The 144179-nt window shown below is 44.5% G+C and overlaps 1 protein-coding gene across 5 annotated transcripts; it reads right to left on the bottom strand.

The window, feature by feature from the left end:
* Positions 1-37466: 37466 nt before the first annotated feature.
* LOC127486689 (nuclear factor 1 C-type) lies at positions 37467-133903 on the bottom strand. 5 transcript variants are annotated; one of them, XM_070063939.1, is made up of 6 exons: positions 133798-133903; positions 93845-93988; positions 81009-81134; positions 80663-80847; positions 43653-43714; positions 37467-42421 (listed from the first exon to the last, which is right to left on the bottom strand). In XM_070063939.1, the coding sequence occupies exons 3-5, from the start codon at positions 81103-81105 to the stop codon at positions 43697-43699; spliced, it is 300 nt and encodes a 99-aa protein (XP_069920040.1). In that variant the 5' UTR covers positions 81106-81134; positions 93845-93988; positions 133798-133903; the 3' UTR covers positions 37467-42421; positions 43653-43696. The 5 variants fall into 5 exon arrangements, 4 of the variants coding, with proteins under 4 accessions (XP_069920040.1, XP_069920038.1, XP_051686752.1 ...); XR_011384424.1 differs by lacking the exons at positions 37467-42421; positions 43653-43714 and adding exons at positions 72093-73618; positions 78834-78919; XM_070063937.1 differs by lacking the exons at positions 37467-42421; positions 43653-43714 and adding an exon at positions 72093-73618.
* Between the last annotated feature and the right edge of the window lie 10276 nt (positions 133904-144179).

The raw sequence follows: 144179 nt of genomic DNA, 5'->3' as shown, positions 1-144179 counted from the left end.
CTTGCTAATATCTTCCATATTCTTTAATAACAAAGGGATGTAATGTGATGGGTATGTTAGATTGTCTTAATCATTTCACAATGTATATGTACAAGAGGATTCCAGAAAGTTTATGAAAAAATGTAATCAAACGATAATGTGAATTGTCCATAACTTTTTAACGTCCCTCACATAGCAAAACATCAGTTTTTGATGATACACAAATTGTGTCAGTCATACTCTGACAAACTTGAAAAAATTAAAACAAGCAAAACTAAACAGACTCCTATATTAAAATATAAATCCAAAATAACTTAGTAAACTAGACATATCTACAGGATTTGGAAGAATTTCATGCAAGAGAAATCATTTTTAAAACACACATAAATTTGAGTGGTCAAAATTTCTATTTTGAAAGTGCACATAGAGATGGCACCCTGTACAGAGAAAGTGTAAGTGCTAAGACGATGCCCAAATACCAAATTACAGGGTCTTTCTGCTTCTCTAAAACCTGGGTGAAAACCCCAAGCCAAGTAAAACTTCTGTCTCTACCTTACTCAGTCTATGTTACTGTGATATTGGAAACATATGAAGGAGTGAGACATCCTAGAAACAGCTGTGTAAAGAGGTCAATGCCCTGGAAAATACCCTGCAGGCCACATATTGAGAAAACTCGGGGGAACCAGGTCCCTGTGGGGAGGGAAGGAGGAACCGACAGCGCCTGTCCTGCATGAACCGCATACACACAGCCCACATTCTCCCTAGAGACCACCCAGTCCCCACTGCACAATCGGGGGAGACGTGGAGCTACTGCCACACAGCTGGCCTGCTAGGACTCTGGGCTGAGAAGTCTCACCCAAGCAGGGAAGGGGCAGGACCTCGGGGGTCCTGGGTGCCGGTAAAGCCCCCAACCCACAGGTCTGAGGGGACCGAGGGGAAGCCCTGTGCCAGCGCCAATATGGAGCCCACAGATGCCGGAGGCCTGTGTCCTCCTGGCCTTCGGCTCCGTTTTCCCCTCTCGGTACAGCCAGGTCCACACACTCACCATGTCGCGGTTGTCAGCTTCCGAGGTGCCCAGCGTCCCCGGTGAGTGAAGATGGAGAGCTGCAGAGGTGGACTTCGCTTGGGAGCCTCCTGGCGGCAGAGCTGTCTCCCAGGAGTTCACTCTGCAGGCAAAACTCTGAGGAGATTGTGACGTCCAGGCCCCGCGTGCTGATGCACTGTGGACGTCACCTTGCCTGATTGGACAGTTTGCCAGCCTTGAGTGCACGGAATGTCACAAAGCACGGAGCCAATCAGCGTCCCCCATAGCAAGGACCCCTAACTTCAAGTTGTCCTGGATGGGAACAGCGAGAGACAGACCTGGGTTCAGGTCTGAAATGGCCGCCCCTGGGCTCTGCCTCCCCGCGGCTGGAGGGCTCTCACCTCCGAGCTCCTGCTACCCACTGGCCTCACCCTGGGTCCCCGTCCTTCTCCCTGCGGATGCTGCCTGGAGCTGGCGGTAACCTGTTGCAGTGAGTTACAGTTCTGTTTATCCACTTCCGGCGCTTTCGTTTTCCTTGTATTTCTGCTCATTCTGTTGGGTCGTTTGTATTACTTATTGATTTGAATAACACTTAGATGTAACATAATTTACTCTTTTTTTTTCTTTGCTTCTGTTTTCTACTCTGCGTATTGATCTTTTATATTTTCTAGTTATTTCTTGCTGGCACTTGGTAAGCTAATGGATTTTTAAAACATTGATCTTTCCCACAACATTAAATTCATTTATCAGTTTATTTGTTTTTAGATTTTATGGATTCTCCCTAAATAAATATCTCCAATATATTGGCAATTTATTTTTAAGAAATTGATCTTTACATCTTATTTTATTTCTTTTTGCTCTCCCCCTCGCCCCCAACTACTCCTCCAATAAGAAGTTGGCACTAGTGGAGACTTCCTGGTCTAGGTTTACTTCCAGGGTAAAAGCTGTCAATGATTCTGTATTAATCATCGTTTTTGTTGTAGGATCCTTTTAGAAATTTTTGATCTGAATAAGAAAGCCATTGCTCTTTTTTACTATACTGCAGGCAGTTTTTAAAAATTACATGCTGATTTTTAAATATTTTTGAACATTAAATTGTCATGTGATTTTCTCCTTGAATTTGTCACCTACCTGGAAAATTTACATGACTTGTTAAGAAATGTTAACCACCTCTTGTATTTTTTATTATATGTGACTTGTTATTCATTACATTTTCATATGCGATTTCATTTATTATACAAATACTAAGGATTTATACATCTGTATATGAAAGAGAGTTTATACTTAATTTATATTGAAAGTTCTGGTCAACTTTGCATCATTATCAATGTAATGCTGGCTTTCTAAAAGAAATCTGAAAATATGCTTTGCTTATTTATACTTTGATACATCTGAGAAATATAGGTTTTTTTATTTCTTAAATGTTTGAAATATTTTGTGTTTCTATAACTGAAGTTTTGTTTCTCTAACTGTTTTATTGGCTGGTGGCCTTCAAACTGGGATTCAACTTGCTTGTTTTAATTTGGAGTTTTTCTATTTTATACTTCTTATATTGGATTTTAGGAATTTATATTTGTGTTTGTGTTTGGGAATTTGATTTTCAAAGTATAGTGGATTTTTATCTCTAGTCAAGTTTTTATCCCAAGAGTTTTTTTTTTTTTTTTTGACATGCAGAGTTAGATGGTGAGAGAGACAGAGAGAAAGGTCTTCCTTCCATTGGTTGACCCCCCAAATGGCCGCTATGGCCAGAGATACACTGTTCCAAAGCCATGAGCCAGGTGCTTCCTCTTGGTCTCCCATATGGGTGCAGGACCCAGGGACTTGGGCCATCCTCCCCTGCCTTCCTGGGCTACAGCAGAAAGCTGGACTGGAAGAGGAACAACCAGGACAGAATCCGGTGCCCCAACCAGGGCTAGAACTCTGGGTACTGGTGCTGCAGGCGGAGGATTAGCCTAGTGGGCTGCAGCGCCGGCCTTACCCCTAAGAGTTTTACAATATTTTTTTCTGATCTTGACAAAGCTCTTTTCTCTGTAAACACTTGTTTTAATACATGAAAATGGACACTAGTGTTACTTTTCCCTGTGTTTCCTCAATTACTTTTACTCATAGTTTATTAATTTTGTTAAAATTAAAAAGCATATCCTGGGGCTGATGCTATGGCATAGTTGGTAAAGCCACCACCTGCAGTGCTGGCATCCCATATGGGCCCCAGTTCAAGTCCCAGGTACTCCCCTTCATATCTAGCTTTTTGCTATGGCCTGGGAAAGCAGTAGAAGATGGCCCAAGTCCTTGGGCCCCTGCACCCATGTGAGAGACCTAGAAGAAGCTCCTGAATTCAGATAAGGGCAGCTCTTGCTGTTGCAGCCCTCTGGAGAGTGAACCAGTAGATGGAAGACCTTTTTCTCTCTCTGCCTCTGCCTCTCTGTAACTCTGCCTTTCAAATATATAAATAAATCTTAAAAAATATTTCCAGAAATGAATGAAAAATCTGTCCCGGTTGCTCCTCTTCCAGTCTAGCTCTCTGCTATGGCCCAGGAAGGCAGTGGAGGGCGGCCCAAGTGCTTGGGCCCTGCACGTGCATGGGAGACCAGGAGGAAGCACCAGGCTCCTGACTTCGAATTGGCTCAGCTTGCCAGCCAAGGGGCCATTTGGGGGTTGAACCAATGGAAGAAAGACCTTTCTCTCTGTCTCTCTCTCTCACTGTCTAACTCTGCCTGTCAAAAAAATAAATCTATGTGTGTGTGTGTGTATATATATACACATATATATACATATATTATTATATTATATATTATATAGTTATATAATATATAACAGTTATATAGTTACATAACATATATAATAATTATATAATTTATAATAACATAATTATATATTAGAATATATCACATTAGACTATATATTATATATCTTAACTATAATATAGATAATATAATAACTATGTATAATATATATATAATTATCAGCAAACAGTAAGATGTTTAATTTATTTAAAAATTGAATAAATACAAATTAAAGTATGTGTTTTTCATCAGATTCAAAACAATTATTGCAACTGTTGACATTTTGACATATATGAGGCAATGGCCATTGAATAGAAGGTGAATTTGCAAAAGAAATTGGTGATGTGTACCAAAAGTCTTAGCAATACAGATTATGTTATTATATACTCTTGTCCCAAATAAGCACTTCCTAAAAAAATCTTTCTTTGGAAAAATAGGTTTCAGAAGTGTCTATGGAAACTTTTTCTTAGGGAAACTTGAGGATAGAAAAGTAAATATCTAACAGTACAGTATTCATTAAATAGTATATGATAAATCCATATGAAGAAACATAGTTTAGCTATAAAATATATTTACATTATTAAGCAAAAAAAAAAACCCTTGCAAAGCAGGATGTATTATATATATATATATCTCCACTATTTTTCAAAAACATGCTTATTTATTTTTTAAATATTGATTTATTTATTTGAAAAAGTTACACAGAGAGAGCAGAGGCAGAAAGAAAGACAGCGAGAGAGAGAGGTCTTCCACCCACTGGTTCACTCCCCCAATTGGCCGCAATGGCCAGAGCTGCGCTGATCCCAAGCCAGGAGCCAGGAGCTTCCCCTGGGTCTCCCACACGGGTGCAGCAGTTGGACCATCTTCCACTGCTTTCCCAGGCCATAGCAGAGAGCTGGGTCGGAAGTGGAGCACCCAGGTCTTGAACTGCTGGCCATATGGGATGCCAGCGTTTCAGGCCAGGGCGTTAACCTGCTGCACCACAGCACCAGCCCCAAAAACATGCTTATACAGATATATTTCCTCAAGCCTTGTGTTATGTGTACGAAGCCATCTGTTTGACTCACATAAGCATACCTTAAAATGATTGTGGAAATGGAATTAAAAGTTAAATTTATTTTGGTTCAAAACATGTTGAAATTTATATATACATGGGTTATTTAAAAAGTTCATGGAAAACATGTATTATGAGAAATACGTATTTCAAATGTTATGCACCAACATAAACTTATCTTCTACTTCTATTGCCCATGAAATTTTGAAATCCATCAGAAAAACATGGTGTTCCTGGGAAATATCTGGCCATTATTTAATATACTGTAGAGATGCTAAATCTGCCTGAAGTTACTAAGAAAGAATGTGGTCGTGATTAGACACCTTTTCATTTAACCTCTCTGCGTTGTGACCGATCATCACATTTAAAGAAACTATTTCCAGGTGTTGTGCAATCTGTGATACCGAAATCAGAGCAGAGTGTCTTCTCACCGGCCGGAGCCCTAGGGCCAGTTGAAGGGGCTGCCCGCCAGCAGTGAGTCCCGGGTGAGCGTCTCGGTGGGCGTCTTGCCCAACAGGCACAGCAAGTGGAGCTGCACAATGAGGGGCGCCTGGAGCGCGCGCAGGGCCAGGCGCACTGGGGCTGGGACAGGTACTGGGCGCGCAATACTCCATGAGAGCCACCTACGCCTGCTCCTGCAACCTCTCAGCGCGCGCAGAGGCCAAGAGGGCCATGACTTTGAGGCACCGGACTCCACCGAGTCGCCCTGCAGGCGGCCCAGCTCCTCCAACTGCTCCTGGTCCAGGAAGGCCACGCGTGCTTGGCCGGCAGTGGCGCCCTGTGCAGGCAGGGGCAGCGCTAAGAGCAGCCGCGCCGCCAGCGTTCTCAACTGGTCCATGCCCAGCGCAGCGCCACCGCCGCCCGCACCTGCCGCGCCCACAGCTGCACCGGGAACAAGCCTCTGTCCGCCTTCTCGCCAGCACCCAGCCAGGAGGGCTGCAGGAGTAGGGGGCCAGCGCTGCTGGGCAGCGATTACGGGATGCGGCCGCGCTGCAGCGCTGCGGGGCGGCAGGAGGGAGAGAGAGAGAGAAGGGCAGGGAGAAGACGGCCAGAGCTAGGCTCTCTCAGAGTCCCCCCACCCCAGCTCCGGGAGAGCCCGGGTCGGGAGGGGGCCTGGGGTCTTCCCCAGGTGGGACTGGGAGCTGGGGCCTAGCCTGCAGCAAGCAGGTGAGGTGGGAGGAGGGAAACCGAGGCAGGGAGGGCTGGCTGCCAGGCAGGGCAAATTAAGGAGCCTTAATGAGCCCGCCCACCTGGCCTGATGGAATCCATGAGCTCCAGCCTTGGGCCGTCCTCATGCAGGGCACATTACCAGCCCTGGAGGGGACTCGGGACTGGAAGTGGGGCTGAGTCCTGCGGGGGTGGGAGTCAGCTGTGCAGTAGGAGTGGCCAAATGGGGCCCAAAAGTGCTGCCCTGGTTATAAGCCCTGCCTACACCGCTCCTCCCCCCCATCCTACCTCAGGGCCTTTGCACCTGCTCACCCCCCCTTCTGCAAACCCCCACCCCCAACTCTTCCTCCTCCAGCCCAGGCTGGGGCATGGGGTTCAAATCCCACCCACAACTCCCTCTTTAACACCACCCCCCGAATTAACAAATCTGCTTTAGAGCAGTATTGGCCATGGAGGAAGGGCTACCCTGGTGGCAACTGAAGCCATGGGCTATTTACTGAGGGCCAACTGTATGCAGGGACCCTGGGGCACAACAGTGCACAAGACAGAGAGTCCCTGGAGAAGTCATTGAGTTCCAAAGCAAAGTAAGGGGTTGTGAGCCGTGAGGGTGGGAAGCCGTGCATGGGGTGGGGGGTGCAGCACGTGGCTGTAGTCAGGCCCACCTGAGGGCCGGACCTGCATGATTTCAGATAAGCCACATGAGAAGAGGGGCACATGTGAACCCCCCCAAACTGAAGGGAGTGGCTTTTCCAAGGGGCTCTGAGCCAACTTTATCAGCTTCCCTCACAGACGCAGTGAGGGGGGAGGACTTTGAAAGCACGAGAGACTGGAGTCAGACGCTGGGAAGAACCGGCAGACAGAAAGCAGGTATGGGGTGCGCATTTATCCTGAGGCTGGAACCCCACCCCCACCCCTACCCCGAGACCACCGCCCCCCTCCCCCTTGTGGAGCCTGGAGAAACTGCAGGGCATTGGAGTTTAGGGCCGCGCTGCTTGGACTCTGTCTGCCCTGGGCCAGGCTGGGGCTTCTGGGGAGGGAACAAGAGTGGGGTCCCCATGGGCTCAGGCTGCCCGGCTCCTGCCTTAAGCAAACAGAGGCAGGGGTGGGAGCAACGGAAACCAAATGTGTGTATGTGCGTGTGTGTTTGTGCGTGTGTGCATGTATGTGTGTGTGTCTGTGTGTGTGTGTGTGTCTGTGTGTGTCTGTGTATTTCTTCAGGACGCATTGGCCAGGCTTGGGCAGGGACCGGGCCCTGGCCACAGCTGTAATTGGATTCCTGCACCAGTACAGGGTGCAATGGCCCTGGTCTTGTGGTTAGCAAGTGCAATGCTGGGCCCCATCAGCCAACTGCAGGGAGGAAGGGGGCTGCTCACCCTCCTTCCGCAGGCCTCCCCCCAGGCTGCAGCGGGGCTGGGGGTCACTCACCTTCCTTCTGCACAACCCCCCGGGAAGCACTTCTTGAGCCGGCAGGACTGGCACTGGTCATGCTGATGTTGGTCCATCTGACAGTCCCAATCGGACCTGCAGGTGTAGCAGTGTTAGGAGCCGATTGTCTAATGAATATACAGGTGTGTGTTTTTAAAGCCTGATAATTTTAGACATAACTTTCTCCACGTTTTATATTTCTATATTTTAGTTTTCGTGTATCCATTTGAAAGGCAGAGAGTAATTCTACTGTGTGCGTGGCAGGAACCCAATTCCTTGAGCCCTCCTGTGCTGCCTCCCAGCCTCTGCATTAGCAGGAAGTAGAACACAGAAATGGAAACAACACTCAGAGGCCCTCATTCCATTGTAGCAAGGTTGTCTCAAGGGGATTCTTAACCACTTGGCCAAATGCTCCCTCCTGCTTACTACTTTTTAAACACCACTCTCTTACATTACATAGGCCCAGGATCACAAAAATTACCAATTCCAATGTTGGCAAAGCCAATGAAAATGGAGCTCTCACAAAGAAAATGAAAGCCGGCCGGTGCCGCAGCTCAATAGGCTAATCCTCCACCTTGCAGCGCCGGCACACCGGGTTCTAGTCCCAGTAGGGACACTGGATTCTGTCCCAGTTGCCCCTCTTCCAAGCCAGCTCTCTGCTGTGGCCCGGGAGTACAGTGGAGGATGGCCCATGTGCTTGGGCCCTGCACCTGCATGGGAGACCAGGGGAAGCACCTGCTCCTGGCTTCGGATCAGCGCGATGGCCTGCGGCGGCCATTGGAGGGTGAACCAACGGCAAAGGAAGACCTTTCTCTCTCTCTCTCTCTCTCTCACTGTCCACTCTGCCTTTCAAAAAAATAAAAAGAAAAAAGAAAATGAAAGCCAAGCGAATTATTTAATTAGAAGTATTAGCTTGAATAAAATAATAGTTTGAGTTTCATGTTTCATCAGGTTTTATAAGTGAATTTTCAATATCAATATACACGGAACATAAAAAAGATGTACAAATATCTTCAACCATCAATATTACACATTTACAAAAGCAGTGGATGCTTGAATAGTTCTACAAAAATGTGTTCTAAAATCATGTGATTAGTCTTTAAATAAAGGAAATGAATGTTTATCTCAATGAACCATTTCCAAAAGGGCAGAAATACAAAATAAAGCCCCTAACAGGAACTGGATATGACAATAATTATCTTTGTAAATTCATTTTGTTTTAAGAACTGTTTCTGAAAACTGTATTTTTTAAAAAGTGAAGAATATTTTAATGGGGAATTACTAACCATGATATAATAAAATATTTTCTGCAATTCTTGATCACAGTTTGAAGCCAGATTTAATTTAAAAAGTTACCAAAGGTGGGAAATAGGCATACAAGAAAAACTATTTTTAATTTTTAAATGTATCTATATCTTTTTTTAAAAACTTTTATTTAATGAATATAAATTTCCAAAGTACGGCTTATGGATTACAATGGCTTCCCCCCCATAACGTCCCCCCCACCCGCAACCCTCCCCTTTCCCACTCCCTCTCCCCTTCCAATCACATCAAGATTCATTTTCGATTCTCTTTATATACAGAAGATCAGTTTAGCATACATTAAGTAAAGATTTAAACAGCTTGCTCCCACACAGAAACATAAAGTGAAAAATAATAGATGATTTTTTAAATGATGATGAAATCAGATCAGACCTATTGTCATGTTTAATCCCAGTGAGAGTCAAGTTGGGAATTGATAATTTCTTTTTTCTTTTTTTCTTTTTTTTTTTTTTTACAGAAGATCAGTTTAGTATACATTAAGTAAAGATTTCAACAGTTTGCACCCCCATAAAAAAACAAAGTGAAATATACTGTTTGAGTACTCATTATAGCATTAAATCTCAATGTACAGCACATTAAGGACAGAGATCCTACATGAGGAGTAAGTTCACAGTGACTCCTGTTGTTGACTTTACAAACTGACACTCCTGTTTATGGCATCAGTAATCTCCCTATGCACCAGTCATGAGTTTCCAAGGCTATGGAAGCCTTTGGAGTTCACTGCCTCTTATCTTGTTTACACAAGGTCATACTCAAAGTGGAGGTTCTCTCCTCCCTCCAGAGAAAGGTACCTCCTTCTTTGAAGACCTGTTCTTTCACTGGCATCTCACTCACAGAGATCTTTCATTTAGTTGTTTTTTTTTTTTTTTTTTTTTTTTTTTTTTACCAGAGTGTCTTCGCTTTCCATGCCTGAAATACTCTCATGGGCTTTTCAGCCAGATCGGAATGCCTTTAGGGCTGGTTCTGAGGCCAGAGTGCTGTTTAGGACATCTGCCATTCTATGAGTCTGCTGAGTATCTCGCTTCCCATGTTGGATCACTCTCCCCTTTATTTTTCTATTGGTTAGTATTAGCAGGTACTAGACTTGTTTATGTGCTCCCTTTGACTCTTAGTCCTTTCATTATGATCAATTGTGAACTGAAATTGATCACTAAGACTAGTGAGATGGCATTGGTATGCCACCTTGATGGGATTGAATTGGAATCCCCTGGTATGTTTCTAACTCTACCATTTGGGGCAAGTCAGCTTGAGCATGTCCCAAATTGTACATCTCTTCCCTCTCTTATTCCCACTCTTATGTTTATCAGGGATCACATTTCAGTTAAATTTCAACACTTTAGAATAACTGTGTGATAATTACAGAATTAAACCAGTCATATTAAGTAGAACAGACAAAACAAATACTAAGAGGGATAATGTATTAAGTTGTTCATTAACAGTCAGGGCTATGCTGATCAAGTCCCCGTTTCTCATAGTGTCCATTTCACTTCAGGAGGTTTCCTTTTTGGTGTTCAGTCAGTTGTCACCGATCAGGGAGAACATATGGTATTTGTCCCTTTGGGACTGGCTTATTTCACTCAGCATGATGTGTTCCAGATTCCTCCATTTTGTTGCAAATGACTGGATTTCGTTGTTTCTTACTGTGGTATAGTATTCTAAAGAGTACATATCCCATAATTTCTTTATCCAGTCTACCGTTGATGGGCATTTAGGTTGGTTCCAGGTCTTGCCTATTGTGAATTGTGCTGCAATAAACATTAGGGTGCAGACCGCTTTTTTGTTTGCCAATTTAAATTCCTTTGGGTAAATTCCAAGGAGTGGGATGGCTTGGTCGAACGGTAGGGTTATCTTCAGGTTTCTGAGGAATCTCCAGACTGATTTCCATAGTGTCTTGACCAGTTTGCATTCCCACCAACAGTGGGTTAGTGTCCCTTTTCCCCCACATCCTCGACAGCATCTGTTGTTGGTAGATTTCTGAATGTGAGCCATTCTAACCGTGGTGAGGTGAAACCTCGTTGTGGTTTTGATTTGCATTTCCCTGATTGCTAGTGATCTTGAACATTTTTTCATGTGTCTGTTGGCCATTTGGATTTCCTCTTTTGAAAAATGTCTATTGTGGTCCTTGGCCCATCTCTTAAATGGGTTGTTTGTTTTGTTTTTGTGGAGTTTCTTGATCTCTTTGTAGATTCTGGTTATTAACCCTTTATCTGTTGCATAGTTTGCAAATATTTTTTCCCATTCTGTCGGTTGTCTCTTCACTCTCCTGACTGTTTCTTTTGCAGTACAGAAACTTCTGAATTTGATGCAATCCCAATAGTAGATTTTGGCTTTGACTGCCTGTGCCTCCCGGGTCTTTTCCAGAAATTCTTTGCCTGTGCCAATATCTTGAAGGGTTTCTCCACTGTTCTCTAATAACTTGATGGTGTCAGGACATAGATTTAGGTCTTTAATCCATGTTGAGTGGATTTTTGTGTAAGGTGAAAGGTAGGGGTCTTGCTTCATGCTTCTGCACGTGGAAATCCAGTTTTCCCAGCACCATTTATTGAATAGACTGTCCTTGCTCCAGGAATTGGTTTTGGATCCTTGATCAAATATAAGTTGGCTGTAGATGTTTGGGTTGATTTCTGGTGTTTCAATTCTGTTCCATTGGTCTATCCATCTGTTTCTGTACCAGTACCATGCTGTTTTGATTACAACTGCCCTGTAGTATATCCTGAAATCTGGTATTGAGATGCCTCTGGTTTTGTTTTTGTTGTACAAGATTGCTTTAGCTCTTCGAGGTCTCTTGTGCCTCCATATGAATTTCAGCATCATTTTTTCCAGATCTGAGAAGAATGTCTTTGGTTTCCTGATTGGAATTACATTGAATCTACAAATTGCTTTTGGGAGAATTGACATTTTGATGATGTTGATTCTTCCAATCCATGAGCATGGAAGATTTTTCCATTTTTTGGTATCCTCTTCTATTTATTTCTATAAGATTTTGTAATTCTCATCGTAGAGATCTTAAACGTCCTTTGTTAAGTTTATTCCAAGGTATTTGATTGTTTTTGTAGCTATTGTGAATGGTATTGATCATAGCAGTTCTTTCTCAGCTGTGGCATTGCTTGTGTATACAAAGGCTGTTGATTTTTGTGCATTGATTTTGTATCCTGCCACTTTGCCAAACTCCTCTATGAGTTCCAATAGTCTCTTAGTAGAGTTCTTTGGATCCTCGAAGTAAAGAATCATATCATCTGCAAAGAGGGATAGTTTGACTTCTTCCTTCTCAGAATCCGGCACCCTGACCGGGACTAGAACCCCGTGTGCCAGTGCTGCAGGTGGGGGATTAGCCTAGTGAGCCGGGGCACCGGCCTGCATGGTATTATTCTAATTCTTTTAAATTTGCTGAGACTTGCTTTATGGCCTAGTATGTGATCAATCCTAGAGAAGGTTCCATGCACTGCTGAGAAGAATGTGAAGTCTTTAGATGTAGGATTGAAAGTTCTGTAGATATCTGTTAGATCCATTTGGGCAATAGTGTCGATTAAATCTGCTGTTTCCTTGTTGATCTTCTGTCCGGATGATCTGTCTATTTCTGAGAGTGGAGTATTGAAGTCCCCCAGTACTATTGTATTGGAATCTAAATCTCCCTTTAAGTCCCTTAACATATCTTTTAAATAGACCGGTGCCCTGTAATTAGGTGCATATACATTTATAATAGTTACATCTTCCTGTTGAATTGAACCCTTAATCATTATATAGTGCCCCTTTTTTTCTCTCTTAACAGTTTTGTATTAAAGTTTATTTTGTCTGATATTAATATGGCTACACCTGCTTTTTTTGGTTTCTGTTGGCATGGAATATCTTTTTCCAGCCTTTCACTTTCAGTCTGCATGCCTCTTTGTTAGAGAGATGTGTTTCTTGTAGGCAACAAATAGTTGGGTTGTGTTCTTTGAGCCAATCAGCCAATCGGTGTCTTTTAACTGAAGAATTAAGACCATTAATGTTCAATGTGACGATTGATATGTAGTGACTTTGCCCTGCCATTTTCCTGGAGATATTTTCTAATATATGCTTTGAGCTTCCCATGCTCATTTTACTGGTAGGTTTTCTTCCTTTCCCTTCTTTCATATTGATGGCCGTGTTTCTGTGTTTCTGAGTGTAGCACATCTTTAAGTATCTTTTGCAGGGCCGTACAAGTGGCCACAAAGTCTTTCAATTTCTGTTTGCTATGAAAGGTCTTTATTTCACCTTCATTCACAAATGAGAGCTTGGCAGGATATAATATTCTGGGCTGGCAATTTTTCTTTCTTAGCACCTGTGCTATGTCTCGCCATTCCCTCCTAGCCTGTAGTGTTTCTGATGAGAAGTCTGCTGTGAGTCTGATTGGAGATCCTCTGAGAGTAATCTGATGTTTCTCTCTTGCACATTTTAGGATCTTTTCTTTATGTTTCACTGTGGTGAGTTTAATTACCACATGTCGTACTGAGGATCTCTTTTGGTCATGTTATTGGGGGTTCTATGAGCTTCCTGTACTAGGATGTCTCTGTCCTTCTCCAAACCTGGAAAGTTCTCTGCTAGTATCTCACTAAAAAAGGCCTTCTAATCCTTTCTCTCTCTCCATGCCTTCAGGAACTCCTAGAACTCGAATGTTGGTTTTTTTAATAGTATCCTGTAGATTCCCAACAATATTTTTTAGATTTCTAATTTCCTCTTCTTTTCTTTGGTTTGACTGTATGTTTTCCTGTGCTCTATCTTCTAAGTCCTATATTCTCTCTTCTGCTTCACCCATTCTATTTTTAAGGCTTTCTAATGGGTTTGTCATTTGATCTATTGAGCTCTTCATTTCATTTTGATTTCTCTTCACTATCACACATCCTGCTCTACTAGTTTCTGAGTTTCATTTTGATTCCTCCTTAAAATTTCATTTTCATGAGAGAGATTTTCAATCCTGTCCATTAAGGAGGATTTCTGTAGTTCAAGGATTTGCTTTTGAAAACTCCTAAATGTTCTTATCATAAATTTTTTGAAATCCGTATCTTGCATTTCTTCTATCTCATCATCTTCATGATCTTTGCTTGGGGCGTTTTGTTTATTTGGTGGCATCATAGTGTCATCGTTGGTCTTGTTCCCTCGATCTGTGTTTCTTGCTTGGCATAGTTAATTCTTCTTTCGTCACTGTGCGTTTTTTTTTATTTTTTTTATTTTATACTATGTCTGTGTTAAGTGGACTGCCTGCTGTTGGAGGAGCCTTGGAGGCTTGAGATGGGTGTGGCCTGAGAGCTCTGCTTGGTTCTTCTGGGTTATGGGTGTGCAAACGTGACACCCTCATGTTATGCATGGTAAATCTCTCTCTTTTTATTTATTTATTTATTTTATTTATTCAGGGGGTAAGTAATACCGCACCACACAGCTGTGCAGAATTGATGGTATTTAGCTTCCAGTCTCTGGCTTCTACCCAAAGAGTCTGTGCAGGCTCTGTTTCTCCTCTGGACTCCCACTGAGTTGCCTAGGCTACTGAATTGTAGTGACTCAGTTCCTTAGCTTTCCCCTGTTGTTATGTAAATCGAGAGAGGGGGCCTGCTCTTTGTCTCTTGCAAATTCTTGCAAACTCTTGCAAGCCTTGCAGAGAGAAACCCCCCACCTTTTTTACTTTCTCTCGGTCAGTGCTTCCGGTGCACTTTCCCACTCCCCTCTAGATTCTGACTGCCATTTCCCTGCCAATGTCTCAGGTTATTGAGCTCACCTCCCCTTCCAGCGCCGATGTGTGGACTCAGAGCCCTGGGCGTCCCAACTCTCCCCGCTGGTGTCTGTGTGACATGCACTCCCCTTTCTGCACTGGCGCGCAGACCCTGCGGCTCCCGCGGCTCGGCTTCTGTGCAGTGGGCGACCTTGTTCTCCCAGTAGGTCCTCCGAGTCACAGCCACTAGATCCAGAAGAGTTTCCTCTGCAATTTTTTCTGGTCCTTTTTCTGAGGCTACCGTAACTCCACTTTTATTAAACTAAATTTTCCCGGACTATCGGTGTGCACCCTCACTATTCCGCCATCTTGGCTCCACCCCGATTCAATTTTTAAATGTATCTATATCTTTAAGCATATCAAATGTCAAAATGAGATTATTGAGAAAACACATGGTAATAGAGAATTATTAGATTTATTTCAAAAATTCTTATTGAAATTTTTATAGGCTCTCAAAACTTGATGTAGCAATCTATTTTTTCTGGGACCACATTTGTTCCTTTGTCCACTCCTGTTAGCATTATCTGGCAAAAGTTGTACATTGAGGTACACGTGAGAGAATTATTACTCAATTTTCCTGGCCAGTTTTAGGTAAGAAATCAGGAAACAACCACAACCACCACAACAAACACCACTTTCTCAAGAGCATTTGCAGATCAGTTCTGCAGACTTCAAACGTTTTCAGGTTTGGAATGTTTAGACTACTGCTCTCATGCTAAATTCTCTGTGGCTTTCTTTTTATTTCTGAATTGCTTTTTACAAACAGAATGCAGCATAAGGGACTGACAGCAAAATACACTGTTCCCCAGATGGTTCAAATAATAACTATGCCAATTGTTTGTATTTATATTGCAAACATCATATTTTCACCTAAGTATCACTTACCTCAAATGTTAACTGAATAGTTTTATAGAATTGTTTTTTAAGATTTATTTTCTTTGAGAGGCAGAGTTATTCTACAAAAAGAAATAGATATCTTCAATACAAGCATAATTTTTATTCCTTCAAGTGATAGAGAAGTATGTTTTGTACCTTCAATTTGAACAGGATCTCCCCAAAATTAAATTAGATATATTGTTTACCAGTGTGATAAAATGTATTTCACAAAGAGAAAATATGATACAAAAATATAATTTACTTTATTTCTTGAATACTCATATATGTCTTGCTAGACTAAGAATAGAATCAATATATTTTTGTCAATCTAATCATTCTGAAACAAAATCAAATAATGAGTAATTTGGAAATGTTTATGAATTATTTTTCTGTTTATTTCTATGGAGGAAGGAGGAATGATGGTAATGTTTCCAAATTCTTCTGGTTAAATGTGGAACAGTTAAAAAATAACATGATATAGCTGTAAGTAGGTCTTAGGCATCCAATGCATGTGCAACCATGCATGACATGAAATGTATTAAGTTAATACAATCCTTGACTTTTTTTTTAACAGGCAGAGTGGACAGTGAGAGAGAGAGAGAGACAGAGAGAAAGGTCTTCCTTTTTCCATTGGTTCACCCCCACAGTAGCCGGGATCCAGGTGCTTCTCCTGGTCTCCTGGGTGGGTGCAGGGCCCAAGCACTTGGACCATCCTCCACTGCCTTCCTGGGCCATAGCAGAGAGCTGAACAGGAAGAGGAGCAACCAGGACAGAGCTGGCACCCTGACTGGGACTAGAACCCTGTGTGCCGGCACTGCAGGTGGAGGATTAGCCTATTGAGCCACAGCGCCGGCCTATAGTCATTGACTTCTGATACCTGTGGTGTCCATTCCAATGAAGATACTGATTGGCTACCTCATGGTAACATGAAGGACTCTGGTTGATGTGACTTTAAAACAACTATTGGATTGATTCACATATGTTAAACATAAATTTTAAAATATATGACTACTTTACTTATTAGTTGTGGCAGTTAGTGTTACCTGTTCCCTTTTATCTTTGCTTTGTAAAACACACAAAAACATTCATTTGCCATATTCTTCAAATTAAGAAAATGGTTTACTGTATGATGATGTTTAGATTCTCTTTGATCACCCAAGGATTGATTTTTTCTTGCCATAATAAATCTACAAATGAAAACCTGTGACTCATTAATGATCTTGATCTGAATTAGTACAGAGCAGATGAGTCTGGGGCACTCTTAGATATGAATATTAAAATCTATAGAAATTAAAGAAATTACAATGGGGAGACCAAAATTATTTATAAAGGATCATTTATTAAACATTTTTCACAAAATACAAAGATGGTTGTTCTGCAAGAATACATCACATATTAAAAAATAATGTGTTTTTACTGAATTTAATTTGAAGACATTCAGAATTGTTTTGTCTATCCCCTTGGGGAGCCCATTTGTCTTTGCTCCTTGTCTGACACCATTTCTAAGAAGGAAGAAACATTTTCTTGTTAATTAAGTCATATTCATAACAGCTTTAATTTTATAGAAATAAAATCACAGTGTCTGCCACAACAAAGCTCTTTCCACAAAGTAACTGATTTGCCTATGATCCTATTTTTTTTTCAAGCTACAAGATAGGATAAATCAAGGAGGAGCTAGGTAAGTTGTATAATAACGTATTAGCAGCAGTGATAGTAAATGCAACATAACATTTGTTTTGTCTGTGGTACAAGAATATGTCGTATTAGACTACTGTATTTTTCTCTACTTGTACACAAGTAAGTGCATACGGATTGTCTCAGAATGACACATGCATAAAAAGGCAGGAAGCTGGCCTGGCTGGCATTATCAGTGCCTATTTTCATCAGCTAATATGAATGAATTGCTAAAATTAGTGAAGACAGGAAAATGACTTAAGGATAATATATACAGAGTTAAACTACATCCTTTTTAAAATCTACTTGAATGATCTCAGGCACTTTGGCTGTTCAGGATAAAAGGTTTTATGTTTTATTCTTGATAGCAATTTCTCAGTACAAGCAAAAGCAAATACCTGCCCACTGTCATAAACATGAACTCGTACATCTGAGAGGGTAAAGTAAGTTCATCTTCAACGTTTTCACTCTGGAGGCATCTCGTGTAGAAATGTGTCATAATTTGTTCTTAGTACCTGTTTAATTTTTCAGTGCAAGCAAAGGCAAACATACCTGCTCACTGTCATACACACAACCAAACATCTCTGGACTATTCAAAGCAAATTCACCTTCTGATTTTCATCATGGAAACATCTTTGATAAGTGGCACTTCCTTCCTCTATAAATCATGCAAAACAGACCCATGATGCCTGAATTTGATAATATTAAAAATCATGGCCATGGCCATCTCTCTGTGTAAACTCTGTTGGGTAAGGCTTGCCATCATGGTGCTTCTTTCCTGAGGATGGAGCTGGTCCTGTCTGTGTGGATCATAAGTGTGCATGCTCAGAGCTGTGGTCGCTGTTGTGGCTGTCTTCATTGTCCAGAGAGTCCCCTGTTTGCTGGAGCGTGGCCGCACTAATCCCTGACAGCTCTGAAGGGAGCAGGGTTCCTTTCTTCACATTCACCAGTTCCTTTTCTCAGGCAGCAGTGCCCAGCTGGCCCAATTTTACCCTCTTCCTCTTCATCCGCCTGTTCTGGAACCACACTTTCACCTTGGACAAAGAAAGGAAACACACGAAGCAAAACAGAACATTAAATTCAAGTGCTTTCTCCTTTTGGTCTGCCTAGGAGAACCAGATTCTCAAAGGTTTACATGAAGACACCATGGAAGAGGGTAAATATAAAAATAATCCCACCCTGAGTTTAATCAGGTTGCATGTTTGTGATAATAACTTATAAACATTCAGAAGATGCACACAAATGATTACCTTTCATATTTAACAACAAAGGGAATTCATTGTAGTATTACCTCCCAGTTTTTGCTTTGTGGATTTAAAAATTAAAAATCACAATAATAAAGAGAAGTAGACAAGAAAGGGCTTATCATTCAAGATGTCTCCAAGGTATTTGGTTCTGCTCTTGCATGATAAACCTGTGATGGAACCTATGTGGATACGTAGCCAGGAGCTTCAATAGGTTGAATGTTATGTGAATGTTCATCTTAACACACTAATGTGAAAAAAAAAATGTTTCCCAAGGTTGTATCAGTTTAGTTTTCTTATTCATTCCAGGGCATAAAGGTTGAAGTTCACCCAAAACCCAAATCTTTTTTTCTTTTTTTTTTCTTTTTGACAGGCAGAGTGGACAGTGAGAGAGAGAGAGACAGAGAGAAAGGTCTTCCTTTGCCGTTGGTTCACCCTCCAATGGCCGCCGCTGCAGCCGGCGCACCGCGCTGATCCGATGGCAGGAGCCAGGGTCCAGGTGCTTTTCCTGGTCTCCCATGGGGTGCAGGGCCCAAGCACTTGGGCCATCCTCCACTGCACTCCCTGGCCACAGCAGAGAGCTGGCCTGGAAGAGGGGCAACCGGGACAGAATCCGGCGCCCAGACCGGGACTAGAACCCGGTGTGCCGGCGCCGCAAGGTGGAGGATTAGCCTATTGAGCCACGGCGCCGGCTCCAAGTTCACCCAAATCTTTGCCTGCATTTGGATTTACCAGGTTCAACTTTTTTTTTTTTACAACACAATGACAATAAATGTTATTTTACTGTGCTTTTATTTTGCCTTTCCTGTTTTCTAATGGAGTCAAGTATCTTTGAAGAGTTTAGGATCCAGAGTTGGTGCCCATGTCCCATGTTGTAGCACCAGGAGTCCTGGCTGCTCTGTGTCCAATTCACTCCCGTTGCTGTACCTGGAAAGTGCTGCCATTTGGGGAGTGAGCCAGTGTATGGAAGGCCTCTCTCTCTCATTTCTCATAGATAAATTAACGTTCTTTTTTTAAAAAAATAATGGCCCACTGTAGTGCTTCTATGAAATACCTCCCTGTATCTGGTATGAATTCTTTTTAAAATTAATCTTGCTCTTTATGGACTTTAAAATGTCTGAGTCCTAATTTAATACCTTCAGTTGTATGGAAGCTACTATCTTCTCTGTTTTGTGCCCTCCGCTTTTCTTGGAGTATTTGTTGATGATCAGAAGCTCTTAATGTATTTATATTTACACACTGTTTCTTTAATGGTTAGAGCTATTGAAGGATACTCTCTGCTGAGGCCACAAATGTATTCTACATTTTCAAAGTGTTTAAGGTTTGCATTTCAAATTGAACCTGTCAAACCAGGAAGTATTGATTTTAGTATACAGAGGAAAGCAAATGCTTCCATTTATTCTGTGTGAATAACAAGTTATTCTTTGGGCCAGTGCTGTGGTGCAGTGGGTTAACGCCCTGGCCTGAAGTACCAGCATCCCATATGGTGCCAGTTCGAGACCTGGCTGCTCCACTTCTGATCCAGCTCTCTGCTGTGGCCTGCAAAAGCAGTAGAAGATGCCCAAGTCTTTGGGCCCCTGTACACATGGAGAAGATTGGGAAGAAGCTCCTGGCTCCTGGCTCCTGGATTCGAATCAGTGCAGCTCCAGCCATTGCAGCCAACTGGGAAGTGAACCAGTGGATGGAAGAGCTCTCTCTCTCTCTCTCTCTCTGCCTCCCCTCTCTCTGTGTAACTCTTTCAAATAAATAAATAAATATTTAAAAAGAACAAGTTGTTCTAGGTAGCTTTTTATGAAAGTCACCATTTTCTCAGTGATCACTGTTTCAATTCCATCATCAGTAAAGCTTCCATGTAGAAAGTGGCTTCAAAAAGCTCACAGAAAATGGAATTAAATGATAACTTCTTGTGTTCCAAGAGGTTTCTGAGGTTTTTTTTTTTCAAGATTTATTTTATTTATTTGAAAGTTATGCTAATGGAGACAGAGAGAGAAACAGAGAAAGAGAAAAATCTTCCATCTGTTGGTTCACTCCCCCAGTCAGATGAGCCCACAACCACGTCTGGGTCTCCCATGTGGGTGGCAGGGAGTAAGTACTCAGGGCATTGTCTGCTGCTCTCCCAGGTGCATTAGAAGGGAGTTGAATCTGAAGCAGAGCAGCCAGAACTCAGACTGGTGCTCCACATGGCATGCTGGTGTTACAAACAGAGGCTCAATGCCCTGAACAACAGCACTGGCCCCATCCATGAGCTTTTCAAGGCCCCTCCTATGCACAGCTTTCTGCTCTACTCTGTTCTGTCCCTGGGTCAGTTTTTACCTGTGAGAACATAATATTTTCATTCTTGCTGTAATTTTATACCAGATCTTTGTATCTGATAGGGACAGGTCTGTTTCACCACCAAATATATTTCATTCTTTACACCAAATATATTTTGAATGTTCTGCATTTTCATATTTGAAATAATCTCAATTTCTGTGAATACACAGTGACAATGGGAATGTGATGAGAAATAACTCAAATTTCCAAAGACATATTTATGTCTGTAACCTTCAAATCACATGATTCATAAAAGTATAAATTCCTTAGACATTTACACAATTAAATACTGAAATTGAGATGATTCTTAACTAGGGATTGTCACTGCTTTCACTGCTGGGTTCAATTAACATCATGTCTCATTTATTACCTATCTATACACTAGTCCATTTGATAAAAATAATACAATATAGTAAAAATTTGATTTAAAGTTCAGTGGTGAGGGGTCAGCACTATGGCATAGCATGTAAAGCTGCCACCTGAAGTGCCAATATCCCAAATGGGTGCCAGTTCAAGTCCTGGTCACTCCACTTACAATTCAGCTCTCTGCTATGGCCTGAGAAAGCAGTGGAAGATGGCCCAAGTTGTTGGGCCCTGCACCCATGTGGGAGACCCAGAAGAAGATCCAGACTCCTGGCTTCAGATTGGCTCAGCTCTGGCCATTGCTGCCATTTGGGGAGTGAAATAGTGGATGGAAGACCTCTCTCTCTCTCTCTCTCTCTCTCTCTCTCTCCATTTTTCTCTCTCTCTCTGCCTCTGCCTCTCTGTAACTCTCTGCCTTTCAAATAAAGATTTAAAAATATTTGATGAGAACTGACATATTATTACTGCTTACTACTCATAAGGATCACTGCGTGCATCATGTTACAGCATATGTGCTACCTGTGCTTTATTTCTAATACACTTTCCCCTCATGTTGTGAACATTATTTCTATGTTATAAATGAGACAATTGAGGTAAAGTTTACATGAACATGACACAGATGGAAACTCTAACCCCAGTATTTAATCTAACAGCAGGATTTAAACACCTATGTCTTTATCTGGCTCCAGAATTGGGGTTTGGTTTTTTTATTTGAATTCTATCTCAAACTCCTGTTTTTAGAGCATTCAGGATAAGAAGGTAAAGTACAGGATTGTGCAATGCGTGAGCACCATCCATATGGTGACTCCCATTCACGTAATTCCTCTACTTGCTGTGACTGGGTTGGTAAATGGGGCGCTATTTTCCTGCCCTGTACTTTAGGTAATTACACTACTCAGTCTAATCACCATGTGAGCTTGACAGTGCAGGTTGCATTAGATCTGTTGCACATGAGCTGGGTACTACTCTTGGCTTCACTTCTGAGTTTTTGTGTGAATGTGGGAAAACCACACTTTTCTCTGTCTCAATTTTCATATTTGTGATATTGGAATAATGAGGCTTTCAAGATTCTCCATAGGGATATTTTCTCCATTGACCATTCCAGATGGAAACAAAAAACAACATGTAAGTCATCATCATAATCACTGTCACCAAGACTGAAACATTCATGCAAAATAATCTTGACAGGAAACAAAAACCGGGAGGAATAGAGTTATTGAAATCCATGCTTATGTACTTCTCTAGGAGAGGAGGTACAGTAATTCTGTAATACCAGCATCCATCTGTCATATGCAATTTCACATGAGAAAATTCTAAGAAGAAGGTACGGATTTTAGGAATACGACTTTGTATTTAAAAGAAAGTATGTCCATTGGTTTTCTTTCTCACCATATGACATTTTACCATTTAATTTTTAAAAATTATTTGTTTTTATTCATTTGAAAGGCAGAATGAGAGAGTGAGAATGAAAGAGATTATCTTCCATCTCTTTGTTTACTCCCCATAACCACAGGAGCCAGGAGTGGGCCATACCATAGTCAAGAGCCAAGAACTCCACCTGGGTCTCCCACCTGGGTGGTAGGGACCCAAGTAATTCAGCCATCAACTGATGCCTCCCAGGGTGAGCATTAGCAGGAAGTTGTATAGGAAGTGGAGGTGTTATTGGAATCCAGGCACTTTGCACATTTGCATTTAATGTGTATAATATCTGGTCTCCTAGGCTTTACATTAGAGAAGAAAACAAATTATATATGAATCTATAGTGTCTCATAATTTCCTAAGGTGGCCACAGTGAATTAGGTTAATGGGAAGCTGAATCTATATAATGTCATAATCCATATTTATATTGTACCATAAATGTATGACTTTTGTAGAAACAAACAACCATAACACCAAACATCTGGATGAAATCTGAAAATTTCAGTGACATATCCAGATATCTCTACACATCTGGAATTTTTAGATTTAATGTTCCAACTGCTTCCATTTTTGTCTGGGCACTTGAAACACTGTAGACACTGTCTAACAAATATTTATTCACATCATAAATATGTGAAAACATGGAAAGAATCATTGTACAAATACAATTTTCAGATTTAATCATATTCCAGTGACTAAAGTGGCTCTGGCAGTTAATGTAGACAACCCAATGTCAACAGGCCCTGCAGACTTAACCAAGTAGTTCAGCGGCAAAGTGGGGAGTTGAAGTGAAGAATTCAAACCAAGAATGCTTTAAGGTAAGAATGAAAAAGAAAGAAAAGAAAGCTTCTCCACTTCTCCTGCCTGCAAGGATAGACATATGTCTGCCTGCCAGTGGGGTCCCTCAGCTAGTTCCAAGCCACCAGTGAACTCTGCTCTGCAGATCTGCAGCTGTGCGTTGAGGTTGGTGGTGCTTGATGGAAGGGGTATAGGGATAGAATACATTGCATGACTAACAATTGAAACCCTATTTATTGGGCTGCCTCTTGCCTTTATCATTGATTTTAGCACAAAGCTGGTGATAGATGAATCATTTTTCTATCTCTATAGTTTTCAGTTCTGAAACTTGTTTTTCCCCCTTTACAAATCAATCTTGTAAAACAGGCTCTTTGATGTAGTCATACAAGTTTTACTATCCCACTTTTTTTTGCATCTTTATTTATTTCAAACACACACATATGGAGAGGGCAACAAAGAGGGATCTCTCACCCAGTGGATCATTCTCCAAATGCTAGCTACTGCCAAGGCTGGGACAGGTCGAACCAGGAACAAAGAATTCAGTCAGTATATCCCAAATGTGTGGCAGAGACTCAACAACTTGAGATTTCACCTGCTGCCTCCCATGATGTGCATTAACCAGGAAACTGGAATCAGGAATGGAGGTAGGACTTGAACCCAGTCACTCTAATTTGAGATTGCAGGTGTCCCAAGCAGAGTCTTAATCTCTACACCAAATGCCTCCCCCCACATGTTTTTAAGAAAACTGAATACTCAACAGCTATTGTGAGCCATGGATAAATAACATGTTGAACAATAAATAACTCTTGTTGTGACAAATAAAATTTGATGTAAGAAATGTTAATCTCTTGATATTATTAAAACCAATCTTATGAAATCTCATTCTTCTTTCCAAAAGTGAACCAAAGTAATAATTCATGTGATGAGCAAAGTTGTCAGAAGTTTCATTCCTTTTAACTTGATCTTTTTGAAATGTCACAGCCGTAATAAATGCTAATAATTTCTTCTTACCTGATGAAGTTCAATGAAAATTACTTATTTCATTAACATTTAATTACAATGGAAACACACTACTTCGAATAACCAAATTTCCATATAAGGTGAAAAAATACATACTGCTTTTAGTTATTCAAAGTGAAATATCATTTACTTAGTACATCATATGGGACTTTAGCAAATTGAGTGAAAATATCAAAACTAAGTTACTTGTTTTTTTCCTTTACTTTGCTATAAAATTCCTAGCTGGTATTAACTGAAGATATGAATTTTTTGTATTCAAAGTAATTACTTTATTTCTTTTTCTTTTTTTAACTTTAACATAATAAATATAAATTTCCAAAGTACAGCTTATGGATTACAATGGCTTTTTCCACTCATAACTTCCCTCCCACCTGCATCCCTCCCATCTCCCACTCCCTCTCCCATTCCATTCACATCAAGACTCATTTTCAATTATCTTTATATGCAGAAGATCAATTTAGTATGTATTAAGTTAAGATTTCAACAGTTTGCACCCACACAGAAACACAAAGTAGAAAGTACTGTTTGAGTACTAGTTATAGCATTAATTCACATTTCTGTCTTTTTCAAACTAACAAGACCAACTAGAATGACAGCTTTTTTTTCTCTTATCATCTTGCCTAATCTCTCAATGGTGTTTAAAAACAATTAGAAACATCCCTATCAATATACATTATTATAATTAACAACTTCTGCTTTCCCCATCATCTCAGGCATATCTATCAAGTGTATTCAGTTAAAACAGTGAATCTCACCAAATTTATGAGTAAAGAACCATAGGACATTATCAACTTATTATGTCTGAGTCTAATTGAATTAATACTGATATGTTCTGGTTGTTATCAGCATATATGTGAGCTCTCACTGATCATTCATTTACTAATTTAGAGACTACTCCCTTATATCTAAAATCATTATAAGAATTCACAAAGATTATCATTACTATTGTATGAGTACACATTGATTCCTTTCCCCAAAATAGTCAGTAATTTCAATAACTGGAAGAAAGCAAAAAACTAAAAAGTATATATTATGCATAAAAATTGGGAGTGATAAAATGATTTAAAGTATAACATTTACTTTAAATTGAATGTATCTCTGAGTTTTTCATAAGTTATGGGTATATGGAGATCAAATAGCACAGTCTTTTATAGACAAAGACTCCAGAAATAGTTCTCTTTGGCCTGAGTTCATTACCTTTTAGAACAACTCTTGTTGAAATTAAAGATGTCAACACAAAACTTTCACTGGCTTTTCAAACTTTCTAGAATTTTCTCATGAAATAAAAAAATGCATGCAAGGCTAGTGTGAAAAGAAGTGCAGGAAGTGTCCTCTCACAGCCAAATCTCCTTCCGTAGCATCACACATAAACCATGACATTTGGCTGTGATCCGCAATAGCCATCAGAATGTAACTGCTGACTTGTTGATTAAGTGCAAATTAATGTTTTAACTGCTTATTGAAGAAATTCAGGAGCCAAGTATGGAAAATTCTTAGACAATGCTGTCTTCGATGATGTTGTCCTTTCATTGTACTAAGTTGATGAATGCTCATGATAGCAAAAAGTACAACAAATTTCAATTGTTTAAAAATCATTTTTATGTATATGTACACATATATATGAACACATATACACAGATATGTAGGTCTGTGTGTGTGCTCAGAAATATTTCTTCAACTTTATAGCTGTGGGTCTATCATCTATCTACCTCTCTATTATCTATGCAGGGAAAGAATAGCACTTTTAAAGAAAAAAAGACCATTCTCAAGGGCAGTAGTTAGGATATGACCTTATTTTTCAGAGTTTTTGTCTTTGTCATTTCAACTTTGAATATTATGGTTATGAACCAGTTACTTATTTCTCAGTCTTCTACTTCATATAGGCAATATTTTTGAAAATCAGTGTATGGAAGGTTTGAAATATTGGTCACTGTATAGATCTGTCTTTTTTTTAACAGGCAGAGTGGACAGTGAGAGAGAGACAGAGAGAAAGGTCTTCCTTTTGCCTTTGGTTCACCCTCCAATGGCCGCCATGGCCAGCGTACCGTGCTGATCCGAAGGCAGGAGCCAGGTGCTACTCCTGGTCTCCCATGGGGTGCAGGGCCCAAGCACTTGGGCCATCCTCCACTGCCCTCCCAGGCCACAGCAGAGAGCTGGCTTGGAAGAGAGGCAACCGGGACAGAATCTGGCGCCCCGATCGGGACTAGAACCCGGTGTGCTGGCGCCGCTAGGTGGAGGATTAGCCTATTGAGCCATGGCGCCAGCCAGATCTGTCTTTAATGTTACTATTTCTTAAATGATTTTTTTACTTACCATAAGCTTTTTGTGTATGTGGAACCTACACAAAAGAAGCAACTGACTTTTACTCCAGGTAAGTGTTAAATACTGATCCAAAGAAAGAAGCACTATCATAAAATCATTGGTAAGAAAGGCCATCTCAGAACAGTTGAACAGACAATATGGTGGCTCACAGAAACAAAATCGATTAAACTAAGTGTTTTCATAGTAATTTACATAAATAAATCGAGAATGGGAAAAATTCTGTTAAAGATGTGCAAAAGACAAACCCACTGTTTATGTGGTGTACAAAATTATTTCCTTTTTTATACTCATCCAAAAAAAAGTGGATGGCTATGTTGAAAATACTTGGCATTGAGCCACTGAATGATTTACAAGTAGCAAACAAAACATAATCCTTCTTATTACTGCTAATGGAATATAATCCAACAAGGTGGGGATTTTCCATTTATCTTGGCAGAGGTATTGAGTTCTCAGTATGTTTATTCCACTCATTTTAGCTGCTTTAAAAATCCACAATATTGCACCTTTGATTAGCACTGTGGAAAAGATTTTGTGAAGTGGCAGGATCTCCCACTACTTCTACATTTGGCAGCCTTCACTCTGTAAAAATGTCCTTTTTACCACTCCCTGTTAAATTCCCATGCAGCTGTTTTCTCTTTCTTCCCCCTGTCAGATACCAGATATCTGTCAGGAGACTTCTCCAAGCTTATCTGGATGAAGAAAAAAAAAGCCAGAATAAACTCATCAGACTTGAAAATACCTTGGAACAGGAGGATCTTTAGACAGACTGGCTCTTCAAAATATTCTAAGTGGCCCTGCCAATTGAAGATTATTAGCCGTGGCTCTTGGGGATGTGGGAGGATAGGTCATAAGCTGGAAGCTTTGAGTTAGAAGCTGGAGAGTGACTGCAGTGATAACTGCTCAACAACACAGCTTTAGAATTAAAAGACTTGAACCTCATCTTTGCTCTAAGGTTAGCATTTTTAGTGGAGCTGGTTTTCAATATGAGCCTCTTGTTTTCTTCCTGGTTGACCAGGTGGATTAGGGAAGAAGACACCATTTAAGAGTCTGCCTTCTTTGAGAAATTTCACAACCACTCTTACAGATGGAATTCTGAAAATTTGAGAGATATTTAGGGATTTAATGCATCTTAGGTTTTTTCTAAAATGAGAACCAAGGATTGCAAGCCTTCAGGATGACATGCATAAGGCTTATTATGAAATGCATTCAATAAATGAGGTAGAGGTAGCTAAAAATGACATCAGTTATAGAAACGCATGTTTCATAGGTAATCACAATAAATTTATGCATGAAAACATGTCAAAGACTAGTTTTGATTTTTAAGTCAGTTGTCATTTAAGAGAAAATTATTTCTCTTAAACAATCCTACCATGGAGCTAGATGAGTTAACACTTATTGTTTTTCCCATTTGCAGGATAGAATTTCTTTGTACTTACATCTTGAAAAGCTTTGGACAAGTCAAGACAGGCATTTGTTAGATTTAGAGATTTAAAGGCAGAGAGAGAGAGAGAGAGCAGAAAGAGAGAGAAGTAGAGAGAGATAGGGTGATCTTCCATCTGCTGGTTCACTCTCCAAATGGTCACAACTACCTCAGGTTGGTCCAGACAGGCATTTGTTAGATTTAGAGGATCCTATTTAAGTGAAGGAAAACACTGATCAGTATGAGGTTTGATACAACATTCCTTTGTGAGTATGTGTAAGTTCCTGTACTAAATCACAGTATTTCAAAGTGTGCATTGAAGAATGCAAGTGAAAAGAATGCATATATGTAGTTAGATTTTTTAAAGATTTGTTAATTTATTTGAAACTCAGTGTTATGGAGAAGGCAAGAGAGAGAGATCTTGCACCCTTTAGTTAGAGCATTTAATATGTGGAAATCCTGCAAAACAGTATCACTCAAGACCAAGATGAGGATTACATGATAAGCATGCATGGCATTAGTGAAAAATTAAAGTAATTGAATAGCTATACTGTAGTTTGAACATTTGTACCTTCCAAACTCCAAATGTTAGAATCCTGTCTGTGAAAGTGACCACATTAAAAGTGAGGTCTGAGACCCACACACTGGTGCAGTGGGCTAAGCATCTGCCTGCAACACTGTCATCCCATATGAGCTCAAGTTCAAATCCCAGCTGCTCTACTTCCAATTCAGCTCCCTACTGAAGGGCCTGGGAAAGCAGCAGAAGATGGCCCAAGTTCTTGGGCTCTGCCACCCACCCACACAGGAGACCTAAATGGAGTCCTGGACTCCTCGCTTCAGTCTGGACCAGCCTGAGGCAGTTGTGACCATTTGGAGAGTGAACCAGCAGATGGAAGATCACCCTATCTCTCTCTACTTCTCTCTCTCTCTCCTCTCTCTCTCTCTGCCTTTCAAAAAATTATTTTTGAAAAAATAAGGACTTTTGAGAGTGATTAGTTCATGTGGGCAGAGCGCTTGTGATTGGGCTGGGTGCCTCGTAGAACAGGCCCCAGAGAGCTCAGCCAAACCTCTCACCCATGTGAGACGGTTGCTGTCCAGGAAGAAGCAGGCCCTCATCAGACAGGAACTCTGCTGGTGTCTTAACCTTGATCCCAGTCTTCAGCTGTGAGCAACTAGTTCATGCTGTCTGTAAACCATCCAGTCTATGGGATTTTGCTCTGGCAACCCCAATGGACTAGGACAGGCAGCTTCCCAATTTAAGAAGGTAGAATTCTGTATATAACTCTATGTCTATAACTTTAAGAGCCCAATCTTCAGAAAATAAATTGAAAATATTTTACTGGATGAAAGCCCTGGCATTTTGGAGAAATACATCTTTGGGTCACTAATAATAGAAAAATTGATGGTTGAAATCTACAATAATTCTTCTGATAAGTTCAGCACAGTAAAATTCAGCCCAGAGAATAAAAGTAAAGCCTTTAGAATCTTAAGATGCTGTACAGGTGCAGAAGGATAAGAATAAATTTACATTTGATGAAACCAGGAACATATTCGTATATGATCCTGTCATTCTTCTCTTGTGACATTCAATGCTGACCACAGTGTTGTTACTAGTTCAGTTTTTGCCTCTTCTGTGTGTTCAGGAAGTTACTTTTCTAGCTTAATGTAACAATATTTTACATCTAACACCTGGCTCAATGTATATTTGTATTATAAAATAATTAGTTGACATGTATATCAAAGATTTTCCTCCTGTGGTTGATGGTTAGGTTTTTGTACTTTATGCTAAGAACTCTTTCATATGCATTATAATATAGAATTCTAAGGAAAAGAAAGAGCATGCAATTTTAATCTCCATGTTGTGTCTTGAAAAGATTGTTACTTACCTAACAAAGCACAATTCTGAATGGCAAATCTCAGAATTCTAATCAGTGTTTTGCATAACAATTGAATTCTTTCTGAGGAACCCTGAGGACTTACTTTTAATTGGGAATTTACATTCCACCCACATTCATCTCCTTTTCATATTATCTTGCAAAACTGCACCTAAATATTTGTGGAATAAATATAATCTGCATAATATCAACTGTTCAGTTCTTTGAAAACACAATTATTACTCAAGTGTTTTGCTGTTTGTTTGTTTTTTCCACCAAGGCCATGCTTAGATTATTCTAGGAATGTCTGGCAATGACATAATCTCCTTCTCCTGTCCACACTGAGTTTGATTGTATGACTTTCTCTGGACAATGAAACTAAATTAGCAAATATGATCCAAGCAAAGACTTGAGAAACCTTGCATGTTGCAGCTTTCCCTCTCAGAGCTCCTGGAAATGCTTCTACAACCACCTGAAGATTGGGATTCCAGCCTATCCTGGTAGAAGATGGAAACACACGCAACAGAAATGCATTGTTTTAGTGGAGGCCCAGTCAGCTCATAGTCAACCCATCAGCCAAGTGCAGATTCATGAGGAAGGCAGGTACTGCTGGCAATAAAACTGGCCAAGTAATTCCAGTCCAAATCTGATGCACAAGATTGTGAGTGAATTACAGCTCAGTATCCATTAAGATCCAGCAATGTGTAGAGTGGTTTATTATACAGCATTGGCTTAAGATCATGGCATTGAAAAGGGACTTCAAAGAAGTGAATAAAGTTGTGTGTGCATGTATGTGTACATATGTAGATATATCATATTTACATATCATTATTTTTCAATAGTGTTAAGTCATTTAAGAAAAAAAAGAAAAAATATCCAAATACCTTCAAAACCTCTCAAACTAGGCTTATAGAATTACTTTTCAAAAGGAATTACGCTCAGACAAAAGTGAAACCTGTTGAATGCCTAGATAGCTGGGGAAAACCAAGATCCCCAGGTTAGTAAACACAGAGTTTCTACTTTGTTCTTCACTGAAGGCTCAGTATTACAGCCATCATTACGAACACTGGAAGCAAACTCCAATTTCCATCTTCCTTCATGTATTATATAAAACACAGTTAGCTTTCCTGGAGTTCACTGTCTCTCTATAATGACAGAAATTTGTGGTTCCCCCTGCCTATTGTCCTGTTCCCAGTTAAAAAATAATTAAACAAGAGAAAAACACAGGATAGGTTTTGGTCTAGCAGTTATGATGTTGGTTGGTTGCATTCCATGCTGGGTTCAGCTCAGCTCCTGGCTCCAGATTCCTGCTAACATAGATCCTGGGATGCCACTGTGGTAGCCTCAGTCAACGAGTTCCTTACTACTCACAAGGGAGACCTGGATTGGATTCTTGGCTCCCAGCTTCAGCCCCGAGCCGAGGATCATCATGTGCACTTGGGGTATGAGCAAGCAATAGTTGTATCCCCTCTCTCTCTCACTCTCTGCTCTCAAATAAGTAAATAAATAATAATTTTTTAGAAATTAAAAAACAATAAAACAAATGCCCCCTCTCTTTCTCTCTGCCTCTCAAATAAGTATATAAATTTTTAAGTAAACAATTTTTTAGAAATTAAAACATAGTGAAACTATTGTCTGATGATATAGATTTTGGAACAGGCTTTCTTGCATGCCATAAGCTGTACACTTATAGATGGAACTTTGTGAAGTTCAAGGGAAGGAAATATTATGCTCCATAAGTTAGTACTAGTCATGATTAATAAAACACAAACTGGCAATGTATAAAAACACATGAAAGTGTTCCTGTATGCATTTTCCCCACCCAGAAGTAACCTAACAGGGTTGAGATGTAAAATTAACAGAGGAAAGAAGATGATTTAAGAAATTAGATGAACAGTTTGCTCGCCTAAGATATGCATTCGTATGTCTGCACCCTGTTGATATTTCCTTGGTTTCAGTGGGATCCCGGAGGAGGTGTGTACAGTGAAAGAGGAAATGAGACTCCAGCCCTCCAAGTGCCAATAATAACTGCACTGTCCATAAAGATCTTTGCATTTGACTTTCAGGAATGTTTATCTGAAGCTGAACAACTGGTAACCATAAGTCGGCTAGATTCTCCCAGGGAAAGTCACAGCCCTTACAAAGAGTGTGCTGGGAGCATCATAAGAGGAGACCATTTGTCATCCAAATAAAATTCAAGAAGGGGATCTAGGAAGTAATTAATACAAAATTAATGTAATAGTACTCTTTAGGTCTTACTATTTGAGATCCGCAAATTTTTAATAATTCCAAAGTGTTCTCTGAGTTAGTAGCAGAATTTTGCATTACCAAGACCAGCACAATTTCAAAAATATTTGGAGTAATGGGACAAAAATATTCCTGAGTGGTCTACGTGCCCTTGTATTCCATCATTTCCTCTATGTTGCACCATTTGACGATTTCTGAACCAGAAACATTAATGCGGGTCATGGCCATGCAAGCATTCAAGGGCCAGTGCATGAACTCGCAATGACTTCTCACCTTCCACGGTTCCCAGTGACATTGTGTGTGGAGATGCCAGAGAGCCACCATGCTGGGAGTTTTTATTTGGAAGCTGGACTTAGGAGACTCAGTATGGAGAGTGAGCAAATGAGCATTTTTGTATCATGCCATTGAGGCTTGGAAGCTAATGTGTTAGCGCAACATAACATACCCTTTTCTGACCAATACAGGAAACTACTCAGGGGTTGTCAACTTTCTAACATGCCAAATAGGAGATTTTGAAAGGATACAAAATTCCTCACCACATTCCATCATTATGTCAAATAAATATTTTCACACACACCTCCTCACCACCAACAAATACAGAAAGAACGTTATTGCAGAACACAGAATTCTTCTTTAAACTCAATAAATGTAGGGTTTTTTCCCCCATAAAATCACTCACTGATTTTTGATTTTTTCATTTTGCTGGGTAAAAATACTTAATCATTAAATAGCACACCTTTCTTCCTTTTGATAATTAAGAACAATGATTCCAGATATTTAAAAAATGGTACAAGAGGGTTATTGAACCAAAGCAATGAAAACAATCCCTGGCAATGCCCAGCTTTACCTGTCTTTTGGTGAGATCCAGATTCTCTGCTATCTTGTATCTCCTCAGTCTAGTCACATAGTTGTGATGGGCAAATTCTGCTTCTAGTCCTTGGATTTGCTCTTGGTAAATGCTGTCCTTTCCTTCCAGGGTTTGCTGTTGACTTCAGACTTGTAATTTCCTTCTTGGGATCTGAAAAAAATTAGTACCAACTCATTCATTCAAATATATGTAATCATGTGATTTACTGTATTCATCATGGCTGAGTTACTGCTTTCCCAAGTGCTGTGCTAGTCTTGGGACAAATGGAGAGCAGAAGCAGTAAAATACTCTCACCTCCATCATGGGCAACACATTCCTTGGTTTTCCAATCTGCCTTCAAACAACTGATGACCTAATTGGAGATGTGTCAAATTTTCTCCTTACAAAACATGAACTGTATATAACCACTCATCATACGATATTATAATAAGATGGACAAAATCCTCTCTAGAAAACAATTTTAGATATGAAATTTAGTAAGTTCTTAACACACAGGCTTGAGGTCTAAGTATGAACAGAATGATTCTCCATTTTTAAGCATTATTTATTTATTTAAAAGGCAGAGCAAGTGATAGAGAAGGAGAGACAGAGAGAGAGATCCTCCACCCACTGGTTCACTCCCCAAATGACCACAAAGGTCTTGGGCTGGGTCAACCAAAGCCAAGAGTCAAGAACTCCATCTGCATTCTTCTGCTTTCCCAATAGAATTAGCAGGGAGCTTGTTGGAAAGCAGTAGAGCCAAGAACTTGGGTCCCTGCCGCCATGTGGGAGACCCAGATGGAGATCAGGCTTCTTAATTCAGCCTGGCTCAGCCCTGGCCATTGTGGCCATTCAAGGATTAAACCTGTGGATGGAAGACCCTTTTTCTAGTTTCTCTCCCTCTCTATATAGCTCTGCCTTTCAAATAAATAAATAAATCTTTGAAATTAAAAATAGAAGAATTAGAAAATACCTCTATTTAATTATGATACTAAGTATTTTTATGATAACTTAAGTATTGCTATGATAACTAAGACACACAAGCAGACTCTTGGTTACCCAAGAAGCCACATTCATCTGATGTTAAGAGCACAACCTCTGCCGCTCACCTGCTTATTCAACCCTACTTCCTTCGTTTCCTGACCTTTAACCCAGAATTCATGTGAAGATGGTTAAATTAAGTAAATAATTTAGATAAATGCCCGCATATTGTAGGATTCAATAATTAATTGTAAACTCTAACCTTTAAGAGAGGACTGTAGCCTAAGGCCTTAGTATTTGGAAATAATACATTTAATACAATGAAGAATTAGAAAACATTTTAAAAAAATAGGAAAAATTTGTTCTTAAAATGGAGCTCAGTCTAAAATGTAAGAAGTTTAGAATTCACACAATGGGGCCGGCGCCGCGGCTCACTAGGCTAATCCTCCACCTTGCGGGGCCAGCATACCGGGTTCTAGTCCCGATCAGGGTCCCAGATTCTGTCCCAGTTGCCCCTCTTCCAGGCCAGCTCTCTGCTGTGGCCTGGGAGTGCAGTGGAGGATGGCCCAAGTCCTTGGGCCCTGCACCCCATGGGAGACCAGGAGAAATACCTGGCTCCTGCCATCGGATCAGCATGGTGCACCAGCTGCAGCATGCCAGCCATGGTGGCCATTGGAGGGTGAACCAACAGCAAAGGAAGACCTTTCTCTCTGTCTCTCTCTCTCTCACTGTCCACTCTGCCTGTCAAAAAAAAAAAAAAAAGAATTCACACAATGGATAAGTGTGTTCTAATTCACAGTGAAAAATAGCTGAGCTCCTACAAGGAGCTGTATGTTATTTTCTGCCAGCCCACAATGAAACAGAAGGTGTAGCTATGATTTCCAAGGCCCAGTGGCATCCAGAGATGAATTTTTTCCCTCTGAAAGGTTTTTTTGGAAAGTTTGATGAAATATAACTAATCCTAGTCTGCCCAATTAACTAATATCAGATAGTATAATTGTGTGTGAGTGACTAAGTATGAGTGAGTGTGTGTATGGGTGAGTGTGTGTATGAGTGAGTGTGTATGTGTGACTGTGAGAGTATGCGTGTGATATGTGTGTGACTGTGTAAGTATGGGTGAGCATGTATATGAGTGTGTGTGTGAGGGTGTGTGTGTAAGTGTGTAAGTATGGGTGACTGTGTATATGAATGTGTATGAGTGTGAGAGTATGTATGTCAGGATGTGTGTGTGTGTTTCTCTCCTTTAAAGAGTCCCAGTAAACAGATACATGGATTTACTAAGAAGAATCACATCATGCCTAAATGTTAGAACATACAAAATACTATAACTTGTACTCTTAAATGATTTTAATCAAGACAAAATTTACTAAAAACATTCCTTAGCCCATTCTTTAAAATATTATGCCTTTATTATTTACTAGGATGTATAATTTTCTTCATTTGGAGGGTTTGAGAAACAAATAGCTCAGGTATTTCTTTTTTATTTCTGGATGATTAAAAGTCAATAATCTACCTATTTATTTGACTTGCCTTCACAGTAGAAACTGTAAATTATAAAAATAAACAATACATAAAAGTAATGATATAAAAATAATCTTAAAATCTGAGACAACCTGAGTTTCCAGCTCATGTATTATACAGCAGTTTGCTTGCATCTGCTGCTGGAAAGAAATGCCTTGTGATCATTCCCTATTGCAGTCGCACTGGCAAGAAAGATCATAGTCTTTGGGTGAATCTTCTGCAACACATTTCTGATTGCTTTTCTAAAAGGACTTCCCCAATATGAGAAGTCAAAAATCATAGAAGTTCCATTTGTAGGACACTGCTTAAATACCCTTCACAGGTAGAATCCTGTTCACATTGAGTAAGTAGTACTTGCTTTCCAAAAAAGTAAAATCAGCCAAAGAGAAAATCAGTGCTCTCTAATAAAGTCAATTTGTTGTGCAACATAATGATTTCCTCAAATAACAGGGAAGCTCTGATGTAAACATGTTTGAGAAAAATAACATGCAAATGACAAAGAAAGGCTTCCTCTTCCCAAACTGTGTAAATCATATCTCCATTGTCTTCTTCATCATTCTTACTATTACTTTATGTAGGGAGAGGCTGTGTGCAGGAGGGAGGAGAGAGAGAGAGAAGAAAACATTAAGTGACATTTACTTAGAAAACATACTGAGGCCAGCGCTGTGGCTCACTAGGCTAATCCTCTGCCTGCGGTGCCAGCACCCCGGGTTCTAGTCCCAGTTGGGGTGCTGGATTCTGTCCTGGTTGCTCCTCTTCCAGTCCAGCTCTCTGCTGTGGCCTGGGAAGGCAGTGGAGGATGGCCCAAGTCCTTGGGCCCTGGACCTACATGGGAGACTAGGAGGAAGTACCTTGCTCCTGGCTTTAGACAGGTGCAGCGTGCCGGCCATAGCAGCCATCTAGGGGGTGAACCAATGGAAAGAAGACCATTCTCTCTCTCTCTCTCTCTCTAACTCTGCTTATCAAAAAAAAAAAACATACTGAATGTGAGATCCTATGAGAGGAATGAAATTATCATCAACAAATTTCTGAGTGTAAAATGTGAAGAATTGCTGGCCTAGCCTGTGTAGAGTACACAAGCAAAGAAGGTTGGTAACAAGACTGGTGAAGGCAGAATGGATACAGTAGCAATGATTATGAATAACAGCAGAAGAGGCTTGCATGTGGTGCATAAATGCCTTTCTAGAAGAGGAAGGAGAAGGTGAGGTCAGAGGCACTGATCCTAGTGCATTTCTTGAACAAAAGAGGCTATGAAAGGCAGTGAGTATAGGATTGGCTTATGTGTGTGGAAAAGTGGGAATGGGGAATTGACTATCTTGCTGAAATAGGAAACTCAAAAATAAAGTATCTTTTAAATACCATTTGATACTATAGTCCCTTTTAGAAATGTGTACACATAGCATGTACCCTATGGTGAAAGTGTGATATGTGACGTATGTGACATGTGACAATCATGAGTAGTTTGCTGTACAATGTACTATAAAATACACAGATAAATATGATATACTACCTACCTAGAAGTACCTTACAATCAAGTTTTGGATACAAGTCACCTAAAATTAACCATAAATAATTATAAATAGTAGTCCTTGGGGTACTATCAAGCTATCATGCGTTAAGGGTTAATACTTTGGGATACATAACCTTTTTCTTTGCTAAATCAATTTATGGGAAATAGCAATGATAATACCATGAAGTGGGTATTTTGTTAAGCAGTTAAGAAGCTGCTTGGGACACCCACATTGCATATTGGAGGGCTTGAGTTCAAGACCTGGCGCTGCCTCCAATTTCAGCTTCTTCTGACTCCTATGCTGGGAGGCAGTCCCATGTGCTTGGGGCCCTGTCTCCTACATGGGAGATGGAGTTTAAATTCCTAACTTGAGAATTTGGTTTGATCCAGCCATGGCTACTGTAGGCATTTGTAAGTGTATCAACAAATGGTAAGTCTCTTTCTCTTTACCTTTCAAATAAACAAATAAATAAAAATTTTAAACAGGAATTTTAATTCTGTTATTATGCATGCATTTCAGAGACTAAACTGAATATTATGGTAAACAAATTTTCTAGGACAGTAGCTTTAACTGAAATCTGATATATTTTTAAAAGCCAAATTTTAGATTAGATACAAAAAAATTTCTACACCTACTTCTAATTTCTCCCAAATGGCATATGAGTAAGTTTATGTGAATGTAAGTAAGTTTATGTGAATCTGAAGATTTCACCTTGCAGATAATCCAAGGGTACTGATTGTGTATTGGATCAAGGCACTCCATCCAAACCTATACTTTGATTTTTTCATATGTCATATATCATGGCTCATAACTTTTGAAATATTTGATAAGTTTTTAGAATTATATACTAGATAGAAGATAGCATTTCATTACACTGAGGGGGGAAATGAACTGGGATTGTATATTTTTCTTGTACTTAACATGTAAGCTGGCACTCTCAAAAAGGGACATGATTTGTTCCTAAATGTTATTTACCAGCATCCCTACCCTTGCATACACACAGCACACAGAAACACGAGTGAAGCACATCATTTGTTTCATATGGCAATAACTGTCAGAGTAGAAAATAAATCTTAGTAGCCGCACATGCTTTTAAAGTTTTGCACTGATTAACCAGAACTCTGGTTAAAATCAGTTTGTAATGGGCATATTTTTGCTTAAAACATTTACAGATTCAGAAAAGAAGAATGACTTGGGGAAAATTGCAGAAGGTTTGACACCTGAAGACTTGAGTTGAAAATCATTGCAATTTGCCGCTTCCATGGTCTTCTAAGCCAATTCTCTTTTCAAGTTCAGATTCCTAATCTATAGAATCCATGCATGATTGTTGCAAGCAGAAAATTGAGAGAATTTAAAGTACAGATGTGGGAGAGAGAAAATAAGTTTAGTAATAACACTTACTATTGACAATATCAAATAAAATGTACCATGAGTGAGATTTAATTAACTGAAAACAATTTTTAAGGATTTACCTTAGTTTTTTTGAAAGGTAGAGTGACATAGAGAGAGGGAAAGATAAGGAAAAAGACATCTTCCATCTGCTGATTCACTCAGGAAATGGTTCACTCCCCTCAATGGTTGGGCCAGACCAAAGCTAAGAGCCTGGAACTCCATCCAAGCTTCCCATGTGGGGAGCAGGCAGGACCCAAGGACTTGGGCTGTCTTTTGCTGTTTTCTAAGGCACATTAGCAGGGAGCTGGACTGGAAGAAGAGCAGCCATGACTCAAACTGGGCTTCAAATGGAATGCAGGCTTTGCAGGTGGCAGCCTAACCTATCGCACCAAAATGCTGGCCCCTCAACTGAAATTTTTACTGACACATTTACTGGTATTTTAATTCCACTTAAATGACTTCACTGTCACTTGACATGTAGCATTTAGTAAAATGCATCTTTCTTTTCTTAAAAAATAAAATTCATTTTATAAATGAGGTGATGCTCTTTCTACTAATACATATTTTTAAAAACTTGGCTGTGCTCACAATTCCTTTGGCCCATCAGTTAGGGTTAAGTATGCTTGCTTTTTAAGAAATAAAAGTGTTTTAGCAGGTCTGAGTGCTTTTATTTCTCTCATAATATCTTTTTATAGCTCTGTTACTAAAAACGCCTCAAACTGAAGCATGTCAGTTTTTAAATATAATTTAATGACATTGTCATCTACTTTCAAAGTAAGTCAAACTAAAAAATGTTTATATATATTTTATGTATGTGTGCAAATAATTCAGGGAGAATGAAATTAAAAGATAAGTTTGTGGGGTTGTGACACAGTCTCCTTCTGCAGCACCAGCATCCCAAAACACCAGTTCATATCCCAGCTGCTCCACTTCCAATCAAGCTCTCTGTGGCCTGGGAAGGCAGCAGAAGATGGCCCAAGTGCTTGGGCCTCTGCACTTGCATGGGAGACCTGGAAGAAGCTCCTGGCTTCGGATCTGCCCATCTCCAGCCATTACAGGCATTTGGGGAGTGAACCAGCAATGGAAGACCTCTCTCTCTGTAACTCTGCTTCTCAAGTAAATGTATAAATCTTTAAAAAAAAAGTAAAAGTATAATCTGAAAAAGTACTCTTTCTTTGTAATTTATGTTCAGTAGCATTTATTTTAAATGCATGATAACTTCCTAATCTGAAGAAAGTAAGCCTACATTTGAAACTCACTATATTTAAAATATCTTTCTGAGCAGCCTTAGCTATAGAGAAATATGAAAAGAAATTTTGTTGTTAATCATTGTATACAAAATAAACTTGAATGTTTGTCATTGCTACCTAGTGTAATTTAAATATATTGATATAAACACCTCTACCTCTCAAATAAATGTTTTTTAAAAAGATAAGTTTATGTCAGTGTGAAGAACTTTTAAAACTATATACACTTTTGGCCGGCGCCGCGGCTCAGTAGGCTAATCCTCCGCCTTGCGGCGCCGGCACACCGGGTTCTAGTCCCAGTCAGGGCGCCGGATTCTGTTCCAGTTGCCCCTCTTCCAGGCCAGCTTTCTGCTGTGTCCAGGGAGTGCAGTGGAGGATGGCCCAAGTACTTGGGCCCTGCACCCCATGGGAGACCAGGAGAAGTACCTGGCTCCTGCCATCGGATCAGTGCAGTGCACCGGCCACAGCGTGCCAGCCACGGTGGCCATTGGAGGGTGAATCAACGGCAAAAGAAAGACCTTTCTCTCTGTCTCTCTCTCTCACTGTCCACTCTGCCTGTCAAAATAAATAAATAAATAAAATAAAAACTATATACACTTTTTAAATAATATGCAATTTTCATGAACTTTAAAGATTTCCAACATGCATAGCTCCAAATCTTTTGTACCCCAAAATAAAATTACACTTTAATTCCATTTTCCATGAACCCTTTGAAATCCTCTCAGATTTATAGTTTAAATATTTTAAATGTTTTAAATTGAATCATCATTTGTCACAGATGAATGTAGTCAAATGTATGCAAGTTTTTTGGTACATACATAAAAACACTTCTAGAATTTTGATCATCACTCACTAAAGAAATTTCAGAATCCTCTTTATTTAAAACTAATTTGTGTGGTGCAGAATGGGGAAATTGCTCTGACTTGTACAATTGGCCACGTTCCATGAAACATGTTCCCTGCACACAGGGAATTTCAAAGCTGAAAGCTAAGATGACATCAAACAGCTCTTGAACTTCCAGAAAATTTAACAACTGGCTACCTGAAGCCCCTATTAACCTGTTCCAGCACACTCAAGACTGCAACACTTTACTGTTTCAAAAAAAATGAAATCCTGGTGTTCAAAAGCTGTCATACAATGTTGGATAGTGAGAACACGTTAAGAGAGAAGTTTGATGAGTCTAAGAGGATAGGGTTACTTCTTTCACAAGTGATGTTAATGATCAGACACTAGTATTTAGAGTGGTATTCTATTTTTTTTTTACATTTTAAGCTTTTATTTAGTGTGAAAGATGCATAGGAGAGTGAGGGCTTTATTTCTAGGAGAGAGATAGATCTGCGTTCACACCAAGTACCAGGAACCAGCCACGTGGAAGAGCATCCAGGCGAGGAAGCATAGGGCAGCTTGGCCCGAAGGCCATGTGCCCTGTGAAGAGTTAAAATTGTATATGTGCGGGTGTAAAAAGTTAAGCTTAAGCTTACAGGTTTAAACCTTCCTGGTGCAGCTGTGAAAATAAAACAGAGTGAAGTAGTACCTTGACAGTAGGGACTCCATTTTGGAGCACTTGACACTCCATTCTGGGAAAGCACCCCCCCACACACCGTGAGACTGGTCTGAAACTATGATCTCAAATAGTCAGACAATAGCAGTGCACTACATCACCCTTGGCAACGCACAAAAACCCCCTAGCATGATTGCTCAAGCTTAAAAATAAAAAGGTTGCACCTGGGTTACCTGAGCTAATAATGAAGATGTGATTTGTCTATGTCTTAAGATCATAATTGCTGATTGTAAGATATTAGCAACCGCTTAGCAACCGTGTATTCTCTCCCCCCTCCCGATTTTGCGGTTTTTGCCTTTATAAACCCTATGCTGTAGTTCCTCGGGGCTCCTCTGTCCTTGTATGTTCAGAGAGCCCCAACATGTTGGATCAATAAATCTTTAACCCTTTGCTGGTTGCATGAGAGAAAAGTCTCTTGGAGTCGTTCCTCGGGCAGTGGGCTTTTTCTGACCCTAACACCCTGAAGGCACAGGGCTACAGCCAGCCCCCCACTGGCAAGAGGCCACGGTGACAAAAAGGAATAAAAGGGGGGATAGACACACTATGTCACAGATTTTTAATCCATTATCAAAGGAGAGTGGCTAATTAACCTGATTGGCCAGTGGGTGCTCAGATGTGGCCAGGTAGGGGCATGAGGTCACACAGGGGTGTGGCAAAGGCATGGTCTTCCAGCTCACAAGCCTAATCAATTTTAACCTGTATGCCTGTCTACTTCATTTCCCCCTCAGAGACTTCATCCCTTAATCCTAAGGGAAGTTGATAGGTGTAGAATTATCTCTTCTGTAAATGCTTCCTGCTTATGGGGGCATAGTGCAGGCTCTGCCTATGGGTCTGGAATTCTCCGCATAGCCTATCTAACAAATTCGTTTTGTGAGTGGGAGCAGTCTTGGTCATTGCCAATGTCTGTGTCCCCTGCATGGTCAGTTACTCCCAGAAGTTGAGTTCTGAAACATAAAAGTTTGCTGACTAGCATAAACAAAACTGGAACAAAAATTATAAGTGGGGTGCCCCTTAAGATGAAAACAACATATTTTTCAGATTCCCAGAGAGTGGGTAGTGATAAGTTACCCTTATGTAGATTATAACCCATTTAGCTTGAGTATAGAGAATTATAATAGAATAACTCATTAGGTAGCTTTATTCTCAATAACAGTTCCCAGAGATAATGAAGAAATGCAGGTACAGCATTTTTGCCTTAAGGTACAGCAGTCTTGATGTGACAAAGGCAAAACTTTACTTATCTTATTGCTTTGAAGAGGTACTAAGGTCTCTGATTGGCTTACAGGAATAATCAGGCATGTCTTTCGCATTCACCTGTGAATATTTAAGAGGCAGAAGTTTAATCCTAATTTAATGGAGGTAGTCATGCTCAATATCACCTGGTAAGATCCCTTTCATTTAAGCTGAAACTGATCTGAAGAGAATCTTCTTATGAATGGTTTGCTCAGGAATTGTTAATGTTGGAGTTTTTGTTAAAAACTCCTTGATTCCTTGGAACAGCTTTTGTAGCTCCCATGCCCAGCGCATTGTGTCTATGTCAGAGGCTTTTTAAGCAAACACAAGGCTTAGAATCCAAATCCTGGAATCCATAACAACTTTTGTAGCTACACTTTTCAGTACAGAGTCTGCATCAGGGCCTCTTTAAAGCTGTATACAAAAGCTTGGAATTCAAATCTTGGAATCCAAATTCCACAGAATTTCATCATTCTCAGAAATCTCCTCAGCTGCCTTTAAATAGCTGACCCTATGTTAAAACAGATGAGACAGAAATTTCACAGAAAGACATGTATCCAAGATTTTACATTTGAGGCACTTAATAAACTTTAAATAAATACCTAAGAATACAGGCATTGGAGCTTGACACTTAGCCACAACTAGAACTTATGATGCATAATATCACACAATAGCACAAAGTAAATTTTTGGAGTTAAGTTTTACCATTAATGTTAATACTGTAGCTCTTTTGAGAACAGACGTCCTGCATGGGAAGTTAGTACACAGTGATTCCTGTTGTTAATTTAACAATTAACACTCTTATGTGTGACATCAGTGATCACCCGAGGCTCTTGACATAAGCTGCCTAGGCCATGGAAGCCTTTTGAGTTTCACAAACTCCATCAGTATTCAGACAAGGCCATAAGCAAAGTGGAAGTCCTCTCCTCCCTCGGGAGAAAAGTACATTCTACTTTGATGACCACTCCTTTCCACTGGGTTCTCACCCAGAGAGGTTCTCCACATAGGGACACTTTTTCCACGAGTGCCCTGGATTTCCATGCCTGAAATGCTCTTGTGGGCTTTCTAGCCAGACCAGAATGCCTTCAGGGGTGATTCTGAGGTCACTGAGTGTTACTTAAGGAGATTGCCACTCTATGAGTCTGCTGTAAGGACTCCCTCCCATATTGGAGCATTCACTCCTCTTTAATTTTATTTACTATTAGAAGTTAATACTTAATCCTATAGACAGGATCACTTTAAAACTTAAGATGTTAGCATTACCATCTAGCCCGAGGGGATTTGCGATCCCATATCAAGTTTTAAACTGTACCCTTAGAAGTAAGTCTGTAGGAATGTATGCAGAGCTATACAGCTTTACAGTCTCTGTAGGACCTGAGAAAATAAAAACAGACACAGGTCTTCATGAGCTTAATTATTTTATTCTTAAGCATATTACATGGATACATTGTATTACCTATAATTTCTTAATCCTTCTAGTCGAAGGGCCTCCCAATTATTAAGTGTAGATCTGTCATGGAGTCTCCAAAGGAGCAGATGTAGAACTATCCATAGCTAAATCACCTTGTGGGGCCAGCGCTGTGGTTCACTAGGCTAATCCTTTGCCTGCGGAGCCAGCATCCCATATGGACACCAGGTCTAGTCCTGGTTGCTCCTCTTCCAGTCCAGCTCTCTGCTGTGGCCCAGAAAAAGCAATGGAGGATGGCCCAGGTGCTTGGGCCCTTGCACTGCATGGGAGACCAGGAGGAGGCACCTGACTCCTGGCTTTGGATCAGTGTAGCTCCAGCTGTTGTGGCCATTTGGGAGGTGAACCATTGGATGGAAGACCATTCTGTCTGACTCTCTCACTGTTTGTAACTCTACCTGTCAAATAAATAAATAAATTCTTTTAAAATCACCTTGTAACCTGGGGAGACAGGAGGTAAATAGGGCTAAGCTTTGGCCCAGTTATATCTCTGATCATCTACCTTAACACTTAATGTGACATCTCAGTACTATACCTATTATAGAGCTTAATGTATAAAATCACACTCAGAGAGAAAAATAAGGAAATAACATTGTAAAATCTCATTCAGAGGTGAAAACAACAAACTAACATAATAAAATCCAGCTCAGAGGTGAAAGTAACAAGCTAATATAATAAAATATGATTTAATATACATTGCTCTATTAATCAGCCATGTAGTATGTGGTTGGTCATGGGGGCCACCACCTTGGGGTGGAGTCTGTTGCCCATCTTACTATGAGGGTGGAAGTTCCCATGGTGGGTCTCCATCTTGGGGCATAAGTCCCACCCTCCACATAGAGTGGTATTCTAAAGTTCAACTGTAATGCTCAGAACATTTTTCTGATTCATTATTTATATTTCTTGCTGTGTTGATCTGACAAAGAATCCATTGAAATATATAAATTGCTCTGCTGAAGCCATGGTATACAAAGAAAATCCTCAGCACTGTTGTACATAGTGAAATATATTTCTTTTCAATCATATGTAACACAAGTGTACATGCATTAACAATTGCTACTCATAGATTATTGGGATATCCAGCAATGATCACCACATCCAAATGTTTTGTTCTTTAAATTAAATAATAGATATGTCCATCCCAAAGCATAGAAAAAATTATAGCACAAAGAACTTCCCTTTGAGATCTCAATATTAGAATGTAAAAGTAGAGAAATGGTTTCACACCAGTGGGAAGAAACTACACATTTCTCCTGATTGTAAGAACATGTTTCTTTCAGGATAGATATTGGAATCATTTATAATAATTCTACACTGGTGTTACTTAAGGGATTGGCAACTCAGCTTTGGAAGTAATAGAGAATCCAAATTGGCAAGACTCAACTCAAAAGAAGCCTTGCTCAAATCTCACTTGACCACACTTTGAAGCACTGTACAATGTAGCTGAAGCGTACAAGTACCTGCTCTCTAGAAAAGAGCTGTCTTACATGGGGTGAACAGAAGGGAAGTTGCCACAGGAATACACAAACACATCTTGTCTTCTGGGTAGTGTGCATGGGTATTTTTGAGTAGTCAAGTTTTGTGTGTTTCTACGCATGTACTGTGGCATTCCTAAAGATAAGTTTTCCTACTTTATACCTAATATTAATTACAATATCAAGGGGAATCTTCCCTACTGCAAAACACTAAACATGAATAAGAATGTTTTTATGATTAAACTCCCTGTTAGTAGCCACACAGCATAATTAATCTGCCCTGCAGCTCTATTGTGTGGTGATAGCTATGGGAATGAAAATGGCAACAGCCTTGTCATTTTGTTTGCTACCTAACAGTTGTAATCCCTCTATTTTCTATATATTGCCAGCTTCATAGATTCCTTAAATGGCCAAATGTGATAATATCCAGGCAATCACTTTACAAGCTGTCCCATAAATAAATATGGAATGTCATCTGAGAAGTGTCTGTGGCATATTGAAAACATATTTTCACAACACGGTTGTACTTTATTCCAACTCTTATATTAGATTAAGTGGCATCCGTTCTCTATTCGCATCTCTCTCATATACTTACACAACCAACTCCTTCTACTCTGGAATATACTATCCCTCAATTGAGGGAGAGGCTCCTCTACAACACAGAAGACTTAAGTGAGAGGAGGTATGTCAAACTTGGTAAAGTTCATGGCAGTGAAGGCCTGGAGTGTTAGAGATACTGTTCCTTACTTGATTATATTTTAATGCCTTTATTTTGAAAGAGCTCTGTTATATACTTAGCTATAAAACAATGTCACATGAAAAAAGAGTACTGCATGGAACATGATAAGGTTTTATAATGAAGAGTTGTATAATTCAAAATTATATCTAATAACAAATTTGGCAAGGTTGCCAGGATTTTTCACTTAAAAAAATCACACTGACATACAACTAAAGTCCAGAATATGAAAAAATGATGAACGAGTTAGCCAATCTGTGTCCATCCTTCCTTTTGAAGGTAGTAATTTATTTCAATGGTGTTTTCTCTTTATATTCCATTATTCTCAATTACTATATTCACTGTGTTCAAGTGCTTACTTCAAAATGTATTTGCCACATTAAATGAAATTCTTATATAGTATTATCCACATATCCACTGGGTTTAAATGCATATGCATTGAAAAATAAATATAGCATATGTATTTATCACAATAAATAAATCATAGGTAAAGCTTACACTTTAATATTCACAAATAAAATTCAATATTTCAGGGGAAAGCCTTAATATAGGTATTTAATTTGTTCTAAGAAAAAAGTTTTTTTTTCAAATTAGGAGAAACATAGATTTCTGTTCAGAAAAATGAATAATCATGCAATTCTCATAAATCTTTAACACTCAAACATACACAGAGTGGGTGTTGGAAGAACATTCTCAATGATAATATTTACCTATAATGTAAGTTTGCCTCATGAGCTCATCAGGACAGTGTCTCAAAGACATCCTGTACTTTAAAGATTAATGGTAAGGCTGGCACCATGGCTCACTAGGCTAATCCTCCTCCTGTGGTGCCGGCACCCCAGGTTCTAGTCCCAGTTGGGGCACCGCTTTCTAGTCCTCTTCCAGTCCAGCTCTCTGCTGTGGCCCGGGAAGGCAGTGGAGGATGGCCCAAGTGCTTGGACCCTGCACCTGCATAGGAGACCAGGAGGAGGCACCTGGCTCCTGGCTTTGGATCAGCACAGTGTGCCAGCCGGAACAGCCATTTGGGGGGATGAACCAACGGAAGTTAGACCTTTCTCTCTGTCTCTCTCTCTCTCTCTCACTTTCTAACTCTGCCTGTCAAAAATTAAAAAAAAAATTAAATGGTAAGATAGTCCAGACATGCAGGCCATAAACAGATTTTAGTAAATTCTACAGCTAAGCTCAAAAGGCAAGGGTCTACTTTGATGGTACTATTGCTTTGTCTTCTCATGTTACACTATTTCCTTTCCTTAGCAATCTTACATATTCATGAAAATCCTCAAGGATCATATTCTAGGTTCCAAAAGGTAAAGAGAGGAAGCTCAATTTTATGGAACAGGAAACTAAAGCTTCTGTGAACAGTCCTTACATATTAGCGGAACTTTCTAACTGTAGGAGCCAACAACAAGTTATGAAAAATTTCATTACTTTCCCAAAATGTCTAGAATGTAAATTTCTCAATTTAAGAGATAACCATTTAATACAACATAAGACTTTTAAATTTTAATCAACTTCAAGAAAATAATCAATTTTCCTAGGATTACCATGAGTGCATTAGCTCATCTTATAAAGAAATGACTTCAGAATTCTTTTATTTTTGAACTTCTCATTTTACACACTGTTTTGAAGGGCTCATAAGACAAACTCAACTAATGGAAGCAGAATAATATCAGAAGAATGTCTTTTACTCACTTGTTGAAGTAAGGGAATCTAGTCTTCAAAATTATGACTATTACTTTGTTGATTGCATCAGGCTAGAGATACTCCTGTGGCATTCAAATCCTTCCTTAATGATGTCCACTATTTATTTTAAAAATTAATATTAATTATGTCATAATAGCATTATATTTATATATCAAATTGATTGTAATATTTAAGAAGCCATTAGGACTTAGTGTAATACTTGCTTCTCTGAATTATTATTAACTGCATAACTAATGAGTATTCATATTAAAAACAGCTACTTTGAAAAGAAAGCTTTATTAGCATTCTTTAGTTGAATAAAAAGACAAGTTTGAGCCATGCACTCCAGATGTGGGGATCGCTTTGTTTAAAATGGAGCCAGCTACACAGGGACAATAATTGGAGAAAGAAGGAGAAATCACATCACCAGCCTTTGCAGGAGGGATTGTGCCCCTTTTTTTTTGGAAGCTGCATCATCCTTACTGGGACAGAGGCAGGCAGGTCAGGCCAGAGAACTGATCTGGGTCCTTCATTGTCACTCTCAAAGTCTTACATAAAATTGTCTCCACATTCCATAGAAATGCCATGGTTTTTCAGGAAAAATACAGACCTGAGACAATAGTTTATTTTGCCTGGAACTACAGTTCCCAAACTGAAAAATTACTGCCAGAAATAGAAATGAGTTTGGAAAAAAGTTTCTCTGAACTGAGATGCAGGAAAGTGCTCCTGCATTAATTCCCTGGTACTCTGGGACCCCAATCAAGGGTCCTTTGTTAAGAACCTCTCAAAGTGATGAGTCATTCACGGGAAGTGGGAAGCTTTGGGTCTGCAGTCTACTTACCAAGGGAATTCCCTTTTCCTCGGGCACCCCCTTGCCAGCAGAGGTATAAAAAGGCAGCAGCAAGGCCTAGCTGGTGATGAGGCATTGCCCAAGTGTGGGCAGCCAGGTCATTCACTCACTAAGGCACAACCGCCCTGGGCTCTGGGCAGGGCTCTCACAACTCCTTGAGTCCCCCAAGCATCTGCTGCTCCTGGGCTTCCCCATCTTTGTTTCCTTGTACTCTTTCCTTAAGCATGGCAACTGCTCCCTGGGCTGATCTCCTCTAGGATTCATCCCCATGTCTTCCACAATTCGCCATTGTCAACATGTTACTTACCATGTGACTTCCACTCAACCCGTGTTTATTGAATATTTGCAGTGGGAGGTATTCTGTTCCTCACTAGGAAACTGATGAGTAAATAATATACCATGTGACTTAATTAAGTAGCTTATGGAAGTAGTGGGCTTGTGTTGGGTGGAAGGTGGGGTGTTGGGGGTATGGGAAGCGGGGGTGGTACAGGAGGGCAAATCATGAACAAGAATAAAAATAAGTTCATAAATATCTAGTAACATCAAAGTACTGATTTGTGACTGAAGAGAGATGCAAACATCCATTGGTCATCAAAGAAGAAAAGGGCACATACAACTGGGGAATCATGAAAAGCTTTCATGAGCAGATCAGGTGTACCACAGCTCTTAAAGAAAGGACAGAGCCTCTACAGTGGCAGAAAAGGGCTTTCCAGGTGACAAGAACAATAAAAGCAAAAAACATGAGCAGGAGGCATAAAACAGTATCTGGAGTACAAAATACAGAAGGGAGCGATGAAAAACAGATTCCAGAATGATAGGTTAAGGCCTCGCGGGACCTTGAATGAATGACAAGCTGAGAGAGGCAGTTGTTTGTGGGCTGAAAAAGTGTTGTCACAACAGAGAGGAAGGGGGATGGCAAAAGTACAGGCATCCGATCTAGGGGACCATGGGCCCTGAAGACTAGACAGGGAATGGTGATGCTGACAAGCCATCATGAAGTCAGGAATGAGCTGAAGTCCAGCAGAGAGTCCAACATTCCGGGAAGAGTAGGTGTCGCTCCCCCTCTTCATGGAGGAACGACACAGGACCCTGCGCTGTTCTTTCGTCTGCTCGGCCCTCCCCGGGTTTGCTGCTGGTCTTCCCGGGTTGGCTACTATCCCTTCCACCTCCGTGGAAGGGCAGTTCCCCCTGGCCACATTCCCCACTTCCACAGGGGAGCGGCACACCGCCGGCCGGCTCTCTCGGGGGCTGCACAGGCGTTCCCTCAGATGTTCCCCTTACATGTTCCTCCGTGCATGCCGTCTCTCTCCTCCTTTATAGTCCTCCTCCGCCAATCCCAACTCGGCTGCCCACACGCCGAGTACGCTGCTCTCCAATCAGGAGCAAGTCCTACAGTTTATTGGTTGAACTGGAGGCAGCTGTGCGGAAGCTGTTTACTTCTCTCACAGCGCCATATTGTGGGAGAGCAGATGCATAGAATAAGTCTTAATTCCAGTAACTCAGTCCAGTCCGGGCTGCTCCCCACAGTAGGAATAAATTTCACTCACCTAAAAAGACTAAAATGTTTTCCTGCCCCTTTTTTCTACACAGCCAATAAAACTTTACTGCAAATTATATTTGGTTTGGATTTTTTTTCTGTTCCAAAACCTCTAACAAATAATGAGTTGCCTATACACTTAATTGTTTGGTTTAGTGCTGTACCATATATACATACTTCTTTCCTGGGCTTCTAAAATATCCTGAATCTAATCATTTACATTTTTCTACATTTCCATACTTTTAATAAGCAATCTCAACTCATATATTCTAACATAATTGCACCCAGGGATATCTTTGCTAATGTTCAATAGTAATAATGCCTTTTCCACCACACAAGGCTTACAGAGCAATCTCAATTAATTCCCAACTAACCTTTATTTAAAAAAATTCACAAGTGAATAGTCCTCCTGCTTCCCACATCTTCATGCCCTTTGTTGGGGCAGTTTCATTGCACAATGTATGGCTGGAAACCCCGCAGGCCCAGATGTTTTCATGGGAGAGATGCTGCACCCCCTCAAAATTCTCTACGTTGACTCTCCGCAAATCCAAGATGAACGCTTTATCCCCACTGTCCTGCTAAAAGTGCTTCAAATCTCCTTTAGGAACTCCTTCTGCTTGTCAGCTACCTGACTGGCAATTCTGGAATTCAGACTAGAAATACCACTTGTTCTCCTTGATAGGTGACAACTAACTGAGCACCAAAAAGGAAACCTGTTAAAGTGAAATGAACACTATGAGAAACGGTGACTTGATCAGCCCTCACCCTGACTGTTGATGAGCAACTTGATATGTTATCCCTCTTAGTATTTTTGTTTGTTTGTTCTACTTAATACTTTTGGTTGAATACTGTAATCAATACACAATTCTTCTTAAGTGCTGAAACTTAACTGAAAAGTGATCACTGTTAAATATAAGAGTGGGAATAAGAGATGGAAGAGATGTGCAATTCGGGACATGCTCAAGCTGACTTACCTCAAACGGTAGAGCTAGAAACATATGCAGGTGCTTGGTATAATTGGAGCTACTTTATTTATTACTTTACCTGGACACAAAGACAAATAAAACTATAGGTAAAATTCAATTTCACAAAATTGCCTTAAAATAAAAAAAAATTTGAAGAGGAAATAGATTCTTCAATTCATCAGTGGTTATCCAAAATATTATTCTATTTATGGAAACTATCTCTAACTTATAATAGATCCCATGTGTACATGACCAGATATGACACATTAAAAGGCTATGAGGTGTCAAAAATATTCAGGCACTTTGTTAGCAGGAGCTACATCACTGGAATGTTCAAAATCTGAAGCTAAGAAAATGTATCGATGTTTATATTCATAAAACAAGGATGAAAAATGACTTAGGTAATCATAAAACCTGATTCAGAGAATGGTATCTTACACCCAAGTAAAGCGTTTTGTCAAATTTCATTGTGTTCACTCAATGGCAGTAGCCAACATTTTAAATGATGCTGAGATTTATTTTTATTGGGAAGGCTAAAACTTAAGGTTTCAATAGGGGCACCGGTTTGAGTCCTGGCTGCTCCACTTCCAATCCAGCTCTCTGCTATGGCCTAGGAAAGCAGTAGAAGACAGCTCAAGTCCTTGGGCCCCTGCACCCACGTGGGAGACCTGGAGGAGGCTCCTGGCTCCTGGCTTCGATATACTTCCAGTGTTGTGATAAAAGCCAATGTTTTCAAGCACAGAGGGAAAAGGGGTAATGAACAAAACATGTTTTTTTTTTTTTCAGTTTAAGAGTAGAAATCAGCTTACAGGGTGTCAACATAATGGCCTCCATTCATAGTTACTATTAAATAAAGATTAAATGTTAAATATTTAGCATCAAATTTCTAATCTGAAGGAAAACATATATTGTCATATCTTGCACTTAATGGTTTTCCTTTTCAAATATTTTAGAGATTTACACAGAACTGGAAAATATTCCCCTTTTTTATTTACATTCTTCCTTTCATTTATTGATGGCTTTCAACAATAAAGCATCTTCATTTCGAAGCGTTCTTACCCCAAAATTAATCTACTACTCCGAGAAATAGATTCTATAGTTTTGAGACTTTTAAATTGTTCAAGATTATCCTTAATCTTTGAGATTCAACAGAGTATTTTTTTCTACTCTAAAGAAAATACTAAAATAGACAACTCAGTAACAGAGAAATGAATAGTAACACACAATGATGGAATATCTAGGAAAAATTACAATATGATGCACAATCAGTTTGAGTAAGATGTAACTTAGAGTTTAACTTTCAATTTGTTAAGTGCACTGTGTACCTGTCATTCTACAATGCCAGGCATATAGACAAACACTGTTCCACAACAAATGTTTTATGAGTTGGTAGCTATAAATAAAATATTTGCCATTCTACAAAAATCTAATATAATGCAACATCTAATAAAATTCATGTCCCCAAATCATGTCCTGTTTTGGATTAAGTTCTGATTTTTAGGAAATACATACTTATATTCACTAATTTGAGAGAACATACTTAAAATATATATTGTATATCCCCCACAAAAAAAAACTAGCACTACACCGATTAATCAATTTTAGTTATTTTAACTGAAAGTGGGCAGTTTATACCCTGTTGCCACACTGCTTGGAGAACAATCAAATGTAATGGAAGCCAAGCAATTGACACTATTTATAGACATTCTCAGAACCACCTACTTTGTATTGATTGTTTTAAGCACCACTGTAAACTTTTGATTTTTAAGAGTCCCTTTGAAGATGTAGCAGACGTTGGCTTGCTAATCATGCTGGAAAGCATAGTGGGTTCAAAGTTACAAAAATGTCAACACATATAAATTAGTATTAAACTTGGTTATTTTCAATTGTCAATAAACTATAATGAAGGCCTAAAGTCCATAAATATTTGTTTCTGAACCCCTAAGCTTCTATGATTTGTATGTGTGTGCATTCATGTGTGTTTGTGAAACGGAAATGCATATAAACGTGTACTGGGAAATGTTACACATTGTACTTTTAGCATCATTACTGTGAATACAGATGCGAGGTTTATAAATATTTGGGTGCTTTTCAATATTTCTAGTGATTCAAATGCTGTTAGAATTTAGCATGGTCATTAACACTACATGTACAGTTCGGTGTTAGATTCAGGCGTTCAGACTTTACCATAGTTGTATGCATCATGTTCACTCTCCACTATAACTAGACAGTGATTACAAACTTTATGACCAAATGCACATGATCTCCCCAATGCATGATCTGCATTTTACTTAACACAATTTCAATTTTCCAGAGTTCAGAAATCAACTTCATTGTAGGTTTTAGAAATATTAGAGGGAGCAGGGGCAGGCCCTGGAGGGCATGGAGGGAAGTGGGGTCCCGCACTGAAGGGAGGCTAGGGGAGCAGGGTCAGGCCCTGGAGGGCGAGGATGGGAGAAGGGCCCAGGCCCTGGAGGGCAAGTGTGGGAGTGGGGCCGGATCCTGGAGGGCGAGGAGGGAAGTGGGGTTCCACACTGGAGGGCAACAAGGGGAGCAGGGTCCAGCCTGAGAGGGTGAGGAGGGGAGCAGGGCCTGGCCCTGGAGGGTGAGGAGGGGAGCAGAGAAGGACCATGGAGAGTGAGGAGGGGAGCAGGGCCTGGCCCTGAAGGCAAGGAGGTGAGCTGGGCCTGGACCTGGATGGCAAGGAGGGCACCGGGGCCTGGCCCTGGATGGCGAGGAGGGCACCGGGGCCTGGCCCTGGATGGCGAGGAGGGCACCGGGGCCTGGCGCTGGATGGCGAGGAGGGCACCGGGGCCTGGCCCTGGATGGCGAGGAGGGCACCGGGGCCTGGCCCTGGATGGCGAGGAGGGCACCGGGGCCTGGCCCTGGATGGCGAGGAGGGCACCGGGGCCTGGCCCTGGATGGTGAGGAGGGCACTGGGGCCTGGCCCTGGAGGGCATGGAAGGGAGCTGGGCCCAGGCCATGGAGGGCATGGAGGTGAGCAGGGCCTGGCCCTGGAGGGCAAGGAGGGGAGCAGGGCCTGGCCCTGGAAGGTGGCAGGGGGAGCAGGGCCTGGCCCTGGGTGGTGGCAAGAGATGCAGGGCCTGGCCCTGGAAGGAGAGGAGGGGAGCAGGGCTCAGCCCTGGAGAACAAAGAGGGGACCAGGGTCCTACACTGGAAGGCAGCTGGGGCAGAAGGGCCAGGCACTGGAGGGCAAGGAGGGGAGTGGGGCCCGGCCCTGGAAGGCAGCGAGAGGTGGGGGGCCTGGACCTGGAGGTTGAGGAAGGGAGCGGGGTCAAGCACGGGAGGGCAACAGGAATAGGGCCAGACCCTGGAAGGTAGTGAGGAGATCAGGGCCCTGGCCATGGAGGACATAAAGGTGAGCAGGGCCAGGCCTTGGAGGGTGAGGAGGGGAGTGGGGTCAGGCCCTGGTTGGTGGCAAGGGGATCCAGGCAAGGAAATGGAAGGCAGTGAGTGGAGCAGTGTAAGGCCCTGGAGGGCATGGAGGAAAGCAGGGTCAGGCCCAGTAGGGCAGCGAGCGGAGCGGGGCAAGGCCATGCAGGGCGAGGAGGTGAGCAAAGCCCAGCCCTGGGGGGTGAGGAAGGCAGCAGGGTCAGGCTCTGGAGGGTGCAGAGGGGAGTGGGGCAGGGCCATGGAGGTTGAGGAGGGAAGGAAGGTCTGCCCATGGAGGTCTGTAGGGGAGTGGGGCCCAGCCCTGGAGGCAAGGAGGTGAGCTGGGCCTGGACCTGGATGGTGAGGAGGGCACCAAGGCCTGGCCCTGGAGGGCATGGAAGGGAGCTGGGCCCAGGCCATGGAGGGCGAGGAGGGGATCAGGGTCAATCCCTGGAGGGCGAGGAGGGGAGCAGGGCCCAGGCCCTGGAAGGCGAGGAGGTGAGCAGGGCCTGTCCCTGGAGGGAAAGGAGGGGAGCAGAGTAGGCCCTGGACAGCGGCAGGAGGAGCAGGGCCTGGCCCTGTAAGGCAGCAAGAGATGCGAGGCGTGGTCCTGGAAGGAGAGAGGGGAACGGGGCCCATGCCCTGGAGGACAGCAATGCCCGTTCAAGAGGGGCATGGGGCCTGGCCCTTCAGAGCAAGGAGGGTAGCAGGGCTCGGCCCTAGAGGGTGAGTAGGGGACCGCGGTCCTGCATGGGAAGGCAGCTGGGGGAGAAGGGCCCGGCACTGGAGGGCAAGGAGGGCAGCAGGACCCGGCCCTGGAGGGTGGCAGGGGGAACAGGGCCTGGCCCTGGATGACAGCAAGAGGTGCAGGGCCTGGACCTGGAAGGCAAGGAAGGGAGGGGGGGTCCATGCCCTGGAAGGCGAGGAGGGGAGCAGGGCCTGGCACTGGAGGGTGAGGAGGAGAGCAGGGTCCAATCCCTAGAGGGTGAGGAGGGGAATAGGGCCTGGCCCTGGAGGGCAAGGAGTTGAGGAGGGCCCAGCCCTGGAGGGCAAGGAGGGGAGAGGGGCCAGGCCCTAGAGTGTGGCAAGGGGAACGGGGCCAGGCCCTGGAAGGCAGTGAGGGGAGCGGGGTAAGGCCCTGGAGGGCGTGGAGTGGAGCGGGGTCAGGCCCTGGAGGGCAAGGAAAGGAGTGGGGCCAGGCCCTGCAGGATGAGGAGGGGAGCAGGGCCAGGCCGTGGAGGGTGAGCAGGGCTGTGGGGCTCAGGCCCTGGAGGGTGAGGAGGGCCATGGGGCTCAGGCCCTGGAGGGTGAGGAGGGCCGTGGGGCTCAGGCCCTGGAGGGTGAGGAGGGCCGTGGGGCTCAGGCCCTGGAGGGTGAGGAGGGGAGCAGGACCTGGCCCTGGAGGGTGAGGAGGGCCTTGGGGCTCAGGCCCTGGATGGTAAGGAGAGAATGGGGCACAGGCCCTGATGGACTAGGAGGGAGGCAGGGCCCATGCCCGGGAGGCAGTGATGGCAGTGCCCAAGAGGAGTGGGGCCTGACCCTGGAGGGTGAGGAGGGGAGGGGGACCTAGCCCAGGATTGTAAGGAGGGCTGCAGGGCCCTGGAGGGCAAAGAGGGGAGCAGGGCTGGGCCCTGAAGCGTGAGTAGGGGATCAAGGCCCGACCCTGGTGGGCATCAAGGTGAGCAGGCCCAGGCCCTGGAGGGCAAGGAGGGGAGCAGGGCCTGGCCCTGGACGGTGAGGTGGGGAGCGTGGTCCTGCCCTGGAGGGTGGCAGGTTGAGCAGGGGCCGGCCCTGGAGGGCGGCAAGAGGAGCAAGGCCTGGCCCTAGAGGGCAACATGGGGAGAGGGTCCATGCCCTGATTGGCAGCGATGCCTGTTTATGAGGCCTGGGCTCTGTTCCCCTCTTCACCCTCCAGGGCCAGGCCCTTCTCTCCTCAGGAACAGCCATCACTGCCCTCCAGGACATGGGCCCTGCTCCCCTCCTCACCTCCAGGGCCTGACCCCACTCCCCTCCTCTTTCTCCAGGGCTGGACCTTCCTCCCCTCCTCGCCCTCCAGGGCCTGGGGCCTTGTGCCCTCCTCACCCTCTAAGGGCCAGGCCCTGTTCCCCTCAGGCATGGCCATCGGGCCCTGCAGGGCATGGGCCCCGCTCCCCACCTCACCCTCCAGGTCCAGGCCCGCTCTTCATGCCGCCCTCCAAGGCTGGACTCTGCTCCCATTCTCACCCTCAGGGCCAGGCCCTGCCCCTTTCAGACATGGCCATCACTGCCCTCCAAGGCTTGGGCCCCACTCCCCTCCTCACCCTCCAGGGCCAGGCCCGCTCATCTTGCTGCCCTCCAGGGCAGGGCCCTGCTCCCCCGCCGCCCTCAAGTGCAGGACCCCACTCCCCTCCTTGCCCAAGAAGGCCGGGCCCCACTTCCCTCCTCGCCCTCCAGGGCCAGGCCCTGCTCCACTCTCCTCCCTCCATGGCTGGCTGGGCCCCGCTCCCTTTGCCGCCCACCAGGGCCAGGTCCTGCTCCCCTCCTAGCCCTCCATGGCCCTGCCCTGCATACCTCCATGCCCTCTAGGTCAAGGCCCCACTCCCCTCTCTCATGGCCCTCACTTCTGTCCTGGGCATGGGCCATGCTCCCCTCACTGCCTTCCAGGGTCTGACCCTGCTCTCCTCCTTGCACTCCAGGGCCAACCCTGCTGCCTTCCTCACCCTCCAGGGCTAGGTCCCACTCACATGTACACCCTCCAGGACCTGGGCCCACTCCCCATGATGCCCACCAGGGTCGGGCCTCGCTCTGCTACTCAGGCTCCAGGGCCCAGCCCTGCTCCCCTCCTCACCCTCCAGGGCCAACTCTGCATCCCTTCTACCATCCCAGGCTAGGCCCCCCTCCCCTCCTCGCCCTCCAGGGTCAGGCCCCACTCCCCTCTGGCACGGCCATCACTGCCCTCCAGGGCATGGGCTCTGCTCCCCTCCTCGCCCTCCAGGGCCTGAGCCCCGCTGCCCTCCTCACCCTCCTTGCCATCCATGCTTGCTCCCCTGCTTGCCATCCATGGTGCTGTCCCCTCCATTCGTTGCCCATCAGAGCTTGACCCCACTCCCATCCACACTCTCCAGGGCCTGACCCCGCTCCCCTCACTGCCTTCCAGGGCCTCACCCAGAAATCCTCGCCACCAACCAGGGCCTGACCCTGCTTCCCTATTCACCCTCCAAGGCCTGGCCCTACTCACCTCCATGCCCTCCATGGACTAGGACCCACTCACCTCACTGCCTTCCAGGGACTGGCCCTATTCTCCTCGCCACCCTCTAGGGCCTGACCCCGCTCCCTCCCTCGTTCCCCAGGGCTGGACCATGCTCCTCTCCTTGCCCTCCAAGGCCTAGGGTCCGATGCCCGCCTCACCCTCCAGAGCCTGGGGCCTGGTGCCCTCCTCACCCTCCAGGGCCAGGCCATGTTACCCTCAGGCATGGCCATCACTGCCATCCAGGACATGGTCCCTGCTCCCCACTTTGCCCTCCAAGGCCGGGCCGCTCCTCTTGCCTGCCTCCAGGGCAGAGCCCTGCTCCCCCACTACCCTATAGTGCAGGACCCCACTCCCTTCCTTGTCCTCCAGGGCTGTGCCTTGCTCCCCAACTCACCCTCTAGGGCCTAGACCCAGCTCCCCGCCTTGCCCTCCAGGGTCACGCCCTGCTCACCTCCTGGCCCTCTAGGGCCTGGAACCTGCTCCCCTCTTAACCCTCCATAGCCCTGCCCTGCATTACTCCATGCCCTCTAGGGTAAGGCCCCATTCCCCTCAGTCGTGGCCATCACTACCCTCCTGGACATGGGCCCTGCTCACCTCACTGCCTTCTAGGGCCTGACCCTGCTCCCCGCCTCGCCCTCCAGGGCCTTTCCTGCTGCCTTCCTTGCCCTCCAGGGCCAGGCCCGGCACCCCTCCTTACCATCCGGGCTAGGCCCCCCTACCCTCCTCACCCTCCAGGGTCAGGCCCCACTCCCCTCAGGCATGGCCATCACTGCCCTCTAGAGCATAGGCCCTAGTCCCCTCCTCGCCCTACAGGGCCTGTGCCCCATTCCCTCCTTACTCTCCAGGGCCTGAGCCCCACTGCCCTCCTTACCCTCCGGGGCCAGGCCCCGCTCCTCTTGCTGCCAAAAAGGGCCGGGCCCTGCTCCCCCTGCCACCCTCCAGTGCAAAACCCTGGTCCCTACCTTGCCCTCCAGAGCCAGGGCCTCTCCCCTCCTCAACCTAAAAGGCCAGTCCCTGCTCCCCTCCTCACCCTCCAGGGCCAGGCCCGACACCCTCCTTGCCCTCTTGGGCTTGGCCACACTCCCCTCAGGAAGGGCAACACTGCCCTTCAGGGCATAGGCCCTGTTCCCCACCTCACGCTCCAGGGCCAGGCCCCACTCCCCTTGCAGCCCACCAAGGCTGGTCCCTGCTCCCCTCCTAGTCGTCCAGTGCCTGGCCCCTGCTCCTATTGCCCATGACCAGGGCCGGACCCTGCTTCCCTCCTCGCCCTCCAGGGCCTGGGACCGCTCCCCTTGATGCCCACCAGGGTCGGGCCTCACTCCGCTACTCAGGCTCCAGGGCCTTTCCTGCTGCCTTCCTTGCCCTCCAGGGCCAGGCCCGGCACCCCTCCTTACCATCCGGGCTAGGCCCCCCTCCATTCCTTGCCCTCCAGGGTCAGGCCCCACTCCCCTCAGGCACGGCCATCACTGCCCTCCAGGGCATGGGCCCCGCCCCCCTCCTCATCCTCCTGGGCCTGTGCCCCATTTCCCTCCTTGCCCTCCAGGGCCTGGCTCTGCTCAACTCCATGCCCTCAAGGTCCTGCCCCACTCCAGCTCCACTCGCTGCCCTGCGTGGCCTGACCCAGTTCCCTTCCATGCCCTCCAGGGCCTGACCCCGCTCCCCTCCACTCCCTCCAGGGCCTGGCCCAGATCCCCTCGCCATCAACCAGGGCCTCACCCTGCTCCCCTATTCACCCTCCAAGGCCTGACCCTGCTGCCTTCCTTGCCCTCCAGGGTCAGCCTCCGCTCACCTGCATGCCCTCCAGGGTCCATTACAGGACCCTGCTCCCTTCCTTGCCCATGAGGCCCGGGCCCCACTTCCCTCCTCAACCTCCACGGCCAGGCCCTGCTCCACTCTCCTTACTCCATGGCTGGCTGGGACCAGCTCCCCTTGCCACCCACTGGGCCCTGCAACACCCGCCTCCCTCCAGTGAAGGACCCCACTACCCTCCTTGCCCTCCAGGGCCACGCCCTGCTACCCTCCTGGCCCTCTAGGAACTGGACCCTGCTGCCCTCCTAGCCCTCCATGGCCTTGCCCTGCATACCTCTACGCCCTCTAGGGCAAGACCCTATTACCCTCAGTCATGACCATCACTTCCCTCCTGGACATGGGTCCCGCTCCCCTCACTGCTTTCCAGGGCCTGACCCTGCCGCCTTCCTTGCCCTCCAGGGCCTGAGCCTTCTCCCGTTGATGCCCATCAGGGTCAGGCCTCGCTATGCTACTCAGGCTCCAGGGCCCAGCCCTGCTCCCCTCCTCACCCTCCAGGGTCAGGACCCACTCCCCTCAGGCATGGTTATCACTGCCCTACAGGGCATGGGCCCCACTCCCCTCCTTGCCCTCCAGGGCCTGGGCCTCATTCCCTCCGCACGCTCCAGGTCCTGACCCCGCTTCCCTCCTTGCACTGCAAGGCCCTGCCCTGATCCACTCGCTGCCCTCCAGGGCCTGATCCCATTCCCCTCCATGCCCTCCAGGGCCTGACCCCGCTGCCCTCCCTGCCTTCCAGGGCCTGGCCCAGATCCCCTCGCCACCAACTAGGGCCGGCCCCGCTCCCCTACTCGCGCTCCAAGGCCTGGCACTGCTCACATCCATGCCCTCCATGGCCTGGGCCCCAACCCCCTCACTTCCTTCCAGGGCGTGGCCCTGTTCCCCTCTACACCCTCCATGGACTGACCCCGCTGCCCTGCTGGCCCTCCATGACCTGACCCGCTCCCCTCCTCGTTCCAGCGCCCGGCCCTGCTCACATCCATGCCCTTCATGGCCTGGGCCCTGTTCCTTCCTAGCTCTCCAAAGCCTGGGCCCAGTTCCCTCCTCACCCTCCTGGAACAGACCCTGCTCCCCTCCTCACCTCCAGGGCCAGTCCCTTCTCTCCTCAGCCATCACTGCCCTCCAGGGCATGGGCCCCACTCCCCTCCTCACCTCCAGGGGCAGGCCTGCTCCTCTTGCCAACCTCCAGGGCAGGACCCTACACCACCCCCGCCTCTCTCCTGTGCAGGACGCCACTCCTCTCCTTTCCCCAGAGGGCCGGGCACTGCTCCCCTCCTCGCCCTCTAGAGCCTGGACCCTGCTACCCTCCTTACTTTCCAGGGAAGGGCCTTGCTCCCCTCCTAGCCCTCCAGTGCTGGGCCCTGCTCCCTTCCACGCCTTCAGGGCCTGGGCCCCACTCCCCTTACTGCCCACCAGGGCCTGACCCCGCTCCCCTCCTTGACCCACAAGGCCTGGCCATGCTCACATACATACCCTCCATGGACTGGGCCCCGATCCCCTCACTGCCTTCCAGGGCCTGACCCTGCTCGCCTCTTTGCTCTCCAGGACGTGGCCCTTCTCACATCCATGCCCTCCATGGCCTGAGCCCCGTTCCTTCCTAGCTCTCCAGAGCCTGGTCTCAGTTCCCTCCTCACCCTCCAGGACTGGACCCTACTCCTCTCCTCACCTCCAGGGCCTGGGTCCCGTTCCCCTCCCTTACCTTCCAGGGCCTGGCCCGGATCCCCTCGGCACCAACCAGGGCCTGAGCCTGCTCCCCTCCTCACCCTCAAGGACCTGGCAATGACACATCCATGCCCTCTATGGCCTGGCCCTGATCCTCTTGCCACCCTCCAGGGCCAGGCCCTGCCCCCTCCTTGCACTCCAGGGCTGGGCCCTCTCTGCTAATTGCACCCAAGGACCAGGCACTGCTCCCATCCTCACCATCCTAGGCAAGGCCCCACTCCTCTTCTTGCCTTCATGGCTAGGCAGTTTCCCCTCCTTGCCCTCCAGGGCTTGGCCCCCATCCCCTCTCACCCTAAAGGCAGGGCCACACTCCCCTCATCAACCTCCAGGGCCTGACCCCAGCTCCCTTCTATACCCTCCAGGACCAGGCCTCACTCCCCTCCTCACCCTCAACAGCCTGTACCTAGCTCCGCCCCTCGCCCTTCAGGGCTGGGCTCTGCTCCCCTCCTCACAGTCCAGGGCCGGGCCCCACTCACCTCAGGAACATCACTGCCCTCCAGGATATTGGTCCCGCTCTTCTCCTCACCCTCTATGGCCAGTCCCCGCACCTACTGCCACCCTCCAGGGCCAGGCCCAGCTGCCCTTGCTGCCCACCAGGGTCAGGCCCTGCTCCCCTCCTAGGCCTCCAGGGCCTGGCCATGCTCCCCTCCTCACCCTCCAGGGCCTGGGTCCACTCACCTTGATGCCCACAAGAGTCAGACCTGGCTCCCCTACTTATGCTCCAGGGCCCAGCCCTGCTCCCCTCTTCACCCTCCAGGGCCAGGCACTGCACCCCTCCTTAAAATCCTGGGCTAGGCCCCCCTACTCTCCTCGCCCTCCAGGGTCAGGACCCACTGCCCTCAGGCATGGCCATCACTGGCCTCCAGGGAATGCACTCTGCTCTCCTCGCCCTCCAGGGCCTGGGCCTCATTCCCTCCTCGCCCTCCATGGCCCTGCCCTACTCCACTCGCTGCCCTCCAAGGCCTGACCACACTCCCCTCTTTGCCCTTCAGGGCCTGAACCCGCCCCCCTACTACCTTTCAGGGCCTGGCCTGGCTCCCCTCCTTGCCCTCCATGGCCTCACCCCTCTCTCCTGCCTAGACCTGCTCACCTCCATGCCCTTCATCGCCTGGGCCCCAATCCCCTCACTGCTTTCTAGGGCCTGGCCCCATTCCCCTCACCACCCTCCAGTGCTGGATACCACTCCCCTCCTAGCCTTCTAGGACCAGGCCCTGCTCCCCACCTCACCCTCCAGGGCCTTGGCTATGCTCCCCTCGTCGCCCTCCAGGGCAAGGCCCAGTTCCCCTCCTCATCCTACAGCATCAGGCCATTCTGCACTCATTCTCACCCTCCAGGGTCTGAGTCCTGCTCCCCTCCTTTCCTCCAGGGCTGGACCTCGCTCCCCTTGTTGCCCTCCAGGGCGGGACCCTGCTTCCCTCTATGCCTTCCATGGCCCTGCCCTGCACCCCTCGCCGCGCTCCAGGGGCTTACCCTGCCCACTTCCTTGCCCACCATGGCCTGGGCCGTGCTACCCTTGCTGCCCACCTGGGCCATGCCCCGCTCCCCTCCTCCCCCTCCAGGGCCAGGCCCTACTCCCCTCCTCACCATCCTGGGCCAGGCCCCACTCCCCTCCTCCTCCAGGGCCTGGGAGCTGATCCCCTCGCTGCCCTCTAGGGCCAGGCCCTGCCCTCTCCTTGTCCTCCAGGACCGGCCCCCCCTCCCCTATCGCCCTCATGGACCAGGCCCTGCTCCCCTCCTTGCCTTCCAGGGCCTGGGCACTGCTGCCTTCCTCACCCTCCAAGGCAAGGAATGGAGCAGGTCTCATATACTGGAGGGCATGATGGCCATGCCTGAAGGGAGTAGTTCTTGACCTTGGAGGGTGAGGAGGGGAGCAGGGACAGACCTTGGAGGGCAAGAAGGGGAGCGGAGTCAGGCCCTGCTTGGTGGCAAGTGGAACGGTCCATGAACTGCAAGTGGAGAGAGAATGAGGCCAGGCCCTGGAGGGCGAGGAGGGGAGCAGAGCCCATGCCCTGGAGGGCAGTGATGGCCGTGCCTGAGGGGAGTGGGGCCTGACCCTGGAGGGTGAGGTGGGGAGGGGGGCCTAGCCCAGGATTTTAAGGAGGGGTGCAGTGCCTGGCCCTGCAGGGCAAAGAGGGGAGCAGGGCTGGGCCATGGAATATGAAAGGGGAGCGAGGCCAGACTCTGTGGGCATCAAGGTGAGCAGGCATAGACCCTGGAGAGTGAGCAGGGCAGCATGGCCTGGCCCTGGAGGGTGAGGAGGGGAGCAGGGTCCAATCCTAGAGGGAGTTCAGGGGAGTGTGGCCCAGCCCCTTAGGGCAAGGAGGGAATGGGGCCCAGGCCCTGGAGGGTGAGGAGGGCCTGGGCCCTCCAGGGTTGGCTGTTCCTGAGGGGAGAAGGTTCCGGTCCTGGAGGACGAGGAGGGAACTGGGCCCAGGCTCTGGAGAGCTAGGAAGAAACGGGGCCCAGGCCATGGAGGGCATGGATGTGAGCAGGGCCAGGCCCTGGAAGGCGAGGAAGGGAACGGGGTCAGGCCCTCTAGGGCAAGGATGGGAGTGGGGACAGGTCCTGGAGGCTACAGAGGGGAACAGGGCCAGGTCCTGGAAAGCAGTGGGGGGATTGGGGTCCAAGCCGATGATGGCTGGATGTGAGCAGGGCCAGGTCCTGGAAGGTGAGGTGGGGAGCGGGGCCTATGCTCTGGAGGGCAGTGATGCCCTTCCTGAGGGGAGTGGGCCCTAGCCTGGAAGGCAGTGAGGGGAGTGAGACCCAGGTCCTGGAGGGTGAGGAGGGGAGAACGGCCCCGGCCCAAGAGGGCAAGGAGGGGGAGCAGGTCCCAGGCCCTAGAGGGCAAGGATGGGAGCAAGGCCTGACCCTGTAGGGTGATGAGGGGAGCTGGCCCGGCCCAGGAGGTCAAGGAAGGGAGCTGGGCCTGGACCTGAAGGGTGAGTTGGGGAGCGGGACCCAGGTCCTGGAGGGCGAGGAGGGGAGCGGGACCCAGGTCCTGGAGGGTGGCGAGGGGAACAGAGCCAGGCCCTGGAAGGCAGTGAGGGGATCAGGGCCCAGTCCAATGAGGGCATGGAGGTGAGCAGGGCCAGCCCTGGAGGGCGAGGAAGGGAGTGGGGTCAGGTCCTGGAGGGTGAGGAGGGAAGCGGGGTCCCAGGTCCTGGAGGCCCAGGAGAGGAGCAGGTTCAGGTCCTGGAGGGTGAGGAGAGGAGAGGGGTCAGGCCCTGGAGGGTGGCGAGGGGAACAGGGCCAGGCCCTGGAAGGCAGTGAGGGGAGCGGGACCCAGGTCCTGGAGGGCAAGGAGTAGAGCAGTGTCCTATACTTGAGGGCAGCATGGGGAGCAGGGTCCGGCACTTCAAAGTGGCAAAAGGAGTGTAGCCTGCCCCTGGAGGGTGAGGTGGGGAGCAGGGCCCACGCCCTTAAGGTCAGTGACGCCCTTCCTGAGGGGAGTGGGCCCTAGCCTGGAAGGCAGTGCAGGGAGTGAGACCCAGGCCCTGGAGGGTGAGGAGGGGAGCAGGGCCCAGTCCCAAGAGGGCAAGGAGGGGAGCGGGTCCCAGGCCCTGGAGGGCAAGGATGGGAGAAAGGCCTGACCCTGTAGGGTGATGAGTTCACCCGGCTCTGGAGGTCAAGGAAGAGATCGGGGCCTGGCCCTGGAGGTTGAGGAGGGGAGTGGGGCCCATGACCTGGAGGGCGGTGATGGCCGTTCCTGAGGGGAGAAGGGCCTGGCCCTGGAGGGTGAGGAGGGCAGCAGGGCCTAGGCCTGGAGGTGAGGAGGGGAGCAGGGTCAGGTCCTGAAGGGCGAGGAGGGGAGTGTTGTCAGGAACTGGAGGGTGAGGAGGGGTGAGGGGGCAGGCCCTGGAGGCTGGCGAAGGGAACGGGGCCAGGCCCTGTAAGGCAGTGAGGGGAGCAGGACCCAGGTCCTGGAGGGCAAGGAGGGAAGCAGGGTCCTGCACTGGAGGGCAGCGAGGGAAGCAAGTCCGGCTCTGGAGGGTGGTGGGGGAAGCAGGGTCCGGCTCTGGAGGGCAAGGTGGGGAGCGGGGCTCATGCCCTGGAGGGCAGTGATGCTCTTCCTGAGGGGAGTGGACCCTAGCCCTGGAAGGCAGTGAGGGGAGTGAGACCCAGGCCCTGGAGGGCGAGGATGGGAGCAAGGCCTGACCTGGAGGGTGAGGAGGGGAGTGGGGCCCATGACCTGGAGGGCAGTGATGGCCGTTCCTGAGGGACATGGGGCCTGGTGCTGGACTGTGAGGAGGGGAGCAGGGCCCAGTCCTGAAGGCCTAGGAGGGGAGATGGGCCCAGGCCATGGAGGGAGAGGAGGTGAGCGGGGCCTGGTTTGGAGGGCATGGAGGGGACCTGGGTTAGGGCCTGGAGGGTGAGGAGGAGAGCTGGGCCCAGACTTGGAGGGCAAGGTTGGGAGCAGGGCCCAACCTTGCAGAGCGAGGAGGGAACTTGGCCCAGGAAAGAATGGGGGCCAGGCCATGGAGGGCGCAGATGTGGAGGGCGAGGAGGGGAGCGGAGACAGTTCCTGTAGGGCGAGGAGGGGAATGGAGCCAGGCCCTGGACGTTGGCGAGGGGAACGGTTCTAGGCCCTGGAAGGCAGTGAAGGTATCGGGGCCCAGACCATGGAATGCATGGAGGTGAGCAGTGTCAGGCCTTGGAGGGCAATGCGGGTGGTGTGCCTAGGCCCTGGAGGGCAAGGATGGGAGCAAGGCCTGACCCTGTGGGATGAGGAGTGGTGCTGGGCCCAGCCCTTGAGGGCGTTGAGGAGAGCATGACCTGGCTTTTTAGGGCAAGGTGGGGATGGGGACCAGGCCCTGGAGGGTGACGAAGGGAACTCAGTGGCCCGTGAGGGCAAGGAGAGGATGGGGGCCTGGCCCAGGACTGTGAGGAGGGGAGCTGGGCCTGGTCCTTGAGGGTGATTGGGGAGGGGGGGCCGGGCCTGGAGGGCAAAGAGGGGGCAGGGCCTGGCCCTGGAGCACTGGGAGGGGATCAGGTCCTAGGCCCTGTAGGCGGAGGTGGGGAGGAGGGCCTGGCCCAGGATGGTGAGGAGAGCAATAGGGCATAGTCCTGGAGGGCGAGGAGGGGAGCGGGGCATGGCCCTGGTGGGCAGCAAAACAGCCCAGGCCCTGGTGGGCAAGGAAGTGAGAAAGGTAAGCCCCTGGAACTCCGCGAGGGGAGCAGGGCAGGGCAATGGAAGGCATAGAGGGAAGCAGGGTCCTGCACTGGAGGGCAGCAAGGGGAGTGGGTCCGGCCCTGGAGGAAAGGAGGGGAACAGGGCCCAGGCCCTGAAGGGCAAGGAGGGGAGCGGGGTCCTGCCCTGGAGGGCAAGGAGGGGAGCGGGGTCCTGCCCTGGAGGGCAAGGAGGGGAGCGGGGTCCTGCCCTGGAGGGCAAGGAGGGGAGCGGGGTCCTGCCCTGGAGGGCAAGGAGGGGAGCGGGGTCCTGCCCTGGAGGGCAAGGAGGGGAGCGGGGTCCTGCCCTGGAGGGCAAGGAGGGGAGCGGGGTCCTGCCCTGGAGGGCAAGGAGGGGAGCGGGGTCCTGCCCTGGAGGGCAAGGAGGGGAGCGGGGTCCTGCCCTGGAGGGCAAGGAGGGGAGCGGGGTCCTGCCCTGGAGGGCAAGGAGGGGAGCGGGGCCCAGGTCCTGGAAGGCAACAGGTGAGCTAGGCCCGGCCCTGGAGGTGAGAGATCTGAGCCTGGATCATGGTTCACCTATTTTAGACTGGGCCTCCATCTTGTTATTTGGGCCTGATAGCTCCCCTCCTCACTCACCAGGGCCTGGGCCCTGCTCCCCTCAGCTCCTTCCAGGGCCAAACCCAGCTCCCCTCCTTGCCCTAAAGGGCCTTGGCCTGCTCCTCTGCTTGCCCTCCAGGGACTGGGCCCCGCTCCCCTCCTTGCCTTCCAGGGCCAGAAAATGCTCTCCTATGGTGCAGGCCTCCTCGCCCTCCAGGGCCCGGCCCAGCTCAGCTTGCTGCCTTCCAGGGCTGGAGGATGCTCCCCTCACAGCCCTCCAGGTCTGGAACCCGCTCCCCTCCTCACACTCCAGGGCCTGGGCCTTGCTCCTCTGCTCGCTCTCAAGGGGCTTGGCCCTGCTCCCCTTCTTGCCATCCAGGGAATGGGCCCCGCTCATGTCATCATCCTCCAGGGCTGGACCCGCTCCTTTCCTCGCTATCCAGAGCCTGGGCCCCACTCCCCTCCTCACTCTCCAGGGCCTGTGCTGTGCTCCCCTCACTGCCCTCCAGGGCTGGGCCCTGCTCCCCTCTTTGCCCTCCAGGGAGTGGGCCCCGCTTCCTTTCTAGCCCTCCAGGGCCTGTGCCATGGTCCTTTGCTCGCCCTCCAGGCACTGGGTCCTGCTCCCCTCCTTGCCCTTCAGAGCCCAGCCGGGATCCCCTCCTCACCCTCCAGGGCCTGGGCCCTGTTCCCTCCTCACCCTCCAGGGCCATACCCTGCTGCCGCACCGGACCGGACGCTTGTTGTTCCCCTTTTTTTACAAGTCTTTTCTATAGTAAAGTAAGAATAAGCAAACAGCGAACTCCCAAAGCAAGAATGAGTAGAGAGAAATGAGAAAGAATGAAGCAACGAACTTCCCCGCGAACTCTCCAACGCACTCTCCAACCAACCCACACCACCTTGCCATCTCTCTCCTCCTTTATAGTCCTCTCCACCAATCCATGCTCTGCTACCCACACGCCGAGCACGCTGCTCTCCTCCAGTCAGGAGCAGGATCAGCTCCTGCAGTTTGTCAAGTTGGTGAGAGGCAGCTGCTTAGAAGTTTACTCCTCCCCAGCGCCATATTGTGGGAGAGCAGATGCATAGAATAAGTCTTAATTCCAGTAACTTAGCCTAGTCTCAGTTGCTCCCCACACCCTGCTCCCCTCCTCACCCTCCAGGGCCATACCCTGCTCCCCTTCTCACCCTCCAGGAAATGGGCCCCACTCCCTTCATCGCCCTCCAGGGACTGGACCCTGCTCCCCTCCTCACCCTCCAGGGCCAAACTCTGCTCCTCTTCTAGCCTTCCAGGGACTGGGCCCCGCTCCCCTTGCCACCCTCCAGTGCCAGACCCTGCTCCCCTCCTCGCTCTCCAGGGATGGGTGCCACTCCCCACCTCGCACTCCAGGGCCTGTGCCCTGCTCCCCTAGCCACCTTCCAGGGCTATACCAGGCGCCACTCCATCCTCGCCCTGCAGGGCCTGGGCCCTGCCCCACTTCTCTCCCTTCTGGGAGAAACCCCAATCCCCTCCTGGCCCTCAAGGGCCTGGTCCCTGCTCCCCCATCACCCTCCTGGGAGTGGGCCCTGCTCCCCTTGCAGCCCTCCAGGATCACACCCTGCTCCCCTCCTAACTCTCCAGGGCCTGGGCCCTGCTCCGCTCCTCGCCCCCTTGCCAAGCTCTGCTGCACTACTCGCCCTTCAGGGCCTGGCCCCGCTCCCCTCCTCACCCTTCAGGGTCTGGGTCCAGCTCCCTTCATCACCTTCCAGGGCCAGACCCCACTGCCCTCCTTGCCCTCCAGGCACTGGGCCCAGCTCCCATCCTCCCCCTCCAGAGCCAGACTCAGCTCTGCTCCTCATTCTCCGGGCAAAACCCCGCTCCCCTCTGGCCCTCTAGAGCCTGGGCCCACTCCCCTCCTTGCCCTCCAGGGACTGGCCCTGCTCCCCTCTGGCCCTCTAGAGCCTGGGCACACTCCCCTCCTTGCCCTCCAGGGACTGGCCCTGCTCCCCTCTGGCCCTCTAGAGCCTGGGCCCACTCCCCTCCTTGGCCTCCAGGGACTGGCCCTGCTCCCCTCTGGCCCTCCAGGGCCTGGGCCCCACTCCCCTCCTTGCAATCCAGGGACAGACTCTGCTCCCCTCCTCAGTCTCCAGGGCCTGGGCCCTGCTCTACTCATGACCTCCATGTCCGAAGCCCGCTCCCCTCCTCGCCCTCCAAGTCCTGGGCCTTGCTCCCCTCCTTGCCCTTTTTCATTTTACCTGCTCTGACTCCCCATACTGAAGGCCTCAATGAACGCCCATGCAAATACAGCCTGTTCAGGCTGCACTGCTTCACTCCGCAATCTGTTCATCAGGAACTCCATGCAGTCACTGCCACAATTCTCCTGCTTCTTAAAGCTGTTCTGACCCACAGCTGATTTTAATTTCCTCCCACTCTACCTCGTTAATGAGCTCTACCCTCTTCCCCCCAGCCCTCCAGCCCACTACTCTCCTAAGATAGAGAATCTGCAACAATCTTGCCTCACTGCCAGCCATTCACATCCTGTCTTCCTACCAGGTGTGAGAAGAGCAATTTTCAACTAGAAAAAATTATATCCCTCTTAAAACTTATCACTATTCACCAAATCTATCGATTCAGATGCAAGCAATTATTTTATTTCGCTCTCAACCATTCAGAGAACATACAGATGTATGCACATATGACATTCCTGATGGATGTATCTAAAAATAAATTTCTTTTTTTTTACTTTTATTTAATGAATATAAATTTCCAAAGTACGGCTTATGGATTACAATGGCTTCCCCCCCATACCGTCCCTCCCACCCACAACCCTCCCCTTTCCCACTCCCTCTCCCCTTCCATTCACATCAAGATTCATTTTCGATTATCTTAATATACAGAAGATCAGCTTAGTATACATTAAGTAAGGATTTCAACAGTTTGCTCCCACACTGAAACATAAAGTGAAAAATAATAGATGATTTTTTTTAATGATGATGAAATCAGATCAGACCTATTGTCATGTTTAATCCCAGTGAGAGTCAAGTTGGGAATTGATAATTTCTTTTTTTCTTTTTCTTTTTTTTTTTTTACAGAAGATCAGTTTAGTATACATTAAGTAAAGATTTCAACAGTTTGCACCCCCATAGAAACACAAAGTGAAATATACTGTTTGAGTACTCATTATAGCATTAAATCTCAATGTACAGCACATTAAGGACAGAGATCCTACATGAGGAGTAAGTGCACAGTGACTCCTGTTGTTGACTTTACAAATTGACACTCCTGTCTATGGCATCAGTAATCTCCCTATGCTCCAATCATGAGTTTCCAAGGCTATGGAAGCCCTCTGAGTTCTCCGACTCTTATCTTGTTTAGACAAGGTCATATTAAAAGTGGAGGTTCTCTCCTCCCTTCAGAGAAAGGTACCTCCTTCTTTGAAGAATTGTTCTTTCCACTGGGATCTCACTCACAGAGATCTTTTTGCCAGAGTGTCTTGGCTTTCCATGCCTGAAATACTCTCATGGGCTTTTCAGCCAGATCCAAATGGCTTTAGGGCTGATTCTGAGGCCAGAGTGCTATAAAAATAAATTTCTATTTAATATTAACCTATGAAAACAGATCATAACAATATGCTCCTGAATTATTTGGAAACAGATTCACTAAGTAGTTTCTATACAAGTGTTACCTATTAAATCTCCTTTTTATAATTTCTTTCAGTGCTAGTTGCTTATAGCATTCATAAAAGTATATAATCTTGTGGCCAGCACTGTGATGTAGCAGGTAAACACATCACCTGCAGTACTGGCATCCCATACGGGTGCTGGTTTGAGTCCTGGGTGTTCCACTTCTGATCCAGCTCTCTGCTATGGCCTGGGAAAGAAGTAGAAGATGGCCCAAGTCCTTGGGCTCCTGAACTCCCATGGGAGACCCAGAAGAAGCTCCTGGTTTCTGGCTTTGGATCAGCACAGCTCCAGCTATTGTGTTCATCTGGTGAGTGAACCAGAAGATGAAAGACCTCTCTTTCTCTTTCTCTTTCTCTTTCTCTTTCTCTTTCTCTTTCTCTTTCTCTTTCTCTTTCTCTTTCTCTTTCTCTTTCTCTTTCTCTTTCTCTTTCTCTTTCTTTCTCTGCTGCTGCCTCTGCTTCTGCCTCTCTGTAACTCTGACTTTTAAATAAATAAATAAATCTTGAAAATATAAATCATCTAATATGGTTTCCTCCTCCTATCATGAATCTGAATAAAATGTGAATGTGAATGTGAATAAAACATAAGCTGGACAGTGGCCATGGGGTAGGGGATGGAGGGAGAGTTGACGAGGTCAAGGTGGGAAGGCTAGGTTAACACTGTGACTCGCAGGGTTTTATAGTAACAGATTGCTGGTTTACTCACTGTACAGGTCCATCATTTGTGGCAGGGGACTCTGCTCACAGAAGTCATACTATCTTTGTTACCCAGGCGTGCCAAGCAAGCATAGTAGAATCCTGTCCCATGATAGCACAAGGAAAAGGGAACATGGTAACACAAAACCTATCCCTTTCAACTTCTTCCTCACATGGCTCTCATTAGTCAACACAAGTTAGTCAAGCCTAACCTACACCTGGGAGGGGAAGTGGCTGCTGATCAAGTGTATCTTTTTAAAATCGAATTTATTTCTTTGTATTGCAGATCAAAAGCAACATTGAGAGAAAAAGGGAGACAGAGATTTTCCAACTGCTGGTTCACACTCCAAATACCTGCAACAGCTGGGACTAGGCTAGGCCAAAGTCAGGATCCAGGAACTCACTCCACAAGGGTGGCAGGAACCCAAAGACTTGGACCATTTTCTGTGTCTCCTGGGCACATTCATAAAAGCTGGAAAAGAAGAGTAGCAGGGACCCAAACTAAGCATTTGATATGGGACATGGGCACTGTAAGTGTTGACTTAACCTACTGTGCCACTACGCTCACCCTAATAAAGTTTATTTGATGAAAGATTCTGTGTGCAGCAAAACTCATGTTCAATTCATATGAATATGAATTATGAGCATGTTCTTAATTTTCTTTGTTGTTTTCACCTGAATCTTTACTGTTTCTGAAGATAAGTTCTTTCTCTCACTAAATAAAAAGCTTAAAATTTTAAGAAAAAAAAAGGACAAGTGCTAAAACTCTTCCCATATTAACCTACATAAGAATTTAGAATTCTATATCTTCGCACTGAATTGATAACTATATCATTATGAAATCTCTCTGAATATATCTAGTAATAGTTCCTGCATGAAAGTCTGTCTTGTCAGATCTCAGGAGAGTCTTCTATTCAAAATGTGTAGGTATATTTTCAACATTTTTACTCTTAAACATTTAAGGGTTGTATCCTAAATAGCAAATAATTAACTGTTTTTCCATTAAATAAGAAAATTTTGATTTCTAGCTGGGTCACTTAGTTAATTTACATTTAAAATTTTGTGATATGTTTTACCTGAATTTAGCATCTTACTTTGTTTCCTGTTTTAGTAGTTTCCTTCTTCTCCCTCATTTTGAATCTATATAGTTTGTTACTTAATTTCCTCTCCATTGGTTTGTTGGTTATGTATTCCTTAATTATTTTTGTGGTTACCCTAGCAATTGTCAGATTTACTGCTGACTTATTATCAGTATTTCAAATTTACTTTTCACAACACTAGAATCATATTTACTGTAATTGTTTCACTTTCATCTTTTTTCCATTATCAGAATTTAAATTATACACATTTTGAACAAGTAAGGTATCCATGTGATTGCTTTCTAAAGTCAATAACTTAGATTTACCCCTACATTTAATCCTTCTGTTGTTTATCATTCCTGTTTATATTGCTTTGCTTTTATCTTAGATTGTTCTTCTTCTGCCAAAAGCAAAACTCTTTTAAGAATCATTTTCATACAAATTTCTTGCCAATGTATTTTTTTAAGATTCATTTATTGTCTGAGAGTAAGCAAGACAATGAAACAGATATAGATTTGATAGATAGATAGATATGTAGATAGATATATAGATAGATGGCAGATCATCCAATAGAGATAGAGAGAGAGAGAAAGAGAGAGAGCTCCCAATCTGGTAAGCACTTTAAATGACTACAGTGATTGGGGTTGTGCCAAGCCAAAGCCGGGATCTGAAAGCCTAGTCCAAGTCCCCATATGTGTTGCAGGAACTCAATTACTTGAACCATAACCTGTGCCTCACAGGGTCTGCATTACTAGGAAGCAAGAATCAAAAGCTGTGGGTGGGTATTGAATCCACGTACTCTGGTGTGGAATGTGGGCATCTTTACTGGCCTGTTTAACTGGGAGACCCAACACCTTGCCCCACTGCACTTTATTTGGTATATAAACCTATGTACAAGAGAGGTCTTCAAAAATTGATGGAAAACGCATATTTTGAAAAAGGTACATGAATTCCAAAGCTACAGCAAAATAACTATTTTTATTACCAGTTCTACACAAAATTTTTGAAGTTCACTGCTGTTTTGCCTTCCTTTGTAAAGTTTACTCTTGCTTGTACACTTCTAGGTTTCTCTAGTGCTTTCTTCACCTTCAGTCTGTTGCTCCATGGTTTTTTTTGTCTCTGAAAAGCTGACTCTCAGTCTCACTGCTGTACTTCAGAAAGCAACATGAGTTGAGCTTTTCGCTGGTATTAAGAGGATCTCTTACATTTCAGTTATCAATACTTGTTGTAGCTCATAATGAGATGTGGTTTTCATTGAATATATCCTGTTTACAGTTCACAATAGTTAGTAACAAGCCCTGAGGAGGGCTGACCCTTAGCCTGGTATTACAGAGGAGCTGATGAGCCTGGGGCTGCCCAGCAGGGGCACAGGAGACCTGGGAGAAGCTCACACCCCTCTCCCTAGACCCCAGGGCTGAGCCAGAGGCAGCTTGGGACCCTGTCTCGACTCCAGGGCTGGCCAGAGGCAGCTCAGGCCTGTCTCCCTAGACTCATGGGCTGGCAAGTGGGGGACGTAGGCCTGTCTCCTGACCCCAGGGCTGGCCAGGGGAAGCTCGGGCCTGTCTCCCTCTTCTCCAGGGCTGGGGCAGGGAAGCAGCCCAGGCCTGTCTCCCTAGACCCCAGGACCGGCCAGGGGCAGCTCGGTCCAAAATCCCTACACTCCAGGGCTGCACGCTGGGGGGCTTAGGTTTGTCTCCTGACCCCAGGGCTGGCCGGGGGCAGCTCGGGCCCGACTCCCTAGACCCCAGAGCTGGCCAGGGAGCCTGGGCTTGTCTCCCTCTTCTCCAACCCCTGCGGGGGTTGGCCCGGGCCCATCTCCCTAGACCCCTGGGCTGGCCTGTGGGGGGCTTAGGCCTTTCTCCTGACCCCAGGGCCAGCCAGGCAGCTTGGGGCTGTCTCCCTCTACTCCAGGGCGGGGGGGGTGGCTCAGGCCCGACTCTATAGACCCAAGGGCTGGCTGGGGGCAGTTCAGGCCCATATCCCTAGACCCCAGGGACGGCCAGGGGCAGCTTGAGCCCGGGTCTCGACTCCAGGGCTGGTTGGGGACTGCTTGGGCCAGTCTCCCTAGAGCCCAGCACCTGCTAGGGGCAGGTTGGGCCTGTCTCCCTCTTCTCCAGGGCCAGGGGGTTTGCCCAGACCCGGCTCCCTAGACCGCAAAGCTGGCCAGGGGCAGCTCGTGCTCATCTCCCTAGACCCCAGGGCTGGCCGGGGGCAACTCATGTCTGTCACGACCCCAGGGCTAGCAGTGTGGGGGGCAGCCTGGGCCCATTTCCCTCGACCCCAGGGCCAGCCGGGGGCAGCATTGGCCTTTCTCCTCTTCTCCAGGGCCGGGGGAGGGGGTGGCCCGGGCCCCTCTCCCTAGACCCCAGGGCTGTCCGAGGCAGCTCGGACCAGTCTCCCTAGACCCCAGGGCCAGCCAGAGGCAGCTTGGGCCTTTCGCCCTCTTCTCCAGGGCTGGGGGGTGGGCAGCTGGGGCCCATCTCCCTAGACCCCAGGGCTGGCCGGGGGCAGCTCAGGCCAGTCTCCCTAGACCCCAAGGCCAGCCAGGGGCAGCTTGGGCCTGTCACCCTCTTCTCCAGGGCCAGGGGGTGGGCGGCCCTGACCCATCTCCCTAGACCCCAGGGCTGGCCAGGGGCAGCTTGGGCCCGTCTCCCTAGACCCCAGGGGCAGCTCAGACCTGTGTCTTGAACCCAGGGATGGCCGGGAGTGGCACGGGTCCGTATCCTGACTCCAGGGCAGGCCAGGGGTAGCTCGGACCTGTGTCTTGACCCCAGGGCTGGCTGGGGGCAGCTCAGGCCCGTCTCCCTAGACCCTAGGGTTGGCCAGGGGTGTGGCTCAGGCTTGTCTCCTTCGATCCCAGGGGCTGTCCAGGGGCAGCTCAGGCTCATGTCTCATCCCCAGGTCTGGCCAGGGGTAGCTTGGGCCAGTCTCCCTAGACCCCAGGGCCAGCAGGGGGTAGCTTGGGACTGTCTCCCTCTTCTCCAGGGCTGGGGTGGGGGACAGCCTGGGCCATCTCCCTAGACCGCAGGGCTGGCAGGGGGCAGCTCAGGCCCGTGTCTCAACTCCAGGGCCGGCCAGGGGCAGCTTGGGCCTGTCTCCCTCTTCTCCAGGGCTGGGGGGGCAGCCCAGACCTGTCTCCCTAGACCCCAGGGCTGGCTGGAGGCAGCTTGGGCCCATTTTCCTAGAGCCCAGGGCCAGCCAGGGGCAGCTCCGGCCCATGTCTTAATTCCAGAGCCGGTGAGGCAGCAGCTCTGGCCCATGTCTCAACTCCAGGGCTGGCTGGAGGGCAGCTCAGGCCAGTCTCTCTAGACCCCAGGGCCAGCCGGGTGGACCTCGGGCCTGTGTCTCGACCCCAGGGCTGGCTTGGGGCAGCTCAGGCCTGTCTCCCTCTTCTCCAGGGCTGCCTGGGGGCAGCTTGGGCCCATGTCTTGACCCCAGGGCTGGCCAGGGGCAGCTCAGGCCTGTCTCCCTAGACCCCAGGGCCAGCCAGGGGTAGCTCAGGCCAGTCTCCCTCTTCTCCAGGGCCGGGGGGTGGGGGCAGCCCGGGCCCGTCTCCCTGGATCACAAGGCTGGCTGGGGGCAGCTCAGGCCCATCTCCCTAGACCCCATGGCCGGCCAGAGGCTGCTCGGTCCTGTCTCCCTCTTCTCCAGGGCCAGGGGTGGGGGTGGCCCGGTCCCATGTCCCTAGACCCCAGGGCTGGCTAGGGGCAGCTCAGTCCCATCTCCCTAGACCCCAGGGCCAGCCGGGGGGCAGTTAGGGGCTGTGTCTTGTCTGCAGGGCTGGCTGGGGGCAGCTCAGGCCCATGTCTCGCCTCCAGGGCTGTCTGGGGGCAGCTCAGGCCTGTCTCCCTAGACCCCAGGGCCGGCCAGGGGCAGCTCGGGCCTGTTTCCTGTCTCCAAGGCTGTCTGGGGGCAGCTCAGGCCTGTATCCCTAGACCCCAGGGCTGGCCAGAGGCAGCTCAGGCCCAAGTCTCAACCATAGGGCTGGCCAGGTGCAGCTCAGGCCTGTCTTCCTAGACCCAAGAGCTGGCCAGGGGCAGATTGGGCCTGTCTCCCTCTTCTCCAGGGCTGGGGGGGGGGGACGGCCCGGGCTCATCTCTCTAGATCCCAGGGCTGGCCAGGGGTGGCTCGGGCCCTTCTCCTGACTCTAGGACAGCCGGGGGCAGCCCAGGCCTTCTCCCTACACTCCAGGGCCGGCCAGGTGGCAACTCAGGCCAGTGTTGGACTCCCAGGCTAGCTGGGGGCAGCTTGGGCCTGTCTCCCTCTTCTCCAGGGCTGGGGTGCGGGCGGTCCGAGCCCGACTCTCTAGATGCCAGGGCTGCTTGGGGGCAGCTTGGGCCCATCACTCTAGATCCCAGGGCTGGCTGGGGGCAACCTGGGCCCATGTCTCGACTCCAGGGCCGGCTGGGGGCAGTCCGGGCCCATCTCCCTAGACTCCAGGGTTGGCCAGTGGGGTCTTAGGCCTGTCTCTCTCTCTCTCTCTCTCTCTCTCTTTTTTTATTTTTTTGACAGGCAGAGTGGACAGTGAAAGACAGAGAGAAAGGTCTTCCTTTTTCTGTTGGTTCACCTCCCAGTGGCCACTGTGGCCAGCACACTGCTGCCGGCACACCATGCTGATCCGTAGCCAGGAGCCAGGTATTTCTCCTGGTCTCCCTTGCAGGTGCAGGGCCCAAGGACTTGGGCCATCCTCCACTGCACTCCCGGGCCACAGCAGGGAGCTGGACTGGAAGAGGAGCAACCGGGACAGAATCCAGCACCCCGACCGGGACTAGAACCCGGGGTGCAGGCACCGCAGGCAGAAGATCAGCCCATTGAGCCATGGTGCCATAGGCCTGTCTCTTGACCCCAGGGCTGTCCGACAGCAGCTCGGGCCTGTCTCCCTAGACCCCAGGGCCGGCCATGGAGTTTGGGCCTGTCTCCTTCTTCTCCAGGGCTGGGGGTGAGGGGGTGGTTCGGGCCTGACTCCCTAGACCCCAGGCCTGGCCAGGGGCAGCTTGGGCCTGTCTCCCTCTCTCCAGGGCTGGGGCAGGGGCAGGTGGCTGGGGCCCATCTCCCTAGACCCCAGGGCTTGCAGGTGTTTGCTCGGGCCTGTCTCCTGACTCCAGGGCCGGCTGGGGGCATTTCAGGTCCCTCTCCCTAGACCCCAGGTCTGCCAGAGGGCTTCGGCTGTCACCCACCCAGTCACTTATCACTGGTGTCCCCGGGAACCAGCAATGCAGCAGCCACTGGGCCATCCCAAGGAAGTGGCACCTGAGCTCGCAGCTGCCCACCTCCAGCCATGTTCAAGTTAATCTTGGCCATTACCTCATGTCTGGTTTCCGTTGGCAACCAGACAGACTCTGGGTGTGACCCTCTCCAGTGGACAGCCTCTGCCTCCTGTGGCCTGGCCGCGGCTGCCCACGTGGCTTCTGGTATGTGACCCTGGACTGCCTTGGGCGCTCCCGGGGCCAGTGGGCAGCTGGGGGCTGGGGTGCCCAGGTGAGCCCAGCTCAGAGGGCTAGGCACATGCTGAGGGTGGGGGTGGAGATCAATGGGTATTGATTGGGGGAGGGGCTGCAGAGGAAGGAGGCTTGGGGGCGGGCAGGGGGCTGAGTGGCACACCACCAATGGGGACAGAGCCGGAATCCGCCCTGAGGCGGCCCAGAGCTGGGCTCTGGCTTCCTGCCCCCTCCCCAGCTGCAGGGAGCAGGCAGCACCTGCCCTCACACCCCCCTCCCAACAGTCACAATCTGTTGCAGTGCCCTGACCCACTGTGGACCCCCCTCCCCTCCCTGTACCCCGGCCCCCCACTCCATCCTTGCAGGGGCCTTGCTTGGCTTGGTTTCCCTCTGCTCTCAGGCATGTGGTGGAGGAAGAGTTAGGGCCAGGCCTGAGCCCTATTAGCTTTGGTTTCTGAATCAATTAGGAGCTCAAAGCCCCTACTGGAGGGGGTCTGGGCCCAGAGGGGTGCAGCAGGGTCCAGCCACGGCCTTGGGGACCTCCCCCACATGACCTGGAGCTTCTGGACTGGCTTCTCTGTGCATCTGAGACCCCTTCCCCAACAACATGGCCAGGGGCAGGGGCTCTGGGGCCCCCTCCTACTGTCTCAGGCCCAGGATCCCCGAAGGTGGGCAGGTTGGGGGACACGTGGGCCCTGGGGTCACTCACCTCCCTGCTCTGAGCCCCTCCCCGGAGCAGGGTCTCCCCCCAGGCCTTGGGTCTGGGGCACAGGGTGGGGGTGAGGCAAGTTCCAGCCGACGGCTGTGTGACCCTGGGCAGGTCCCCGGCCTCTCTGGGCCTCTCCCCATCTGGACAGATGTTGGGCAGGAGGCAGGAGGGGGAGCCCAGGAGAAGCCAGCCCGGGCTCGCTCGAGGCCCCCGGAGCCCGGGCTGTGGCCAGCGGTGGGGGCGGGCGGGCTTGCCTCTCCTCTCCCTGTGCCCCCCAGGCTGGCCCCTCTGCCTGGCTCCCTGCCCCCCTCTGGCCAGCCTCTCGGCCCCTACCTGTGCCTGAAAGCTGCCCACAGGATCCCTTGGTCCTAATCCCACAAAGGAAGGCTTTACAGGGAACGTGTTGGGTGCAGAGTAGGCTGCAGGGAGGAGAGAGACCAAGAGCCTGTTAGTGAGGGGCCGCCCAGGCCCAGAGAGGGTGTCCACTGCCTGGGGTCACACAGACAGCCCTCTGCACACACTCCCTTGGCACCCTGCGCCCTGCGGTCCTGGGGCCGCCTGTCACCGATGGCATTTGGTAACTTCCAAACTGCTGCGTGGAGCAAGGCAGGGCGGCCGCAGGTCTGCAGGCCTCACTCCCTCACTCTAATCATGCCCAGGGCACTTGGTCAGGGGCTACAGAGGGGGAGGGGAACAGGGGCCTGGCCAGGCCTGGGGGTGGGAGCCCGGGTTTGTGGTCATAGGCTTCCAGGGAGGGGATCTATGTGCTGTCCACATCTATTAAATGCCTACTGCATGCCAGGCCCTGGGCACGGCCCCGTTCACCCCCAGGGGAGTCTTCACAGGACACAGTTGCCCTCCCCCACCTCACAGGTGAGTGGGCAGGGAAAGCCAGGGCCTTCACGCCAGCTGAGGCAGGATTTGAATCTGGGGCCGGCTTCCTGGCAGTTCAAGGGAAGCTGGTTCCTGGCCTGGGTCTGAGAGGGGGTGGGGCAGGGCATGCAGAGGCCACCAAGCTGTGATCCGGGTTCCCAGCTGGAAAAGTATAGAAGGGGGGTTGGGGGCTTCCAGGGCCAGGCAGGACCCTCGCAAGGCGAGATGTGGCCCATGGCGGGCTGTGCACAATGCCAGCACCCATGGAGCGCCGGTTCGAGTCCCCGCCGCTCCACTTCCCATCCGGATCCCCGGCTGAAGGCCCAGGTGCCCAGGCCCCTGCACCTTTGTGGGAGCCATGGATGGAGCTCCTGGCTCTGGCCTGGCCCTGCCCCAGCCATTCCGGGAGTGACCCAGTGGACAAAACACCTCTACCTCTCTCTCTCTCTCTCTCTCTCTCTCTCTCTCTCTCTCTCTCTCTCTCGCCTCTCTTTCCACCCCCCACTCTGCCTTTCAGATAAATTATAAATGTATCCTAAAAACACCCAGAATGGCGCAGGCCGGCCCAGGGCTCCGTCCCCCTGAGCCCCCAGCGCTGTGAAGTCCGGATCCTTGTTCCCGCTGCCCGCCGACGCCTGGGGCCTGAGACCCCTGCGCCCCCGGTGCTGTCCCCCCCTCGGCCCCTCTGGCCCTGACCACGTGGCCCTGGGCTCTCTGGAGGGCAAACCGCGGGTCCCGCAGGGGCAGGGGAGCCCCGATTCCCACCGGCTTCCTGGGAGGCGGCTCCCCCTAGCAGGTGGGGGGGAGACGGGGAAGGCGCCCAGTACGTGCTGGGGGAGGAGGAGGGAGGAGTGGACACGCGCGCTGCCCCTTCTGCTGGACTAGGGCCAGAGCCTGCGGGGAAGGGAGGAGCACTGCGTGCCCCAGCTGAGCGGGGGTGGGGGGCGGCCTCGGAGGGACCAAGACGCCGGCAGGGCTATGGGGGTTGGGCAGGCCCGAGACTGGCTGGAGGTCCAGGGGGCTGGGACCCCTGCACCCCGCCTCCCTGTCTGTTCACAAGGTGCCACCTCGCCCGCCACTCCCAAATGCAAAGCTCCCAAACGCGAAACCCCAAGGGCAGGACGCGCATCGCTGCGGGGGCCTGGCAGGAGCCAAGGAGGTGGAATCTGTGGCTGCCCGCGGAACCCTGTCCGCGGACCCCTGCCCTAGGCACCGCGCCCCTCCGCCGCCCCGACCCCTGCCCGCGGAGCTACGCCCCCTCCGCCGCCCGTCGGCCACCCCGCACTCACCGATCCAGGCTGCCGGCTGGCCGGGTCGCAGGCCAGCGACATGAGATCTTTGAGCGGGTCCTGAGGGTTGAGATGCGGCGGGTAGCGGATGGCCGTGTGCGGGAAGTAGGTGGACGCCATCTGCTGCAGGATGGACGTGGTGGGGAAGTGCAGGGCGGAGGACGGGTTCGGACTCCGGATGATGCCTATGCGGCGGGGCGGTGAGCGCGGGGCTTGGGCCCAGCGCTCGGCCCTGGCCCCGGTCCCGCCCCGCGCCTGTGTGTGCGCTCTGCCCCAAACCCCTGGCCCCGGCCCCCGCCTGTGTGTGCGCGCTCTGCCCCTGGCCCCCGCCCAGCCCCGCGCTCACCGCTGTGCACCGCGATCACGGGCCAGTTTTGCTGCGTGAAGCTGCACAGGCGCAGCGAGTCCTGCGGCGAGGGGCTGTTGAATGGCGACTTGTCCATCCCCGTCTTATTCACGGGCGACGAGATGCCTGCGCGGGGCGGGGACGCCGCTGAGCCGCGAGGAGCCCCAGGCCCCCGCCCGCGTGAACGCACCCTCGGCGCATCTGCTGCTCACTCCCCAGCCGCCGGCCTCAGCTGGGAGCTCCTCCCCACGCGGGTCTCCCCGAGGGCGAGGCGACCCCAGCAAGAAGCCGCCCCGGGCCCGCCCTGTGGGGCCCCAGGGTCTGTGCCCCAAGCCCGCCCTGCATGGTCCCTTCTGTCCTTGGCTGCCTCCCCCTCCCCAGGCTGCACGCCGCCCCCCACACCGCCCTCCGCTGGGAGGGGCGTCACTGGGACGTCCCCAGGGCCCAGACCAGCGAGACTAAGGGCTGAGCCACTCCCGGGGATCCCATGGCCCACCTGGTGCCACCGCCCTAGGGTCTGGGGTTCCCTGGGGGGGGGACCCCTAGGGGAGAGGAAGCTGGGCTGGCCCTGCAGACTGCGCGTGTGCACCCGTGTGTGCGTGCGTGTACCTGTGTGCACCCGTGTGCATCCGTGTGTGTTCACCCATGTATGCATGTGCACCTGTGCGTGTGTGTGTACCCGTGTGCGTGCATGTATGTGTGCGGACGCTCGCTCACAGGATCTCCCAGCAGAGTTCCCCCGAGTGGAAGCAACGCCAGGAACCCACGGGGCCGGACCGGGGCTGGGGGAGCTGGGTGGAAGGGGGGGGCGAGGAGGGTGGGGCGGGGACAGGGTGGGAGGGGAGGCGGGGGCCGGAGCGATCCTGGGGTCCTGAGTTGACCAACGGGAGTGGCAGGAAATGGCTCCTCTAAACATTCCTGGAACTGCTGGGGGGGCGAGGCTAGGGTCCTGGAGGCCTGGGTGGGATGGCCAGGGGGCCGGGACCAAGGCCCCCTCCCTCGTGCGTTTCTCCCTCGAGCTTCCTGCGCCTTTATTCCCAGTTCCCCCTTCCCCAGTGACCAGGACGCCGGCTAGAATTCTCCTCTCAGGGAGGGCTTCGCCTGTGTCCTGGCTCTGCTCGCCTGGGCCCTGTGCCCTCGTGGGAGACCCTGATGGAGCTCCTGGCTCTTGGGTGCAGCCTGGCCCCGCCCTGGCCATGGTGGCCACCTGGGGAGTGACCCAGCGGGTAGAGGACCCCTCTCTCTCTCCCTCCCTCCCTCTACCCTTATCTCATTAAATAGATAAATAAACCTTAAAAAAAGGTGTATATTTGTCATAATCACCAATATCTTTGGACAAGTTTTTAAGTATTGGGAAGCTGTCAAGATTATAATGATGGATAGGGGCTGGCTCCTTGGCTCACTTGGTTAATCCTCCATCCGCGGTGCCCGCATCCCATATGGGCACCAGGTTCTAGTCCCCGTTGTTCCTCTTCCAGTCCAGCTCTCTGCTGTGGCCCAGGAGGGCAGTGGAGTGCTTGGACCCTGCACTGGCATGGGAGACCAGGAGGAAGCACCTGGCTCCTGGCTTCAGATCCGTGCAGTGCTGGCTGTAGCAGCCATTTGGGGAGTGAACCAACAGAGGGAAGACCTTTCTCTCTGTCTCTCACTGTCTTTAACTCTACCAGTCAAATAAATTAAAAAAAAAAAAAAAGATGGATAAAAATTCTCCAAAAACTCAAACTTTAGCTTTAAAGCTCAAATTTAATCAGTTACAGAATATATTTTCAGTTATTTTATTACATTTTAAAAATTTATCTGAGGGTCAAAGGGTCAGAGAGATTTGGAGAGAGAGAGAAAGAAAGAAAGAGAGAGCAGGCTGAAGCTAGACTGGTCCAAAGCCACAAGCCAGGAATTCAGATCTGAGTCCCTCATGTGGATAGCAGGAAGCTAATCATTTCAGTCACCTCCGCTGTCTTTCAGGGTCCTCACTAGCAGGAAGCTGGAGTCAGGAGCCAGAACTGGGTATAGAACTCAGGTACTCTGACACAGCATATGGGTATCTTAACTGGCATCTTAACCACTGGGCCAAAAGTCAACCCCTTGGTTATTTTTCTTGATGTTTTATAACACACTTCATTTATTTCCCAGAAATTGTCTTGAGATATCCAAACCCAAATACCAGTGTTCATCAGTTTTTCTTACAATTGACAATGTTTCATAAAAAAGAAATACCTATCTCTTGCCACTCACAGAATCTGTTGTTCTTGGTAGCTTTGGGAGCCACAAGGAGGGAAGGCCTACACTTCTGGAGAAGAAAAGTCCTTGTCAAGGTCCCCGCAGGTGCCTAAAGGTCAACCAATGAGGATCAGACCCGCCTCAACCTTTAACCCCCATGCCCCAAATCTATAAAAGGAGCACTCCCAATCTCTGACGCGAGACTTTCCGGGCCCCCGCTCTGTTGCTCTGTGTGGGGCCATGGAACTTCGCCCGGGAGTGGAACCCCAATAAAAGCATGTGAATTAATTGAGTCATCTGCCTGGGAAGATTTGTTATGCACCAGACACCTTGCAGTTCTCAAGACAACCAACATGTCTATGTACAACATAAGTGCTTTATGAGGGCTTGTTCTACATTTTTTTCTGTTGTTATTGTGAATGTGTGCGGGAAATAGCATTATTAGCAATAATACAATTTTGTGGCACTGCTGAGCTGAAGATCAGCAGGTGTCTTTATCCACCATTGCTTTTGAACCATCACTGTAAATGTTATCACAGTGGGAAAGGCAAATTACACCTTGGTATTGTTAAAAAAAAAAAAAAGAGCATTTTTACCTCCTGAGCCCTGTCAAAAAGTCTCAGGGATTCTCAGGGGCTCAGGGACCATATTTTGAGAACTTTTGCTCTAGTCTTTTTTTTTTTTTTTTTTTTTTTTTTTTTTTACTTGAGACGTAGAGTTACAGAGAAAGGGAGTGACAAAGAGAAAGGTCTTCCATCCACTGGTTCACTCCCCAAGTGGCTGTAATGGCTGGAGCTGGGCAGATCTGATGCCAGGAGCCAGGAGCTTCTTCAGAGTCTCCTATATGGGTACAGTGGCCCAAGAACTCAGGCCATCTTCTACTGTTTTCCCAGGCCATAGCAGAGAGTTGGATTGGAAGTGGAGCAGCTGGGAGTTGAACCAGCACCCATGTGGGATGCTGGTGCCACAGGTCACAGCTTTACCTACTCTGGCACAGTGCTGGCTCCTCAACCAGCTCCTCTTAACTGCAAAGCCAAAAGGTCCGAGTTACCAAGAGAGAGGGAGAGATAGAGATATTCTGTCTGCTGCTCCACTCCCCAGATGATCACATAGGCAGGGGCTGGGATGCTGGCATTGCAGGTGGCGGCTTTTCCTGCTATGCCACAATTCTGGTCTCCTGCAATTCATTTATAATTGGGTTTTGAAATACACACCAACCAATGTCTGGTTTTCAAACTAGACTTGGACAGATGTGCCAAAATATACAGAAACAGATACTTTTGAATTTGTAGTAACTTACATTCTTAGTGAATAAGAAGTTAGGCAGCAACCTTTTCCCAGTAATTTAAATGTTTATTACCAGTTGTAATTCAATGACTAGAAGTTACTGTGATGCCCAACATCAGCAAATATAGTGTCTTTGTGTAGTCTATGCTAGAGTAAACCATGCCATAGAACAGAATGTTATCTATAGAAGAGAACCCATCTAATGTTCGGGAAAATGAGAGAACTTACATATTCTAAAGGGTAGCCAATTTTCAGAGTAGATCCAGGGAAAAGACCACCATACAGAGTCGTTTTTTGGTTTAGTTAATTTTTCTTTTTTATGTTACCCATATATATTTCCTCTTAAAATAAGCCTCCTAGTCTTCATATCTTTGTGCTATTGTTCTCAAAAGTAGGGCAGCAGGGCCATTGCAGGCGGTCCTGCTGGGAAATCAGCACACAGGACTCCCTTGTATCCACCCCCCCTTTTTTGCAACTGTTGCAAACACAGGAAATGGTGATTTGGTCCACAAGTGTGGCCAGTAGGAAGAACACCAGCTTTGGGACCAGTTCAGACCTGCTGGACCTCTGGGCAAGTAAGTTCCTTTGGCTTTCTGTGTCTTTTTTCCTCCTGGCAGATGGCAATGAAAATCTGTCCACCTCAGGGCTCCTAGGAGCACTAAAAGAGGTAAAGCACAAGGCTCTGGGCACAATGCTGGATGCATAGTAGGTGCTTTGTGAGAATTATCATTGTGTTAGTTCAGTGTCCAAGGGACTCGTTTATATTCTATAAGCTCTGTCTTTCTAATTCTCCTTCAGTTGTTGTACTCTAATGCCCAGACTCCCCTGGTAAGCTGTTCTGGAAAGTTAAGCAATTATGCAGGCTTCTTGGTTGGTTTAGCATGGATTAAAACAAAAGTCTCTAGTTTCTCATGACTGTAGAGTCCTTTAATGAAGAGTGAGTGCTCTTTGTCCTCTTGATTTCAAAAAGGAAGTTACCTTTCCTAGAATGCTTTTGTGTTATGGTTACATGCATTACCACGTATCTTGAATGTATATTATTTATTGTGTAGAAGCCTCTGTAGCAAGACAGCTGCAACTCAAAACAGATCTGTGGTGATATAAAATAAGAATGTAACCTTTGTAAGTACATTTTTAAAGACTTTATTTCTTCATTTTCAGTTCTTTCTGCCTGACATGGCAGAAAAACCAACATGTATGCCTACAAAGAAACCTAATGATGAAGAAAGAGTTAAGTATATCTTCCCAATAGAACTCTCTGGGCTTCAGTAAGATTGGAAACTATTGACTGAGTACACTGGTGTAGACCCAGATGTCAAAGGCTTGCTTTTTATGGTTGCATATGAATTAACTTTTCTTCTTTTTTTTTTTCAGATCAGACCTATTGTCATGTTTAATCCCATGAGAGTCAAGTTGAGAGTTGACAATTTTTTTTTTTTTTACAGAGGATCAGTTTAGTATACATTAGGTAAAGATTTCAACAGTTTGCACCCCCATAAAAAAACAAAGTGAAATATATTGTTTGAGTACTCGTTATAGTATTAAATCTCAATACACAGCACATTAATGACAGAGATCCTACATGAGGAGTAAGTGCACAGTGACTCCTGTTGTTGACTTTACAAATTGACACTCCTGTCTATGGCATCAGTAGTCTTCCTATGCTCTGGTCATGAGTTTCCAAGGCTATGGAAGCCCTCTGAGTTCTCCGATTCTTATCTTGTTTAGACAAGCTCATACTCAAAGTGGAGGTTCTCTCCTCCCTTCAGAGAAAGGTACCTCCTTCTTTGAAGACCTGTTCTTTCCACTGGGTTCTCACTCGCAGCGATCTTTTGCCAGAGTGTCTTGGCTTTCCATGCCTGAAATACTCTCATGGGCTTTTCAGCCAGATCCGAATGTCTTTAGGGCTGATTCTGAGGCCAGAGTGCTATTTAGGGCATCTGCCATTCTATGAGTCTGCTGAGTATCTCACTTCCCATGTTGGATCACTCTCCCCTTTATTTATTCCATCGGTTAGTGTTAGCAGGTACTAGACTTGTTTATGTGCTCCCTTTGACTCTTAGTCCTTTCATTATGATCAATTGTGAACTGAAATTGATCACTTGGACTAGTGAGATGGCATTGGTACATGCCACCTTGATGGGATTGAATTGGAATCCCCAGGTATGTTTTTAACTCTACCATTTGGGGCAAGTCAGCTTGAGCATGTCCCAAATTATACATCTCTTCCCTCTCTTATTCCCACTCTTATGTTTAACAGGGATCACATTTCAGTTAATTTTTAACACTTAAGAATAACTGTGTATTAATTACAGAATTAAACCAATCATATTAAGTAGAACAGACAAAAAAACTACTAAGAGGGATAATGTATTAAGTTGTTCATTAACAGTCAGGGCTATGCTGATCAAGTCACCGTTTCCCATAGTGTCCGTTTCACTTCAGGAGGTTTCCTTTTTGGTGTTCAGTCAGTTGTCACCGATCAGGGAGAACATATGGTATTTGTCCCTTTGGGACTGGCTTATTTCACTCAGCATGATGTGTTCCAGATTCCTCCATTTTGTTGCAAATGACTGGATTTCGTTGTTTCTTACTGCGGTATAGTATTCTAAAGAGTACATATCCCATAATTTCTTTATCCAGTCTACCGTTGATGGGCATTTAGGTCAGTTCCAGGTCTTAGCTATTGTGAATTGTGCTGCAATAAACATTAGGGTGCAGGCCGCTTTTTTGTTTGCCAATTTAAATTCCTTTGGGTAAATTCCAAGGAGTGGGATGGCTTGGTCGAACGGTAGGGTTATCTTCAGGTTTCTGAGGAATCTCCAGACTGACTTCCATAGTGGCTTGACCAGTTTGCATTCCCTCCAACAGTGGGTTAGTGTCCCTTTTTCCCCACATCCTCTCCAGCATCTGTTGTTGGTAGATTTCTGAATGTGAGCCATTCTAACCGGGGTGAGGTGAAAACTCATTGTGGTTTTGATTTGCATTTCCCTGATTACTAATGACCTTGAACATTTTTTCATGTGCCTGTTGGCCATTTGGATTTCCTCTTTTGAAAAATGTCTATTGAGGTCCTTGGCCCATCTCTTAATTGGGTTGTTGGTTTTGTTTTTGTGGAGTTTCTTGATTTCTTTGTAGATTCTGGTTATTAACCCTTTATCTGTTGCATAGTTTGCAAATATTTTTTCCGATTCTCTCGGTTGCCTCTTCACTCTCCTGACTGTTTCTTTTGCAGTACAGAAACTTCTCAATTTGATGCAATCCCAATAGTTGATTTTGGCTTTGACTGTCTGTGCCTCCCGGGTCTTTTCCAGAAACTCTTTGCCTGTGCCAATATCTTGAAGGGTTTCTCCAATGTTCTCTAGTAACTTGATGGTGTCAGGTCGTAGATTTAGGTCTTTAATCCATGTTGAATGGATTTTTGTGTAAGGCATAAGGTAGCGGTCTTGCTTCATGCTTCTGCATGTGGAAATCCAGTTTTCCCAGCACCATGTATTGAAGAGACTATCCTTGCTCCAGGAATTGGTTTTAGATCCTTGATCAAATATAAGTTGGCTGTAGATGTTTGGGTTGATTTCTGGTGTTTCAATTCTGTTCCATTGGTCTATCCATCTGTTTCTGTACCAGTACCATGCTGTTTTGATTACAACTGCCCTGTAGTATGTCCTGAAATCTGGTATTGTGATGCCTCCGGCTTTGTTTTTGTTGTACAAGATTGCTTTAGCTATTCGAGGTCTCTTGTGCCTTCATATAAATTTCAGCACCAATTTTTCCAGATCTGAGAAGAAGGTCTTCGGTATCTTGATTGGTATTGCATTGAATTTATAAATTGCTTTTGGGAGAATGGACATTTTGATGATATTGATTCTTCCAATCCATGAGCATGGAAGGTTTTTCCATTTCTTGGTATCCTCTTCTATTTCTTTCTTTAAGGTTTTGTAATTTTCATCGTAGAGATCCTTAACGTCCTTGGTTAAGTTTATTCTAAGGTATTTGATTGTTTTTGTAGCTATTGTGAATGGGATTGATCTTAGAAGTTCTTCCTGAGCAATGGCATTGTCTGTGTATAGAAAGGCTGTTGATTTTTGTGCATTGATTTTATACCCTGCTACTTTGCCAAAAATCTTCTATGAGTTCCAATAGTCTCTTAGTAGAGTTCTTTGTGTCCCCTAAATAAAGAATCATGTCATCTGCAAAGAGGGATAGTTTGAGTTCTTCCTTCCCAATTTGTATCCCTTTAATTTATTTTTCTTGCCTAATAGCTCTGGCTAGAACCTCCAGAACTATATTGAATAGCAGTGGTGAGAGTGGACATCCCTGTCTGGTACCAGATCTCAGTGGAAATGCTTCCAACTTTTCCCCCTTCAATAGGATGTTGGCTGTGGGTTTTTCATAGATTGCTTTGATTGTATTGAGGAATGTTCCTTCCAAACCCAGTTTGCTTAGAGTTTTCATCATGAACGGGTGTTGTATTTTATCAAATGCTTTCTCGGCATCTATTGAGATAATCATATGGTTTTTCTTCTGCAGTCTGTTAATGTGGTGTATCACATTGATTTTTTTGCGCACATTAAACCATCCCTGCATACCAGGGATAAATCCCACTTGGTCTGGGTGGATGATCTTTCTGATGTGTTGTTGCATTCTATTGGCCAGAATTTTATTGAGGATTTTTGCATCTATGTTCATCAGGGATATTGGTCTGTAATTCTCTTTCAGTGCTGCATCTTTTTCCGGCTTAGGAATTAAGGTGATGCTAGCTTCATAGAAAGAATTTGGGAGGATTCCCTCTTCTTCGATTGTTCTGAATAGTTTGAGAAGAATTGGAGTTAGTTCTTCTTTAAATGTCTGGTAGAATTCAGCAGTGAATCCATCTGGTCCTGGGCTTTTCTTTGTTGGGAGGGCCTTTATTACTGTTTCAATTTCTGTCTCAGTTATGGGTCTGTTTAGGTTTTCGATGTCTTCCTGGTTCAATTTAGGTAGGTTGCATGTGTCCAGGAATCTATCCATTTCTGATAGGTTTCCCTGTTTGCTGGCATACAAGTCCTTGTAGTAATTTCTGATGATTCTTTTTATTTCTGTGGTGTCTGTTGTTACGTTTCCTTTTTCATCTCTGATTTTATTGATTTGGGTCTTTTCTCTCCTTTTTTTAGTTAGTTGGGCCAATGGGGTGTCAATTTTGTTTATTTTTTTTAAAAAACCAGCTCCTCGTTTGGCTGATTTTTTGTAATGTTTTTCTTGATTCAATCCTGTTGATTTCTTCTCTGATTTTAATTATTTCTCTTCTCCTACTAGATTTGGGTCTGGTTTGCTGTAGATTTTCTAGATCCTTGAGGTGAATTGAAAGCTCATCTGTTTGGTGCCTTTCCAATTTCTTGATGTAGGCACCTATTGATATAAACTTTCCTCTTAACACTGCTTTTGCTGCATCCCATAAGTTTTGGTATGTTGTGCTGTTATCCTCATTGACTTCCAGAAAGTTTTTGATTTCTCTTTTGATTTCTTCTGTGACCCATTGTTCATTCAGGAGCCTGTTGTTCAATCTCCATGTGTTTGCATATGCTCTAGGGATTCCTGAGTTGCTAATTTCCAACTTCATTCCTTTATGGTCTGAGAAGCTGCATGGTATGATTCTAATTCTTTTGAATTTGCTGAGACTTGCTTTATGGCCTAGTATGTGGTCAATCCTAGAGAAGATTCCATGTACTGCTGAGAAGAATGTAAAATCTTTAGCTGTAGGATTGAAAGTTCTGTATATATCTGTTAGATCCATTTGGGCTATAGTGTCGTTTAAATCTACTGTATCCTTGTTGATCTTCTGTCCTATTGATCTGTCTATTTCTGAGAGTGGAGTATTGAAGTCCCCCAGTACTATTGTATTTGGGTATAAGTCTCCCTTTAAGTCCCTTAACAAATCTTTTAGATAAACCGGTGCCCTGTAGTTAGGTGCATATACATTGATAATTGTTATATCTTCCTGTTGAATTGATCCCTTAATCATTATATAGTGTCCCTCTTTGTCTCTCTTAATGGTTTTTGTGGTAAAGTTTATGTTGTCTGAAATTAAGATGGCTACGCCCGCTCTTTTTTCATTTCTGTTGGCATGGTATATCTTTTTCCAGCCTTTCACTTTCAGTCTGTATGGATCTTTGTTGGAAAGATGCGTTTCTTGTAAGCAGCAAATAGATGGGTTTTGTTCCTTAACCCAATCAGCCAATCGGTGTCTTTTAACTGGACAGTTCAGGCCATTCACGTTCAGTGTGACTAATGATAAGTGGTAACTTTGCCCTGCCATTTGCCAAAGATAAGTTGTAATATATGCTTTGAATTCCCTGTGATCTTTTGCTGTGAGCTTTCCTTCCTTGGTTTCCTTCCTTTACCTTCTTTCATATTGATGGCCGTGTTTCTTTGTTTCTGTGTGTAACACATCTTTAAGCATCTGTTGCAGGGCTGGACTAGTGGCAACAAATTCTTTCAATTTCTGTTTGCTATGAAAAGTCTTTATTTCACCTTCATTCACAAATGATAGCTTTGCAGGATATAATATTCTGGGCTCGCAGTTGTTCTCTCTTAGTACCTGGGCTATATCTCGCCATTCCCTCCTAGCTTGTAGAGTTTCTGATGAGAAGTCAGCTGTGAGTCTGATTGGAGATCCTCTGAGAGTAATCTGACGTTTCTCTCTTGCACATTTTAGGATCTTTTCTTTATGTTTCACTGTGGAGAGTTTAATTACAACGTGTCTTGGTGAGGATCTCTTTTGGTCGTGTTTATTAGGGGTTCCGTGGGCTTCCTGTACTAGGATTTCTCTGTCCTTCTCCAAACCTGGGTAATTTTCTGCTATTATCTCACTAAAAAGGCCTTCTAATCCTTTCTCCCTCTCCATGCCTTCAGGAACTCCTAGAACCCGAATGTTGGGTTTTTTAATAGTATCCTGAAGATTCCCGACAATATGTTTCAGATTCCTAATTTCCTCTTCTTTTCTTTGGTCTGACTGTATCCTTTCCTTTTCTCTGTCTTCTAAGTCCGATATTCTCTCTTCTGCTTCACCCATTCTGTTTGTAAGGCTCTCTATTGTGTTTTTCATTTGATCTATTGAATTCTTCACTTCAGTCACTATCACAGTTTCCTGTTGTACTAGTTGTTTCGTTTCATTTTGATTCCTCCTTAATATTTCATTTTCACGAGAGAGATTTTCTATCTTGTCCATTAAGGATTTCTGTAGTTCAAGAATTTGTTTTTGAGAACTTCTTAATGTTCTTATCAATTTTTTGAGATCTGCTTCTTGCATTTCTTCTATATCATCATCCTCATAATCTTGAATTGGGGTGTCTTTTTCATTTGAGGGCTTCATGGTGACTTCCTTGTTTTTATTACCTTGGTTTTTGCGTTTGTTATTTGGCATATTGGAGATATTTGGCTTCTTCACTGTGGTGCTTTTTCTTGTTATACTATGACTCTAGATTAAGTGGAATGTCTGTTTTTGATGGAGCCTTAGGGCTTGAGATGGGTGTGGCCTGAGAGCTCTGTTTGGTGTGCCAAAGGTGACACTCCCAGGTTAGGTGTGGTAAACCTCTCTCTCTCTCTCTTTTTCTTTTTTTTTTGATTCAAAAGGGAAGTTATTCTGCACAGCTGAACGAAGTTGGAGGTAGTTAGCAGGCAAATGATATACCCACAGGAGCCAGAGATCAGAAGCTCTTTCCCAAGGACCACACAGGGAATCTGTTCAGCCCTCAGAGTGGGCTCAAATTCTCCTTCAGTCTCCCACTGGGTTGTTAAAGTTACGGAATTATAGCATCTCTGGAGAGTGCTCACATGAATTCCGTGAGTTCTCTCCCCCACTGTCTCTTTTTTCACAGTCTCAGTTCAGTATTACCACAAATTTACTAGGTCCTAATCTCCTGTTAATTCGCCCCACCCAGAGTCAGGTTTTTCTGCTAGGCTCAGGGCCGGTGCAGACCTGAGGTCGCTCTGCTTATGACGTATGTCCAAGATGGCGCCTGCTCTTTGTCTTGCTCGCCCTTGAGAGGTGAGCAGAGAGAGAGAAACCCGTGTCCATGCCAGTCACCTTTTTTTTTTTCCCTCTCTCTCTTCCAGTTAGCCTGGTGAAGTTCCCTCCCCCCGGGGGTCGTTCCCTCTAGTCTCCTCTCTCCGCTTGCCTGCCGGTGTCTCGGGCTATTGAGGTTCGGATCACCTCACGTTCCAGCGGCTCGGTCCCGAGGCTCGGCTTCCGTGGCTCGGTCCCGCGGCTCGGCTTCCGCACGGTGGGCAACCTTGTTCTCCCAGTAGGTCCTCCGATTCACGACCCCTCAATTCAGAAGGTTTCCTCTGCAATATTTTCCTGGTTCTTTTTTCTGAGGCTACCGTGACTCCCCTTTTATTAAACTAAATCTTCCCGGACTATCGGTGCGCGCCTTCACTATTCCGCCATCTTGGCTCCGCCGAATTAACTTTTCTTAACTTTTATATTCCTTGCAGTTAAATATCAATGACAGTTTAAATCATGATTACATTTTTGAGTCTCCTGATATTGTTAGTAATTCAGAAGACTATTCCTATTTAACAGCAAAGGAAAACATATTAAAACTCCAGAACTTATCAATAGGTGAGAAGAAAAATGCTATCTTGAGGAGTATATTTGTACAGTTTATGTACCAAAAATGAATACCTTTTATTTTTTCTTTCTTTCTTTTTTTTTTTTTTTTTTGACAGGCAGAGTGGACAGTGAGAGAGAGAGAGAGACAGAGAGAAAGGTCTTCCTTTTGCCGTTGGTTCACCCTCCAATGGCCGCCGCTGCAGCCGGCGCACCGCGCTGATCCGATGGCAGGAGCCAGGATCTAGGTGCTTTTCCTGGTCTCCCATGGTGTGCAGGGCCCAAGCACCTGGGCCATCCTCCACTGCACTCCCTGGCCACAGCAGAGAGCTGGCCTGGAAGAGGGGCAACCGGGACAGAATCCGGCGCCCCGACCGGGACTAGAACCCGGTGTGCCGGCGCCGCAAGGTGGAGGATTAGCCTATTGAGCCACGGCGCCGGCCCTACCTTTTATTTTTAAAGTTTTATTTTATTTATCTGAAAGAATGGCAGAAAGAGAAAAAAAGGAAATGAGAGAAAAAAGAGGGAGAGATTTTGCTCATAGCTGGTTCACTCCCCAAATGACCACAACAGCCAGAGCTGGGCCAGGCCAAAATCAGGAGCCGGGAATTCCATCTCCCCACTTGGGTGGCAGGGACCCAGGGACTTAAGCTACTACTTGATGCCTTACCAGGTGCATTAGCAGGAAGCTGGATCTGAAAAAGTGCTGTAAGGAGTTGGGGAGGGGGAGGAGAGAGGTTACCTGGTTGAGTGGAGAGATTACACCTGGGCAGGCAGGCCAGGTGGGTGGCTCAGCAGAGAGGCAGAGGGCTGAGCACACCCCATCCAGTTGAGGTGGGGGTGAGGTGGTTTAAGGAGATGGGTCTTTGTCTTCACACATCTCTTCCTGAAACAAAGGATTTTATGGATGTAAATATTAAGAAGCTCCTGTCTGAGTTTTCCCCTGAAGGTATCAGACAGGAGGAAGCCTAGCTGGTGCTGTCCTGAGTTTAGAGGAAAGGTGAGCAAGATCCCCTGGAGAATTGGGATCCAGAGCAGGGTATTTGAAATGCAGATACTGGGCTGCATCTGGAAGGTTATAAGGCAGAAGGGTTGGGGACCCCCACCTGGAAGGTTATAGGATAGGAGGGAGCAGGGCAAGATGCAGATACTGGGCTGCCCCTGAAACATTATCAGGATGACTTTGAGATGCAGATGCATATCCTGGACATAGACATCTTCTCTTTAGGCCTTTGTCACACACACATAAGCTCATATCTGACTTCCTACCTAACAGTTATCCCACATGAAGTGCCTACATTTGATTCTCAGTTTTGGCTCCCAGCTACAGCTTCCTGGAATCCAGACCCTAGAAGTCAGCTCTGATGGCTCAAATGATTGGGCTCCTGCCACTCAGCTGGAAGACTTGGATTATATCCCTGGATCCTAGCTCCAGTCCTGGCCACTGCAGGCATTTGGAGAATGAACCAGCAGATAGAGTGCTCTCCCCCTCCCACTTTCTCCTTCTCAAATGAATAATAAAAAATTCTTAAATTTACAAATTAAGTGTGTCCACTTAAGCCTTAAATTCACATAGGAAAGGAATGAAAAACAGGCATTGTCACTAATGATGAGAGTGTATCTTGGCATAGTATCGACAATGATTACACAATTTTATACATTTTCTTACCCAACAATTCCATTTATAAGAAAATAGCACAAAATATACATGAAAAGATAGGTATTTTCAGTGCTGCAGCATTATAAGAAATAGGGAAAATATCATCTTACAACTACCCAGAGGGGACTGGCTACTGAAGAACAAGACATCTATGCACTGAGAAAGTACAGAACTGTTAAAAGGAATAGGTTGACTTGTATTTGCTGATACAAAAAGGAATCCAAAGATTAGTCATTGCTGGAAAAAGCTGAGTTAAAAAGATGTTTTCTCCCTCCTATTTTTTAAAATTCTTTAGTAATGTGAGAATGGTATTTTTTAATACTTAAGACTAAGTTGTCCAGTTGTAAAAGCATTCAATAAACAGTTGGAAGATTACTCGCTGCTGTGGTCCAAAATGTTGAGTTCCCCCAAAAATTTGTATGCTGAATGCCAATCACCAAAGCAGTAGTGTCAAGGAGTAAGCCACTGGGAGGGGATTAGGCTGTGAGAGTTCTGCCCTCATGAAAAAAGCTTAATGGAAGCTGTTCCTTCTGCTGTGTGAGAATGGGCCATCTTTGAAGCAGGGAGCAAGCCCTCTCCAGGCACCCAATCTTCTGGTGCCTCGATCTTGCACATCTTAGCCTCCAGGCCCATGGCCAATGTTTCTTCTGCAGATACTGTACATCTAAGGTATTTTGATAGCACAGCCCTAGGGGCCTAAGACAGAAATTAGGACCAAGAACTCAGAGAGGTGGCTTTTGGAACTGGGTAATGAGTAGAGGTGGAAGATTTTTGAAGTGATGGCTAGAACAAGCCCATATGGCCATGACAAGAGCATTAAGCTGATTCTGGTGAGGGTTCAGAAGAAGTAGGCTATAAAGTGGGGCCTCAGTGATCTTAGACAATACCTAAGTGGAATAATCGGAATGTAGAGATATATCCATGTCATATGAACAAGGAGTGTGCACCTGTCTGGAGAGGTGCCCATCTGTTCTTACAGATGTCCTTTTCCCTAATAAACTTTGTTACTTTACTTTCCACTACTCTGTCTCATGCCTGAATTCTTTCTTGTGTGAAGACAAGAACCCTGCCATTCACCGGTAACATAACCACTAGGCTAAATGCTCATTCCTCCACCAGCATTCAATTACTGAATGGCTTTATGATAAAGTCCCTTTCATATGTTATAGAAAATTAGTTCTTTGGAACTTGCTCTCCTTTTGCCATTCTTTTGGGCATCCCACAATAAATGTAATATCTTTTCCATATGATGATCTTTATGCATTTTCAGGCTTTATTCCTCTAAAACGCTTGTTTTACTCACTCTCCAAATCTTGAGTTTGGATATACAAAGTTCTGTTATGCAGCTAAGCACTCCACTTTGGGTTCTTTCCATCATTTTCCCTGTCCCTCCTCCCTCTTCCTCTTCTTCTTTTCCTTTCTTCCTCCCTTGCAACCTTTCTTCTTGGTTATTTAATAAACAACACTGTATCAGGAACTCTGCAAAATATGGGATGACAGCAGTGTTCCAGTGTGCCCCTTAGAGTTGAACATGAATTTCCTAAAATTTTGACCAGCAGAGACAAGTTCAGCTGGCTGCATCCTTTTATCTTGTTACATGGGCTATCATAGTTTTTTTAAATTGTTATATATATATATATATATATATATATTACAGGCAGAGTGGACAGTGGGAGAGAGAGACAGAGAGAAAGGTCTTCCTTTTGCCATTGGTTTACCCTCCAATGGCTGCCGTGGCCAGCGTGCTGCGGCCAGCGCACCGTGCTGATCCGATGTTAGGAGCCAGGTACTTCTCCTGGTCTCCCATGGGGTGCAGGGCCCAAGGACTTGGGCCATCCTCCACTGCACTCCCTGGCCACAGCAGAGAGCTGGCCTGGAAGAGGGGCAACCAGGACAGAATCCAGTGCCCCGACCGGGACTAGAACCCGGTGTGCTGGCGCCACAAGGCGGAGGATTAGCCTAGTGAGCCGCGGCGCTGGTGAGGAGTTTTTCATCAGAGATATTGGCTTCTTAGTTTCTTGTGATTTCTTTCATTTATCAGTGTAGTTAGAAAATGAATTGGGGAGTGTGCCAGGTTATATTTATTGGAAAGGTTTGTGAGAAATTGACATTTCCCTCTTTAAAAATTTTGTTGAATTTAGTGGGGAAACTGTTCATCTCTTTGTGTATGATTTTTTAAAATTCTAACTCACTCCTTCACTTGTTACAGTTTATTATCTGTGCTTTTTGACTCAGTTTGGTAGTCCTTATCTTCTAAACTTTTTTCATTACCTCTATGCTGTATAATTTTTTGAAGTAAGATTTTTGAGCATATTCCTGTATAATCCCTTTTATTCATGTAAAGTTGATAATGATATCTGTTTCATTTAAATTCTTCTAAATTGTGAATTCTCTTTTTATCCTATCAGTTTTATTGATTTTTGAAGGCTTTGAAAAAGAGTCTGATATTCCAGTGTTTGTATCTATTCTATAGTTCATTACCTTCTACTTAAATCTTTATTATTCCCTTCCTACTATTTTCAGGTTTGGTTTGATTTTCTTTTTGTAGTATCTTAAAGTGAATGGTTAGATTACTTACTTGAGATCTTGTTTCTTCTTTATACAAGCATTTTTAGCTATATATTTTCCCCTAAGCATTGCTTTGTACATATACTTTAAGTTTTTGTGTCTTCTGCCTTTATTTCTATTAATCTTGGTGTATTTATGTTCTCCGTTCTGTTTTTTTGGGATCAGATATTTAGACTGTTGTTTAATTTTCACATATTTGTGAGTTTGGACAGGGCACGGGTGGCCGTCTTGCGGACCAAGGACTTCTTGGCGAGTGGCGCCCGGCCTCCCTTGTTGCTGGCCGCCAGCCCCTTCCTCTTGGCGACAGCCACGGGTCCTGCCTTGGGCGCGGCCATGCGGGAGGCAGGCCGGGTCCTCGGGTCCTTGCGCGCGGGGGCCATGTCCTCCGGTGGCCGGGCCGACTTGGGCCAGGGGGATGGGGGACCTCCCCGGCTGGCACTGCAGTGCCCGTGCCCCCAACCCTGGCCCAGGATGCCCCTGGGAGAGCGGACACGTCCCAGCCCAGCACCCGGATGCGTGGGCACGGGGAGCCACAGCGCCCACCCTGCGACCCCCTCGCGGACACCATCGGCAGTTCCGGCCCCTCCCTGACACTGCCCAATGGAGGCTGCCTGTCAGCCATGGGGCTGCCACCAGGGCCAGGCCTGGAAGCCCTGGAAAAGGCCCTGGTCATCCAGGAGTCAGAGAGGAGGAAGAAGCTCCGGTTCCACCCCTGGCAGCTGTACCTGCTGGTGAAGCAGGGGGAGCTGCAGAAGGTGATCCTGATGCTGCTGGACAGTCTGGACCCCAACATCCAGAGCGACAGCAGAGCAAGCGCACGCCCCTGCACGCAGCCGCCCAGAAGGGCTCCGTGGAGATCTGCCACGTGCTGCTGCAGGCTGGAGCCAACAGCAACGTGGTGGATATTATTATGTCTCATAAGTTATGTCTAAGAGCTCACAAAAGAGGTATCATCCTTAGGGTCTTCTTTAAAGACAATTAAGTTTTGAAAAGGAAAGGAGGGAGAGGAAGGAAGGGAAAAGAGAAAGGGGGAAAAAAGTGCAAACACCTTAGAGAAGCAATAACATAGAACAGCCCTTGTCTAGACTACTGAGGAAGAGTTCTGTTAGTTTTTTATTCGATTTTTTTCTTTCTCTTTTCTTTCTTTTTCTTTCTCACACAAAACAGGAGAGGGAGGAGGAGTAGGTGGGAGGATAGGTACAGAAGAATTACTGTATTCCTAATGTTATATTTATGAGATGCATACAAATCAAATAAAGAAAATTCAATTAACTTCAACTGAACACAGAAATAACTTTATTCTCTGATAGACGGAAGTAATTTCAACTATCAAACATGTCTTTCAACTGAAATGTAAACCACATGAAATTAAAAATGTGATAGAAGACATCAACTGCAGGAGAGATGAAACATAAGAAAGAATCAGCTACTGAAGATAGGTTATGAGAATACACAGAAAGAGAAGGGAAAAATAAAAATTAGCCCAAAGGAATGAGGAAAGTTCCTGAGAACCTTGTGACAGTGTGGAAAGAGCAATGGTTTCAGTGATTTGTCTTCAAGAAGGGCTTGAAAATGCAAAGAGGTGGAAAGTGTATTTGATAATACACTTTGTGTACAATTTGTAATACAGGGAGATAGACTCCACTAAATAATATTAGGGGACTTAACAGCCCACTTTCATAAATGGGCAGATCAGCCAGACAGAAAATAAGCAAAGAAACAGCAAAGTTTATTGCAACCTGGATCAGCTGGATCTACGAGGCATCTGTAGAACATTCCATTTAGCTTCAGAGTGCACATTTGTCTAAACACATGGAAATTCTCCTGGATGGAGCACATGATAGGTCACAAAACAGTTGTCAACAAGGTTTTAAAACTGGAATCCATATCAAGTATCTTCGCTAAAAACACTACAATAAAAGCAGACAAAATAACAAAACACTTTGGAAACTTAATAAAACTTCAGAAATTAAATAATGTATTCATGAACAAACAATTGATCAAGGAAGAAATTAAGAAGGAAGTTAAAAATTTCTTGAAATGAATTAAAATATTGGGGCCAGTGCCGTGGCTCAGTTGGTTAATCCTCTGCCTGTGGCACCGGCATCCCATGTGGGTACCAGTTCTAGTCCCGGCTGCTCCTCTTCCAGTCCGGCTCTCTGCTGTGGACTGGGAAGGCAGTGGAGGATGGCCTGGGTGCTTGGACCCCTGCACCTGTATGGGAAACTGGAGGAAGCACTAGGCTTCTGGCTTCGGATTGGTGCAGTTCTAGCCATAGCGGCCATGGAGGGGGGGGTGAACCAATGGAAGGAAGACCTTTCTCTCTGTTTCTCTCTCTCACTCTCTATAACTCTACCTGTCAAATAATAATAAAAAATAAATTAAAATATAACATGCCACGACCTGTGTAATACAGGTATAGCAGTGCTGATAAGGACATTTAGAGCAATTAGTGTGGCATAACAAACAGAAATATCTTAAGTAAACAAGTTACCACCTCACTTTACAGAACTAGAAAAACAAGAAAAAAAATCAAACCCAAAAGTAGTAGAAGAAAAGATGTAATAAAACTTATAGCAGAAATAAGGCCAATAGAGGCTAAGAAAACATAGCAAAAAGTTAACAACTGTATCTTTGTTTCTTTTTAAGGATTTATTTTATTTATTTGAAAGAGTTACAAAGAGACAGAAGGAGAGGCAAAGAGAGAGAGAGAGGTCTTCCATCCACTCATCCACTGGTCCACTCCCCAGTTGGCTGCAACAGCCAGAGCTGTGCCAATCTGAAACCAGGAGCCAAGAGCTTCCTCCGGGTTTTCCCATGAGGGTGCAGGGGCCCAAGGACAGCAGAGAGCTGGACTGGAAGTGGAGCAGCTGGTCTCAAACCAGCGTCCATATGGGATGCCGCCGGCACTGCAGGCAGCGATTTACCCACTACATCACAGCACTAGCCCAAAAGCTGTCTCTTTGAAAAGTTAGAACTTCAAAAGCTCTTATATAAGACAAGTAAGAAAAAAGGCATTTCAAATAAATAAAAATCAGATATTAAAAGAGACACATTGCCTCTGTATTACATAATACAAAAAATTAATGGAGATAATTGTGAACAATTAAACAGCAAAATATGATAATCCAGAAGAAATTGGCAAATTCTTAGAAGCACATGCCTTACTAAGATTGATTCATGAAGAAATAGAATGCCTAAGAGACCAGTAAGGACTAGGAAGGCTGAATTGGCAGAGTTAAGTTAGCTTGTCGGCAAGATTTTGCCTTTTTCTCTCTAACTCTACCTGTAGGAGCTCAATTATAGGGAATACTTACAAGGAATAGTTTTTTATCATGACCAATTATTTGACTAAGAAATGTTAATTATTCAATATTGCCATAGTACTTGATAATTTTGCATTTAGACATTTCCTTTATAACAGCTTCTATTCAGGTGGACAAATACACATAAGTTCCTATTGATCTTGAGCATATTTTAAATATTCCTTTACATCTTGTCCAAAACGTACTTTTACCTTCTATTTTCTTTTTCACTTTGACCATAATCTTCTCAAATATCCCTTTGATTAGCACTTTTGAGACATCCCCAGCCTGGAGAACCTCTCTGTCATGAGCCATAGAGACCCCATTTTGTTCTAAATTGCAGTTCAAATTTCCACTAACATCCAGAACCATACAACTATATCCACAGTCAATATAGTTCTTGAAGGTTTAGCCAGAGACATTAGAGAAGAAAAAGAAATCAAGGGAATACAAAATGGAAAGAGGAATTCAAATTATCACATGATCCTATGTGTAGGGGAACCAAAATTCTCTACTATTCAATATAAAAAGTCCACTAATAAAAAGAGAGCTTGGTAATGTTGCATGATATAAAATCGACACACAAAAATCAATCACACATATATATATATATATGGTAATAACATATATATATATATATATTTATACAAACAATGCCATGACTGAGAAAGAACTTGTAAAATGAGTCCCAGTGACAATAACTACAAAAATTCAAATACCTTGGTATAAATGAAACCAAGGATGTGAAAAATATCCACAATGAAAAATTAAAAAAAATTAACAAAAGAAATAACAGACAAAACTAAAGCAAAAATATGCCCTATGTTCATGGATTGGGAGAATTAACATCATGAAAATATTCATAGTACTCACTATGATCACAATCAAAATGCCAGTGACATTCTTCTCTGACTTAGGAAAAAATGTTTCTAGAATTCATATGAAACAGACAAGACTCCAAATAGCTGAAACAATTTTTTAAAAGATTTTATTTAATTTATTTGAGCAGTAGAGTTACAGACAGAGAGAGAGACAAAGAGAAAGGTCTTCCTTCATTGGTTCACACCAAAATGGCCGCAACAGCCGGAGCTGTGCTGAACTGAAGCCAGGAGCCAGGTGATTCTTCCTGGTCTCCCATGTGGGTGCAGGGGCCCTAGGAGGTGAGCCATCTTCTACTGTTTCCCCAGGCCACAGCAGAGAACTGGATTGGAAGAGGAGCAGCCAGGACTAGAACCGGCACCCATATGGGATGCCAGCACTGCAAGTGGAGGATTAACCTAAAGCGCCACAGTGCCAACCCCTGAAGCAATCCTAAACAGCAAAAACAAACCCAGAGACATCACAATATCAGAGGATTTCAAGTCATACTACAGGACAGTCATAATCAAAACAGCCTGGTACTGGCACAAAAATAGACATAGAGATCAATGGAACAGAACAGAGACCCCAGAAATCAATCCATGCATCTATAACCAATCTTTGATAAGGGAGTTAAAATCAATCTCTGGAGAAAATATATAATATATTCTCTTCAACAAATGGTGCCAGGAAAATTGGATCTCAACATGAAGAAGCATGAAACAAGACTCCTGACATACATCTTATGCAAAATCAATGAAAATGGATCAAGGATCCAAATCAATGACCCAATACCTTCAAATTACTAAAGGAAAGCATTGAGAAAACTACAAGACAATGGTACAGGCAAATCATTATTGTAAAAGACTCTAGAAGCCCAGGCAATAAACGTAAATATAGAGAAAATGGGATTGCATCAATCTAAGAATCTTCTGAATTTCAAAGATAACACTCAAGAAAATGAAGAGACAATCCACAGAATGTGAGAAAGTATTTGCAAGCTATACAACTGATAAAGGAATAATATCCAGGCTATATATTTTTCAAAGATTTATTTTATTTATTTGAAATACAGAGTTACATACAGTAGTAGAGCTGGGATAGGGAGGTCGGTCTTCAATCCACTGGGTCACTCCCCAAATGACCACAATGGCCAGAGCTGAGCTGTTCTGAAGCCAGGAGCCAAGAGTTTCTTCCAGGTCTCCCATGTGGGTGCAGGGGCCCAAGGACCTGGGCCATCTTCCACTGCTTTCCCAGGCCATAGCGGAGAGCTGAATCAGAAGTGGAGCAGCCGGGACTTGAACTGGTGCCCATATGGGATGCCGGTGCTGCAGGCTGGGCTCTAGCCCACTGTGCCACAGCACTGGCTTCAATGTCCAGGATATATTAAGAGCTCAAGAAACTCAACAACCACAAAAGAGTCAAACAATCCAGTTAATAACTGGATTGGGCAAAGGACATGAACATGAATTTTTCAAATGATGAAATTCAAGTGGCCAACAGACACATGAAAAGAATCCCAGGGTAATTTTCCATCTTAGGAATGTAAATAAAAGCACAAAGAGATACCACCTTGTAATGGTTAAAGTACAGAAATAAAAAAAATAAATTCTGGAGAGGATGTGGCCAAAAATGTACCATGATTGAAGGTTTCAGGGAATGCCAATTAGTTCAACCATTATGGAACAGAGTATGTTGATTCCTCAGGAATGTGAAAATAAATCATCCATATGACCCAGCCATCCCACTCCTTGGAATTTACTCAAACAAAATGAAAATGAAAACGACATATGAAAGAATTATTTGTATCTCCATGTTTATGACAGGTCAGCTAACAATAGTTAAGACATGGAATCAATTCAACTGATGAATGGAAAAATAAAATATGATACACACATGTTATGAAATGCTACTCAGCCATAGAAACAATGAAATCCTGGCTTTTATAACAAAATGGATGCAGATGCAACTGGAAACCATTGTGTTTAGGGAAATTAGCAATCCCAAAAAGGCAAATATCATATTTTTCCTGATCTTTGCAACTAAGATAGAATACAAAAAAGTATGTAGGAATGAGATGGACACTTTGTGATATAATTGCCATTTTTAGTACTTGTTCATACTATTAATGTCCTTAGTCTTCTCACTTTTTATTGTTGAATATTATGGCTAGCCATAAATGAAGCCTGTGAATATAAAATGGTTTAAAATTATGTCTTTGCAAAAGCTGATGTAAGAAGACAGGGGAAGGAGGGAGGAGTTTGATGGAAAACAAGGGAGGGCAGTGTGGTATTCTACTTTAACTTTACTTGAACATGGTAAATGCATGACATCTGTTTTGTTAATATCCAGAGGAAACACCATTGAATTGTCACAAGGCTTCAATTTTGATGTCAGAAACCAATCATTATCTGTTCATAATCACTTGGGATATCCCCAGATACCATTGGTGGCATAATACTTTGTGGTGTCAATCAATTGTCATGTCATAAAAAATATTATGATGTCATAAACCAACACTTATATATCATGAGCCTACCCTTTTGTTGTATTTTGAGAACATTTGTGTTTTCCTAAACAATTTTTAAATCAACAATCTATTGGAATGTTCTTCATTTGCGTTGTAATGATCAATAGCAACATTATAAACCACCACTTTGGTGCCATCAATCGTGGTGTTATTAAACTGTTGTGATTTTGTAACCAATTTTGATGTCATAAATATATATTTAGATGTCATAAACAAACATTGTGATGTCATGAAATATCTCTGTGGTGTCATAATCAATTATGATGCCATAAACCTTTGTTGTGGTGTCATGTTCAACTGTGATGTCATAGACCACATTGCAATGACAATAAATCATGATAACAAAAAACATTGTGTTGTCATTAACCACCATTGTGATCTCATAAGACAACCATTAAGGTGTCATAACCAAAACATTTTATTATTAAAAGTAGCTATTAAGTCATAAATCCACATCCTGTTACTATAAATCAAATAGTGCTGACATTGTCAATTGTGATGATATTAACTACCATTATTATACTAACATTTTATCACTGTGATGTCAGAAACTGACTTCTGTGTTGTCATAGTCAATTATGATGTCCTAAACCACCATTGTATCATTATCATGTCAATTGTGACATCCTAAACCTAATGTGATATTATTGACCACCATTATGATGTTGTAAAGCTACTGTCATGTTATCTCAATCAACTGTGATGTCCTGCTCAAGCTGACTTACCTCAAATGGTAGAGTTAGAAACATACCAGGGGATTCCAATTCAATCCCATCAAAGTGGCATGTACCAATGCCATCTCACTAGTCCCAGTGATCAATTTCTGTTCACAATTGATCATAATGATAGGACTAAGAACCCAAGGGATCACACAAACAAGAATAGTGTCTGCAAATACCAGCTGATAGAATAAAAAAGGGAGAGAAGGATCCAAAATGGGAAGTGAGATACACAGCAGACCCATAGAATGGCAGATGTCCTAAACAGCACTCTGGCCTCAGAATCAGCCCTTAAGGCATGCGGATCTGGCTGAAAAACCCATGAGAGTATTTCAGGCATGGAAAGCTAAGACACTCTGGGGAAAAAAAAAAAAAAAAAAACCTAAATGAAAGATCTCCGCGAGTGAGATCCCAGTGGAAAGAACAGGGTCATCAAAGAAGGAGGTAACTTTCTCTGAAGGGAGGAGAGAACTTCCACTTTGACCATGGCCTTGTCAAAATATGATCAGAGTCGGTGAACTCAGGGGGCTTCCATAGCCTTGGCAGCTCATGACAAAAGCCTAGGATGATTGCTGAGGCCATAAACAAGAGTGTCAATTTGTTAAGTCAACAACAGGAGTCACTGTGCACTTACTCCTCATGTAGGATCTCTGTCCTTAATGTGCTGTACATTGTGATTTAATGCTATAACTAGTACTCAAACAGTATTTTTCACTTTATGTTTCTGTGTGGGAGCAAACTGTTGAAATCTTTACTTAATGTATGCTAAACTGATCTTCTGTAGATAAAGAGAATCGAAAATGAATCTTGATGTGAATGGAAGGGGAGAGGGAGTGGGAAAGGGGAGGGTTGCGGGTGGGAGGGACGTTATGGGGGGGAAGCCATTGTAATCCATAAGCTGTACTTTGGAAATTTATATTCATTAAATAAAAGTTAAAAAAAAACCTGTGATGTCCAAAACATCCATTGTGATATCATAATGAATTATGATTCCTTAAAAGCAATTGTGATATCATATTCAATGTGAGTGATAAAATCCATTGTGATGTCAAAGTTTATCATTGTTATATTCTAAATCTGGCATGGTTTTGACTTAATCAATTGTGCTGACATAAAACATCATTATGATAATATAACTGTCATGAATCTTCCATCATTATGACATGAAAACAATTATGATGTCACAATTGTGATATCTGGATAACCACTGTGATGTCTTAATTCTACCGTTTAATTGGCAAAATCAATTGTGAAGTAATGAAATCCATTGTAATATTTATAAAGCCAGCATTCTGATATTATGATCTAGTGTTTAACAGGCATCATGTCATAATAAGTGATTGTGATGCTGTAAACCAATATTGTGATGCCATAAACCTACGTTGTGATTTCATACACCAACCATTGTGTTCTCACAATAAATTGTGAATATAAACAATGACTGAGATGCCATAAACCACCATAGTTATAATTAGTTACAATTAGTGTGATGTCATATACAACCCTGTTGTTTCTCATAATAAATGTTGATGTACTAAGACATGGTTTTGATGGCATCAACCTACATTGTACATGACAATAAATTATTATGTAGGGAACCACCTTTGTGCTGTCATAATCTGAAATAGTGATGTCATAGTCACTTGTGATATTAATAAGGCCATTTTAGTATTACAAACAGAAATTTTGAGATCACAAATCTAGAAATGTGATGTCAACATCAATTGTGAAGTCATAAAATGAACTGTGATGACATGAAGTAACCATTGTTGGGACAGAATCAGTTGTGCAGACATATAATTCACTGTGATCTCATAAATCTACCATAGTTATATCACAATCATTTGGAATGTCATAAACAACTATTGTGGTTTCATAATTAATTATGATGCCATAAAACTTTTTGATGTCATACATAGACCATTGCAATGTGATAAAACAATCGTTGTTTTCATAATTAATTGTGGTGTCATATACTACAATTGTGATATTTAAGCAATTGTGAAACCTTAAAAATATTATGTCAAACCTTTTGTCATGTCAGTGAGCAATGATATGTTATAATCACTTGTGATGTCACAGAAGATTACAATGCCAAAATCTATTGTGATGCCATAAAGTAACACTGTGGTGTCATAATCAATTGTGAATTCAAAAATATCCATTGTGATGTCATAAGCAATGTGAACTCATGAAATGTTATGTCATGGGGCTGGCGCTGTGGCTCACTTGGTTAATCCTCTGCCTCCGGTGCCAGCATTCCATATAGACACCGGGTTCTAGTCCCAGTTGCTCCTCTTCCAGTCCAGCTCTCTGCTGTGGCCTGGGAAGGCAGTGGAGGATGGCCCCAGTGCTTGGGCGTCTGCACCCATGTGGGAGCACAGGAAGAAGCACCTGGTTCCTGGCTTCAGATCGGTGTAGCTCCGGCCATAGCGGCCATTTGGGGAGTGAACCAATGGAAGGAAGACCTTTCTCTCTGTCTCTCTAAATGTCTAACTCTGTCAAATAAATAAATTTAAAAAATAAGCAATGCGAAGTCATAAAATGTTATGTCATAAACCTAATATTGTTATATATCCACCCTTATTTTGTCATATTCAATTTCGATGCCATTAACAAAATTGTGATATTATAAACTACCACTGTGATAACAAAACTTAATTTTTAGCTCCAAAATCCATTGTGATGTCATAAACAATTGGTTTATAACATGTCACCATTGTGAAAACAAAAACCTATCTCTGTCATGTCATAACCAATTCTGAGGTTATTGGTCTGCATTTGTGACTTCATGATCAATAATAATCACATAAAACAGCATCATGATGTCATAATCATGTGTCATGTCATGAAACATTTCTATGACTTAAATCTACCATTTGATGTCATAAATCATTTTGTCATCAATTGGCTTTTCATAACTAATATTATGATGTCAGAAGCCACTATTGTGTTATAATAAATCATGATGTCCTAAAATCACTGTGATATTTTCATGCATTGTCATGTAAAATAAAACATACTGTTGTCATAAACATCAATTATGTGGTCACAAAAACAATTTTGATGCCCGTATCAATTGTAACATCATGATAAGCCAGTGTGATATAAAGCTAATATTGTGGTGTCAAAATCTATTTCAATTTCATAAAAATGTTTGATGTCATTATCAATTTGGATGTGATAGACAACCATTGTGATATTATAAATGTACCAAGTGATATACTCACTACTGATGTCATAAAGCATTATTGGGATGTCATAATCAATTGTGATAACATTCTGATAATCATCCCATTGTAATGTAATGAAATGGTGTTATAAACCAATTTTATGCCATAAACCTTCCATCATGATGTGATGATCAATTGTGATGAATACAAAATTCACTCTGATTTCAAAATCAATGATGTCATGAAAGCACTATGATATGATAATCAATTGAGAATGCAAAAATCTGTGTGACATAATATACTATCATTGTGATGACATAATCAATAGGGTGTCAGGAAAAACCATTATGATGTCATAAACAACAACATTGAGAAGACATAAACCTAAAAGTCCAATATAATAAACACCATGGCATTTCCATAATCAATTTTGATGTTATGAAAACATTGCTATGTCATATACTAATAAGTGATCACATAAACCTATCACTGTGATATAATAAGTAAACCATGGTCATGATATATTTTTCTGTTGTAAATGTTTAGATGTCATCAAACCATTCTGATGTCATAAAACATCACTGTAATGTCCCATCCAAGTGTATATCATAAACCACTATTGTGATATCATCATAAATTTTGAGGTCATAAGTCACTATTATGATGTAATAATCAACTTTGATGCCATATACTATCATTGTTATGCCATAAAACCACACCACAATTATGATGTTGTAAATCAACCATTATGTCAACATAAAGAATTTTGATATCATAAACCACCTTTGTGTGGTCATAAAACAATATGATCATTTCACCATTCTGATATCAAATAGCTACAATCCTGATATACTCCTCTGTGATGTAATAAACTAATCATTATATCATCATTAGGAATGGTAATGTCATACACCAACCATTGTATTGTCACAAAAACATAGGGATGTCATAAACCTTTCTCATATTGTTAAATATAACTTTATTGTGTCAGTATCCCTCTGAGGTCATGAATCAAGCAATTTGCCATCAAAATCAATTTTGATGTCATATCGTTATTTTATTTTTATAAGATCATTGTATTGTAGTATTGATTTTTGATAGTATTTGTGATAATATTGATTTGTGTTAAACCATCATCACCATACATTTGTGATAAATATATCATACTAAGAGGGGGGCATCAAAGAAGGAGGTACCTTTCTCTGGAGTGAGGAGAGAACTTCCACTTTGATTATGGCCCTGTCTAAATAATGTCAGTTTGTGGAATCTAAAGGCTTCCATAGCCTTAGCAGATCATGACAAAAGCCTCGGGTGATCACTGATGTCATAAATAAGTGTGTCAATTGTTAAATCAACAACAGGAATCACTGTGCACTTGTTCCCCATATAAGACCTTAGTGAGTTGTACTATGAAAATCAATGGTAAAACTAGTTTTCAAATAGTACTTTATACTTTCTGTGTCTGTGTGGGTGCAAACTGTTGAAATGTTTACTAAGAGCTGATCTTCTGTATATAAAGGTAATTAAAGGGGCCAGCATGGTGGCATAGTGGGTAAAGCTGCCACCTGCAATGCCAGCATCCCACATGGGCACCAGTTCAAGTCCCGGCTGCTCTACTTCCAATCCAGCTCTCTGATGTAGCCTTGTCATGAGTTGCCAAGGCTATGGAAACATTTTGAATTTCCCAACTCTGATCTTATTTAGGCAAAATCATAGTCAAAATGGAAGTTCTCTCCTCCTTTCAGAGAAAGGAACTCCCTTCTTTGATGGCCCGTTCTTTCCACTGGGATATCAGTCATAGAGATCTTTCATTTAGGTTTTGCTTTTTTTTTTTTTTTGCCAGAGTGTCTTGGCTTTCCATGCCTAAAATACTCTCATGGGCTCTTCAGCCAGATCTGAATGCCTTAAGGGCTAATTCTGAGGCCAGAGTCTGTTTAGGGCATCTGCCATTCTATGAGTCTGCTGTGTATCCGCTTCCCATGTTGGATCTAAACTCCCTTTCTGATTTAAGCTTACCATTGTGCTGTCATAATCAATTGTGATATCATACATCAAAATGTGCTATCATAATCAAAATTATATTGTCATAATACAACATTGTACTGCCATAATTACATAGTGATGACATTTTGGTATCACAAACCTACTATTGTGATATCACAGTCAAGTGTGTTGTCAAAAACCATCTATTATGCCATCCTAACCAATTGTCCTGTCATAGACCACCATAAAATATTTCAGAAGTGTGATGTCCTAATCAATATATGATATGCCACTATTGTGATATAATAAACTTACTGGTGTGCCATCACAAATAGTTATGATGACATAAAACTACTGTGTGCCATCATAAAAATTTTGATGTCATAAACTGACATTTAATATCATAACATTGAGATATCATAATCTATTTTCTGATAAACCACATTTTTATATCATAAACATACCATTGTGATGTCATTATCAATTGTGATGTCATACATAAACTATGTCATCATAACCAATTTTGATAAATATACATAACCATTGTATTGTGATAAAAAACATAATATAATCCATGTTCTGTGATAAACTGCCATTCTGATACTATAATGCTATAACTGTGATGTCAAAACTAATTCTGATGTAATATACCAATTGTTAAGATGTCATCATAGGGGCTGGAAATGTGGCATAGCAGGTAAAGCTGCTGCCTGCAGTGCCAGCATCCCATAAGGGCACTGGTTCAAGTCCTAGCTGCTCCACTTCCCATCCAGCGCTCTGCTATGGCCTCAGAAAGCAGTGGAAGTTGCCCCAAGTCCTCAGGCTCCTGCACCCATGTGGGAGACCTGGAAAAATCTCCTAGCTCCTGGCTTCAGATCAGTGCTGCTCGGGCCATTGTGGCCAATTGGGAAGTGAACCAGAGGATGGAAGACCTCTCTCTTTCTCTCTCCCTCTCTGCCTCTCCTTCTTTCTTTGTGTAACTATGACTTTCAAATAAATCTATAAATAAATAAACAACCAAACAAACAAATCTTTAAAAAGAGATGTCATCATAAATGTTGGTGTTATAAGTCATCCAATGTGATATCATAGTCAATTGTGATGTCAAAAATTAACTGTTTTGTCATAAAAATTGTGATATCATAATCAATTGGTATCTGACAGCCATTCTGTAATTATAAATCTACCAATGTGATACCCTAGAGTTTGTGATGTCATAAACTAAACAATGTCCCATCATAATCAATTTTAATAAAATAAAACATCATTATATTGACCTAGAAATCTGTTGTAAAAAGCATTTTGTGGGGCTGTCACTGTGTCATAGTGGGTAAAGTTGCCTCTTGAAGTGTTGGCATTCTGTATGGGTGCCAGTTTGAGTCCTGGTTGCTCCACTTCTGATCCAGCTCTCTGTTATGGCCTGGGAAAGCACTAAAACATGACCCAAGTGCTTGGGCCCTTGCACCTGCATCAGAGACCTGGAAGAAGCTCTTTGTTCCTGCTTTGAATTGGCCCAGCTCTGGCTGTTGCAGCCATTTGGAGAGTGAACCAGTGGATGGAAGATCCCCTCCGGTAACTCTGCCTTTCAAATAATAAATAAATGAATCTTATTTTTAAAAAAATCAATTGATCAGCCCTTGTCCTGATTGTCGAGGAATAACTTAATACTTTATTCTTTTTAGTATTTTTTTTGTTTTACTTAATATCATTGGTTGAACTCTTTAATTAACACAAAATTATTCTTAGGTATCTAACTTTAACTGAAAAGTGATTCCTGTTAAATATAAGAGTGGAAGCCGGCGCCACAGCTCACTAGGCTAATCCTCCGTCTTGCAGCCCTGGCACACCAGGTTCTAGTCCCAGTCAGGGTGCTAGATTCTGTCCCAGTTGCCCCTCTTCCAGCTGTGGCTGGGAGTGCAGTGGAGGATGGCCCAAGTACTTAGGCCCTGCACCCCATGGGAGACCAGGATAAGCACCTGGCTTCTGCCATCGGATCAACATGGTGCACTGGCCGCAGCATGCCAACCACGGCAGCCATTGGAGGGTGAACCAACGGCAAAGGAATACCTTTCTCTCTGTCTCACTCTCTCACTGTCCACTCTGCCTGTCAAAAAAATATATAAGAGTGGGAATAAGAGGAGGAGATGTACAGTTCAGCACATGCTAAATTGGACTTGCCCCTAATGGTAGAGTTAGAAACGTGCAAGGGATTCCAATTCAATCATATCAAGGTGGCATGTACCAATGCCATGTCACTAGTCAAAATGATCAGTTTCAGTTCATAATTGATCACAATAATAGGATTAAAAGTCAAAGGGACCACATAAACAAGACTAGTGTCTGCTAAAACTGATAGAATTAAAAAGGAGAGAACAATCCAACATGGGATGCGGGATACACAGCAGACTCATAGAATGGCAGATGTCCTAAACAGCACTCTGGCCTCAGAATTAGCCCTTAAGGCATTGAGAGCTAGCTAAAAAGCTGATGAGAGTATTTCAGACATGGAAAGCCAAGGCACTATGGCAAAAGAAATGACCTAAATGAAAGATCTCTGTGAGTGAGATCCCAGAGGAAAGAACGGGCCATCAAAGAAGGAGGTACTTTTCTCTGAAGGGAGGAGAGAACTTCCACTTTGACTATGACCTTGTCTAAATAAATCGGAGTTGCTTAACTCAAGAGGCTTTCCTAGCCTTGGCAACTCATGCCAAGAACCTCGGGCGATTACTGACATCATAAATGTGTCAATTGTTAAATCAACAATAGGAGTCACTGTGCACTTACTCCTCATGTAGGATCTCTGTCCTTAATGTGTTGTTCTATGTGAATTAACAGTATAACTAGTGCTCAAGCAGCACTTTATACTTTGTGTTTCTGTGTGGGTGAAAATTGTTGAAATCTTTACTTAGTATATACTAAGTTGATCTTCTGTATATAAAAATAACTAAAAATGAATCTTGAGAGCCGGCGCCGTGGCTCAATAGGCTAATCCTCCACCTTGCGGCGCCGGCACACCGGGTTCTAGTCCTGGTTGGGGCGCCGGATTCTGTCCCGGTTGCCCCTCTTCCAGGCCAGCTCTCTGCTATGGCCAGGGAGTGCAGTGGAGGATGGCCCAGGTGCTTGGGCCCTGCACCCCATGGGAGACCAGGAAAAAGCATCTGGCTCCTGGCTCCTGCCAGGATCAGCGCGGTGCGCCGGCTGCAGCGGCGGCCATTGGAGGGTGAACCAACGGCAAGGAAGACCTTTCTCTCTGTCTCTCTCTCTCACTGTCCACTCTGCCTGTCAAAAAAAAAAAATGAATCTTGAGGAAGAATGGGATGGGAGAGGGAGTCAGAGATGGGATGGTTTGTGGGTGGGAGGGTGGTTATGGGGGGGGAAGCAGCTATAATCCAAAAGTTCACTTTGAAAATTTATATTCATTAAATAAAACTTAATAAAAAGCAATTGGTATGTGATAAATGATTCTGGTATTATAGATGAGCATTGTGCTGTCATAATCAATTGTGATATCATAGTCCTACCATTGTGCCATCATAACCCATCATCATACTGTCATAAAACACACTATGATATCATAATAAATTTTCAAATATGAACCACCATTCTGATAACATAAGAATTCCCTTTTGCCAATATAATCCATTCTGATGTAAAAGCCTGCTGTTGCTGTAATAAAGTACCATGATGCAATCAGCCAGAGCATTATGACATCAGAATTAATTTTGATGCTGTTAATCACAATTGTTATCATAAGAAATTTTGATGTTATAATCAATTGCTATGTGGTAAACCATGATTCTGATATAAAATACCATTGTGATGTCAATTGCTATGTCATTAACCTACCATTGTGCCATCATAAAAATTGTGATGTTATAAACCAATCATCTTGCTACATCTACCAATTTTGATGTCATAAACCACTGTTGTATTTTCATTTAACACATTGGAAGATTATAATGTTTGTTATGTTAAACCTCATTTCTGTTATCATGATCCTGTCATTGATATCATAATCAATTGTGTTATCATAATGAAAACAATATGCCATCATAAGAAATTGTGATGTCATAGATCAACATTATATTTTCATAATAACATTGTAGTATAATCAAATGGTCTGAGTAAACAACCATTCTGATATCATAAACCTACATTTGTGATATCATCATCAAAAGTGATATAATCTTTTCTGCCTTCATACCGATTTTGATGTCATGTACCACCTTTATTGTCATAAAACATCATGATATAATCTATTGGTTTGTGATAAGCTATCATTCTGATACCATAATTTTACATTTGTGATTGTGATGTCAACAAATCTGTTGTCATATCTCATATATTGTGATGTGATAATTAATGAATTCATAAATCTACTACTGTGATATGATTCTGATATGGTTGTGATGTCATAATAAATTTTGATATTATAAACTTACCATTTAGGTGTCCTAAATGATTGTGATTTGATAATCCACATTGTGAAATCATAGTTAATTTTGATGTTATAATTGATTGGTTTCTGATAAACATTCATTCTGATATCATAAACCTTCCATTGTGAAGTCCTACTCATTTGTGATGTCATAATCCAAATTTTATGACATCATAATGAGTTTTGAAATCATAAATTGCCATTGTATTATCGAAAAACATTATGCTAAACTGATCTTCTGTATATAAAGAGAATCAAAAATGAATCTTGATGTGATTGGAAGGGGAGAGGGAGTGGGAAAGGGGAGGGTTGCAGGTGGGAGGCACCTTATGGGTGAGGAAGCCATTGTAACATTTTAATCCATAAGCTGTATTTTGGAAATTTATATTCATTAAATAAAAGTTAAAAAAATGTTTCTGATGCCATAATTAGTTGTGATGTCATAAACATTATACCATATAATCAATTTGGATGTAATAAACCCCTTTATATTGCCATAATAATATAGTATCATACATTCTGGTATCAAAAACATACCCTTAATATGTCATTGTCATAACATCATGTTGTCATAATCAATTTTGATGTAATAAAGCTACCATTTTTCTTTCATAAATTTTTTGTTAAATCATCACACATTGTGTCATAATAAAATTTGATGTCACAAATACCCTTGCTTTGTCAAAAAAATGTAATGTTGAAATAAAATGTTAAGTGATAAAACACCATTCTGGGGGCCGGCGCTATGACACAGTATGTTAATCATCTTCCTGTGGTGCCGGCATCCCATATGGGTGCCCATTGGAATCCTGGCTGCTCCTCTTCCAATCCAGCTCTCTGCTATGGCTTGCGAAGGCAGTGGAAGATGGCTCAAGTCCTTGGGCCCCTGCACCCACATGGGAGACTGGAAGAAGCTCCTGGCTTCTGGCTTCAGATCGGCTGGAGTTGCAGTCATTTGGGGAGTGAACCAGTGGATGGAAGACCTTTCTCTCTGTCTCTCCCTCTCACTGTCTGTAACTCTACCTCTCAAATATTTAAAATCTTAAAAAAAACCACCCTTCTATCGTAAAACTGTCTTTGTGAATCAGTTGTGATTTTATAAACAGTATTCCATAATAACTAATTTTGATGGCATATACTTTCTTTGCATTATCGTAGAAAAAATTGTGGAGGCAGGCATTGTAGCATAATGGATTAAATTGCCATGTGCCAAAACAACATCTCATATGGGCACTGGTTCAAATCCTGGCTGCCCCAGTTCCAATCTGTCTCCCTGCTAATGAGCTTCGGAAGGCAGCAGAGGACAGTCCAAGTCCACGGTCCCTGTTCCCATGTAAGAGACCTGGATAAAGCTCCTGGCTCCTGTCTTTGAACTGGTACAGCTTCGGCCATTTTAGCCATTTGGGGGAATGAATATCCTTCTCTACTTCTGCCTTTCAAAAAATTAAATAAATATTTTTTAAAATTGTGATATCAGTCTATTAGTTTGGATAAGCCACCCTTCTAATATCATAAACCTACCTTTTTTGTTGCCATATTCAAATTGTGATGACATAAAACTACCTCATGCCATCATAATCAATTTTGATGTCATAAATGACCATTATATTGTCATAAAACACTGTAATATGATTCTTACAACCTTATCATCCCTCACACCCACATTCCCACACTTCTTCCTCCTCTCTCTCCTATCCTTATTTTTTACAAAGATCTATTTTCAATTAGCTTTGTGTTTTAAAAATTTTATTTATTTGAGAGAGAGAGTTACAAACAGTTTGTGGGAGAAACAGAGAGAAAGGTCTTCTGTCCACTGGTTTACTCCCCAAATGGCTGCAATGATCAGAGCTGGACCAATCCGAAGCACCAGGCCATAGCCATAGCAGAGACACTGGATTGGAAAAAGGAGCAGCTGGGACTAGAACTGGTGCCCATAGGGGATGTTGGTGCTGCAGGTGGAGGATTAGCATACTGCACCACAGCACCAGCTCCTCAACTTTATACTCATAAGATTAACCCTACAATATATAAGAGTTCTACAAATAGTATGAAAAAATTATCCCTTAACAATTGTGACAAGAGCTGTTTAAAACCATTGCATCTAAAAGTGGCAACTTCACTTCTATAGATTACCTTTTAGGTACTCTATTAGTTTCCACAGATCAGGGAGAAAATATGGTATTTGTCCTCTTGTGGCCGGCTTATTTAATTAAGTATAATGGTTTCCAGTTTCATCCATTTTGTTGCATTTTATTTTAAATCACTGTATAGTATTCCATAGTGTATATAAAAAATAATTTATCTAGTCTTTAGTTGATGGACACCTGTGTTGATTCTATATCTTAGCTATTATGAACTGAGCTACAATGACCAAACACTGCCATCACAATCAATGTGGTTGTCATAAACCATTGATAGTCTGTGTAGCCATAATCAATTGTTATGTGATAAAACAACATTATCATATCATAAACCATTGTGCCATCTTTGTCAATTGTGCTGCCATAAAAATAATATCATGCCCTATTGTGCCATCACAATATGTTGTGATGTCATAAACCAAGGAACCATTGTGAAATCATCAATATTGATGTCATTAAAAACCATTGGATTATAATAAAAATTTTGATGTGAAAATCATTTTGTGACAAACCACCATTCTGATGACATAAAACTACCTCTGTGATGTAATAATGTATTGTGTTGTCATAAAAACCATTTTGGCATCATAATCAATTTTGATACCATAACCATCATTGCAATATCAAAGTCAATTGTGGTGCCATAATACCATTGTGATGTCCTATTCAATTGTGATGTCATAATACATTGTTGTCATAAACTAATGTTGAGATGCCACAAATTATCATTGTCATAAACCAACCATTGTAATATCATAATCAAATTTGAAGTAAAAAATGTTGATATAATCAATTTTGATGTATTAACCATCATTGTGATATTTTAGCCAATTGTGATGATAGAAAAACATTGTGACACCATAATCAATGTGAAGTCATAAATATTTTTGATGTCATACACTAATATTTAGATGCAATACATAAATTTGTCATATAATAAATCATTTATTGTGAACACACAAAAGAACTGACATCATAAACTTATCATTGACATAAACTGAGCACTGGGATGACCTAAACCTTAAACGACACTACAGCCCAAATGGATCTAACAGATATCTATGGAACTTTTCATCATACACTTAAAGAATTTACATTTTTCTCAGCAGTACATGGAACCTTCTCTAGGATTCACCACATACTAGGCCATAAAGCAAGTCTCAGCAAATTCAAAAGAATTAGAATCATACCATGCAGCTTCTCAGACCATAAATAATGAAGTTGGAAATTAGCAACTCAGGAATCCCTAGAGCATACACAAACACATGGAGATTAAACAACATGCTCTTGAATGAACAATGGGTCATAAAAGAAATCAAAAAAGAAATCAAAAACCTTTTGGAAGTAAATGAGGATAACAGCACAACATACCAAAACTTATGGGATGCAGCAAAAGCAGTGTTAAGAGGAAAGTTTATAGCAATAGGTGCCTACATCAAGAAATTGGAAAGGCACCAAATAAAGGAGCTTTCAATGCATCTCAAGGATCTAGAAAAACTGCAGCAAACCAGACCCAAATCTAGTAGGAGAAGAGAAATAATTAAAATCAGAGAAGAAATCAACAGGATTGAATCCAAAAAATATTACAAAAATAAGCCAAATGAGGAGTTGGTTTTTGAAAAAATAAACAAAATTGACACCCCATTGGCCCAACTAACTAAAAAAGAAAAGACCCAAATCAATAAAATCAGAGATGAAAAAGGAAATGTAAAAACAGACACCACAGAAATAACAAGAATCATCAGAAATTACTACAAGGACTTGTATGCCAGCAAACAGGGAAACCTATCAGAAATGGATAGATTCCTGGACACATGCAACCTACCTAAATTGAACCAGGAAGACATCGAAAACCTAAACAGACCCATAACTGAGACAGAAATTGAAACAGTAATAAAGGCCCTCCCAACAAAGAAAAGCCCAGGACCAGATGGATTCCCTGCTGAATTCTACCAGACATTTAAAGAAGAACTAACTCCAATTCTTCTCAAACTATACAGAACAATCAAAGAAGAGGGAGTCCTCCCAAATTCTTTCTATGAAGCCAGCATCACCTTAATTCCTAAGCCAAAAAAAGATGCAGCATTGAAAGAGAATTACAGACCAATATCCCTGATGAACACAGATGCAAAAATCCTCAATAAAATTCTGGCCAATAGAATACAACAACACATCAGAAAGATCATCCACCCAGACCAAGTGGGATTTATCCCTGGTATGCAGGGATGGTTTAATGTGCGCAAAAAAATCAATGTGATACACCACATTAACAGACTGCAGGAGAAAAACCATATGATTATCTCAATAGATGCCAAGAAAGCATTTGATAAAATACAACACCCGTTCATGATGAAAACTCTAAGCAAACTGGGTTTGGAAGGAACATTCCTCAATACAATCAAAGCAATCTATGAAAAACCCACAGCCAACATCCTATTGAAGGGGGAAAAGTTGGAAGCATTTCCACTGAGATCTGGTACCAGACAAGGATGCCCACTCTCACGACTGCTATTCAATATAGTTCTGGAAGTTCTAGCCAGAGCTATTAGGCAAGAAAAATAAATTAAAGGGATACAAATTGGGAAGGAAGAACTCAAACTATCCCTCTTTGCAGATGACATGATTCTTTATTTAGGGGACCCAAAGAACCCTACTAAGAGACTATTGGAACTCATAGAAGATTTTGGCAAAGTAGCAGGATAAAAATCAACAGCCTTTGTATACAAAGGAAATGCCATGGCTGAGAAAGAACAGCAAATATCAATCCCATTCACAATAGCTACAAAAACAATCAAATACCTTGGAATAAACTTAACCAAGGATGTTAAGGATCTCTACGATGAGAATTACAAAATCTTAAAGAAAGAAATAGAAGAGGATACCAAGAAATGGAAAAATCTTCCACGATCATGGATTCGAAGAATCAATATCATCAAAATATTCATTCTCCCAAAAGCAATTTATAGATTCAATGCAATCCCAATCAAGATACCAAAGACATTCTTCTCAGATCTGGAAAAAATGATGCTGAAATTTATATGGAGGCACAAGTGACCTCGAATAGCTATAGCAATCTTGTACAACAAAAACAAAGCCGGAGGCATCACAATACCAGATTTCAGGACATACTACAGGGCAGTTGTAATCAAAACAGCATGGTACTGGTACAGAAACGGATGGATAGACCAATGGAACAGAATTGAAACACCAGAAATCAAACAAACATCTTCAGCCAACTTATATTTGATCAAGGATCTAAAACCAATTCCTGGAGCAAGGACAGTCTATTCAATAAATGGTGCTGGGAAAACTGGATTTCCACGTGCAGAAGCATGAAGCAAGACCCCTACCTTACACCTTACACAAAAATCCACTCAACATGGATTAAAGACCTAAATCTATGACCTGACACCATCAAGTTATTAGAGAACATTGGAGAAACCCTTCAAGATATTGGCACAGGCAAAGAGTTTTTGGAAAAGACCCAGGAGGCACAGGCAGTCAAAGCCAAAATCAACTATTGTGATTGCATCAAATTGAGAAGTTTCTGTACTGCAAAAGAAACAGTCAGGAGAGTGAAGAGACAACCGAGAGAATCGGAAAAAATATTTGCAAACTATGCACCAGATAAAGGGTTAATAACCAGAATCTACAAAGAGATCAAGAAACTCCACAAAAACAAAACCAACAACCCACTTAAGAGATGGGCCAAGGACCTCAATAGACACTTTTCAAAAGAGGAAGTCCAAATGGCCAACAGGCACATGAAAAAATGTTCAAGATCACTAGCAATCAGGGAAAGGCAAATCAAAAGCACAATGAGGTTTCACCTCACCCCGGTTAGAATGGCTCACATACAGAAATCTACCAACAACAGATGCTGGCGAGGATGTGCGGGAAAAGGGACATTAACCCACTGTTGGTGGGAATTTAAACTGGTGAAGCCACTATGGAAGTCAGTCTGGAGATTCCTCAGAAACCTGAAGATAACCCTACCATTCGACCCAGCCATCCCACTCCTTGGAATTTACGCAAAGGAATTTAAATTAGCAAACAAAAAAGCGGCCTGCACCCTAATGTTTATCCCAGCACAATTCACAATAGCCAAGACCTGGAACCAACCTAAATGCCCATCAACCGTAGACTGGATACAGATATTATGGGATATGTACTCTTTAGAATACTATACTGGAGTAAGAAACAACGAAATCCAGTCATTTGCAACAAAATGGAGGAATCTGGAACACATCATGCTGAGTGAAATAAGCCAGTCCCAAAGGGACAAATACCATATGTTCTCCCTGATCGGTGACAACTGACTGAACACCAAAAAGGAAACCTGTTGAAGTGAAATGGACACTAGGAGAAATGGTGACTTGATCAGCATAGCCCTGACTGTTAATGAACAACTTAATACATTATCCCTCTTAGTAGTTTTTTTTGTCTGTTCTACTTAATATGACTGGTTTAATTCTGTAATTATCACACAGTTATTCTTAAGTGTTGAAATTTAACTGAAATGTGATCCCTGTTAAACATAAGAGTGGGGATAAGAGAGGGAAGAGATGTACAATTTGGGACATGCTCAAGCTGACTTGCCCCAAATGGTAGAGTTAGAAACATACCAGGGGACTCAATTCAATCCCATCAAGGTGGCATGTACCAATGCCATCTCACTAGTCCAAGTGATCAATTTCAGTTCACAATTGATCATAATGAAAGGACTAAGAGTCAAAGGGAGCACATAAACAAGTCTAGTACCTGCTAATACTAACCAATAGAATAAATAAAGGGGAGAGTGATCCAACATGGGAAGCGAGATACTCAGCAGACTCATAGAATGGCGGATGTCCTAAACAGCACTCTGGCCTCAGACTCAGCCCAAAAGGCATTCGGATCTGGCTGAAAAGCCCATGAGAGTATTTCAGGCATGGAAAGCCAAGACACTCTGGAAAAAAAAAAAAAACCTAAATGAAAGATCTCTGTGAGTGAGATCCCAGTGGAAAGAACAGGTCTTCAAAGAAGGAGGTACCTTTCTCTGAAGGGAGGAGAGAACCTCCACTTTGACTATGACCTTGTCTAAACAAGATAAGAGTCGGAGAACTCAAGGGGCTTCCATAGCCTTGGAAACTCATGACTGGAGCGTAGGGAGATTACTGATGCCATAAACAGGAGTGTCAATTTGTAAAGTCAACAACAGGAGTCACTGTGCACTTACTCCTCATGTAGGATCTCTGTCCTTGATGTGCTGTACATTGTGATTTAACACTATAACGAGTACTCAAACAGTATATTTCACTTTGTGTTTCTATGGGGGTGCAAACTGTTGAAATGTTTACTTAATGTATACTAAACTGATCTTCTTTTTTAAAAAAAGAAGAAATTATCAATTCCTAACTTGACTCTCACTGGGATTAAACATGACAATAGGTCTGATCTGATTTCATCATCATTTTAAAAATCATCTATTATTTTTCACTTTATGTTTCTGTGTGGGAGCAAACTGTTGAAATCTTTACTTAATGTATGCTAAACTGATCTTCTGTATATAAAGAGAATTGAAAATGAATCCTCATGTGAATGGAAGGGGAGAGAGAATGGGAAAGGGGAGGGTTGCGGTTGGGAGGGACGTTATGGGGGGGAAGCCATTGTAATCCATAAGCCGTACTTTGGAAATTTATATTCATTAAATAAAAGTTAAAAAATTTAAAAAAAAGAAAAACAAAAGAGGAAGCCCAAATGTTAAATAATTACATTAAAATACTTAATTTCATTTGTAATGAAAATAAAGTAAAGTAGAACGGTGAAAAAAAAAAACAGCATGGTACTGGTACTGAAACAGATGGATAGGTAAATGAAACAGAATTGAAAAACCAGAAATCAATCCAAACATTTACAGCCAACTTATTTTTGATCAAGGATCCAAAACCAATCCCTGGAGTAAGGACAGTCTATTCAATAAATGGTGCTGGGAAAATTGGATTTCCCCATGCAGAACCATGAAGCAAGACCCTTACCTTTCATCTTACAGAAAAGTCCACTCAACATGGATTAAAGACTTAAATCTATGACCTGACACCATCAAATTATTAGAGAGCATTGGAGAAACTCTGCAAGATATAGGTACTGGCAAAGACTTATTGGAAAATACCCCAGAAGCACAGGCAATCAAAGCCAAAATTAACATTTGGGATTGCATCAAATTGAGAAGTTTCTGTACTGCAAAAGAAACAGTCAGGAGAGTGAAGAGACAACCGACAGAATGGGAAAAAATATTTGCAAACTATTCACCAGATAAAGGGTTAATAACCAGAATCTACAAAGAGATCAAGAAACTCCACAAAAACAAAACCAACAACCCACTTAAGAGATGGGCCAAGGACCACAATAGACATTTTTCAAAAGAGGAAATCCAAATGGCCAACAGACCATGAAAAAATGTTCAAGATCACTAGCAATCAGGGAAATGCAAATCAAAACCACAATGAGGTTCCACCTCACCCCGGTTAGAATGGCTCACATTCAGAAATCTACCAACAATAGATGCTGGAGAGGATGTGGGGAAAAAGGGACACTAACCCACTGTTGGTGGGAATGCAAACTGGTGAAGCCACTATGGAAGTCAGTCTGGAGATTCCTCAGAAACCTGAATATAACCCTACCATTCAACCCAGCCATAAAACTCCTTGGAATTTACCCAAAGGAAATGAAATCAGCAAACAAAAAAGCTGTCTGCACATTAATATTTAATGTAGCTCAATTCACAATAGCTAAGACCTGGAATCAACCCAAATGCCCATCAACAGTAGACTGGATAAAGAAATTATGGGACATGTACCCTATAGAATACTATACCGCAGTCTAAAACAATGAAACCCAGTCATTTGCAGCAAGATGGAGGAATCTGGAAAACATTATGCTGAGTGAATTAAGCCAGTCCCAAAGGGACAAATATCACATATTCTCCCTGATCAGTGACAACTAAGTGAGCACCAACGGGGAAACCTGATGAAGTGAAATGGACACTATGAGAAAAAATGACTTGATCAGCTCTTGTCCTGACTGTTGATGTACAATGTAATACCATATCCATTTCAGTATTTTCTCTTTGATTTGTTCTAGTACTATTGGTTGAACTCGGTAATTAACACACAATTATTCTTAGGTGTTTAAATTTTAACTGAAAAGTTTTCCCTGTTAAATGTAAGAGTGGGAATAAGAGAGGGAGGAGATGTATAATTTGGGACATGCTCAAGCTGACTTGCCCCAAAGGATGGAGTTAGAATCATGTCAGGGGATTCCAACACAATCCCATCAAGGTGGCATGTACCAATGCCATCTCACTAGTCCAAGTGATCAATTTCAGTTCACTATTGATCACACTGATAGGTCTAAGAGTCAAAGGGATCACACAAACAAGTCTAGTGTTTGCTAATACTAGCTGATAGAATCAAAAAGGGAGAGAAAGATACATCATGCGAAGTGGGATACACAGTAGAGTCATAGAATGGCAGATGTCCTAAATAGCACTCTGGCCTCAGAATCAGCCCTTAAGGCATGCGGATCTGGCTGAAGAGCCCATGAGAGTATTTTAGGCATGGAAAGCTAAGACACTCTGGGGAAAAAAAAAGAAGACCTAAATGGAAGATCTCTGCGAGTGAGATCTCAGTGGAAAGAACAGGAACATCAAAGAAGTAGGTACCTTTCTCTGAAGGGAGGAGAGAACTTCCACTTTGACTATGACCCTGTCAGAATAAGATCGAAGTCGGCGAACTCAAAAGGCTTCCATAGCATTGGCAAGTCATGACTAGAGCCTAGGGATGTTACTGACGCCGTAAACAAGAGTGTCAAATTGGTAAGTCAACAACAGGAGTCGCTGTGTACTTACTTCTCATGTGGGATCTGTCCTTAGTGTGTTGTCCAATGTGAAGTAATGCTATAACTAGTACTGAAACAGTATTTTACACTTTGTGTTTCTGTGTGGGTGCAAACTGATGAAATATTTCCTTAATATATACTGAATTGATCTTCTGTATATAAAGATAATTGAAAATGAATCTTGATGTGAATGGAATGGGAGAAGAAGTGGGAGATGGGAGGGGTGTGAGTGGGAGGAAAATTATGGGGGGGAAGCCATTGTAATCCATTAACTGTACTTTGAAAATTTATATTTACTAAATAAAAAAGAAAAAAAAACAAAAAATATATACTGAATTGATCTTCTGTATATAAATATAATTGAAAATGAATCTTGATGTGAATGGAATGGGAGAGGGAGTGGGAGATGGGAGGGGTGTGAGTGGGAGGGAAATTATAGGGGGAAAAGCCATTGTAATCCATTAACTGTACTTTGAAAATTTATATTTACTAAATAAAAAATAAAAAGAGGGTAAAAAAAAGACTCCAGAAAACAGTTATATTCTACTTCAAAAAATGAATAAGAGTTATTACAGGAAGAAAGGGGTGTAAGTGTGTTCTTCTAAAGGAAACAGAATGGGCAAAAGCTCTGAGCTAGAAGAATGCATGGCAAATCCATGGCATCATCCTATCAGATATTGCCAGCCAGACTCTAGAGGTTGTTAGGATTCAAATTCTACCTCTACTGGCTGATGCTGTGGCTCAATTGGCTAATCCTCTGCCTGCGGTGCTGGCACCCCAGGTTCTAGTCCCAGTTGTGGTGCCAGATACTAGCCCCGGTTGCTCCTCTTCCAGTCCAGCTCTCTGCTGTGGCCTGGGAGGGCATTGGAGGATGGCCCAAGTGCTTGGGTCCCTGCACCTGCATGAGACTGGGAGGAAGCATCCAGCTCCTGGCTTTGGATCAGCACAGGACCAGCCATAGTGGCCATTAGGGGAGTGAACCAATGGAAGGAAGACCTTTCTCTCTGTCTCTCTCACTGCCTAACACTGCCTGTCAAAAAAAAATCAAATTGTACCTCTACCAACTACAATTTGTGTTACTTTAGGCAAAATATAAAACCATGATAAGTGCCCTTCTAATGTAAAATGAAGACGATTATTTTACTTCATAGGCAGGTTGGATCAAGCAAATTAACATATAGACAGCACATATCTGGTAGTAGTGTTAGTATTATTATCAGATATTATTTATATATATTATATTATTTGATTTGATATTTTATACTACTTGTCTAGATAGAATCAAAACATTGATTATTCTTTCTTCTGTTAAAGGTAAAAAGACTGTGCAAACATTTGTTTTAATTTTTAGATTGAAATTAAAGTTTGTGTATATCACATACATAAAATAATCATACATTCTAACAATACTTCAATGACTTTTGGTAAATGTATACCGGTGGGAAACCATCACCACAATCCAGCTTTAGGGAAGTCCCATCACTCCAAAAGTTCTTACAAGCATTTTTGAAGTCTTTCTCCAATTATACCAATTTTACCCGGCAGACCCATGTAAGTCATAAACTGCTATCTCTCCATATATATTTGCCTCTCCTGTATAAATGGAATTATAGACTATGCAAAAAAAGACTTTGGTAGAATGAGGTGTGTGGTTGAAGAAGGCTTGGAAGGGCAGTGGTTTTATGCTGTGCTGTGCTCCAATGAAGAGCAAAATCAGTACAATTTCAACTTATTCTTTCCTCCATTTTGGAATCTCCCAAACCCACAGTCAATAAAACCATGGGATTGCAACAATTCTATTATTTTCACAGCAACACGTTGTAAGCAATGACCAGAATCACAAAACCATCTTTGAGAATTGTGGTATTTACTTTGAAATATGAAAGGAAAATATTCCATAATGCAGTTCCAAGGATACAAAATAACAGTTAATGTCAATTAACTGACATGAAAGACCTAGAACATATTTTAAGTACAAAAGCCATCATACATTTTAAATAGAAATCTATTATATATATTATATATATAATATATATATATTATATATATATAAATATATATATATATCCTTGCTTCATTCAGTAATCCTATAAACTCCTAAAGTACAGGACTGAATTCATAGACTACACTTTTTACACTACAGGCATGGACAGACACACATATTTTCAATAAATTCCTTCTGAGTTTATGAGTGAACTTTACCAAGAAGCTAAGAAAACACAGTTTTCTGATTATATCAAGCATTGAGAAATCTGATTGGGATGATTTGAGTGATGCACCTGGCCTTACATGACAGTATTACTCTTTCTTGAGAGGTATAGAAATTTTCCATAGCAGCTCTCTAATGAAAATTGCAAGTGAGGTGGAATCCAGTGTTAATTCTAAGAAACAGTAAAACAGCTTTGTAGGATCAACATTAGAATGGAGTCCTATTGCCACAACACGTGTGTCACATTATATTGTGATTGCCAAGAAAAACATAGAGAGTATATTCATTCTAAAACTGGTAAGAAAACATGTAAATGAGCTATTTAGCCAGCATACTTTCCAATAATTCATTTTGCAAAAGTTTCTCCATTCCTTCTGGTTCCCCTCTGCCTCTGGGTTTATATTGCCCCATATTCAGTCCATCCCTATCTTGCTTTACATGTGAAAATAGAATGAGGATCTTTCTAATGTAATTGGACCTAGATATTTACATATTAAAATATATTATTCATTAAACACTTACTGTTTACCTATTTTAAATCACCATTTGAGATGTGTAGGATAGATGAATAAAACTGATACAAATCAGTGGCTTTGTAAACCTTACATTGTATGAGAACCACAGTTTGTCAGACACTGAATTGTATGAGAACCACAGTTTGTCAGACACTGAACCATTTTGTTTTTATTTAAAAGGCAAAGTAAAAGATAAAGAAGGAGGTAAAGAGAGAAGGGGGAGAGTGTGATGAGGGAGAATAGAGGGAGAAAGCATCCAACCACTGGATCAATCATCAAGTGCCCATCTTTAAGACTGAATCAGTCCAAAGTCAAGAGCCAGGAACTCCATCCAAACCTCCCAGAGGTGTGGCAGGACTCAAGCCCTTGCACCATCCTCTACTGCTTTCCCAAGTACATCAATAGCTAGTTGAATGGTGGTTGCTAGCATTCAAAGCAGCACTCCAATATGAGATGTGAGCATTCCAAGCTGTAGCTTAACCTGCTGAGATGCAATGCCTACCACACACTGAATTATTTTACACAAGTTACATATCCCTCACAACAAGGAGGCAGGTGCCTTTATCATCCACACTTTATAAGAAGTTGTAATAAATGTTTAAATGCATGGCTACATGTCCAGTTTTACACACACAGGAATGATTCCAATCCATGCATCTAACTCCAGAGCATACAGACTTTTTTTGTTTAATTCTTTTTTTTTAACTTTTATTTAATGAATATAAATTTCCAAAGTACAGCTTATGGATTACAATGGCTTCCCCCCCATAAGGTCCCTCCCACACGCAATCCTCCCCTTTCCCACTCCCTCTCCCCTTCCATTCACATCAAGATTAATTTTTGATTCTCTTTATATACAGAAGATCAGTTTAGCATACATTAAGTAAAGATTTCAACAGTTTGCTCCCACACAGAAACATAAAGTGAAAAATAATAGATGATTTTTTAGATGCTGATGAAATCAGATCAGACCTATTGTCATGTTTAATCCCAGTGAGAGTCAAGTTGGGAATTGATAATTTATTTTTTTTTTTACAGAAGATCAGTTTAGTATACATTAAGTAAAGATTTCAACAGTTTGTACCCCCATAGAAACACAAAGTGAAATATACTGTTTGAGTACCTTTCTCTGAAGGGAGGAGAGAACCTCCACTTTGACTATGACCTTGTCTAAACAAGATAAGAGTCGGAGAACTCAAAAGGCTTCCATAGCCTTGGAAACTCATGACTGGAGCATGGGGAGATTACTGATGCCATAAACAGGAGTGTCAATTTGTAAAGTCAACAACAGGAGTCACTGTGCACTTACTCCTCATGTAGGATCTCTGTCCTTGATGTGCTGTACATTGAGATTTAATGCTATAATGAGTACTCAGAGCATACAGACTTAATCATGACAAAACCCCACACTTTATGAAATGCTGGTAGCACACAAATATGTAGAAAGAGAGGCATACTATACAATTATTCCCTAGCATGCTAATTTGTAATTGTCCTAATTATGTTTACTTCCCACAAGATAGCATGTTTTATGAGCCAAGCAGGCCTTAGAATACAGGAGTTAAGGGCACACCTTCCTGTTTATTGTCCAGCTGCTTGGCCTCTTTTGGTCTCAGTTTCTTTATGGATAAAAAACCCACAATGTCCAACTCACAGAGTAGCAGAGAGAATGAAAAACAAATGTGTGCAGAATGCTTGGCTCACAAGAAGCACAATAAATTGCTGCTGCTATCAGTATTCCTAGACACAGCACTGGCTCCCACAGCATGAAGCCAAAGCTGGGCATACAGTAAATCACTGAAAAAATATAGGTTTTGGGGTTTTTCTCATATCTTCCAGGTTCCTTGGATATTTCTACCCATTCAACAAACATTTGAGCAGTTTCTATTCCATGTCAGGCTGTTCAAAGGGTTAAACCAAACAGGAAAGTTGTCTACTGCTCACTACATAATGCTATGGTTGTCACCCCTAACTTGCCTTCCTTTCTAATACAAAATTAGAAGGCAGGCACTCTCTCTAGGCAAATTTACCAACATATTAAACATCTAACCCTAATATCACTAGAATTATTTTATCACATTCTTGCAAATCAATGCAGTCTGAAAATGATTTCTTTGTTTAACCTGTAAAAATAGGCTGGTTGGAATTATGGTTGTGAGGCAGGATGTTAAGCTTCCACCTGCAATAAATTACAAATACAAATTTCAAACCACATGCTTCCATTATGTGGTGATTAACTGATGCAAATTCTACTACGGCCTTGCTTGAGTGTTGATGGTGCAGAGGTAATTGAGGAAATGCACAGGCTCTTCATCAGCATACCCCATCTGTACAAAGCATTAGGCATGGTGGAGAAGAGATATTCCAGACTGTCCATGCCAACCAAGGATGAGAAATGGTAAATGAGAAGTGGGGAGAAACAATACCAGGGTTCATGGTAAAAGGAAGAGTCCTGCCTTAATATGTTGACCATGCAGGTATACTAAGGACTTGTCCTCCTTTTTGCCAATGACCCAGCAGGCTGGTGCACCACACTGATGAAGTAATACCTGATTCAGTGCCCATAGGTCACAATTATCTAGGCTATGAGCCCAGTAAACAGATGAGTGTCACCCACAGAGGTGCCTGTGGGGTGCATGAACTACTGTGCCAAGGGACCTGCTATGGAGACTATCTGGGGGGATGAGCCACATCAGTGCCGAGGAGTGTCTGAAGCAACACATGAAGTTTATCTGAAATGAGACAACTTGGGATCCCCCTTCAACATAGCATCTAATAGTGACCACTTTGATGTGGATGGCCAGATGTGGTATCAGCTTGTGGAAAGTGGATGAAGAGGTGTCAGGCAGAACAGCACCTGATGGCACACCTTTAGCTTCATAGTTCTGAGTGACAAGCACAGCAGGAAGCTGCTGCTGTGAACACTCCATTGCGTGGATGTACTTGGGTATTTTCTAGAGTGTTGAGGGTCTGCACAGCTTAACTTCAGGGACTATGACCATCAGGGCCAGGAGAGTTGGTTTGGACTATTGTAGGACTCCTCTTAAAATAACAGAGGGGTGAGCATTGGGGAACAGCATGTAAGATGGCTCTTTTGAGACCCACATCCTATATTAGAGTGTGTAGGTTTGAGTCCCACTCCACTTCCAATCCAGCTTCCTACTAAAGTGCATCCTAGGAGGCAGCATATAATAGCTCAGATACTTGGGTCTGTGCCACCCACACCGAGTTCTGGGATTTTCACTTCATAAAACCTGATGTTTTCACATCACAACCTGGCTGATTTCCAGCTATTGTGACGATCTGGAGAGAACAGTGGATGAGAGATCGCTGTGCCTTTAATGTGAATAAAATTAATTTTCAAAATTTAAATAAACCTCCTGCATCCATGTGGTCAGACTGGGACTATCCCAGTTGGGCCCCTTCCCTCTTGGGATGGCAGCTGCATAGACTAATTGAAAAAATGCCTGAATACCTCAGTGGGCTCCTTTTCTCAGTTGTGCATCATTGTTTGACATACAAAGTTCATGATGGAGTGTTATTTTACAGATCACCAACACACATTGCAGCAAAGGAACACCTTATGTTCATCCACTCTGCATGGAGGACCCCATCAGCTCTGCTTCCCAGATGATATGAGTCTCTCATGTGGGTTACAGGGACCCACATACTTCAGCCATCACTCCCTCCAAAAGTGCATATTAGCATAAAGCTGGAATTGAGAGTTGTGACTGTAACCTAGGCATGCCAATATAGGATGTGGACATACTAAGCAGGGTTGTAACACATGCCAAATGTCAATCCCTCAGCGAATTTTTGAAGTGCCTCTGTATATCCAAGGCTTTCAGAGAAAGGAGACAGAGCCTACTGGGCCTTGCCCCTTTACTACATAGTTTCTGCTTCTCCCCAACATTGCACACTGCTTCATGTGTCTCTCTCTGTGCATGCTCACTTCTGAGGTCTCTTCATGCAGACAGGGAAGAGCAGCAGAGCACAAAAGAGTGGGTCTGGGAGACAAGGCAGATTAGGGAAAAACTGGACTGTGACAGTTTCTGCCTGGATCCTGCCACTTAGTGTTTAGTGACCACATCTGAAGCAGAGGAAAATTGTTCATCTACATGCCAAAAACTGAAATATAATATCTTTATATTACCCAGGCATGAAAGTCAAATCAAAATGAATTGAAGGCTTACATAAAAGCTCTGAGAATATAAAACCCCTTACAAATGGAAGCAAATTCATTGATATTAGTCTCAACAATGATTGTTTAGATATGACACTAAACGCATAGGTGACAAAAGCAAAGACTGAAAAAAATCTAAGAAATATTCTGCATGTGATAGGAAAAACAGAACAGATAAAGCAAGAAATGAAGAAAACATTGGACAACCTGAGTTTGAACACAAACAACTCAAAAACAAATATTGTAATAAAAATTGCACAAAGAATTGACAGTTTTCCATTGAATATATACAAGTAGCCAACCGGTAACTTAAAAGGGATTCAGAAACAGCTAATGAAGACTACAATGCTAATTAAGACCACAGTGATTATCACCTCATATATGTTAAAACAATTATCCAAAAGTAAAAAGATAACATTGGCCCAGGGTGGAATAAAGGAATATAAAAATTGTTGCTGAGAAAGTAAATTGGTACATACAATATAGAAAACATTATGTAGGTCTTCAATCAAAATTAAACATAGAACATATGACAAAGCAATCTCACAACTGCGTGTATATCCAAAGGAAAACAGATCAATATCTCAAATAGATACCTTTATCTCCACATTACTGGCAGCATTATCTACAAGAACAAGATATGGAGACAACCCCACTGTCAACATATGAATAAAGAAAGTGTGATAAACACACATACACAGGAATCACAGACAACCTTAATAAGGAAATTCTTCCATTTTGTCAGGATGTGGATCCAAAAATATGAATGTGGACATTAGGCTATTTGCAATAAGGCACAGAAAGATAAATGCCACACAATATCACTCATATGTGTAAGCTAAGAAAGTCGCACTTAATCACAGAATAGAATGGTGGTTGTCATGGGCTGAGAGTGAAGGACATGGGAAAATGTTAGCTGAACACACATTTGCAGTTATGAGATAAATTAACAAAATTAACACTTCAAGACCTTAATATTCAACACAGTAAATAGTTTATTATTGTCGCTCCCCGTCTTCGTGGAGGAACGACACAGGACCCTGCGCTGTTCTTTTGTCTGCTCAGCCCTCCCCGGGTTTGCTGCTGGTTCTTCCCGGGTTGGCTACCATCCCTTCCACCTCCGTGGAAGGGCGGTTCCCCCTGGCCACTTTCCCCACTTCCGCGGGGGAGCGGCACACCGCCGGCCAGCTCTCTTGGGGGCTGCACAGGTGTTCCTCTCAGATGTTCCCCTTAGATGTTCCTGGTGCATGTTGTCTCTCTCCTCCTTTATAGTCCTCTTCCACCAATCCCAACTCTGCTACCCACACGCCGAGTACGCTGCCCTCCTCCAATCAGGAGCAGGTCCTGCTGTTTATTGGTTGAACTGGAGGCAGCTGTGTAGAAGCTGTTTCTCCCTTCTCAGCGACATATTGTGGGAGAGCAGATGCATAGAATAAGTCTTAATTCTAGTAACTTAGTCTAGTCCGAGTTGCTCCCCACAGATTATGATATCACATACTCACAACTTGCTAATATCTTCCATATTCTTTAATAACATAGGGATGTAATGTGATGGATATGTTAGATTTTCTTAATCATTTCATAATGTATATGTACAAGAGGATTCCAGACAGTTTATGAAAAAATGTAATCAAAAGATAACGTGAATTGTCCATACTTTTTAACGTCCCTCACATAGCAAAACATCAGTTTTCATACCTTGATGATACACAAATTGTGTCAGTAATACTCTGACAATCTTGAAAAAAATTTAAGCAAGCAAAACTAAACAGGCTCCTATATTAAAATGTAAATCCAAAATAACTTAGTAAACTAGACATATCTACAGGATTTGGAAGACTTTCATGCAAGAAAAATCATTTTTAAAACACACATAAATTTGAGTGGTCAAAATTTCTATTTTGAAAGTGCACATAGAGATGGCACCCTGTACAGAGAAAGTGTAAGTGCTAAGACGATGCCCAAGTACCAAATTACAGGGTCTTTCTGCTTCTCTACAACCTGGGTGAAAACCCCAAGCCAAATAAAACTTCTGTTTCTACCTTACTCAGTCTATGTTACTGTGATATTGGAAACATATGAAGGAGTGAGACATCCTAGAAACAGCTGTGTAAAGAGGTCAATGCCCTGGAAAATACCCTGCAGGCCACATATTGAGAAAACTCGGGGGAACCAGGTCCCTGTGGGGAGGGAAGGAGGAACCGACAGCGCCTGTCCCGCATGAACCACATACACAGAGCCCACATTCTCCCTAGAGACCACCCAGTCCCCACTGCACAATCGGAGGAGACGTGGAGCTACTGCCACACAGCTGGCCTGCTAGGACTCCGGGCTGAGAAGTCTCACCCAAGCAGGGAAGGGGCAGGACCTCGGGGGTCCTGGGTGCCGGTAAAGCCCCCAACCCACGGGTCTGAGGGGACCGAGGGGAAGCCCTGTGCCAGCGCCAATATGGAGCCCACAGATGCCGGAGGCCTGTGTCCTCCTGGCCTTCGGCTCCATTTTCCCTTCTCGGTACAACCAGGTCCACACACTCACCATGTCGCGGTTGTCAGCTTCCGAGGTGCCCAGCGTCCCCAGTGAGTGAAGGTGGAGAGCTGCAGAGGTCTACCTCACTTGGGAGCCTCCTGGCGGCGGAGCTGTCTCCCAGGAGTTCACTCTGCAGGCAAAACTCTGAGAAGATTGTGACGTCCAGGCCCTGCGTGCTGATGCACTGTGGACGTCACCTTGCCTGATTGGACAGTTTGCCAGCCTTGAGTGCACGTAATGTCACAAAGCACGGAGCCAATCAGCGTCCCCCATAGCAAGGACCCCTAACTTCAAGTTGTCCTGGATGGGAACAGCGAGAGACAGACCTGGGTTCAGGTCTGAAATGGCCGCCCCTGGGCTCTGCCTCCCCGCGGCTGGAGGGCTCTCACCTCCGAGCTCCTGCTACCCACTGGCCTCGCCCTGGGTCCCCGTCCTTCTCCCTGCGGATGCTGCCTGGAGCTGGCGGTAACCTGTTGCAGTGAGTTACAGTTCTGTTTATCCGCTTCCGGCGCTTTCATTTTCCTTGTATTTCTGCTCATTCTTTTAGGTCGTTTGTATTACTTATTGATTTGAATAACACTTAGATGTAACATAATTTACTCTTTTTTTTTCTTTGCTTCTGTTTTCTACTCTGCGTATTGATCTTTTATATTTTCTAGTTATTTCTTGCTGGCACTTGGTAATGTAATGGATTTTTAAAACATTGATCTTTCCCACAACATTAAATTCATTTATCAGTTTATTTGTTTTTAGATTTTATGGATTCCCCCTAAACAAATATCTCCAATATATTGGCAATTTATTGTTAAGAAATTGATCTTTACATCTTATTTTATTTCTTTTTGCTCTCCCCCTCGCCCCCAACTACTCCTCCAATAAGAAGTTGGCACTAGTGGAGACTTCCTGGTCTAGGTTTACTTCCAGGGTAAAAGCTGTCAATGATTCTGTATTAATCATGGTTTTCGTTGTAGGATCCTTTTAAAAATTTTGATCTGAATAAGAAAGCCATTGCTCTTCTATACTATACTGCAAGCAGTTTTTAAAAATTACATGCTGATTTTTAAATATTTTTGAATATTAAATTGTCATGTGATTTTCTCCTTGAATTTGTCACCTACCTGGAAAATTTACATGACTTGTTAAGAAATGTTAACCACCTCTTGTATTTTTTATTATATGTGACTTGTTATTCATTATATTTTCATATGCGATTTCATTTATTATACAAATACTAAGGATTTATACATCTGTATATGAAAGAGAGTTTATACTTAATTTATATTGAAAGTTCTTAATTTATATTGCATCATTATCAATGTAATGCTGGCTTTCTAAAAGAAATCTGAAAATATGCTTTGCTTATTTATACTTTGATACATCTGAGAAATATAGGTGTTTTTTATTTCTTAAATGTTTGAAATATTTTGTGTTTCTATAACTGAAGTTTTGTTTCTCTAACTGTTTTATTGGCTGGTGGCCTTCAAACTGGGATTCAACTTGCTCGTTTTAATTTGGAGTTTTCCTATTTTATACTTCTTATATTGGATTTTAGGAATTTATATTTGTGTTTGGGAATTTGATTTTCAAAGTATAGTGGATTTTTATCTCTAGTCAACTTTTTATCCCAAGAGTTTTTTTTTTTTTTTTGACATGCAGAGTTAGATGGTGAGAGAGACAGAGAGAAAGGTCTTCCTTCCATTGGTTGACCCCCCAAATGGCCGCTATGGCCAGAGATACACCATTCCAAAGCCAGGAGCCAGGTGCTTCCTCTTGGTCTCCCATATGGGTGCAGGACCCAGGGACTTGGGCCATCCTCCCCTGCCTTCCTGGGCTACAGCAGAAAGCTGGACTGGAAGAGGAGCAACCAGGACAGAATCCGGTGCCCCAACCAGGGCTAGAACTCTGGGTACTGGTGCTGCAGGCGGAGGATTAGCCTAGTGGGCTGCAGTGCTGGCCTTACCCCTAAGAGTTTTACAATATTTTTTTTCTGATCTTGACAAAGCTCTTTTCTCTGTAAACAATTGTTTTAATACATGAAAATGGACACTAGTGTTACTTTTCCCTGTGTTTCCTCAATTACTTTTACTCATAGTTTATTAATTTTGTTAAAATTAAAAAGTATATCCTGGGGCTGATGCTATGGCATAGTTGGTAAAGCCACCACCTGTAGTGCTGGCATCCCATATGGGCCCCAGTTCAAGTCCCAGGTACTCCCCTTCATATCTAGCTTTTTGCTATGGCCTGGGAAAGCAGTAGAAGATGGCCCAAGTCCTTGGGCCCCTGCACCCATGTGAGAGACCTAGAAGAAGCTCTTGAATTCAGATAAGGGCAGCTCTTGCTGTTGCAGCCCTCTGGAGAGTGAACCAGTAGATGGAAGACCTTTTTCTCTCTCTGCCTCTGCCTCTCTGTAACTCTGCCTTTCAAATATATAAATAAATCTTAAAATATATTTCCAAAAATGAATGAAAAATCTGTCCCAGTTGCTCCTCTTCCAGTCCAGCTCTCTGCTGTGGCCCAGGAAGGCAGTGGAGGGCGGCCCAAGTGCTTGGGCCCTGCACGTGCATGGGAGACCAGGAGGAAGCACCGGGCTCCTGACTTCGAATTGACTCAGCTTGCCGGCCATGGGGGCCATTTGGGGGTTGAACCAATGGAAGAAAGACCTTTCTCTCTGTCTCTCTCTCTCACTGTCTAACTCTGCCTGTCAAAAAAATAAATCTATGAGTGTGTGTGTGTATATATATATATACACATATATGCATATATTATTATATTATATATTATATAGTTATACAATATATAACATAGTTATATAGTTACATAACATATATAATAATTATATAATTTATAATAACATATAATTATATATTAGAATATATCACATTAGACTATATATTATATATCTTAACTATAATATAATATATAATATAATAACTATGTATAATATATATATAATTATCAGCAAACTCAGTAAGATGTTTATTTAAAAATTGAATAAATACAAATTAAAGTATGTGTTTTTCATCAGATTCAAAACAATTATTGCAACTGTTGACATTTTGACATATATGAGGCAATGGCCATTGAATAGAATGTGAATTTGCAAAAGAAATTGGTGATGTGTACCAAAAGTCTTAGCAATACAGATTATGTTATTATATACTCTTGTCCCAAATAAGCACTTCCTAAAAAAATCTTTCTATGGAAAAATAGGTTTCAGAAGTGTCTATGGAAACTTTTTCTTAGGGAAACTTGAGGATAGAAAAGTAAATATCTAACAGTACAGTATTCATTAAATAGTATATGATAAATCCATATGAAGAAACATAGTTTAGCTATAAAATATATTTACATTATTAAGCAAAAAAAAAAAACCCTTGCAAAGCAGGATGTATTATATATATATATCTCCACTATTTTTCAAAAACATGCTTATTTATTTTTTAAATATTGATTTATTTATTTGAAAGAGTTACACAGAGAGAGCAGAGGCAGAAAGAAAGAGAGAGAGAGACAGAGGTCTTCCACCCACTGGTTCACTCCCCAATTGGCCGCAATGGCCAGAGCTGCGCTGATCCCAAGCCAGGAGCCAGGAGCTTCCTCTGGGTCTCCCACACGGGTGCAGCAGTTGGGCCATCTTTCACTGCTTTCCCAGGCCATAGCAGAAAGCTGGGTCGGAAATGGAGCAGCCAGGTCTTCAACTGGTGGCCATATGGGATGCCAGCGTTTCAGGCCAGGGCGTTAACCTGCTGCACCACAGCACCAGCCCCCAAAACATGTTTATACAGATACATTTCCTCAAACCTGTGTTACGTGAGCGAAGCCATCTGTTTGACTCACATAAGCGTACCTTAAAAAGATTGTGGAAATGGAATTAAAAGTTAAATTTATTTTGGTTCAAAACATGTTGAAATTTATATATACATGGGTTATTTAAAAAGTTCATGGAAAACGTGTATTATGAGAAATACATATTTCAAATGTTATGCACCAACATAAACTTATCTTCTACTTCTATTTCCCATGAAATTTTGAAATCCATCAGAAAAACATGGTGTTCCTGGGAAATATCTGGCCATTATTTAATATATTGTAGAGATGCTAAATCTGCCTGAAGTTACTAAGAAAGAATGTGGTCGTGATTAGACACTTTTTCATTTAACCTCTCTGCGTTGTAACCGGTCATCACATTTAAAGAAACTATTTCCAGGTGTTGTGCAATCTGTGATACCGAAATCAGAGCAGAGAGTGTCTTCTTGACGCGGCGGCTCACCGGCCAGAGCCCTAGGGCCAGTTGAAGGGGCTGCCCGCCAGCAGCGAGTCCCGGGTGAGCTTCTGGGCGGGCGTCTTGCCCACCAGGCGCAGCAAGTGGAGCTGCGCAATGAGGGGCGCCTGGAGCGCGCGCAGGGCCGGGCGCACTGGGGCTGGGACGGGTACTGGGCGCGCAATACTCCATGAGAGCCACCTGCGCCTGCTCCTGCAGCCTCTCAGCGCGCGCAGAGGCCAAGAGCGCCATGACATTGAGGCACCGGGCTCCACGGAGTCCCCCTGCAGGCGGCCCAGCTCCTCCACCTGCTCCTGGTCCAGGAAGGCCGCGCGCGCTTGGCCGGCAGTGGCGCCCTGTGCAGGCAGGGGCAGCGCTAAGAGCAGCCGCGCCGCCAGCGTTCTCAACTGGTCCATGCCCAGCGCCGCGCCGCCGCTGCCCACACCTGCCGTGCCCACAGCTGCACCGGGAACAAGCCTCTGTCCGCCGCCACGCCAGCACCCAGCCAGGAAGGCTGCAGGAGGAGGCGGCCAGCGCTGCTGGGCAGCGATTGAGGGATGCTGCCGCGCTGCAGCGCTGCGGGGCAGCAGGAGGGAGAGAGAGAAGGGTAGGGAGAAGACTGCCAGAGCGAGGCTCCCTCAGAGTCCCCCCACCCCAGCTCCGGGAGAGCCCGGGTCGGGAGGGGGCCTGGGGTCTTCCCCAGGTGGGACTGGGAGCTGGGGCCTCGCCCGCAGCAAGCAGGTGAGGTGGGAGGAGGGAAACCGAGGCAGGGAGGGCTGGTTGCCAGGCAGGGCAAATTAAGGAGCCTTAATGAGCCCACCCACCTGGCCTGATGGAATCCATGAGCTCCAGCCCTAGGCCAGCCTCACGCAGGGCACATTACCAGCCCTGGAGGGGACTAGGGGCTGGAGGTGGGGCTGAGTCCTGCGGGGGTGGGGGTCAGCTGTGCAGTAGGAGTGGTCAAATGGGGCCCAAAAGTGCTGCCCTGGTTATAAGCCCCGCCTGCACCACTGCTCCCCCCATCCTACCCCAGGGCCTTTGCACCTGCTCACCCCCCCCTTCTTCAAACCCCCACCCCCAACTCTCCCACCTCCAGCCCAGGCTGGGGCGTGGGGTTCAAATCCCACCCACAACTCCCTCTTTAACACCAACCTCCGAATTAACAAATCTGCTTTATAGCAGTATTGGCCATGGAGGAAGGGCTACCCTGGTGGCAACTGAAGCCATGGGCTATTTACTGAGGGCCAACTGTATGCAGGGACCCTGGGGCACAACAGTGCACAAGACAAAGAGAGTCCCTGGAGAAGTCATTGGGTTCCAAAGCAAAGTAAGGGGTTGTGAGCTATGATGGTGGGAGGCCGCGCATGTGGTGGGGGATGCAGCACATGGCTGTAGGTGCGCCCACCTGAGGGCCGGGCCAGCGGGATTTCAGATCAGCCACGTGAGAAGAGGGGGCACAGGTGAACCCCCCCAAGCTGAAGGGAGTGGCTTTTCCAAGGGGCTCTGAGCCGACTTTATCAGCTTCCCTCACAGACGCAATGAGGGGGGAAGACTTCGAAAGCGCGAGAGACTGGGGTCAGACCCTGGGAAGAACCGGCAGACAGAAAGCAGGTATGGGGTGCGCATTTATCCTGAGGCTGGAACCCCACCCCCACCCCTACCCCGAGACCACTACCGCCCCCCCCCCTTGTGTGGAGCCTGGAGAAACTGCAGGGCATTGGCGTTTAGGGCCACGCTGATTGGACTGTGTCTGCCCTGGGCCAGGCTGGGGCTTCTAGGGGACGGAACAAGAGTGGGGTCCCCATGGGCTCAGGCTGCCCGGCTCCTGCCTTAAGCAAACAGAGGCAGGGGTGGGGCAATGGAAACCAAATAAATGTGTGTATGTGCGTGTGTTGTTTGTTCGTGTGTGTGCATGTATGTGTGTGTCCATGTATGTGTGTGTCTGTGTATGTGTGTGTCTGTGTATGTCTTTAGGACGCAGTGGCCAGGCCTGGGCAGGGGACCAGGCCCTGGCCACAGCTGTAATTGGATTCCTGCGCCAGTACAGGGTGCAATGGCCCTGGTCTTGTGGTTAGCAGGTGCCAACCCCGGGCCCCACCAGCCTACTGCAGGGAGGATGGGGGCCGCTCACCCTCCTTCCGCAGGCCTCCCCCACCACCTGCAGCGGGCTGGGGTGCCATTCACCCACCTACCACACGCCCCCCCTAGGCTGCAGCTGGGCTGGGGTCCACTCACCCTCCTTCTGCACAACCCCCCTGGAAGCACTTCTTGAGCCGGCAGGACTGGCACTGGTCACGCTGATGTTGGCCCATCTGACAGTCCCAATTGGACCTGCAGGTGTAGCAGTGTTAGGAGCCGATTGTCTAATGAATATACAGGTGTGTGTTTTTAAAGCCTGATAATTTTAGACATAACTTTCTCCACGTTTTATATTTCTATATTTTAGTTTTCATGTATCCATTTGAAAGGCAGAGAGTAATTCTACTGTGTGTGTGTGGCAGGAACCCAATTCCTTGAGCCCTCCTGTGCTGCCTCCCAGCCTCTGCATTAGCAGGAAGTTAGAAATGGAAACAACACTCAGAAGCCCTCATTCCATTGTAGCAAGGTTGTCTCAAGGGGATTCTTAACCACTTGGCCAAATGCTAGCTCCTGCTTAGTACTTTTTAAACACCACTCTCTTACATTACATAGGCCCAGGATCACAAAAATTACCAATTCCAATGTTGGCAAAGCCAATGAAAGTGGAGCTCTTACAAAAAAAAAAAAAAAAAAAAAAAAAAGAAAGCCTAAGGAATTATTTAATTAGAAGTATTAGCTTGAATAAAATAATAGTTTGAGTTTCATGTTTCATCAGGTTAGATAAGTGATGGATTTTCAATATCAATATTCACTGAACATAAAAAAGATGTAAAAATATTTTCAACCATCAATATTACACATTTGCAAAAGCAGTGGATGCTTGAATAGTTCTACAAAAATGTGTTCCAAAATCATGTGATTAGTCTTTAAATAAAGGAAATGAATGTTTATCTCAATGAACCATTTCCAAAAGGGCAGAAATACAAAATAAAGCCCCTAACATGAACTGGATATGACAATAATTATCTTTGAAAATTCGTTTTAAGAACTGTTTCTGAAAACTATATTTTTTAAAATGTAAACAATATTTTAAAGGGGAAATACTAACCATCATATAATAAAATATTTTCTGGAATTCTTGATCACAGTTTGAAACCAGATTTAATTTAAAAATTACTAAAGGTGGGAAATAAGGCATACAAGAAAAACTTTTTAATTTTTAAACGTATCTATATCTTTAAGCATATCAAATGTCAAAATGAGATTATTGAGAAAACACATGGTAATAGAGAATTATTAGATTTATTTCAAAAATTCTTATTGAATTTTTAATAGGCTCTCAAAACTTGATGTAGCAATCTATTTTTTCTGGGACCACGTTTGTTCCTTTGTCCACTCCTGTTAGCATTATTTGGCAAAAGTTGAACGTTGAGGTACACGTGAGAGAATTATTACTCAATTTTCCTGGCCAGTTTTAGGTAAGAAATCAGGAAACAACCACAACCACCACAACAAACACCACTTTCTCAAGAGCATTTGCAGATCAGTTCTGCAGACTTCAAACGTTTTCAGGTTTGGAATGTTTAGACTACCGCTCTCATGCTAAATTCTCTGTGGCTTTCTTTTTATTTCTGAATTGCTTTTTACAAAAAGAATGCAGCATAAGGAACTGACAGCAAAATACACTGTTCCCCAGATGGTTCAAATAATAACTATGCCAATTGTTTGTATTTATATTGCAAACATCATATTTTCACCTAAGTATCACTTACCTCAAATGTTAACTGAATAGTTTTATAGAATTGTTTTTAAAGATTTATTTTCTTTGAAAGTCAGAGTTATTCTACAAAAAGAAATAGATATCAATACAAGCATAATTTTTATTCCTTCAAGTGATTGATAGAAAGGTATGTTTTGTACCTTCAATTTGAACAGGATCTCCCCAAAATTAAATTAGATAGATTGTTTACCAGTGTGATAAAATGTATCTCACAAAGAGAAAATATGATACAAAAATATAATTTACTGTATTTCTTGAATACTCATATATGTCTTGCTAGACTAAGTTAGAAAGAATCAATATATTTTTGTCAATCTAATCATTATGAAACAAAATCGAATAATGAGTAATTTGGAAATGTTTATGAATTAGTTTTCTGTTTATTTCTATGGAGGAAGGAGGAATGATGGTAATGTTTCCAAATTTTTCTTGTTAAATGTGGAACAGTTGAAAAATAACATGATATAGTTGTAAGTAGGTCTTAGGCATCCAATCCATGTGCAACCATGCATGACACAAAATGTATTAAGTTAATATAATCATTGACTTCTTTCTCTCTCTCTCTTTTTTTTTTTGACAGGCAGAGTGGACAGTGAAAGAGAGAGAGAGAGAGAGAAAGGTCTTCCTTTTTCCGTTGGTTCACCCCCACAATGGCCAGGATCCAGGTGCTTCTCCTGGTCCCTTAGGTGGGTGAAGGGCCCAAGCACTTGGGCCATCCTCCACTGCCTTCCCGGGCCACAGAAGAGAGCTAGACAGGAAGAGGAGCAACCAGGACAGAACTGGTGCCCCGACTGGGACTAGAACCCAATGTGCCGGTGCTGCAGGTGGAGGATTAGCCTGTTGAGCCACGTCGCCAGCCTATAATCATTGACTGTGAAATAGCGGATGGAAGACCTCTCTCTCTCTCTCTCTCCCTCCCTCTTTCTCTCTCTCTCCCTCTTCTTCTCTCTCTCTGCCTCTCTGTAACTCTCTGCCTTTCAAATAAATAAATAAATCTTTAAAAATATTTGATGAGAACTGACATATTATTACCGCTTACTAATCATAAGGATCACTACATGCATCATGTTACAGCATATGTGCTACCTGTGCTTTATTTCTAATACACTTTCCCCTCATGTTGTGAACATTATTTCTATGTTATAAATGAGACAATTGAGGTAAAGATTACATGAACATGACACAGATGGAAACTCTAACCCCAGGATTTAAACACCTATGTCTTTATCTGGCTCCAGAATTGGGGTTTGTTTTTTTTATTTGAATTCTATCTCAAACTCCTGTTTTTAGAGCATTCAGGATAAGAAGGTAAAGTACAGGATTGTGAAATGTGTGAGCACCATCCATATGGTGACTCTCATTCATGTAATTCCTCCACTTGCTGTGACTGGGTTGGTAAGTGGGGCGCTCTTTTCCTGCCCTGTACTTTAGGTAATTACACTACTCAGTCTAATCACCATGTGAGCTTGACAGTGCAGGTTACATTAGATCTGTTGCACATGAGCTGGGTACTACTCTTGGCTTCACTTCTAAATTTTTGTGTGAATTTGGGAAAACTACGCTTTTCTGTGTCTCAATATTCATATTTCTGATATTGGAATAATGAGGCTTTCAAGATTCTCCATAGGGATATTTTCTCCATTGACCATTCCAGATTGGGGAAAAAAAAAAAAACACATAAGTCATCATCATAATCACTGTCACCAAGACTGAAATGTTCATGCAAAATAATCTTGACAGGAAACAAAAAATGAGAGGAATAGAGTTATTGAAATCCATGCTGATGTTCTTCTCTAGGAGAGGAGGTACAGTAATTCTGTAATACCAGCATCCATCTGTCATGTGAAATTTCACGTAAGAAAATTCTAAGAAGAAGGTGCGGATTTTAGGAATACCACTTTGTATTTAAAAGAAAGTATGTCCGTTGGTTTTCTTTCTCACCATATGACATTTTACCATTTTATTTTTAAAAATTATTTTGTTTTTATTCATTTGAAAGGCAGAATGAGACAGTGAGAGTGAAAGAGATTATCTTCCATCTCTTGGTTCACTCCCCATAACCACAGGAGCCAGGAGTGGGCCATACCATTGTCAAGAGCCAAGAACTCCACCTCTGTCTCCCACCTGGGTGGTAGGGACCCAAGTAATTCATCTATCAACTGATGCCTCCCAGGGTGAGCATTAGCAGGAAGTTGTATAGGAAGTGGAGGTGTTACTGGAATCCAGACACTTCACTACATGGGCATCCCAAACAATGGCTTAACAGGTGCA

This window comes from Oryctolagus cuniculus, chromosome 19 (assembly GCF_964237555.1).
Source record: "Oryctolagus cuniculus chromosome 19, mOryCun1.1, whole genome shotgun sequence".
NCBI classification, from domain to species: domain Eukaryota; kingdom Metazoa; phylum Chordata; class Mammalia; order Lagomorpha; family Leporidae; genus Oryctolagus; species Oryctolagus cuniculus.
Note: the sequence above shows the minus strand (reverse complement) of the source record. Positions and strands in the feature narration are given on the sequence as shown.

What these genes read in the sequence shown, in the direction of transcription:
- LOC127486689 (XM_070063937.1), bottom strand. Translation starts at nt 81,105, where the DNA reads ATGGACAAGTCGCCATTCAACAGCCCCTCGCCGCAGGACTCGCTGCGC. An exon ending in CGTGATCGCGGTGCACAGCG is followed by an intron (nt 80,848 to 81,008) that starts GTGAGCGCGGGG and finishes CCCGCCGCATAG; the next exon opens with GCATCATCCGGAGTCCGAAC. An exon ending in CCAGCCGGCAGCCTGGATCG is followed by an intron (nt 73,619 to 80,662) that starts GTGAGTGCGGGG and finishes AACTGTAAACAG; the next exon opens with GATATATTCAATGAAAACCA.